Raw genomic sequence first — 124,107 nt, forward strand, 5'->3', positions numbered from 1 at the left:
CGTATCATCTATTAAATGACTAATCTTGTTTTATCCATTTTGTAGAGAATTCATGTGATGATGATATGCACATGGTGACTTTGGATCAATATCAATATAACAAAGACAATTATTCAATGATGATTACTTACTAACTCCCTTGTTATTTAGACTTTAGGATAAGTTCCACCTAAGATTTATGACTTGTGTAATTGATTCTTGGCATTTTGTATGAAGTCATCCTCAAGTTTGGATAGTAATTATTCTGAATAGAACCAACTAAAATTACCCGATTCAAAATTTTAATACAAATCATTCAAGATCTAGAATTTGAAGTTGGTTAATTTAAAGCTTGAATCCTTGAAGATATATATATATATATATATATATATATATATATATATATATATATATATATATATATATATATATATATATATATATATATATATATATATATATATATATATTACAACATATAATAAATTAAACTAACTTAGAATGATTAAGCCAGATTTGTACATCTCTCTTTTTTCTTTAGAATTTGTTTGTTGGCTTGTTTGGTTTATATGCTTAAAAATGACATTTTTGAATAGATTGTTTTGCATTCCCTATTTCCACAAAAAAAAAAAAAAAAAAAAAAAGAAAAAGGAAAGGACATTGAGGTTGTATTTTCGAGCCCTACCAATTCACCGTACATGCTTGGAAGTAGGTGATTCTCTTAATATCTTACCTTCCCTTATTACTCTCAAGTATTAACCTATATAGCTAAATTGACTAATTTGTGAGAGGCTGCTTGTTTAATAAGATTTTTCTTACCAATAAATAAACAATCTCGCCTAATTATCCTTCCTCGTTAAACAAAAACAATAATTAAAAAAACTTGACGTTCACCCTCCACCAAGTCTAAGTCTGCACCAAAAACTTGTTCCACATTACAATTTCAAAAATCAACAAGCATCTGAGATGATTTTTGGCGCAAAACTCTACAATCCTACCTGAGTTTCTTTTCGCTGTCTGATGGTGTTGGGCCACCATGATATTGTATTGACAGTTCAAGGACAACATAATAGCATGAATAAAGGCAATACCGAAATTTAAATCAGCACAAAGGACACACTTTAAAATACCTATCCATATGCGTCGCATGTACTACGACTATCAGATTTATCACTAACATAGTATAAGCTACGGAGTACATAATTCAAAGATCAAGATGGTTAGTACATCCGCTGCTTTCGAACTAGATGAAAGGGGTCGAATGGCAGCTTACTTTAGCAGCACTCAGACCCCCCCCCCCCCCCCAAAAAAAAAAAAAAAAAAAAAAAAAAGGCCATCGTTTGAGATGAGAATTGTAATCTTAGGCTACTATCTAATGTCAGAAAAGATGCATTTGACTGCTACAAGTAAAAAATGCATTTACAGTTTTATGTGTGGTTTAGACTTTACAGAATCCAGTAATATAGTATGGGATTATGTTTCATTATTTGTAAAAGGGTCAACTTCTGGCCCTATGGAAGACTTGGCGAAGAACCAATCTTGACCAAAAGATGCAGGGCAATGCCAAGAATTTTGCCAATAGTTAGAAATTCTTGAGTACTTCTGTAATCCAAAAAGTAAATCGAAGATAGAAATAGGTATCCTACTCATGTTTACCGTCATGAAACTGAGCATTTTTTGATGATTTGAAGGTCTCCAGGAATTCCTTAGCCTTCTTAAACTCATCATTCTTTCTCGATTTATCCCAATTATGTTCTGCTGCTAGTATTTCAATGACGCGGGGCAGAGTCCGACTAGCTGCATCAGTATCAAGAAAAGCAAGCCGACATCTTCGAGCAATAAAATCAGTTGCAGACTCACAATACTCATATCGAGCACAGTAAGCTACTTCTGCTTCAAGGAAAGGGTATCCGTGGGCAAGGCGCTTGCCCAAACCTTCATTCTGAAGATAAAAGAAAAGAAATAAGTATCTCACATCTGAATTAACCAATAAATCTAGTAACTCTTCTTAGTACAAGTTGACAATTGGAAAATTTTGAGGGGGCATATAACCAAATAGTACAGGTTACATGGTGCACACATCAAATTGTTTTGGCGGTCTCTCAACCTCTGTTTGGTTCAGAGTATTTTGTTTAAAATTTAGGAAAATGATTAACATAGCCCAAGGGCTACAAATAAGAAGCTAAAAAAGGATTTTTTTTTTTTTTTTTTTTTAATTTTTTTTAGAGTAAATAAAAATCAATTACACCGATCAACGTGTATTTTTGTCATGAATTCCCAAATTATTATACCATTTTATGAAATCCATTTAATGCTTAGATTCAGGGCAAAAATAAGAAAGAAGAAATCAAGTAAATGACAAAATATAGGGTGATCAAAGCTTTAACCTGAGCTATTGAAGCCACCCGCTCAGCCAATGTACCATATGCTTGCGATAAATGCTTTGCTACAGCAGTGTCCATGACACCAGGAACGACTCTTCCATCAGACGTCTTCTTCATTCGGACATACTGTTGAGCAATAACAGTAAAATTGGCAGGATCCCAACCATGGCCACCAGTAAGTATCAAGTTGTGAGTAATGCATTCATTGGCTTTAAGATTTCCGGCCTTAATTGCAGCATCAACAGCATCCTCAGCCATGCTAAAGCAACCATAACAACAAATTTTAAAAGAGCCAGAGAGTACAGCAGCAGTTAATGCTTAAAAAAAGTTAAGGGTGAGGCCATATAGAGCCCAAGCATAGGTGACGAAGAGAATAATACATTTACAAAAAAAAATATTATTCTAATTTAGAGAAGGAACACCACCAGCACCCAGAATTTACCTCAAATTGTCTAAGTCGTGTTTAGAAGATACGCACAACTAGTACTTTATTTTCTCTAACCTTTTTTTTTTTTTTTTACATTGCCACAAAAGCTATGCACCTGTAGACTGTAGTCATTCAAAAGAATTGCAGAAGTGACCGTGCTAGTGGTAATAGCCGTATAAGTGACTTATGATGAATGGATTGAACTGGTAGCGGACACAGGGTATGAAAATTATTCAAAAAAAATAACAAATTGATGGTTTTAGAAGTATTTTTTCAATTTAATATAAGTAATCCTATCATAACATGAGTGGGTTATATAGAAGGATAATTAGATTAATTTCTTAACATAACAAGTTTTATCAACATAATTGAAATGTTTCAAGCCAATTTTGACAAAAACGGACACAAGGAAAAAAAAACAAAGAGAGAAAAGGCAATGAGTCACAGTTTCATAATGGACCAGGCAGGAAGATGTGATTTTTATCAGTGTTGTAATGAAGTTTCAGAGCGGCAAATTCAAATCCATTCAGAACAGTGACGGTAAGTCAAGTTTTGATTCCATGGCTACAGTACTCTTCATTTCACTTATAGTCGTTGAATTCTTGATGCAAGTTTGGGAAATCGTTTACAATACATTTAAAGCCAAAAACATGTAAAATTTTGATAAAGAATTAAGTAATAGAATTTGACACCAAGGCATATATACATGTTTCAGTTTTTGTATCCAGAGAAAATTTGGCAAAGAGACTTAGCAAGCCTCATATTTACCCCACCATATAACAAAAACTAAAACTATTCAAAAGTCCAAGAAAAGGCATCCATACCATGAAGATCCTTAAAATCCATTTGTTAGTGGTAATGGTAACAAATTTATACTCCTCCGTATGACACACTTTGACTTTTGTACTAATAATATTGTCGGTGTGATTCATAACATAGAATAAAAACGCGGTCGCGGTCGCGATCGCGGTGTCAGTATTGGTGTGGCCATCACAGACTAGGTAATGGTCGTCGCGGCAGAATTTTAGTTTTAGAGTATTTTAAGGGTGTTTTTTACCAAATTGAAGCCCAAAATATGTATATTTGTAATTAATATGAATTATAATTGTAATTATAATTGGAATTCATATATTTAAAGCCATTTTTTTTAATTAGTTGTATATCTTTATGACCGGTAAATGTATTTATTAATTTTTTATCATTTTTTACGTTTTATTTTTATTTTTAAACATATTATTCTTTATTTTTAATGATTTTATTATGAATAGATAGAGAGCAATATTATATAATTGTTTATAACTTTAATCTACTAGTCTAATACGATAATTAAAAAAATATTAATGTAACAAAATTTTCTAAACAATTTCTAAAAAGATAAAGGTCTACAATTCTACATATAATTCTCAAATAGCTTACTTAAACTAATACGTAGTATAAGAATTATAGCATAAAAAATCTTAACTCTTATCTAAAAATTTAACTATAAAAAAAAAAAAAAAAAACAACAAAACAAAAATTGCCTAAACAAGCATACTTACAGAAATAGGAGTGATTCTTGACAATCTTGAGTAGTGGGCTACAACTCATTGGAGTGTATACTCCCAAGAAAGTTAGCAAGTGACAGCTAGTCAAAGTCTTTTACTAATTTCCCACATAATAGTCAAAATCTCAAATTACATTTCTCTCTCTATTTCTCTAAAGTTTAAAGTTCTGAAACTCATCTTCAACCTCAAGCTCAAGCAAAACACGATGGAATGGTTCTTTCGTCGGCCGGCGCCAATGTTCTATCCCCGGTTGTTATTTTTTTCACTCTCAAGAATGTTGGGGTCTTGGGGATAAACCGATAAAGGGGTGAAGGGTGATGTTGGGGCCTTTTGAAAGTTAGAATGCGGATGATTCCTTCAAGATACAGTTGTCGCGGTGAAAAATCGGTTGTCGCAGTCAAAACTCAGTTGTCGCAGTGAAAATCTCGTTGTTTTATAAAACCCCATTACAACTCGCTAAATCTCGTAAAGGTAGCTCTGAAATCCGTTACAGTGCGTCCGCAACGCGACGAAGCGGCCGAGATTTTACACCATGATTCATAATCTAGTATCTCCGTGCGCGAAGAAATTCAGGAAGACTCAAACGCACGCAGAAAAAAGCAGTGGTAAAAAAATTCTCTGTTCTCTCTTCAAACCTAGCCGCCATGTAAAACTTAGGGGTTGCCATCGATTTTATCGATGGTAAGCCCCAAATTCATCTTTAATTTAATGTTTTTAGCCAATAAAAATCACCAACAGTAGGGTGATTATAGTAGTCCCTCCAAGTAGGGTTTAGTTGGTTCCCTAATGGTGGGATTTTTAGTATTGTTTATTTGTTTGTTTTTCGTGTGAGCAGGGATACATCTGTTGGTTTAAGGGTGCAGATTTAGAAGATTTGTCTTACAAATTTGCTTATCTTGATGACCAATTAAGTTTTATCACTTTCGCGACTATACATCAATGGAGCTCCGTCAAGAACGATGCAAAGACATCTAAAATTATTCAGGAGCAGTTCAGAAGCAATGCCATTACTTTAGAGGTGTTAAATACTTGTATTGAGAATTTAGATCTCTTAAGGGATGATTGTAAGTGCCGAACAACTATTATTATTTAATGAAATCACTCCTCCCTATTCCATTCCAAGAAAAAAAACAAAAAAAACAAAAAAAAAACATTGGTGAAATAGCTAGAGTGGTAGAGCCTAGAGGAGAGCAGGCTCTCAAGGTTAAGTGTTGCAAGTAGAGTTGCATGTGACTTCAAGGTTTACGCGTTCTCACATGCCCCAATTGGCAGTTTTTCATCTTTGTGACGATATTTGTTTAATGTTTCCTAATATTAGGTTTCGCCTTTGACGACTACTAGGATTATATTTGGGAAGTAATTTAGGGTTTCTTTAAGGTTCCTTTATGTTAAAAAAAGACACATTGGCTGATCTAAGCCTTTAAGCCAATAGAGACTCCTTGTATATTCCTATTATTCTCTCCATTACAGTGAAGAAAAGCTCACAAATCCCCCAATTGTGGAGTAGGTCTAGTTGACCAAACCACGTAAATCTTTGTGTGTTTTGATTATCTTCTTTACTGCTTTCTCACTTTGAGTATATCATTGATTATTGCTTCGCACAAATCAAATACAATGTCGCTTATTTCATAACACATATACTTTTGAGTAGTGTATGAAAAACTATTATAATCATGTAATTTTTTTTTAAGGAATACTAACTTTAAATATATATATATATATATATATATATATATATATATATATATATATATATATATATATATATATATATATATATTAATGGTCAAACTCACACATTGGCATGTGTGCCAAGATTGACTGCGTTGAGGGAGTAAAAAAATATTTTGTAAAGCAATGTCAATGTCTATGATAATAGAAAATCCTATTCGTATGTTCCTTCATAGATTTCTTCACTTCCACTCAATAACACCTCTTGGTAATGAAAATTTATGAAAAATAAAGAGATTTTTAAGAAGGAAAAAGCATGTTTATGGACATTGTCATGGGACTTTAGAAATTACATAACAAAAAGATGGTCTCATGAAGTTCAGCCATTCACTTGAGGCTAACCAAAAAGGTGGCCTAAAGATGTTAAAAGTTGTATTTACATCTAATCGCAAGAATTTTGCAATATAGTAATGTTCAGTCTTGCAATGTTTTTTTTTGCTTCTTTTGTGCATCGCATAAAATACAAGTTTACAGTGATAGGTTAAAGCTAGCTAATATTCTAGATATATGACAACAACATCTCACTAAAAGCATCAGAACACAATTTTCAGAGCAAAAATCAGAGCTCACTCAAGACCACAAAGATTGCCCATATCAAAGAATCGGAATCAAATTCCACAGCAATATGGATATTTAGACAAAGAATGAAAATTGAAGAGCAAAATTTTACCAACACACAAGAAATAAAATACCTTCTATATGTGGTCCATTTTCCACCGGTGATGGTAACCAGACCAGGGAAATCTTCACAAACAACATGATCACGAGATATGCTTTCTGTGTTCTTGGCTCTTGGATCAATAGCCAACGGGCGAATGCCACTCCATGCAGAGAGAACATCTGTTCGGCGTACCTATTACAAATAAACAGATAAACAAAATTACCAAAACTAGTATTTTTTTGCCATCACCAGCTGGTCTAAATCCAAGAAACTAAAAACTATCTTCAGAATGATGTCAAGGCCTCATGGGCAGGTAGTAGAAACTACAGCTACAACATAAAAATAGAAAAAGCTTCTATATTAAGATATCAAACAGAAGTAACTACATAAAAGACTAAAGAAGGTGCATCATTTGTGTAAAAGCAGCTCAACAATCTTATTCACCAACAACAAATTGGAAGACTTCAAAAATACAGAGCTGGTCAGGATTATATTGATCCTTGTGGAATAACCTTTTGTAAAAAAATAAATAAAAATAATGAAGTACAAACAATAAAAAATCAATCTTACTTTCAATATAAAAAAATCAACCAAAATAAGCACCAATCTAAATATAAGTTATGAAATGTTTGGCTAAACATATGGCTAAAATATATGGTCTACCTTCAGGAATTTACACTAATGCTTCTTCACCCAACACAATTCAGATAATTAAGAGTGCACAGGAATAATAGTAACATTGTCCCAAACTTCCATGATTAAAAAAACAAGGCACAATGTTATTAATTGACCAATTAAATTGTTAAGGGTCTGTCCTATTTGACTCTTTTAGTATGAACTTATTTTATTGGAACTTGTTTAGTCTAGACTTATCTGAACTCAACAGAAACTGTTACCAGTCTTACAACTTATATTTACATCAACAGTTGTAAATGAATTTTTTGATAATTGATCAGTTAAAGCAACAAAAATGCAGCTCTTTGTTACAACTATTAAATTTGGAATTTCAAATAAATTGGATCTGACAGCCAATTTCTTAATTGTTACATCCTAATAAATCAAATTACCAATTTGATAAAACATAAATTTAATAAAATATGGATTGTTATAAATGTAAAATATATGTTAGATTGATAACTAATATTTTAGTAGATAAATATACTCCCGCCATTACCATGTTTGTCCCATTTGCTTTCTGCACGGATTTTAATGCAATATTGTAATTATCTCAAGCTACGTATAATAAAAAGTATAAAATTTACTATGTATATATTAGGAAATTACAAATCGAGATGGATCTAACAAAACCCCACATGACTTCTTATTTGAATTATAAAAAAAAGTTAAATTAAAAGATTCTATTTTCCATGGAGTCTATCAAGATTCCAAATGAGACAAACATTTGGAAACAAAAGGAGTAGATAATATTATATGAACATGTTTTGTTAAGATTTATCTTAATTTGATTTTGTCTAAAGTTATCTTAACTTATTTTATTCGATAAATTAACTGAACTTATTTTGGTTAAGCTAACCTAACCTTATTTTATTTGAAATAACTCACGTAAACGGTAAGTTGTCCATGAAATATCATAAACTCCACTGTTCTTAACTTCTTATTCATACAAAAGACTTATGTATTATGATGCATCATCATTAAGTTTCTAATGTTTCTCATAAAATCTCAAATTGTTGTTGTTGTTGTTGTTGTTGAGGTTTGTTATTTTCTGCCAATTAAAAGGCTAATCAATTTCACTAGCATACTACACAGTACTCCTTACGTGCATTAATGTTTGTCCTATTTGAAATCTTGATAGATTCCATGAAAGATGAAATCTAACAATTTAACGATTTTTAATACTTCCAAACACGATCATGTGGGATCTTGGTATATTCATCTCGATATTTAGTTTTCAAATATGTAATAATTATATATTTTTGTAATATATAACTTGAGATATTTAAATTACAATATTGCATTGAAAACTGTGCTAAAAGAAAAGAAAATAGAACAAACAAAAAAAGTATAGGGAGTACATCAAATTGTACTAAGGCTGAAAAAAGTATTGCTATCATATAGGTAAAGTTATCTAATCTGACCCAGTCCTACTACCCAAAACCTCACTTTGATAAAATCCTTGTCAACGGCAATTAGGATAATAATTGGCACGGTATAATATTGTATTGCATCACCTAGGTGTGTGTTTTAAACATGCCTACAGTCAATCAGTGTTTGAAAATGCATGCCTGAGGTAGTGAGATGCAAGGAGTTAGGGGTCATGCGCCTTTAATGATCTAGCATCTAGGCAAAGCGGTTTCAATGAAGCGAAGCTGAGGCACACAACAGAGGTGCGCCTAACGTGCAGGGAACTCTGAATCACCAGGGTGTGCCTTGAGCTTTTTTATACATTGACCCCAATCATTGTAAACTCCTTTTTCTTAAAACACATTTCACTACTGGTGTGTTAACACTTCACACTGAACATGCAGTGATATAAAGGCCCAGTAAATCACAAGGCTAACCCTATTAGGCTAGTTCTAGAAACATGTGTACAGAGACAATGACACTAACCTTGATACAGAGGTAATCAGTGAGAGCGTCCAATATGAATTGAATCTCATCCTCATGTGGTTCTGGCAGCATTGTGATGGCAGTATTAGAATCTGTAGTCCCTGCTAATGTCCTTCCCAACCATGGAAGCATGAATACAACACGTCCATCCTTAGTCTTTGGAACAATTAACCCCATCCCTTCTGGAGAGTAGTAGTCAGGGAGAACAATATGTACTCCGCTGCTAGGAGATATCATTGGTGGCGCAGCCTTATCAGCCAGTTTCCGAACAAAGTCACAAAAAGGCCCAGCAGCATTTACCACAACTTTAGCATATGTATCAAATTCCTCTCCTGATTAACTAGCATGTAAGAATAATACCAGAAACAATTTATATGCATTATAAACAAATTAAATACATATATGCACTACAAAATGAGAATATATAGAGCTATTCAGGTTTTTCCATACAAAGTGAAGCTCCTTGGAGATGTTATAGCCTCACAAGAAGTACGAAGCTTAGAGCATCTCCAATTGTTAATTGTAAGGACTTGCTTGCTACATAAATATAATGCGTAGCAACATGCTTACCATTGGAGAACAATAAAAATGAGCAACTTGCAAGCTACCGTAGCCCAAACAAGCTACATGCTTGATTGAAAGAGGCAACCAAACTCCACTCATATTATGATGTGTAAAACCAATTAAATTATTTTTTTATATTTTATTTTTTGCAAGCTAGAAGATGTTGTAGCTCACCATTAGAATACTTAGTAGCTAAAAAGTGTTGTAGCTTAAAAATTGAGGTGGTAAAGCAATCTACGAGGCATTGTAGCTTAACATTAAAGATGCTCTTACTGTGAATGTCAGAAGGATTAGCTATTGAAGTCTTTAGGGCGTTACATCTAAAGTTCCAAGGCCTAGAATCATATGACTCATATCCTATTAAAATCACTGTCCTTCGTGGTTCCCTACAAACCTGAGGTGTCATCCAAGACAATGGACCCTAACCAATCAGATCTTCCACTTCCTCAATCCTACCCATGAATGCAAACAGAAACCCCAAAGATTTCCACTTTCTTGTCATTATGCTTACAATGACACCTCCTCAGTCCTTGCAGCCAGCCTGCTGGCAACCTTACAGGCAGCAGGCTCCTTTAACCCTTCTTCTACCAGTGAGAGCATCCCTCAAACCTTATCTCCTTTACAAATGTACATTCTAATGTGGGGAAAGGCGGCACAGACACAGAGCCTACACAAAAAAAAGATAAGGGAGGACTTTCAAATGCACACAGGCGGCACAGACACAGAGCCTACACAAAAAAAAAAAGAGAAGGGAGGAGGAGGGATTATGAAAGTGAAGAGAGGAAAATCATAGGCAAGTGGAGAAAGAGCCAATCACAGAAGTGAACAGTGGAAAGTGTGCTGGGACCATAAAGAAACAATTAATTATCACTACATAATTTTTTCAAATGAAGATTGTAAGGGATAGAGATAATGTCTAGATAAGATCTGGGCAAAGGACAATTGCATAGGGTTTAGAAGCCTCAAAATTATAGAGTTCAATCATTTACTAGTAAAAAGTGTTTGCACAATAAACATCAATAACTTTTGTTGACTAACACTATCCACTATAAAATTTCATCTCAAAGAATTACTTCTTTTCATGCCCACAATACCACACAAAATAGAGAGAAGGAAATGGCATGAAAGGTAAGCTTTTATTGATTTAAGAACATGGAAGAATATTTTGAAATTCTAAAGGGATTTAATCACACACCTATACCATCATATATCAAGTAGTACTCCTACCCTTCGTGTCAAATTAACCAGCTTCATTTTTTGTTCCATTATAAGTTTTCCCTTACAATACCAACGCAACTATTACTTTACACAGTAGAATATGAATGCTATGATAGTAGTCACTATTAAACACAAATGCAATAACTAATATATACTAAATTAAGCAAGCTGAAGGAATTCAAATGCATCACCAACTTAAGAAAGGAAGCATGGGTAGATGCAGGAATTAGGGGATAGCAATAAAAGTGTTAAACAGCAATAAATGTGAGCAACATCTCAGACAGCATTCGATCAAAAGATGAAATTCTAAAATCATGAAGAGGATATTATAGAACAGTAATTGACATTTAAACAGACTTCTATGCAACTTAAGATAGTTTTGGCAACATGTGAATAGAATCTATCATACATACCAGAGAGATTGTCATGTATTCTTGCACCAATTATCCGCCCATCAACTTCATCCTTAAGTAATGAAACAACTTCTGCATGATTAAGCACAGAGGCACCAGCTAATGCTGCTGTGCATGCCAAACCAACATTGAGTCGAGAGTCATTCATCTGCCCATCATAATACACTACAGTGCCCTTTAAACTTCTATCATTTCCCATTCTTGTAAGAGTGGGAAAGAGCTCAATAGACTGTTGTGCTGAGTAATATCTTGATAGATGTAGCAATCTTGCCCCTGCAACTAGATCATATAGTTTCAATCCCGCCCAGTAGTATACCACTTCAAACCATCCAAAGCATGGGGTCATGCATGGTAAAGAGTGGCACAGATGTGGAGCATTATCTATCAGCTGTTTGCGTTCCTTAAGGGCATGGAAGACAAGTTTCAGTTGCCCATAATCAACATTGAATACAGCTTTCTCAAGGTAGCGTACACCTAAGTACAGTTTGACACACGTAAGCAATAAGTATCACAATCATTGCTATGCAAAGAAAGAGAAAATAGTTCACTTAGAAAAATGAACAAATATGTACGCTGCCTTTAACCCTTTCTTCTATAATTCCCATCAAAATCAAAAGAAAAAATTCAAACTAAGGGTCCACCCAGAAATTTCTTTATACAGGATTAAATAATTTATTTCTTTGTTAAGAAAAGGTATATATTAACCAGCCAAGAAAAATATTGCAGCAAAAGAACAAGCAATCCCTACAGAGTAACCCAAAGACATAAATTTTGTTAAATCTACCAAATTACATCTTAAAAGCCAGCTGCCTGCTAGAAATCAGGTCAGTTCCTTAGCTAAATTAATTATTCAGACAGTTTATTCAATTATTAATGAACAAAAGTAAGAATAAGAAGAATTAGAAGGTTGGATATAACTAGCAGTTCATCACATAAGTCAAGCTAACTACAAGTAACCACACTTCAAGGGGTGGATTCTTCCCAGTACAATCCTCTTATTAAAATTAGCAAACCTTTTACATGCACCTTCTTCAATATATAGCATCAGATGCTCAGAGCTCACTACTTCTGTGAGTAACTTCATCACAAAAGACCTTCCTAGCACAAGGAAAATACGATGCATATAAAGTCATCAACTAAATGCGTGTGCCGAAAAAGTTTAAGCAATACCTATAAGTTTTAGAATAGTATTGACTAGCGAAGGCATTCTTTGATTTCTTCCCATGCACAACATTTTTTGACATATAAACATTTTTTGACAGGGACGAAATCTGCTTTAGATTGATTCCAGTAACACCATTAGGTTTACTGGCCAGTGAATCAAATATGGAGTAGAAGACTTAAGATCAATGAGCAACAAAAAAATATGGTTTTGGATATCGTGGATTTTGGTTCTAAATTGCCAAGCTCATCAAGCTACCAAAGTACCGCAAAATCCTTCCCCTCTTCCAACCACCCTAAATAATTAGAATAAGGAACCATTACAGAACTAGAAAGGTTAGACTTCAGGGTTCAGTACTTGATGTGGTAGTTCATGCTATAGCAGAAAAATCAAAATCCCTGTTTTCTTGTTATGATGGAGGTAGAAGAGACGCTTATTCTATATTCTTAGTTTTATTGCATTAAACAGCTCTGATGTCAGCTTGCTTTTCTCTTTTCGCACTTGCTTTTAAGCTGACTCAGAAGTCTGCTAATTTGACTGCTGGTTGTCATTTGGATAATAATTTGACTCACCAAGGTGAAAGATCCGACAGGTTTATCAATTGCATTTCAACTTCTAATCATTAAAAATGCTTTCTTTCATCAAAGGAGAGAAAAGAACTTCAGCAGGAGATGGCTCTACTATTTGTGTTTCTGATAAAACAATTCCCGGCCAAGTGATGGCACAACTCCCAAAAACATTTCACAAAGTTTGAAACCTTAAGAAAGGTTATATTAACCAGAAATTAAATTGGCTATATTACACCCTTTGGCCTCCTTTATTATAAACACCTAAGTTTTTATTTGGATATCCATATGATAAAATGGAGTGTGAACTGCAAGGTACATAAGCTAGCCACAATCAAATTCCAGGAGATTTGAGTTTCAGAAACACTTGTCATTTAGCTAACCCTTCTATTTGCTGTCAGATGTGATGAATATATATATTTTCGAGACAATTCCTCTCCCTACAAAAACATTTTTTCTTTCAGTCTTCAAACACCACCGAGATTAATTTAATCAGAAAAATCTTCCACCACAAAACATTCTATGAATACAAATCAGAATTTTCTTAACAATGGACAATTCTGGATCTAAGAAGGTCATGCAGAGCACACAAGTCTCTTGCACATCATGAACTATTTTTTAATTAAGAAAAAGCTCAGAACCAGCCACTTCTCACTGAATCAATCTTGTTCAGTTTCATTGGCTGCCACCAAACATAAAAACTTCATAGCTCAGATCTAACCTTTTCTGAACCTTTTCTTTTTGTTTAGAAACACATGTATTGACTGATCCCCATTATGTTGATTCAATAGTGAAAGAGCTATATACCGCAAGTGGCATTTCTAAAAGCTACAAGGCTATATTCATATCAAAAGATTACACTTAAATGCATTGTATATTTGTATAGACGACTATAGAGTTTAGACTTTGAAAAACTGATTTCACCAGCCATAAACATGGCCACAAGCAGATGTCTCATTGCCTTAGCAGCTCCAAGAGGCTAGCCAAGATTTCAACTAAATTTAAACAATGTAACTCTTCATCGCAATTTGAGAGACAAATTGTTTGACATACCAAAAGGTGAGAATAACCCAGAGAAATGAAGTCTGCAGGCTCTCGAAATCTGTTTACGACTCTAAACAAGCCTTGAGGATATTGTAACCAGGCAAATTGAAGGTATCAAAATTCAGCGGTTTGCAGAGTTCAAAAATTGATCACTCTTTTGAATATCCTTGTGGTGATTAAAAACATAAATAAAATTATACCCATTAGCACTCAAAACAATATTTGCATGATTATTTTCCGTAGAAAAAATAATTAGGTCAGCTATTTCCTTAACCTAAAGTAGAATGTATTACCACTAAAGTTCAGTTGTTCACCAATAAAGCTGGGCACGGGCCGTGCCAACCTGCGGGCGGCCCGGCACGGTCATCGTCCGGCGTGCCATGGGCCGTGCCACGTGCAAGGTAAAAAAAATGGCACGGCCCAACATGAGCCCACCGTGCTGGCCCGTCATTTGGCATGACGGGCGGCCGGCCAGGCCCGCCCGGAAAATATGACCGTTGCCAGCTTTTCCCAACGGCTATACTAGCCGTTTTCTTCCCAATTCCCTCCGACGGCTATTTTGGCCAAAATCACTATAAATACCCCATTTTCCACAATTCCAAATCACAACTCAACTCTTTCTTAATCTCTTATATTCTCTAATTATTATTTATTAATAATTTAATATCGAAAAAATTAAAATTTCGTAATCATAATTAGTGGAAAGCGTTGAAGCACGGTTGTAAGATCTAACTAATCTTTATTATTGTTGTTATTACTTATTATTATTGTTATAATTGTTGTTATTAATAATTATTGTTATTGTTATAATTGTTGTTATTAATTATTATTATTGTTATTATAAAAATTGTTAATTTGTTAATTATGGCATCACCTAACATGAACAACCCATCATCCTCTAGGAAAGCCCAATTTGTCCGTGGTAAAAATTCTAGGAAATCACCTAATCCAATGACCCCCCAATTCCAAGTCCGACCAATGACCCCGGAACCGCCCCCCTAGGTTTTGAGCAATTTAGGCATGGTGGTACTTCCGGTTTTCAACCCTATGACATGAATATGCCGGGATTTCCACAAACCCAATTTCCACAAAACCAATTTCCACAATTCGGTCAATTCCCACCTAATTTCTTTGACACACAAAATTTTTATACTAGCCAAGGTAGCGAACTAAATAGCCTTGCCTCCGAGTCTACTACTCAACAACAAACCCCTGAATCTACAAACCTGATCTAAAACACACAAGAGCAATGGTTAACCGAACAAGACATGGTAAATATTAAAAGCCACAAAAGTGATGTATGGAGTTATTTTTTGCTAAATAAAGAACAAACAAGAGCAAAATGTAAAACATGTGATAAAATATACTCGGCCACATCCAAGGCCGGGACGAGACACTTAAGTAGACACTTTAGAACATGTGCACAACCATCTAATGATCCAACCCAGCCAAAAATTTCTCAATTCCATCCACAAGGCTTTACCTACAAGACTACAACTATGAGAGGGATAGAGATGAACTAGGGAAAATAATAGTACACGCCGAAAAACCTTTTCTTTTCTATGAAAGTGACCCATTTAACAGTTATATTAATCAAGCATTACAACCCCAACATAAAAGAATCTCTAGGAAAACCATTCGTTCCCCCGCCATTAAAAACTTCCTAGAGTACAAAATGCGGTTACAAGACGAATTGAGTAAACTTAATTGTAGAGTGTCTCTAACTGCCGATTCTTGGGATAGTGGTTATAAATATCATTATTTATGTGTGACTTGCCATTGAGTAGATGATCAATGGTTGTTACAAAAACGAATAATCCATTTCAAAATGCTAGAATACCCCCACACCGGTATTAACATTGCTCACCATTTAATGGAAGCTATAAATGAATACAACCTTAGAGAAAAAATCATATCTATGACATTTGACAATGCAACCTCAATAACCTCAATGACATATACTGCTAATTTAGTGAAACAAAATTTAACCGATGTAATATTAGATGGTGACGCACTTCATACTAGATGTGTTTACCATGTTCTCAACTTATGTGTACAAGATGGAATTAAAGCAATTGGTTCATATTATAACAAAATTAGAGAAGCTATTATGTCTATTAATAGCTCAAACATGAGATACCAAGAATGGAAAGGTTTTCTAAGACAACAAAAGATAAGAGCAATAAAATCAAAACCGATCGTCCAACTAGGTGGAATTCCATCTATGACATGTTAACCAAGGCAATTGAATATAAGAATCCTTTAACAATTTTTTACAACAAAAAATTACCACAAAATGCTTTATACCAAGAATGGAAAGGTTTTCTAAGACAACAAAAGATAAGAGCAATAAAAATCAAAACCGATCGTCCAACTAGGTGGAATTCCATCTATGACATGTTAACCAAGACAATTGAATATAAGAATCCTTTAACAATTTTTTACAACAAAAAATTTCCACAAAATGCTTTATATGAGGATGATTAGGATAAATGTGAAATATATATGCAATTTTTACAATTATTATAATAACATGACATTTTGTTTTTCTTTTGTTTATAATCCTTGTACTTAAAACTTTCTTTCAAATGCATGTTTACTCGCCTGCTTTTCTTTGATCATCGCAACCAAAGTGATTATGATCAATATCTTCCAGCAATGGAAATAAAGTGGCTTAAATATTATACTAAAATTCCTTTAATTTATATTTTTGCTTCCATATTAGATCCTAGGCAAAATTATGAAAATACATTTATGTTGGTTGACATTTATTTTCAATGCATGATAATGATGATAGTGTAGAATCCTATAAGAGTAATGTGAAGGATCAATTTTTTGCTTTATATAGAGTTTATGAAACCAAATATGGCATCATTCCTCGCTCTACCCTTCCCAACCATCCAAAAGCGTAAGTAAAAAGGCCAAGCATTTATTTTCACAAGCTACTAACTTGATTTCAAGGTTTTCAGGTGATTCATCAATAAGGAGAACGCAAAACGATATCTCGGACTTGCAAATGTATCTGAGTTACGACTTCACCAAGGGCATGGACGACGATGAGATAAACAGTCTCGATCTCCTTATATGGTGGAAACAACAAAGCTCGAAGCATCCAACTTTGGCGGCAATGGCACGAGACATTCTTGGTAACCAAGTCTCCTCCGTTGCCTCCGAACGAGCTTTCAGCGCATTCGGGAGAGTTTTAGACGATAGAAGAACAAGACTAAAACCCGAAACACTTGAAATGTGCGTGTGTTTCAAAGATTGGTTGGATGCTGAAAATCGCTCACAAGACCGTACTTACACCGACAACGACAACGATGACGGAACCTCCGCTACCGACCGTTCGGGTTCTAACCGATGACCTTGAACGCGAAGACGAAGAAGATGAAGAAGAATAGATGAAGAACTATAAATAGATTACATACTTCTAATTATAGACAATTTTTGTATAATATCCTTGTACGAAATCATTATCATTGTACGATATTTATCATTATTACTTATTAGATTAATATCAAACATTTATACTTCAATTTTATTTTTTTTTTTGAAATTTATATCTTCCAACGTTAAGAAGTATGTATTTATTTGTAATATTTCAAGTAATAAGAATATGAAGTCTGCATTAATCACATTCAAAGAATCAAAATCCAATTTCCTCTTTTTTTTTTAGCCGTTAAAATTTGAAATTTTCATCTTCGCCGTTAAGAAAATAAAAAGTAATATAAACAAAATAAGTTAATAACTAATTAACTATAATAAACAAAAAGTATAATAAATTATAACTATAATTATAACTATAATAAATAAAACTATAACTATTAAAAAAATAATTATAACTATAATAAATATAAATTATAATAATAAGAAGTAATAACAAGTATAATAATAAAAAAATAAATTATAATAACAAGTATAATAATTAAATAAATAAATTATAATATTAATAAGTAATAACAAGTATAAATAATAAATTATAATAACAAGTATAATAATTAAATAAATAAATTATAATAATAACAAGTATAATAATAAACTTAATAATTAATTTATAATAATAAGAAGTAAACTTAATTAGTTAATTATAAAAAAAATAGTGTATTGTTTATATATATATATAAAAAAAAAAAAAAAAAAAAAAAAAAAAAAAAAAAAAAAACTAGAAACTGAAGAACGTGCCAGGAACGTGGGCTGGCCCGGCACGGCACGCTCGACACGTGGGCCGTGCCGTGCCTGGCTGGCCCGGTGGAAATGGCAGCACGGCACGCCCCACCGCCATGGTGGGCTCGCCGGGCACGGCCACCTTTATTCACCAAGGAGCTACTCAAGGTGTGGATAGCAATACGAATGTCAGTAAAACTATATTGATACCATTATTAACATAATTAATGCAACTCAATGACAAAAGGAAAGGTATGGGCACTTGATCAGGTAATCCTAATGTTCATATAGTAGGCAAAATAATTTATAACAATGATACTAGACCTCTGAGAAGTCCTCATGTTGGTTCATGTAGCCGACCCCACTTATGGGATTATACCTTAAGAAAATCGGTGTTAATGTCAGTTCATGCATCAACCTAGGCAACCTCATATTCATGCATTCCAGAAAATCCTATTCTATGTGGGAATTGCAAGGCAAGGTATTAAATGGGCATATTATCCTCTTTCAAGGAGGTCTACCACAGACTATATCACCTAGTTTCGACAGTATCCAATTGAGGAAACTTCAATCAACTAGTTTTTAGTCAATTACTCCCTATACCTAAACAAACAATATAGCAACCTGGGGGGATGTATGACATCATCACACCTTCCAGCTTGACAGAGGGGAGGGTGTTGGAGATAGCAGAGCAGCCTCAACCAGCAGAAGCAATGCGCCTATATAGATATAATGTATTTATCCTGATACTGCATCTTTTTCTTTTTTTGATAAAAAGGCTGAAAGATTTTCTACTGCAAGCTTTTACCCAAATAATAAAGCATTATCCCCATCGATAAATAGCAGTCAACAAATAACCTTTCAAAATCTCCAAGAGAATTAATCACCTTTACTTTGAATCTTGATAAATGACCTTTTCAACTTACCACTATAAAAATCGACTAAAGGAAAGAGTATGAATATAGCCTAAGTACTACGAGGGATCTTTCACTAAACTCATGTCATATATGAGAAACTAGGACAACCCAACAACCATTTCTCAATCAAAGGAATACTAAACGGAGAGCAATGATAAAACATTCTCTGGAATTATTGAATTCTGATCATTTTCCATCAGCCTAACCGCCTAAATTTACCACCACAATCATTTGAGATACCACAAAAAGGATCCATAACCATCCAAAGCACAACTATCTGAGAAACCACCGCGCCTATCAAAAACATCACATACCCATGTTTTCCACCCGGCCGTTGCATCGAAACAATTAAAACTCCCCGGAAGTTGTCACCCATGTCCCCTATAACGACAAGGCATTACATTTACATACACCGTTATAAGTACCGACCACCCGAAAGTGTCGATCACAACCGAAACAAGCGCGTCCGGTCAAATCATAATTCACCACACCAACAAAATTGACCAAATTAAAATTCCAACGCAGTACAGAATTTACAAAATCATAAATTACAAATCGCCCAACATATTTGACCAAATCAAAACAATCACAATAATGCCAATTAAACAAACAAAAATTAAACAATTAAAACAAACTTTAAACAAAAAAAAAAAAAGACAATTAAACAAACCTCCATGAATTAATTTAGTAGACCTAGAAGAAGTTCCAGAAGCGAAATCCTCCCTCTCAACAACCCCAACACGAAGACCTCTAGTAGCAGCATCAAGCGCGACACCGCACCCGGTAGCACCGCCGCCAATCACGAGCACATCAAGCGGTTTGTCGGCGGTGGAACCGGACAACGCCGACATTTGAGCCGGTCGAGGTGGAACGACAGCGTAAGCGTCGGAAATTTTCGCCAGAATTTCGGGTCCCACTGTAGTTCCACGGTCATTTCTGGAAGATGAGACCGTTAATGTGATTGTTGCGGCGGAGGAAACGGCGGCAATACGGCGGAGACGGAATGCCGTTGAAGCCATTGATGATGGAAATGGAGGAGAGAGAAAGTGTGTTAGGAGAGAGAAAGTGACGGAGGAGAGAGAAAATTGAAGTGAAATTTTAGTTTTATTTTTTAATTGCGTTTTTTAGGGTTGATTTGACGATTACGCCCTTGTGATTGTGGAAAATTGAGGGTGTGAATGAGGGTGTTTTGGTAATTGTGGAAGGTGTAATTATACAGTCAGCAAAAAGGAAGTGCGAGTATTTTAGTGAGTGGTATTGAATGTTATGGCGCAGGTCCACCGGTCATGCTTAAAAATTTGAATAGAATAGAATTGAATGGGATTTAGCCACGTGTTAGACTTGACAATTCTGACCTGACCCGATTGACTCGACCCGTGATCCGAAAGTTGACCCGAAATTATTGACCCAAAAATGACCCAAACCCGAATTTATCCAACCCGACTCGAAATTGATCTGAAACCCGAAATTGACCCGAAACCCGAAGTGACCCGACCCGATTTTAACCCAAATTAATTGACCCGAAGTAACCCAATTTGAAGTGACCCGGTTCTTGAAGTAAATAAGGTGAAATGATGAATTACTTAGTTTAGGGCTTCTTTCTTTCCTAAGTAATAAGTACTCACGATTTTTTTCAATTTTTTTTAATGATTTTACTTAATTTTCCAAGTTTTTTTGTAAGTGAAATTATTTTGGTGACCCGACACAAACTTGACCCAACTCGAACTGACCCGACCTGGATTAACCCGACCCGAATTGACTCGACCCGAAATTAACCCGAAAATAATTGGTCCTTAAAATTGACCCAAACCCGACTCGAATATTTGCTGACCCGAAATTAACACGACTCAAACGACCCGTTTTTAAGGTCCACCACGTATGTAGCTAGTTTCGTAACTTGCCTATCAATTATTTTCCTAGCTGCGGATCATGGATTCATTGAGAAAAAAAAGATTATTGTAATTAGAGGTGTCATACGGACTCGATCCTCAAACTATTTGTTTCGAAATGTAACCGATCTAATTTGATCCAAGAAATTTGGAACCCAAACTCAACCTGTAATTGACTTGAATTCAATCCAAATTCAAATTTGATCCGATCTGAACTTAACCTGACACCGATCTCACTCGAGTTGAATTCAACTCGAAATCGATTTGACTCGACTTAAACTTAAACCGAACCTACTTGAACCGACCTAAACTCAACTTGACTCGAAATTGACTCAACAAATGCCTGATTCAATTTGATATGTTTTTTACCCCAACTGATATTACCTCAACCCAATTTAATTCGACCTGATTCTAACCCGACATGATTTTAAACCAACCATAATTTTAACCCAACTTATGATTTCAAACTAACCATAATTTTACACCCAACCTAAGAGCACGAACTAATATCTTATACGAAATGAATTTGTAATATAGCAAACTAACAATACTCGTAGCCTCATAAGATTATCATACGGTAGAAGATTTATAATCCCTACCTTTTACAAAATATGAGTAAACACTTATGATTTATGAATAGTATGAGAACAATTATACCCTAAAAATGTTTGTTTACCCACTACAAAAAAATAGACATTTAGCAACAGATCAAATCCGTTGCTAGATTGTACTTTTCTGTAGTTAAATATAGGTAGCGACAGATTTTGAAACAGAATTACTCTATTGGCAAAACTGTTGTCGCTAAATGAGACTGGCGACGTTGTATTTGTTTTTTTTTGTTGCTGAACGGATTTTTATTTCCGTCGCTGGTTTTAGCAATGGATTATTTTTATTTGTCACTAGTATTAGCAACGGAAAAAAAAAAAAAAAAAATTCGTCTCTAAATTTAGCAACGGAAAAAATTATTTTGTGTCTAAAAGTAGATGCTATTCGGTTCGACCTCACTCGGGTAAACTCAACTCGGCTTTACATGTAAGGCTCCTTGAATCCCCAATCTCAAAATTTTAGTTTACATAATTTGTCTCTAAAGTAATATTTTACACAATTCGTTTCGAAAATAATTTAGAGACCGAATTAAAAATCCGTCGCTCATATTAGCAACGAAAAGGGAAAAAAAACCGTCTCTAATATAGCAATGGAAAAAAAAAAAATCCGTCCCTAAATTTAGCAACGAAAAAAAATCCGTTTCTTATTTAGCAAAGGAAAAAAAATCCGTTTCTAATGTAGAGACGGATTTTTGATCCCGTTTCTAATTTAGAGATGGATTTTTTTAATTCCGTCTCTAATTTAGAAACGGATTTTTAAATTCCGTTTCTAAATTAATTTAGAGACGGATTTTTTAATTCCGTCTATAATTCAGAAACGGATTGAATTCCGTTTCTATATGGACATTTTTTTGTAGTGACCTATATGTCCCTATTGATATGATGTTAATTGTCTTTAAGCTTTTATGAATAGTGTTTGGACAATTATATCCTCTAATATGTTTATTACTTATTTGTCCTCATTATTAATGTTAAATGTCCTATATTTAACTTATTAAGAATAGTATGCGGACATTTATACCCTTAAAATATTTGTTTACTTATTTTAGTCATTATGTTGTCAAGAACTCAAAGAACTTTCGGATATGACTAGCTTTCGTATATTTCCCTCATTATGTTGTCAAACAACTCAAATTATAATGGCGTGCGTATCGCGTGCGTTAGCCACCTTAATAACCTTAAAAAGATGACATTCTTTTGCGTCCATATCATCATATGTGGCTATCATCAATCAATAGTTCATCTTTCACTAGGACATTTCACTTATGTAGGTATGATAAGTCATCGATAATTCGATTTTAATTTGGCTTAAAGATAATGACACAAGAGCTTATCAAATTAGAAAACTAATACTCCCTAGTTATTAATAATGTGATCGACATAAAAAATAACACATGAATGACTAATATCGATCCAATAATAAGGTAATAACTCAATAATTACTCTAGTTTAAAAATAACCTTATTTATTTGGTCAACCAGACCAAAATTCATCAGCCAAATGTGAAAAGGAATCGACCTTATCTTAATCAAATTAAACTTAACTGAATCGGAATCAACTCGACCTAAAGTCATCCGACCCGAAATCAACCTAATTAAACCTGTTTTGAACTCGATCCAAATTTATACGAACCGAATATGAATTGATGTGAAGTTGACCCAACCCAAACCCATCCCAGACTCGACAGACCTTGACCCGAAATTGACCCAACCCGAACTAAGGCTGGTTAAAAGGGTAACCTTGAACCGAACAGACCCGACCTGTCGTGAGTCAACCCAAATTTCATATGGTTATTACCTGTATTGACATCTCTAATTGTAATACGGAGTAACTTAATGCCATGTTTGGATTAGGGGTAAAAACTAAGAAAAACATGATTAGATGTGTTGTTGTTGGGAGATAATGTGTTTATAAATGAAGTAAGGTAATTGTAACATGAGGAAAAGCGAGAGATGAAGGAGTCATTGCCCTCATAATGAGAGTAATGGTTACTTTCCCTCCGATCCCCTAGTGTAACACTATAACTATTACCCCCAAAATAAGGACAAAAACTCCCTTTATTCACCAAAAAGATTTATGTATAGCACCGGAATGTTTGGATGCACCTACCTCTATGTACACCCGGGTGTATATAAGAGATGTTGTTTCTTCACCTATCACGTACCACACCATCAGTCCATCACTATACAAAACTCCTTACAATTACACAATCACTATCTCCTCCTTCTCTATATTCACTTTCATTTTAATTTGATTGACTTTTATTACTCTAGTAATTTTTTACTCTCAATCCAAACATACCATTACAAAGTGTTTTTTCAATGACAATCTATTACCTCAATTCATTGAAAAAAAAAATCAAATTTAATAAGTTTTTTTTTAATTGTCAAAATTTAGTCAATTTATGAACTGTTTGGGTCCAATTCAGTCCATATAATTGGGCCAAGACCAAATAATTCAACTCAAGCCCAAAGCAAGGTTCAACCCTCCAAAAGCATGCTAAGGTCATCAAAATCCTAGTCAATGTGGTCAGCCCATCTGACTCCAGGGGCCCAATTCTCCTTAATTGAGTCTAGGTATAAAAGCCATCAATTACACCATTTTACATTCATGCAACTATTCATGCAACTAAAGCCTCAAGCACAAAATCTCTTGCATAGCATTCTCTCTCAATTGAACTGACTTTAGCATCGGAGGGGCCTTCCCCGGCAACCACCCCCGAGGCTAGTTTACGTGTTCTTTGCTGTGTAGGAAACCCTCAACTCTAGTGTTCTTTGGACCGAGACCAGTCTTCTTCACTTTTAAAGGGCCTGCTGAAAGTCCTATTGTTTTCATACCGAAACAATTTGGCGCCGTCTGTGGGGAAGATACAAAAATCAAGCCAAAAACTCCATCACTCCTAGTGAAGAGCATGACTAAGAGTGGCAAAAGCACCAAAAGTGCTAGAAAGAGGAAGGAAAGGGACATGATCACAGTGAGGGAACATCATCCGATTTCACCGTCACCAGAGTCGTCCTCTCCTTCCTCAAGAGCTCCCAATTCTCAGGAAAAGGAGGCTTCAAGAGCCCCCAATTCTCAGGAAAGGGAGGCTTCAGGAGACTCTTCCTCGCACCACACTTGACAGCCAACGGTTTCACCTAAGTCGAGTGGGTCTAATGCGAGGAGTCCTCCACCAAACAGCAGCCTGCGTTCTCGGTCCCAGCCAAAAGAAACCCCTTTATCGGGGCCCTCTACGAAGGAAGTGGCTAGGGCCGTGGCGGTCTGCATATAGTTCCTTAAGGCCCAAGGGGGTCAACTCCAACCAACACCTCCTGAGTCTTCATCTCTGCAGCCGAGACACCTGAGAAGGAGAATCGGTCAAGAGAAGGATGAGCAAGTTCCATCCTACAAGGAGCTTGGGAACAAGTGGCAGGAGAACACATGTAACTCTAGTAAGGAAAGGAATAAGAATCCTCACTTCTTCGACCATTCCGAAACTCGAGACTCAATGAGTTTCCGGAGCAGCAATACTACCTTCACATACGAGGAGGAGTCTGCTCGGCGAAGTGTTCATGAACGCTTAGGCTCAAGGGAGGTGAACGTGCACAACCGCCTCACCTTCCCTAAAAAAGACCGGGTCCTCACCCGAATTGTCTCGGCCAGGGACGAAAACCACTTCCACCTCTCTAAAAAGGAGAAGCGAGGTCCCTTCGGCCAAGCAAAGGGGGAAGGCAGTAATGGTCCCTGCAAGCTCGCCCTTTCAAAGTTGGATATTGGCAGATCATCTACCGACGGTGAAAATACCGGTGCACATTACTTACGTGGCACCTCGGACCCAAAGGACCACATTGCCTCTTATGAGGGGCACATGTATCTTAACCCTAGGTCTGAGGCTACCTGGTGCAAGTACTTTCCAACAACCCTCAAAGGTGTTGCACAATCGTGGATCACCAAAGGGGTAAAAGAAGGCTCTATCTCTGGTTGGAAAGACCTTTCCAACAAATTCAAGAGCAAATTTTCAGCGGCTAACCGCCGAGAAAAGACGACTGTAGAGCTAATGAGTTTGCAGCAAGCCGAAGGTGAAAGCCTCCACGATTATCTGGCTCGCTTCAGCAACGAGTCATCCAGAATTACTAGTCTGGATCAAGGCCTTGCCGTATTTGCACTACAGAATGGTCTGCAAGCTGGAAAGTTCTTGGACTTCATGGTCATGCATCCCCTGCAGACCTTGGAGGAAGCTTTGGATGCGTCGGATAAATTTATCCGAGCCGAAGAATGGAACAAGGTGAAATGTCAGTCCCAATCAGGGGCTGGGAAAGTTAAAGGACAACCGTCCGAGGTCCCGGTGCCGAGGAAAGGGAAGGCTAAGACCTCAGAACCGTCCTCGGCCGCCGAGCCGAAGAAAGAAAAGTTTGTCCCCTATGCGGGGAAATATGATTCATACACTCCCCTTACTCTTCCTCGTGCTAAGATTTACAGCACGACAAGAGACGAAGGCAGATTCAAGAAGCCTCGGCCGTTGCCACCATGGCATCAGCAGAAGGGCAAGGACCGATGGTGTGAGTTCCATGAGTCTCCTGGACATCGCACCGAGGACTGCCTTCAGCTGAAGGACCAGATTGAGGATCTAGTTCGAAAAGGCTATCTAAAGAAATACCTCGCGGATCGCCGCGAGGAGAAGAAAGCTGAAAGAGACTCTCGGTAAGATCTTAATTTTCTCCGGAAAAAAGACAAAGAGCAAGACAAGGATACCCTTGACATTCTTTCCATTTCCGGGGGAACTTCTCGGAGCGTAGTAAAACACCACTTGAGGGGTCTGACCCACCAAGTGAATCATGCTGAGCTCCGAGCGCCTCAGTCTCTGGTGCCGAACATTCTGTTCATAACCGAAGACTGTAAGGGGGTGGTGTACCCCTATGATGACCCATTGGTGATAGTAATGGGCATTGCAAACCGTAGCATCTGGCGAACCCTCGTCGACGGCGACAGCGGGGCGAATATCCTCTTTCGGGGAGCATTTGACCAGTTGAAGATGGAGGCCAAGCATCTAACTCCGGTACCTTACTTGGTATCCGGACTCAATGGCTCTTCATCATATCCAGATGGGAAGATCTTTCTTCCTGTCACCATCGGCAAAGGCCGAGCAGTGCGAAGCATCATGGTTGAATTCCTCGTCGTAGATGCCCCCTCTGTGTATAATGTGATTATGGGGAGACCCCTCATTCACGACATTCAAGGAGTTGTCTCGACGTACCATCAAACGATGATATATGTTTCGGATGAGGGACACTCCGAAAAGATTAAGGGCAGCCAAAAGGAAGCCCGAAGATGTAACCACCTCAAACCATCCAAGGGTCGCTGCAACGACCAGGATGATGAGGAGGAAAAAGAGCGGGACCGTAGTGCAAAAAAAGCCTAAAGGCTTAAGTGCTTCGGCCTAAGGAACCCCATCAAAAGAAAAATCTTTGGGGAATGAAAGGGATAGTTCTTCGTCTGAGCCGAGAGACTCAGAAGATCAGCCAGAATCTGGGAAGCTTGCTGATATTGACAGCAGGCCGGAATCCGAAGAATCCAGTGCCAAAGCTATGGAACTGGACAACCAGACATAATCAATAGATTTGGCCGAAGGAAATTTTGAAAGGTATGTCAGCATCAGATTGGGACTTGAACCAAATGTTCGTGCTGCACTAATCCAACTCCTTTGAGACAATAGAGATGTGTTCACATTCTCGGCTGAAGAAATGCCCGGGATTAATCCGAACCTCATCTCTCATAAGCTTAATGTCGACCCATTAAGCAGAAAAAGCGGAACTACTCTGCACAAAAGAACCAAGACATCGCAGCCGAAGTAAAAAAACTTTTGGATGCTGGGTTCATCGAACCTTGTCAGTATCCGAAATGGCCGACTAATATGGTGATGGTTCAGAAGGCAAATGGTAGCTGGAGAATGTGCGTTGACTTCACGGATCTGAATAAGGCATGTCCGAAAGACGTCTATCCCTTGCCGAGGATCGATCAGCTAGTCGACTCGACAAGTGGCCATGCCTTGCTTAGCTTCATGGATGCATTTTCTAGGTACCATCAGATATTCATGCACCCCGATGACCGAGAAAAAACGGCATTCGTTACAAGTTTCGTGGTGTACATTTACAAAATGATTCCCTTTGGATTGAAAAATGCGGGGGCAACATTTCTATGGCTGGTTGATCAGGTATTCGCCGAGCAAAAAGGCCGTAATATGGAAGTCTATGTTGACGATTCTATCGTCAAAAGCAAGGAAGAAAAAGACCATGTTACGGAACCTAGCTGAAACCTTTTCCACCCTTCGCAAGCACCAAATGAAACTGAATCCGAAGAAGTGTGTCTTCGGTGTGAGGTTAGGCAAGTTCCTCGGCTTCATGGTCAGTAAAAGGGGGATTGATGTTAATCTCGCCAAAGTGCAAGCAACTCTGGATCTCCCCGAGCCGAGGACTAAGAGGGATGTTTAGCGCCTAACCGGCAGAATGGCCGCCTTGTCCAGGTTACAAAGGGCTACCTTTCTTTAAAGCGCTCAAACTCCCAAAATCAAAAGAGCTCGTCTGGGGAATCGAGCAAAAGCAAGCCTTTCAGCAACTCTGTGAGCATTTGGCTCAACTCCCAACACTGGCAAGACCAGCCAAAGGAGAAACTCTATACTTATATGTGGCGGTTAGTCCGGCCACATTAAGTGCGGTGTTGCTAAGGGAAGAAGAAAAAATTCAGCAGCCGATCTATTTTTTCAGCCACACTCTGATAGATGCCGAGACACGCTACCCCCTACTCGAAAAAGTTTCATACGCAGTAGTGGTAGCCGCTGGGAAATTAAGGCCCTACTTTGATTTCCATCAAATAGTGGTCCTAACTGATCAGCCACTAGAAAAAGTCCTCGGCAAGGTGGAAAAATCCGGTAGACTAACGAAGTGGGTTTTCGAGCTCACCGAGTTCAGTATCATTTATCAGCCAAGGGCAGCTATTAAAGTGCAAGCCTTAGCAGATATCCTAGTCGAGTGTTCTTATCAAGAGACACTTGACGAAGGAAAGAAAATCTGGACCGTTTTCACAGATGGATCTTCCACCGTGAATGGTTCGGGGGCAAGGGTCGTCATAGCCTCTCCCGAAGGCAAATCCTTTGAATATGCACTAAATTTTCTTTCAAAGCTTCGAACAACGAAGCTGAATATGAAGCAGCAATTGCTGGCTTAGAGCTGTGCATAGCATTGGAGGCCGAGCATGTCTGTTTAAAAACAGACTCTCAGCTCGTCGCAAATCAGATCCGAGGTGAAAATGAAGCCTAAGAGCCTTCAATGGTGGCTTACCTCGTAAAGATCAAAACTGTTATTGCGAAGATGAGGACTTTTGAGGTCGAGCTGATCCCAAGGGGTCAGAACGCACAAGCCGATGCACTCTCCAAACTTGCAAGTTCAACTTTGACTAAGTTGAACCGATCTGTATATGTGGAGGTGCACCGAGAAAGAAGTGTGGACGAAGAAGTTAACATATGCTGCGTTGCGCATGAACCGAGCTGGATGGATCCCATCCTAGCTTACAAACTTCGGGATGAACTCCTCGAATATCAAAAGTTAGCCTCTAAGATAAAAAAGAATCAGCTCAAGATTCGTTGTCTTCGGAGGGGAACTTCTGAATAAGTCCTTCTCAGCCCCACTATTGAAATGCGTGGGTCCAACAGATGCAGATTACGTCCTTAGGGAAATTCACCTCGGCATTTGCGGAAACCACATAGGGGGAAGAACCTTAGCTCATTTAGCAGTAAGGGCTGGGTACTATTGGCCAACCATGATCGCAGATGCAAAGGATCTGGTCCGAAAGTGCGAGAAATGCCAGAAATTCGCACCAGTTATCCATCGGCCATACCGATATCTTCAGCCAATCCTAAATCCTCTTACATTTGCCCAATGGGGATTGGATATATTGGGACCATTTCCTGATGCTCCTTACCAAAAAAGATGGTTGATAGTCGGTATAGACTACTTCAGCAAATGGATCGAAGTCGAGGCTGCTTCGAACATTACAGAGCAAACTGTCAGGAAATTCATATGGAAAAACATAATTACTCGTTTCGGGATTCCGAAGGTTTTTGTCTTTGATCATGGAAGGAAATTTGATAATCTGCCGCTGAAGTGGTACACAAACCAGTTCGGCATTAAACTGGCGTATTTTGCAGTTTGTCATCCGTAGAGTAATGGTCAAGCCGAAGCTGCAAATAAGCAGATCCTCAATGCTCTCAAGAAGAGAGTAGAAGATCAAAAATCCAAGTGGATAGAAGAGCTTCCCAGAACTCTCTGGTCACTCCGGACAACAGAAAAAGAGGCAACGGGGCATTCACCTTTTGAGTTGGTATACGGATCCGAAGCTGTGCTTCCAATGGAGATTGGCTCAGAAAGTCTGCGAGTAAATCTCTTCTCAGCCGAGGAAAATGAGCAACTCATGAAAGAGTCCCTTTACTTCCTGGATGAGATAAGAGATTTAGCTCGGCATAGAATGGCTGCATATAAGCAGAGAATCAACAAATTTTGCAACCGAAGAGTCCACCAAAGACTTCTCAAAGTTGGGGGCCTGGTTCTTCGGAATGCTGCTGCTGTGCAAAAAGGTCGTATTCATGGTAAACTCTCAGCAACTTGGAAGGGGCCCTATGAAATATGTGATGAGCTTCACCCAGGCACATACCGACTTTGGCAGTTGGATGGTACCGAGCTGAAAAATCACTGGAATGCTGATGTACTCAAAAAATATCATGTGTAAATCCCTTTGGGGAAGAACAATCTATGTAAGTTCATTATCTTTAATTAATGAAAAGGCCCTTGAGCCACTATTTATTCAAATTCAGCTATATTTCTATTTTTTCTGTCTTCTATGGTTTTTGCAAAAGTTCAAGGTTTTTGTACGGCGTTGTCCGAAGTATTGCATAATGATGCATCGTACTTCGGCAAGTCGTGAAACCTTCCAAGAAGAGGATAAAAGATAAAAGCCCGAAGTATTGCATAATGATGCCTTGTACTTCGGATGAATCTATTCCTCTGGGAAAAGAGGCCATAGGCGCATTCAAAACATAGCCTAAAAAATAGGAACTGATAAAGCCCCGAAGTATTGCATAGTAATGCGTCGTACTTCGGATGAATCAATTCCGGGTGGTGATCGCATTTCCGAAGTATTGCACTTCGGATAGATCACTGCCCCGGTATCGTGCTTCGGATAGTCGTTCCCTCGGATGAATTGAAAGTGTCACAAGAGTATTTCTCTCAGAGTCTAGGGCTCTTGAGCAAGAAATCAGAGCTTTCGGAAGCATAAATAGAAGGGAAAAAAGAAAAATGAGCAGAAATTCTAAAGATGGAATATTGCAAAAATTTCACCAAGGCAAGATCCTCGGCTGTGCCGAAGAGGTAAAAGCAGTTTTCCCAGAATCTTGAAGACGTCATCTTCAGATTTCTAGGGGGGCAAGAGGCACTCACTTGGCAAGTTCCTGGCCGAAGCTTAGTACTTGGAAAAAATTTTCACAAGCTGAAATATCCGAGTAAAATGAGTGGGGCAAAAGGAATGCAAGCAGAGACAGTGCACTCTCAAATAAAGAAGTTCTCAGCCAAGTATATCTCCAAGCCGAAGTTCTACACTTAGCTAAATTTTAAAGAAATTCAAGAAAAGCAGCTAAAGTACAAAGAACATTAAAGCAAGCAATGAGAGAAGAAAGCTGAGAAAATTACTCATAAGCATAAAATGAGGATTTCAAATGTCAATAAACAACGAGAAATTCTAGAATCGGCAGCCGCCCACAAGCGGAAAACACAGCTGCCGAAGAAATGTACTTAAGCAAAAAGAAGTTTGTACAATGCAAGGCTAGCTGAAGCAAAAGAGTAAGGCAAAAAGCAGTTGCGGCATTAATTCAATTAAGAGCATATAGAACCGCAAGATTCTGCAGACGACTGCCCGAGTCCCTATGCTTCGGCATTGGCTGGATCAGAGTTTGGAGCTTTCAAGGTCTCAACAGCAGAAGATGAGACAGGGTGAACAATGTCAATCTCTCTAGCCGCATCCCCATCTTCAGCCCCATCTTCCTCGGCTTCAGCTTCAGCGAGGCGGACAAGGTACGTATCTTCAGCTGGATGGGCGACCCGCATCTTCGGATGGTTAAGGACCGCCGCCCATTCCTCGACCTGATCCCAGTTGATTTATGGGTAGGCGTGGAAGGCCAAGCGCCGAGTAACATTAAACCCGTTGTCAAAACCTTCTTCTTATTGTGCTCGGGTGTAGATGCAGACCTTCAGCAAATCATTGGCAGCCGAGAGATATGCCTTAGCTTTTTCAGCCTCTTCTTTGGCCTTGGCATCTTCCTCAATCTGCGCCGCCAGCTGATCTTTCAGCTCTTGCAGACCAGAACTCATTGAAGACAGGTCAGAGTCCTTAGCATCCAGATGGCTGATAAGCCGCTGAGTCTCAGCCTCATGATTTGCCCGCTCCATCTCCAGATCCTCGGCCAGAGCTTGCCGAGTTTTTGCCTCTATCTTCATCTTCTCCTCAATCCGAGCTTTGAAACTCAAAATGTCAACAGCGCCGTACTCCTGAATCAGGGCATGACCCTCCTCAATCCAGGGAAAAAACGGTCTGCTCAACCGTTTGGCATAAATCTCGGAGCTGAGAATCCACCTCCTTCATCCGAGAAAGGTTGGCAGAAGATTCTTCCTCTGCTTTTTTACATTTCAGCTCATACAGCCGAGCCCGGTTCTCAGCTTCCTCTGCCTTGAGCCTTATCTCTTCGTTTAGGCCAGCAGCCAACACATTGTTGTGAACAACCTGTCAAGATTGAAAAATGCATCAGCCGAGGAAAAAGAGATGTAAAAAAAAAAAGAGAGATGAAAAAAGAAGTGAAGAAAATAGGGGTTGATACTTAAAACAAATATTTGAATGTAAATTACCTACATCAACAACTTCTTATTCTCAGTAATAGGGTCTGGCACCCTCACCAAAGGTTCAGTCACTCCCGCAGCAGCGCGAATTGACCATCTCTCAACTCTCTCCAGCTCAGAAACGCTGGACAAGTCACCAAAGAGTTCAATGGATGAGTCTCGGTGAAGGTGCAAGCTATCCTTGATAGCTTCAGGGACCACTATCATAGGGGTAGCCTCAAAACCCATCTCTCCGGATTGGAAGGTTTTGAAAGAGTGCCCAGCAGATGATGGAATGTCAAACGATCTGGGACCCTCAACTCTTTCATCAACCTCCTTAAAATCATCAGGTCTCCTTGACAAAATTTGCACATCATCGTCCTTGGAGTGCTGCACGATGAGGGCATCAATTTCTCTTTGGATTTCAGCTGTGAAATCCTCGGCTGTATGTCGAGGAGACTCTGTCAGGACAGGAGGAGTCCTTTGCTGCACTTCCTCCTCCTGATGCTCAGAAGGAGGGGGAGTCTTTTCCTTAATTAATCTCGGCTTGGGTCTTGGCCAGCCGAGGTCTCTTACTAGCAGGCTCTGAAACCGGGAATTCTCCCGGATCAACAACAACTCTTCTCAATCTCCTCCTTCCAGGACCTGCCATTTCTTTCTCTGAAGAGTCGTATGAAGAGGAGGGCTTAGCTTTTTCGGCGTCCTTGTTTTCTTCTTCTTCTTCAGACTGCAGTAGAAAAAACAAGGGGGGCAAGGGGTGATATTAGTATCATCTGTACCAAAAAAAAAAAAGCAAGGCAAACTCTCTCAAAGCCGGGACTCAACACTTGAACAATTTTCGCAAAAAGGAAGTCTAAGCAGAGAAAGTAAAGCAGCTAAGGAGCCTATGAGTCAAAGCTTCATACTTAGGCAAATTTCACAAGATGAAAGGTCTGGGTGAACAGAATAAGTCAGCCGAATCTTAATACTTGGAAAAATTTTCAGAATCATTTCACAAGTTGAAGGTTCAAGCGAAATTCTAAGTTAAAGCAGAAAAGTTCAAAAGCACTTAAAAAGCTTACCGAACTCCTTAGCAACTCTTCGTCTGAAGCTGTGAGCACATTCGGCCCAACAATTGAAGTTGACGGCTCAGCGTTGTGCTCGGAGTTAATAGCAAAAACTCCAGCTTTGACAGCAGCTGCAGCTGCAACGATTTGTTCCTAGGGGACCAGCAAAAAGAACGGGTCCCTCTTTAAAAACCAAGGCTTCTAAGCAAGATACTCAGTTGGTTTAACGATTTCCAACTAAGAAGGGCGCAGCACAAGAGCCCTAGCAGATGGAGGGGTGATAGAAGGGTCACGCCTTGTCACCTTCCGAGCTGCGTTGATCCCAAGCCAATTGTATTCCAAGCTGCAATTTCCTTCGTGCAGCACTGAAAAACAACAAGGAAAGCAAAGGGTTATTCTGCATGAAGAAATAAGACTCTAACAGAAGAAAAATAAGCTAAGTAAAGACTTTCGGCCCCAACCGAGGTTCTCACCATCTTGAAACTTTCGGCTGAGGCCGACAGCAGCTAGTATCTTCTCTTTGAAGATATAATGGTAGTAGGGGAGTCAGGTCTTTGGCACCCCGTTTGCTCGACGAGCACCCCTCGCATTTGGATCACTCTTAAAGAGTTACAGCAACTCCTCTTCCTCGGCAGAATAATCATCGGGGCCGAGGACACTCATTTTCGGATCAGGCATTCTCAAATGCCTCGGCCCCCATAATAGTTCGGATGGTCCTCCTCAGTAGGAGCCCGAACCCAAATCCATTGACCTCTCCATTCCTTGTCCGAAGTGTCGTTCGGCTAAGTGGTAAAATACCCCCTCCGGGATTCTATTCTCCACCATCCAGGTCCATGGTGCTCATTGGACTGCTGGTTCGACACCAATTTGTGCAGCTTTCTGAAGACATGGATACTGGGTAGAAATCCGTAAAAGAGATTGACCCATAGAAACGTCATTACTCTTCGGATGCTGACCGGGGTTAATTGGCACAAAGAAATGTTGTACCCGTTCAGCACCTTGATTATAAAGGGGTGGAGAGTAAATCTAAGGCCAAACTGCAGCTGCCTGGTGTATACGCCCAAATAACCAGGTGAAGGCCTGTGAATTCTATCTTCAGCTACAGGCATTTGGCACCAATACCCATCCTCCTCCATTATGCTGTAGAAAATTTCTATTTGCTTAGCGAAATGATGGAGGGAATCCCCTTTGACCCACCAACTATAAGGGGGCAGCAGTCATTAACCCGCCATTTTCTGGCGGATTTTGCCGTTCCTCGGCTCTTTCAGGTAATCGCCGAGGCCCGTGCCTAGAGCCACTGGCTGAGGTTATGGCCTCCTCCCAACCTCTGTACGGCACCGAGGTCAGGGGAATTGCAGCGACAGGGGGTTCTTGAGGGGAAACCCTATCCTCTCTCCTTTGAAGTGGAGAGTTGTGGCTATGGCTAAGAGGGGGCATTCGCTGTAAAGGCTGGCTGTGCCGAGCACCCAGCACAGTCATCTGAAGATCCTGATCCTCACTCGAGGAACTCTCCCTCTCAATTCTACTTCTAACTAGAGAATTCTAGTTTCAGCAATGGAATTGCAGTGATTAAGGGCGACGAAAAGCTAGGGTTTTCAGTGAGTTCAGTAAACTTGAGGAAATTCGTGTGTTTGTGGGAAAATGATTAAGGAAAGTGGAGAGGACGCTTTTATATGAGGATTTCAAGAATCAAGAATTCTAAAAGCTTTAAACCTCAAAAACCCCCACGAATTCTTAATTAAACACAAACTTTCACACACGTTCCTAGTTAAGTACCCACTAAACCCTCAGTCTTCCTTAATTAATCTCCCTAATGGAAGTTAAACATCATTAATTTCCTAGATTCCTTCAAGATTCAAGTTGCCGTTATTTGTCCTTTCAAATTTGCAAGTCATACCCAACCCGTCTTTCAACCGAATCGGGTCTGGGGGGCAAGTTGTTTGGGTCCAATTCAGTCCATATAATTGGGCCAAGTCCAAATAATTCAACGCAAGCCCAAAGCAAGGTTCAACCTCCAAAAGCATGCTAAGGTCATCAAAAGCCCAGTCAATGTGGTCAGCCTATCTGACTCTAGGGGCCCAATTCTCCTCAATTGAGTCCAGGTATAAAAGCCATCAATTACACCATTTTACATTCATGCAACTAAAGCCTCAAGCATAAAATCTCTTGCATAGAATTCTCTCTCAATTGAATTGACTTTGGCATCGGAGGGACCTTCCTCGACAACCACCCCCGAGGCTAGTTTACGTGTTCTTTGCTATGCAGGAAACCCTCGACTTCAGTGTTCTTTGGACCGAGACCAGTCTTTTTCACTTTTAAAGGGCCTGCTGAAGGTCCTATTATTTTCATACCGAAACATGAACTATAACCTTACTTTTATTTTTTGTCAAGTAATACCTTGAATTAAATTTTATTTTAAAAATGGCACCTTGTTAATGACGGATTCCGACCGAAAAGTCAAGTTTCTAGCGTTTAACTTTTATCTTTCCACTGATTTGGGTACAATATCTTATACTCCACAAAAATGAAAATTTTGAACTTTTTACTGGTAAAGCAGAAGAAAACATATTTCAGTCTCATTAGGCAAATTTCACAAGTTCAAGATTGATGACAAATAAAGTAATAAACTACTCGTTTATACATAGAGAAAAAAAAGGCTCTACAATTTCATTATACAGTAGTTTATTAGGCTCATTATGTAGAAATTTCATTTGATTTTCGAAAGCTTATTCCTCATTTTTATCCATCCATAACACACATCGAAGACACTTCCCCTCGATGAGCAACTCGAAGGCCTTGTTGATTTCCTCGAACTTCATCTCATGCGTTACAAAGTCATCCAGTCGCAGTTTCTATTACAATAAGTTAGCAGGAATTAATGTGTCATATTTGTAAGATGATGTAGCAATTTATCTACATTCTTATCATAATTATAGGTAGGAATAGCAAAATTGAAATAAAATTGTGTGCATTACCTTATCCAAGTACCACTTAACTAGAGTGGAAATGTCAGTTTTGGCCTTGAGACCTCCAAAGAGTGAACCTGTAAGGATTTTGCCGTTGTGTAGCACGTCGTGAGAGCTGAGAGTCAATTTTGAGTTAGGCTTATCGACTCCTAGGACCACCGTCTTCCCCCAACCCTGGCACATTCAAGGCAAAAACGTTGGGCTTCCTTTTATGACATCAACTCACACTTGAAGCATAAGTAATGGCCAAGTGATCAACGTCCATATCACAACTATTACTACTATAGTCGAATTGGACTTAGGCTAAGTGGCATACATGTTAGACACCTAACATTCAATAAAATACTTGAAAATCAGAAGGTGAGTGCGTTTTTTTTCTCTTTGGGCCCTACTTCAATATTATCTTAACTTATTTTAGAGAAAAATTCGTCAAAGTTATAATGTGTTTAAGTACCTAACATGTTAGATGTTTAAAATTTGTCTTGTTATAATAATTTGATAGTTCTTGCTTAGTTGGACCTAAAATCTATCTATTAATTTTCCGTTATTAGGTTGAACAGAGAGAAGGACCTTTCTGCAGCAAGCAAAAGCTTCTTCCACCAACGACGCCATGCCCACACACTCGAAGCAGAAGTCTGCACCCCCATCTGTCATTTCGTTAATAACCTGTTCGGTATAATAGCATGTCAGAAACCACATTTCAGTATTTCACACAAACACTAGAAATATTAATTTAGGCATACATTATATTTAGAGTTAGACTTGTAATGAATAAATGAATTAACAATCTAAACATAGAAAGAACAATCAGAAAATCTGTAAACACCAGCTAGGTGAAAACAGAAAAGGAGTGAGACTGAGACCATACCTCGCTGACAGATTTAGTTGCATTTTCCTTAGGATTAACAAAATGTGTAAGTCCAAACTTCTTTCCTGCAGAAAAAAAGCATGATGAAAACGAGACTACGTTTATGAGATCATCTCATAAAATCAGTTTCAGATACAAATAAATAATAGGAATACAGGATAGATGCGAAATAAACATGCAACCATAAAGAGGGAAAGGTTACCTGTTTCAAATTTGGCAGGATTTACATCTACACCAATGATTTTAGTAGCTCCACAAAGTCTTGCTCCCTCTGCAACCTTCATAAGAACAATATGACCAAAGGATTAAGTCCTGCCTCAGCCCTTGGCTTGTCGTAAATTAGAAGCAAATAAGTTACATACTGCTAATCCGATTGCACCTAGGCCAAATATAGCAACTGTTGAGCCTTCATCAACTTGTGCTGTTTTCCAAGCAGCACCCACCCCTGCAGGTCAATTGTTCTGTCAGAAGTTGCAAATTGGAACGTGTATTTTAGGCTCATAAGAACGCGATTCCAAAGCTTACACCCCCAAATAAATGGAGAAACTTCATTCTTTCAGGTTTAGGACTTGAAGTGCTAAAAGAACTTATGTTACTGGTATGACCAAGAGGCGGACTTGATTATGATATGATAATTTCTTGTTTATGGCCCTAAATGAAGTGTCAATTAAGTGTCTATAGTCTAGGAACGAATATGGTATACAAAGTGAAACGAGGGATTCGAGTACTCCAGTATAAATTAAAATAGGGTATAAAAGCATTTAGCAAGCTAGAAATGCGAGCAAAATTACCTGTGGAAACTCCACAACTGAGAAGGCAAGCCCTGTTAGGCGGAATTCGTGGATCAACCTTGGTTACATGGGCAATATCCACAACCGTATACTCAGTGAAACTCGATACATGCAAAGAATGGTACAAGAATTCTCCCTTAGAATCTGTAAATCTGCTAGTTTCATCTCTTGGCATCATAGATGATAACTTAAATGGCAGCGTCGTACATAGATTGCTCTTCTTTGATTTGCAGTCGGTACATTCTCCACAATTTGCCAAAAATACAGGCATAACAAAATCGCCTTCAGCAAATTCTTCAACACCCTCACCTACGCTCTCCACAATCCTATATAGTGCAAGTACCAAAAACAAGTGTTAATAGCCAGTTTTCAGACTGACAATACAGTTATCTTACAAAATTTATTAAGGCATTTTCAATTCTGTGAAATAAAACTTCAGGGCATTACAACTTCTTACATCAAAAAAATCAAACAATGATATTTTGTGGTGTCCCAAAATAATAAGCTACCGTTGAAATTGTCCAAAAATTTAGAGTAATGAAAGTATTTACAACATTTTAAAGAACATGTCATTATGATAGTCAATTAGTCATGTTGCCACCATTTTGTATAGTCAAGCTTAAACACCATCCAGACATTAGACATTCAGACCTACCTGTGGATGCATCATGTGGATGAGATTCGAATTAGTGACTTTTATGTCACACTAGCTCTTGATACCATATTAATGGACCAACTCAATTAAAAACTTAAGCTGATGGATGAGGCCTAGGAATATGTTTAATACTCTATCACCTTTTTTTTTTTTTTTTTTTTTTTTTTTTGAAAGGGTTTTATACTCTATCACTTAGTAAAAGGCTTAAGGCTTATATGCTCGTTAAAAATAGTACACCATGTTTGTTTCTTTTTCTATCAGCCTTATATTGATCTCTACATTTACTTATTCTAAGAACATTCATGCATGTCAATCAATAAACAACACCTATTCGCTTGCATGTTAGATGTTAAAGTTTTTATTCGTATAAGTTGTGGATTTGGGTATTTCTAATAAGTAATAACCATACTCGTATATGAGTACAGAAAGTTGATGCACACAGTGTTTTAAAGCTAAAGTATGCAAATTACTAATTAGGCCATACTATACCTGGCCAATCTTGTTTTTTTTTAATAATTAAAAGTAGCAACCCTATACTTTTTTTTTCTTTTTTTTTTTTTACTAGAGCAATAACATATTCATTATCTTATTTTATACTTCCTTCGTCTTTTTTATTTGCATTACTTTCCTTTTATGATTGTTTTTTTATTTACATCACTTCCATATATAGTAACTTTATACTATATTTTATTGTTTATCTCTTTTACTTAAAATCCCACTCTAATTAAGTTATCATTTCTCTCTCTTATGGTCCCCACTATTCTCTTTCACATACTTTCACTTTCATGGTCCCACATTACTTTTACCGTAATAAATTATTCATCCACTCACAATATTATATTATACCAAATTCATTCTCCTAAAACTTCGCGCATTTGCAAGTGATGCAAATAGATAAAACGGAGGGAGTACCAATTTAATTTTTTTGACCAGAGCAATAATATACACCATTATTAATAATTTTGGATCTTTCAACTCAAGTTTACAAGATTGTCCCAATTTTCTCTTCATTAATGTTTGATTTCGGTATTCTTCGGCTCTTTAAATTTTCCGACCCCGTATATTTTTTGTTTTTTTGTAATCCTCACATGTTTCTCTACTTTATTTTTGTTTTTTTTTTTAACAATCACATGTTTCTCTACTATATTCTCTTATTTATATCAATTCTTTAAAACATAAGAAACGGGATATCAATACAATTTAGGGGTCGTTTGGTTTGCACGGAGTAAACGGAATGGAATGAACAAAGGGAATGAAATGGAATGGAATGAAAATCCCTCAAATGTAAGTATGTTGTTTGTGTTAAAAAAACAATGGGAATCACCAGATTCACCACCACCACACCAACACAACCCCTCTTTCTTCCTTTCCCATTCACCGTGGCTGGTTGGGATGTTCGAGGAGGCTGGCCGGGCTGACATTGCTGTCGGCGACGAAACCCAGCCCTCTAGCGCGCCTGACACCGACGGAACCCTAACCTCCTACCGCGCCTAACTCCGACTGCACCACTACCGTGGTTGGTACTCTTTCTTCACTTTCTTCTCCGACGGAACCCTAACCCCCATCCCGCTTATCCCTAACCCCTCGCCGCTCAGCCCTAACCCCTCCAACTACACGGTGGTTGACTTAGAAGGGTTTCTAGGGTCGGGGTGGCATTTTCGAGGAGAGGGGTGGCGTTTTCTAAGGCTGTGGTGGCTGGTTGGCCGAGCTGGTTGGAGTGTTTGTGGTGACTTGGTTGAGGTGTTCGAGGAGGTTGGCCGGGCTGACTAGGTGGGTTTCCGGTGAGGGGTGGGATGCGAGGGAAGGCGGCTAGAGGGTGGGGTTGCCGGTGAAGGGTGTTGTGAGAGGTGGTCATGGAAGAAGGACGAAGGAGGTGGTCATGGAGGAGGAGAGATGAGAGAGAAAGAAGCAAGGCCGGGGAAGGGAATGGAAGAGGTAGGGGGTTGGGGAATGGGATGAGAAGCTTTTTGGGTAATCAAAGGGGAAAGGAAATGATAGAAATGGGAAAACAAACACCAACAAAGGAAATGATTCCCATAAAATTCTATTCCCTTTGATTATTACTGCGAACCAAACGGCCCCTAATAGAAATCAAGGGACAATGAAACGAAGGGACTAATATACGGCCCAACATTTTACAATTCTACCAATAGTAGAAAAATACTCGAATTTATGACCCGGCCATATGAGTATGTGCATTTAATAAAGATTTTTTTTTTGACATAATAATGTGATACACATTTGACATTACACGCAGCAGCAACATGGGTCACAAGCTCACATTTTAAATAAGACAAGCTATGGCAATTATGGGTACTCATAATTTTAACAAAAAATGATAGGCGCAGACCTAACAATTTGATACCCCGTATTTGGTATATCATTACTCTTATTTAACTTAATTTGGAAAATTTTGGGGCATGATTCCCACAACTTTAGCTTGAATTTTGCGAACACACCAATTGTGAATTATTTCCCTAGCAACTCCTATCATTTACATATTGTGAATCATTCATAATTGAGAATAACTTACCATTAGTTCACTAATTTATTTTCCGTACTATTGTACTCCTTAATACATAATTTTCATGTTAGATGACCAACTTAATCAAAGGGTTAAGTTAATGGTTAAAGCTAAAGACTGGTTTATACAATCTATCACGCCCTCTTATATAAGAGTCCATTAGGTTTGAAATGTAAATGCAGCTTAGGTCTACAGTCTACTTATATCCGAAGTGAAATAAATTTCACTTAAAAAGAGGGGTAGACGAAGTTTGAACTTGTAACATTTATCACCCAAGAAGGAACAAGGGGTAGCACATGCTACCTTTGAAAAAAAAAATATTGTTCAAAGAGACCGGTTATTTGAAATAAAATACGAAGTACCAACTTCCGATCCGCTACTTTTCATTTAAAATAAAAGAGATCTGTTTTATACAAAAACAAGTCTCTAGGGTTTGTTTGACATTGATGTGATTTTCTATTTTTTGGTTTTTTGTTTTTCAAAACCATATGATATATATCATATAATGAATAAAAAATTAGTCAAACTTAATAAAATCATGATAATTTTGAAAACTGACAATAGAAAAGTGGAAACACCTTTTTCTTGTTTCCTGTTTTGGTTTTTTGTTTTCAAAAAAACTAAAAACTGAAAACAAAAAACGATGTCAAACAAGCCCTTAAGTTTTGCTTTTACCTTTTTGTAAAAAAAAAAAAAAAAAAAAAAATTATAAAAACAAACTACTTATACTTGTATTTGTGCATATTTAATTTTGTATTCATTCAATTTTTTTATTTTTTAAGGCTCTTATTTAAGTTATAAAAAAAATTTATAAAGTAATAGATCTATTATTGTTAAATTATAAATATATGTACCTATACTTTAATTAGTATAAATTACCATATCGTTTTTAAGCATATGAATAATAAATACGGAGTACATATAAAAGTATATTATTAAACATATAGAGTACTTTTAAATTTGATCATTATATTATATTGATAACTAGATTATAAATAATTATTCTATATTTGTAAAATGAAAATTTATCTACTAAAATGAATGTTTAAAATTTAAAGGCTAATTATTAAATGATACTCCGTAATATAAGGACGTTTTTCCAAAGTGAGCCAATTTTGGCAAATATTAACCAAAATGGTTGCGTGGCAAAAGTATTTACCAAACTAAGCTTCCAGGCTAAAACGCTGTCTCGGTCAGCGTTTTATGCCTGGGTTTTTTTTTAAAAAAAATCAACCTAAAAACGCTGTCTGGGACAGCGTCTTTGTTGTTAACCTTTTTTTTAAAAAATTTTGTAATTGCCTTTTATTTATAAAAATGTTTTTAAAAAAAAAAACAGTTATACCAAAGATGTTGTCCCATACAGCGTTTAACTCTGGAACTATAAACGCTGTCTCAGACAGCGTTTAAGGTTATTAATGAAATGTTGTATGAGACAGCGTTTCTGTCGTTTTTTTTCCCTCCAACAGCGTATTTCATTTCATTTCCTCCTCCTTCATTCTCAAACCCCTTCTTTCCCAAACTCTAACTTAATCCCCCTCTCTCTCATACTTGTGCTCCTCCGTGTAGACCGCCGCTGGCGCCGCCACCTCCACCGTCGCCCGCCGTCACCTCTACCGTCGCCCTCCATGTAGCCCACTATACACTCCCCTCACCCTGAAATAGGTATTCATTCAACTTTCTTTGTGTTTTAAATTCTAGGGTTTATGTTGGTGATTTCTAATTTTTTTGGAATTGGGTTAAAATGTTGATGAGGTTGAGTTGTTAGTGTTAAAAATGTTGAATTGTTAGTGTTGGTATTGTTGAATTATTAGTGTTGGTAATTGTTGAATTGTTAGTGTTGATAATGGTAGTGTTGATATTGTTAGTGTTGATAATAGTTTGGATAATATTAAATTGTTGTTGTTGGTTTTGTTGAAAATTGTTGACAATGGTTGATAATTATTAGGTTTTGAACAACTGTAATTACCTACATTGTTGTGTAATAATGGTGATTTAGGGGTTCTTAGTAGTTAATTTGTAGAGTATGTAAAATTTTTTTGTTTGATTGTGGTGATTTAGGGATGATTTAACGGCTTTACGTAAAATGTGTTTTGGTTGTTATGTAGAATATGGCTGGACAAAATGTAGCGTTGTTATGTCGATGGGGAGGTGAAATTTTGTGTAATGGATCAAATGTGGAGTACAGTGGAGGGAATATGGACCTTATAACACTTGAACCGAACATGACTGTGATTGATCTGATGAATGAGGTTCACAGTTGTATTGGTTCAAACCCTATGACTGTTGAACTGAACCTTAAAATGAGGTGTGATACTGGTCATGGGGTGCAAGTGTTACCTGTCTCTACGAACATACATTTGAAAGGTTTGAGGAGCATGGTAGGAATGAAGGGTTTTCCCAATGAGATATATGTAGAAACAGTGCCTATATGTACCCAACAAAGTACTCGGGCAGAACAGTAAGCTACATATGTCTCTGATTACAACACCGCGTCCTTCCAAGAGCCCGCAAACCACATTCCATCGAATGCATATGGGATGGGTTCTTTCACTCGAATGATGCAGGACGACCAATTTCACTTGCCTTTTAGTTCTCATATAGCTTCACCAGTACATGCGGGGGGACGCGTGACAGTGTTCGGCCAGCCTGCTCCGTCGTCATCGAACACCGTGGCATCTTCGCCGATGCAATTGCATAGCTACTCTCCTATGCAAGGTGATGATGGTTCACCGTTTCGAGAAGAGCCAAATCATTTTGATGATGTTGTGAATAATGAATTGTCGGTGTATGATGTGTATGCGGAAATGGATGATGAGGACGAGAACGGAGAGGGGGATGATGAACCTACACAGGTGGAAGATGGTCAGCCGTTGGTTAGAACTCCCATACCTTGGTTCAGTGAGGTACCCGAGAACTATGAAGTTGATCAGTATTGGGCCGAATCGGGTAGCCACACCTCTTTTGTTCCCGGGGGAGAATTTGAGAAGGGAATGTACTTTGAGAGCAAGAAACTGCTTCAAGAAATGGTGAAGATGTATTCTATTCAGAGGAATCAATTCTACACCACAGTGACCTCAAATGATGGTGTCCTACATCTGCGATGCAAGAAGAAATGTGGTTGGATGCTACGGGGTACCAAATCGAGTGAGCACTCACGTGGTTTTACCATAGTCACGTACAAAGGCACACATCGGGAGACATGTATCATTGAAGTACTATCTAATGATCACCCACACTTGGATTCGTCCGTAATAGCCGAATATGTGAAGTCCTTTGTGCGGAAAGATCCTTCGTTGAAAGTGGAATTCATACAGGAACTGATCTCGAAGCAATTTCATTTCGATGTCCCGTATCGACGAGCGTGGTATGCCAAGGAGAAAGCTATAGCTGAGATATTTGGGGATTGGGAGAGTTCATATGGCAGACTTCCCCACTTCATGCAAGCACTCCTACGGTCGAACCCGGGAACATGTGTCGTATGGAAACACAAAGCTTTAGTGGATGGTGTATACTACAACAACATGGAAGTGTTTGAACGAGTGTTTTGGGCCTTCGGTCCTTGTATCAATGGCTTTAAACATTGTATGCCTGTTATCTGTATCGATGGGACGCACTTGTACGGGAAGTATAAAGGAACACTGTTGGTTGCTACGAGTGTTGATGCAAGCTTCCAAGTATTTCCTATTGCATTTGCGGTGGTTGAAGGGGAAAACACTTCCAGCTGGTCTTGGTTCCTAGGTTGTATTCGAGATCGTGTCACGCAACGGGATGGCCTTTGTGTTATTTCTGATCGGCATCCTGGGATCATTGCAGCAATGAATGATCCTAATGTCATATTTAACATAGTTTTGTGTTTTGGTTTTGAAGCTATGGGCTTGGGAGCACATCCACGTAGGAAGACCAGGTAGGCCTGCTGTACATCGTCCGGGGCAGCAGGACCAGGATGACCAGTATGAGCCGTACATCGCTCCGCCTCGCCCTGCAGCTGATGAGGCTTACGGTTGCAGGTTTGTAACAATTGTCATTTTTTTTTCCCATATACGATTTCATTTTGTAAACATACTTACCAAATTTGTTGCCCCAGGTGGATGGTCCCCAGACTCACACAGGCACATGCGGCGACGGGTCTCCCATACTACCGAGACGCCCTTGATCGACTCACTGAGGATCAGGTACAAACTCTGAAGACATTTGTAATCATTTAGGTACTGTGTATACTGATTGTGGACTAACTTATTTAGGATGTGTTATTGCAGATCACATGGGATCCGTATGTACCGGAGTTGGTAGATGTCATGCCTGCACATCTACTGGAGCATCAGGGAGAGTGGCGTGCCCGGGTCCCCCTGATCTGTTTCGAGGTTGTGGAGAGTCACCTACCTGACCGCGTCATGCGACAGTTCGGACTGCAGCAGCCTATTCCCCAGAACTATGACATTGTCGTGCGCCTTCACGACATTGACCGTCGGGGAAAGACGGAGACAAACTAGGCACTGGAGCATTGGCAGTATCTTCAGCTATGGGAGCAGCGGTTGGGTCATGTCGCTCAGGGTTATCCCATGCAGGGCGTTATGGATCATGACGATCCGTACATGGTGTGGTATAGGCTTATCACACGCCGTTTCATTAACCCCAGCTACACACCACCGTCCACCCATTACCACCCGGCACATGACGTCATTAGCGGATATGTGAGTTTCTTTTACTATACTTATCATCCACATTTTTTAACTTTTTTAAATATCATGTACTTGACTGATCGATGATTACTACAGGCGGCGGATATGGTGGCGATGTATGATGCATTGTCCCTCGCCCTTACAGACGGACCCACCAGAGCCCAGGTCCAGCGGATGCGAGATATGTCCGCGACTTCCTTACGCAGACATGGTCACGGTCATCTCATCCAACAGCGGGACGGTGATGATGGTCACTCCATCCATTCGCGGTTCGACCCCGGCCAGAGTAGCAGTGGAGGTGATCCTACGTCGCACACAGAGGCAGAGGAGTACATCTTCCACAGTTCTGCACCCTTCAGAACCCAGGAGGACGCATCGTCCAGCCAGCTCACTCCCCCCCCCCCCGCGCCGAAACCCATTCACCACCATTCACCATTACACTCGGCGTCGTCCAAGACGAAGGGACGACAGTGAGGCTAGGGAAGGGTTACACCAAATTGATGAGTAGTGAACGTATTGTATCATTGTTTTGTCCTTTTTCCTGGAATGCTGTATATAACGATTGCATTATCAATATAAGACATGCTGGTTGAATGAATCTGTTTGTGTTTTGAAGTTTTGTTTGCTTATTTATCCAAATCGGATTTATGTCAGTCAAAATAGATCCTTCAGGGCTAATGTACATTAAACAACAGACATTTGGAATCCATAGTCGAAAATGGGGAAGAAAGGATGGCCCGTGGTGGTTAATGTGGTTGTTCATGGTGGTTTTAGTGTTGTTGGTTGTGGTGGGTGGTTATCGACGGTTGTTGAATGGTTGGGGTTGGTGGTGGAGCTGGTTGAAGTGTTGTTGGAGGTCAAAAGTGGTGGCAGATGGTGGTCGATGGTGGGGGTTGTTGGTGGATTGTGGTGGCAAGAATCATGGCAGGGGGTGGTGGGTGGGGGCAGAAGAAAGTGGCAGATCAGTGGCAAAAGGCTGATTCTGCTGCTGTTTTGCACACCAGCAGAGAAACGCTGTCCCAGACAACGTTTTAGGTTGAAAATAAGACGCTGTCCGAGACAGCGTTTTAGGTACAAGGAAGTTTGTACATAAAGCGCTGTCTGGGACAGCGTCTTTGGTATAACTGTTTTTGTTTTTTAAAAACATTTTTATAAATAAAAGGCAATTACAAATTTTTTTTTAAAAAAAGGTCAACAACAAAGACGCTGTCCCAGACAGCGTTTTTAGGTTGATTTTTTTTTTAAAAAAAAACCAGGCATAAAACGCTGACCGAGACAGCGTTTTAGCCTGGAAGCTTAATTTGGTAAATACTTTTACCACGCAACCATTTTGGTTAATATTTGCCAAAATTGGCTCACTTTGGAAAAACGTCCGTAGTATAATATATATTATAGTAACTCATTCTATTTTATTTTAATTGTTCTATGCTACCTCTAATTAGAAATCATGAATTCGTCACTGATGTAGTACGGTAGTAGCAAAAAGAACTCCGTATAGATGAAACATGTGACTTTACCCTTACTAACCAAGACCAGTAGATGCGGTCAAACATAAAATTCATATGACTTACCATAAATTACCACTTTATTTATTTATTTTTAAAAACCATAAATTACCACTTATTCTCTCCTTGCATGTTCATATTCAAGTGATCAGAATTTTACTGTATAATTTTAGAAGAAAATGACCTTTTTTCTCCATACACCCCTCTTTCTTCTTCTCCACCCCCATCCATGTGACCATCCCAAAAAACAAAATAAGGTAAAATCAAAGAAATGTAGGAAATATTAATGGCAAATAATGAATGAACAGAAGAAAGGTGAAGAAAATTACCCAACAGCTTCATGACCTAAAATTCTTGGAAAAAATCTAGGAGGATCCTTCAAAATAAATAAAATCACATAATCAGCAATATAATCACAATAGATATATAATCGATCGGTGTTATTAATGTTTAGTTAACGCTTAGTGTTACCAATGTTAAGTCAACGCTTAGTATACGTCTACCTTCGGTACATAATTGAAATGCGATAACAAAAAAATTTAAATCATAAAACAATGGGAAGTAGGAAATAATATATACTTTCAAGCTCCATAAGGTAAGATCGCTGTGACAAAGCGAAGTACACAGAATTTTAATGCGAACTTCATTTGATTTTGGTGCTGCAACTGTCACTTCCTCTATCACTAACGGCGTCCCTGCTTCCCTGGCTACCGCAGCTGCGTCGTTTCAAACAACCACAACCATAAACGACGAGATTAATTTAATTAGCTATAAACTGAACATTTATTATTTGATTAGTAATAGTTCATATATTATTTTGAGAATGATATTTTGGTATGAGTTTACATACCTTTGCAAACAATGGGCTTCCCAATTGATGATGAAGATGGCATGATAGATGTTTTTTAATTTCCAACTGCTTTTTTTGGGGTTAAAATTTTGAGGCTTTGGAATGTTGATGTTGATTATGAGATCTCCTGCGGAAGAGGGTATTTATAGTATGGGGCCGTCTGAACATGATACAGCTTTGCATAATTTAATACGTTATGGCTAACCCCCTCATGTCTCAGTAGTACGGAGTAATACTTTAAATTCAACAGTGATAATTTTCTTGATTATTAATTTTATTGATAATAATATACTCGTATTGTCTATGATCAATTTGCCAATTAAATACCAAGAAGAAATTTGTCTGAAATTAAAATAAAAATAAAAACAAAAAACTCCGTTATACAAGGACAAACTAAATTAAATTTCAAACAAAAAAAATCAAATTTTAAAATGGAAAATAGTTAGTCAACGGTAAGGATTATTCACGGTTAATCTAAGTAATAAAATACATGTAGTTATACTAAAAACGTAATAAATTGTTTTCTTCTCAATTTTAAATATTTTAGCATTTAATTATCTAATCCATGCTGGAACTACTTTTTTAGTTCGTATAGGAGTTTCACCGGTGAGTAGGATGTTCTAAATATTTTAATATTTTTTTCTTACCTTAAAAAAACTACAATTTTTTTCTTCTAAAAATAATTACGGAGTACTTCCCTTATTTTTGTCCTCGCGAGTTAATCTCTCACGGAAGAACCCGACCCAGTAGGTTGGCCCTTTGGGAGATTCTCCATACAAACTTTTCCATAAAACCAAAACATACTTGGTAAAAAGGAATTAAAATTAGATCATATATATGGAGTACGGCTTTTCAATCTTATAAGAGTACTCTTTTTATTAACATTAAACTGAATAATGAATATATAAGCATGAAAGAAGTCCATTTTCCGTAGATATAGATATCGGAAAATATATGTGATATATTTTCCATAGATATCATTAAGAGAATAATATATATTTAAAATTATTTTATGTTAAGATATTATTTAGTGAATATATCTTTAAGATTTATGGTTAGACTAGTATATCTTTTAGGAACATTGTTTCCTATATGAGCTTAGATTTTGTATAAATACTATATCTATTGATCCCTAATAAACAGGCCATTTTATTCTCTCTTTCCTTTTAAATTTGTCATGATATCAAGAGCAGGTTAAAACACCAGTGGGATAAATCTTTAGCCAAAAATATAATTTTTTTTTTAATACTTCCGCAAGTGAATGCTCCTTGAGGATATTTGATAATGTTAGTTGGTGATGACTTGATGTAATTGTATCATGCGCGGCTTTTGTCGTTCTTTAGGATTGAGTTGCTTGTGATGAGTTTGTGTTGTTGATGAGGTGAAAACAAAGGGTCTAAGATTTGACCTTTGAGTTTTTATTTTAAAAAAATAAAAAAAAATCGGCTCTCTTGTGTCGTGAGACAAGATATATTGCTTCCCTTTATGTCCTGAGACAAGGTTTATTTGGTGGTTCTCCTTGTGCCGTGTGATTTGATTCAAGCATGATTCTGCTCCTTTGGATTTGAGTGTGGTTTGTTCTGAAAAACCAATATTTAATTAGAGCTCGGTTTTGCTTAGGAAAAACCAAAATTTTTGCAGGTTCGAAAAGAATGGCGTTCGTTTGATGATTGATGGGTTCGAAAAGCCGAACGTTCTCATCATTCAAAAATTAAAAAAAAAAGAAAAAAACAATTGAAGGCGACATCACCAAATTAGTGCATCTCGACTTCAACAAAGTGAAGAATTTTTAATTGCTACGTTCGTGTTACTGCCGCTACGATTACGAAAGTGTTAGAAATATAAATATCGAAAAATATATGTGTGATATATTTTCCTTAGATTTATGGTTAAGTTAGTATATATTTTAAGAAGATTATTTTCTATCTTATAATCTTACATTTTATATAAATACTCTACCTATTGATCACTAATAAAAGCCATTCTATTTAACTGTCATATATTCATATTCATAGGACAAAACAACTAGTGGAATAATATAACTACAGATCACAACTACGGAGTAGTCATGACTCTGATAGAGTCAACTATTGCTTGTCTCATCGTCTCCGACGGTCCTATACAGCATTACAACGTGTTATTCCAAAGAAGTCATTTTATCTTAGGAACTTCAAAAACCCAAACTTTAAGATTTTATTAAAATATTAATAATTGACGAATGTCATTGACTAGCACGTTCAAGATGATAAAGATACCAAATGCATTACAAATAGTTTTCAATTTGGGTTGAGGTAGTTGAATTTGAGTCATTCTCAAATATTACTCCTTTTATTTCATAATGTTAAAAACTGAACTGCTGTAAACAATAAAACAGAACAATATTACCGGAATAAGACTGAATCGCGGACTATGTCGCTCTCTTTAGAACATTCACGGTACTGCCTTTAATTTGTGCAAGCAGCTCGTACGACAACCGGATGCTCCCCAGGATAAAACAGTCTCTCGGGAAAGAAAATTATACCGATGGATTTGCACAGAACCACCGAACAACTAAACACCAAAATTAGGAACAATGCTCCAATAATTTCTGGAAAAAGATTTCTGAAAATATAAACTGTAAGTGGTTTTTTTTCTGTAATACGGTATTCTGAAAATTGGTGTTCTGTTTTTTTTTTGTTGTGTGTAAAACCATGAAGGAAAAACCATCAATTTATAGAGGGTAGCAGAATGTACCTGGACGGTTTCAGCAAGCAATTAACGGACAGATTAAAGCAAATAATGGACTTAATTAAGGGCTAAAATCACGTTAATTAACCGTTACACAACAGTCAAAAACGGGCAAAATTGAAAACGTAACGGTTAAAAAATTAATTAGTAAATCAGTTACAAAATCAAGGAATTAATTCTTGTTCAAAAAATTTAAACCCGTTAAAGAAATCCAATCCAATCCGGCTTGGTTTGGCGCGTGTGAGTGTTAGATTGGTTTGGTAGGTAAGTCCTTCCTCTCTACAAAATGTAGGTAGCCCAAGGGCCACACCCCTTTAGGTGACACCCTCCTATATAAACTAAGCAAAGCTTTCAATTTCCACCAATGTGGGACTTTACCATTTTCACAAAATTCACACTTTAAAACAACTTTGTTCCAATACATAATAATCGCAACACTTTGAGTTTTGCACTATTAATTTACTTATTTTGACTATATATTTTACCAATATATAAAATAACATATATTTAGTCTTTAACTATATTTTCATTATATCAACCTCTTATACTTTTTAATAATATATAATTACATAATGGTCAAAGTTGTGAATTGGTATGTGTGCCGGTCAAAATATTGCGATTACTTTACAGATCAAATTTTTAAATCAGATCACTTTTAGGTTGGGTTGAGTTTAATTGGTTCAAATCAGTTTTTTGACACCTCTTGTGAGTCTTGTCTTTTGTGACAGACGGTGGACAAACTATTCTATTTCTATATATTGTACAAAACTACAAATATATTGTTATCTAAATGAAAAGACTACTTTGATCTGGCTGTTTTGATTAAGTGACTGTCGTCTATTCTGTTTGGTCTTATTTATAAGATGCTTTCCAATACATTTCTATCAGCATATCGCATAATAATGCATATTATTATTTTGATTAGTATATAGTTTTGATTGAAAAGATGAATGGTTGACATGTCTCAATCAACTTCAATTTCGGGGGTTAATAACAACAACTCCATTTAATATATGAGTTCCAATGCTTTAAAGATTTAACAACTCCATTTGCTATCACTTCCAAAGGTTACAGACTTGCATGATCCATTGATGCTACAAGTCAGAAACTCAATGTAATGGACCCATGATTTTCAATACTTAAAATTTTTTACCCAGTAAACATGTCATTTTTGTAATACAATCAAAAACTGTGATATGTGGAACCTGCATTTAGTGAAAAGTTGTTGATTGATATAAAGTTATCACTTAATTAACATTTTTTGCTTAACTCTCCTGTAATAAACTTGAATTTTAACCTACTTTTTACATAGTAAACTCTACAAAAATTAGTTATAAATTTTTGTTTAAAGGGAATATTAGTAGTAAATGTTACTCATAACAAAACGTTACGAACTTGAGTTTAAAAGTCTTATTTATTTAATATGTGACCATAGAAAATTGTCCAACATCATTTGACATTATTTGAGTTTGTCATAGATCACAATTCACAACATACATCAAATTAAAGGATAAAGAACTTCTTAATCCATCCATATTACACATCGAACACATTTCCCTTCCATAAGCAATTCAAATGCCTTGTTAATCTCATCAAATTTCATCTCATGTGACACAAAGTCATCAAGTCGAACTTCCTGCAAGAAAGCAGGGCAAATTAAAATATGATTTGTAGAAACATTTATAGAGTTAATCGTGTTACAAGTAATACAGAGTATGAAAGATTTCATATATCATTATTAACTTATAAAAAAATCATAAATTCTTAAGAATTAAAAATATAAAAATACTAATTTTTTCTTATCAAATTAATAATTTCGCGAAAGTATAAAGCAAAATACCAAATTTTAACATGCAATCAGTTCAATAATTATTTAATTCAAGTACTAAGAACTTACCTTGTCCAAATAACGTTTTACAAGGATAGGAACATCAGATTTTGCCTTCAGACCTCCATATATTGACCCTTTTATAGTTTTGCCGCTAAGCAGCACATCCATAGAAAGGAGGCTCAATTGTGCATCTGGCTTGTCCACTCCTAGCACAATCGTTTTTCCCCAACCCTGAAACATAATCAATAAGCAATACGATGATAGAATTTGGGTGCACGTGGAAGTTTAATAGACCCAAATATCATATAACAATTTTATGATCTCATAAATTTCATCATAAATTGTACAAACATGTTTGTGAGAGCTCATGTCTCTCACTCTCTTCATAGAACCCTTATTAGTTTCTATCAACCATTGGTGGAGCTCATGATTAGCCCACCTTCTCACTCATGCACATACAACCTATTTATAGTTGTTGTTTTCTATTCTCTAGATTTTTCTACACTTATCTAATATTACATATTTCTAAATATTTTTACATCACATTTATCTTTGATATTTTACAAGACATTTCTAGAAAAAACCTCTCTTAAATTTTCTACTTTATTCTAAAATTTTCTAAACTACTCACTAGATTTTTCATTGCACATCTAGATTTTTCAAGATTAACTTCTAATATACGATTTATATGACGTGTATGTACTTTCAATAATCTCTTCTTCGATTGCTCGAAATCACAATGCAAAACTCACATTTCTCTAAAAGTATATATAGGATGAATTGTGCCATAACTTGCACGCGTACAATGTTGCACATGTATACTTGAACTTGTTATGTTAAGGGTAAGAAAGAAGGAAATGGAAGAGGAAAAACCTTTCGGCATGAAGCATAAGCTTCTTGTACCAAAGTTGCCTTTCCTACACATTCGAAACAATAATCTGCACCTCCATCTGTCATCTCGCATATAATCTGCTCAACACTTGAAAGTCAACAATTAGAGGTTTAGTTAGAGGTTTAGTTCCTTAGGTCTAAGCAATGGCGAAATGCCAAGAACTACTTGTGTATTGAATTTCCAAAGTTGGCTGTGTTAGATAAGGGAAGGAACCAAGACCTGGCTGACAGTCTTATTATCCTCACAATTGTTCGGGTTGATAAAGTCCGTGACTCCGAACTTTTTACCTGAAGTAACATATAAAAGGATTATCAAAATCATACTAGCTACACAATTTATGTCATGGGATGGAGAATGAAGTAAATTTGAGAGTGAAATTATACTGTAATTATACCAAATTCGAATCTTTCTGGGTTTATATCTACTGCTATTATCTTGGTTGCTCCACATAGCCTTGCCCCCTCGGCCACCTTAATTGACGCCCGGAAACAGCAAACACATGTGTCATTGTTCAATAGCTCCAATGCCGAATATACCAAAAAAGCACACAAATTTAGCATAGCATGAAACAATGTTGTACTCCCAGTCCAATAGCTCCAATGCCGAATATAGTAACTGTTGATCCAGGTTGACATTGGTAGCTCGCCAAGCAGCACCTATCCCTAGAACGCACGACATCAATCAAGCTAAACCAGTTTAGAATAATCTGATTTTTAAAAATGTATCAGTGACATGTATAGTATCATACTTCACAAAAATTAGTCTATTCTTCATATGCTATAGTGTTATACAAGTAGTAAAAAATTTCAAACTTGACATCTTATATATGCCACACAACACGTGTCGTTATACACACACACATATATAAGTAGGTAATTAAGAATACGGAATAAGAATAGAAGATATTACCAGTGGAAACCCCACAGCTTAGAAGACATGCCCTATTGGGAGGAATGGATGGGTCAATCTTAGTAAGATGAGTAACGTCGACAACAGTATATTGGCTAAAGCTTGAAACGGACAAGAAATGAAACAGAGTTTCCCCCTTCAAGTCAGTGAATCTGCTGCTATCTTCCCTAGGCATCCACGGGGAGATCTTGAATGGCAGCTTCGAACACAAATTGCTCTCGCTGGACTTGCAATCATTGCAATCACCACAGTCTGCTATGAAAACTGGTAGCACATAATCACCTTCCAGCACTTCATCTACTTCCTCTCCTACACTTTCTACGATCCTACAGGCGATTAGTTAGTTAGTCCTTGTTGCGTGCTACATAAACATATTCACCATTCACCATGATAAGTGACAATTTCGTGCCAGCAAATGGCAGTAATTTTACTTATCAAATTTTCAGTGTATGATCTGTTTCCATATTTTTTACTTCATTCTTTATTCCTACATTCTTTCTTTTACTTTCTTCGTATAAAAGATTATGTTATTTGTACATAACAACAATAAACTACCAAAATGTAAGCTAAAAAGATCAGAATACATGTCATTGATTAGTAGTCCAATCGATGTTTTGTGCTGGACTAAACCACGCACACACACACAATCTCAAATATTAATCCGCCTATGTCATCTACGAGTATGTGTCATGTCTCATGTGTACAAGCATAATATCATTAACCGAAGATATAATATTAGCATAAAAAAAGGTTAATTATCAGCCATTGACATATAAGTGAGAATTGATCCAAAAAATAAATTAAGGAAAAAAATACAAAAAACAAAGTTATAGCTACAAGTTGTTACCCAACAGCCTCATGGCCAAAGATTCTTGGATAGCATCCAGGAAAATCCTCTAAAAGAAAACACAACAAAATTAGCTTAGATCAAAGTAAGGTAGTCTAGTCACTCTTAAGGCATGCTTGGATTGGAGGTAATATATTAAGGGGGTAATAAAAGTCAAACTTGAAAAAACATAAGTAATTAGAAGTGTTGTTGTAGGAGACAAGATGTTTACAAATGAAATAAGATAGTTGTGTCATGAGGAAAAAAAAGAGATGGAGGAATTATTATCCTCATAATGAGTTACCCACCCTCCCCCTAGTGTAACTATTACCCTAAAATGAGGGTATTAGTTCCTCTTTCTTCACATCATATCACACCATCAACACATAATTTTCCTTACAATCACACCATCACTATCTTCTCCTTCCCTATATTCACTTTCATTTTGCTTAGCTTGAATTTTATTATCCTACTAATACATCTCCCTCAATCCAAGCATGCCCTTAATGGCAGGCCAAATCGGATCTTAATTAGCCACAATATTTATCCATTATTTTTCATATATTGGTATCCTAATTAAAAAGAATCATCCCAACCCTTAAAAATGTCCCTACTAGCTATGAAAATTGCTCAATCTGTCACATTAATTATTTCTAATGGTTTTCATTTATATTTCCATCTCTTACATTTCCAAAAAATATTTTATTCTTTTACCTAAAATTATATGTCCAAGGTATGGAGCACTTAAAAAAAGAAGGTATTTTCATCATAAAACCCCAAGTTTTTTATTCACCACAGACCCTTGAACTTTTTCAAATACACCATATACCCCCAAGTTCTACCAAAGAAGCACTGTATACCCTTAGTGACATGCAGATATTAGCTCAGTTAATCTTTAGGGTTAATTATGCCCCGAAATTACCCTAGATCTCTTCTCCCACACCTGAAACCAACTATCCTCTCTTCCCTTACCCTCGAAATCACCCTAGATATCTTTTTCCCACCCCCAAAACCAATCAGTCAGACATGGTTATGAAGATTTGAGGTGGTTTCAAGGGTTGGGCAAGGGAGGAGAGTGGTTTTGGTGATAGGGGAGGGATTTGGGGTAGTTTAGTGGCATAATTAACCAAACTCCACTCATCTTGTAGTCATTAAGCGTATATGGTGCATAATTGTAAAAACTCATGTTTATATGATGTATTTAAAAAAGTTCAGTAGTATATGATAAATGATAAATAAATGGAAAATTTAGAAGTATATGGTGAAAAAACCGTAAGAAAAACAGAGGGAGTACTGAAATATATATATATGAAATGTTGCACTATAAAACTCGTAAAACACTCATAAAATGAACTCATGGTGCAAATAAAAGGTGATAGAGCGAGTATAATGTAAAGCATATTGAATAAAGCTTGCATTTACAAACAAAAAATTCAAAAAAAGTAATGATAATTGATGGGAAGTGTACTTACTTTTAATTTCCAGAAGGTGATGTCGCTATAACAGAGTGAAGTGCAAATGATCTTGATCCGAACTTCATGAGCTTTTGGTGGAGCCATTATCACCTCCTCTATCACCAGTGGTTGTCCCGCTTCTCTAGCAATAGCAGCTGCATCATTTCAATTGTATAGACACTGGCCCATAAGGTACATGCGTTCTAACCATAATAACTAATCACGTTTATACTTTATAGTATACCTTATATGACAATTAAATTTAAACATAGGAGGTGTATTATTTTTACGGCAAGGTGAAAGACCCTAAACATGCTTTAACCCTCACGGTGATGCTGAAAGTCGAGGTAAGACGATACATAAATTAAATACCATACCTTTGCAATGAAGAGGCTTTCCTGCGGTGATGCCTTTGGAGGGTTTCACATCTGCCATTTGCTATGTTATCAGTAATCAACTAATAATTCACACTTAGTGGAATTTGGTATTACAATGAGAAGATAGATAAAATTTTGGTTCTACTTTCAATAAGAAAATTCTAAAGTGGAAATTTTGGTTCTACTTTTGAATAAGAAAATTCCAAAGTCTAATGTCACATGTTCAATATATACTGACTTACTGACCTATATGCACAAGTAGTGCACAAGTAGCTAAAATGAGAAAATGACTCTCAAGACATTCTAGAACTCCCAGGAAAGAAATTCCAATAATTAGTTGTTGTCTTGTTGATTGCCAAACTACTTTCGTTGAAAGATTTAAAACAAAACACACACCCCTCCCCCACCCCACCCCACCCCACCCCACATCTTATATGTTCTGCTACCCCTGTTACTTTTTAATTGTAATAAATGGGTATTATTTTTTAGAGATAAAAAATTTCTTTGTTGCAAATTAATAAAAATTAACGGAGGTAGTTTTTAAGACAAAAAATTAATTTACAAAAATAAAAAGACTTAAATGCCAATGATGACCTTGTCCTCGGTCGGTGGTGGCTTGTTGGAGGAGAGAATGTTAGATTGATTTAGAGGAAAGAAAAACATGGAATACAAGCGAGGATATGTTCATCCATTCATGTTTAAATGCGAGCATTACATGATAAAATGTGAGTGTCATTTATTAGTTTTCCCAAAAAAAAAATATCATTTCTCTGAAAATGCTTATTCTAAAATCAATACTTCTTCCTCCATTACTTTATTTTACTTGCAATACTTTGACTTTTACATTATTTATCTAATTCATTTTTTACTAGCTTTGAAGATTTACAATTACTGAAAAATATAATCATGCAAGACATTGTTAGATTCATCTCGATTTATATTTTCATACTCCCTCCGTTTCTTAATAATCGCAATAGTAAGTCTTACACAAAGTTTTAGGAAATAAATAGGGTACTCAGTGAAGCTCGAGACATGCAAATAATGGTATAAGAATTCTCCCTTAGAGTCTATAAATCTGCTAACTTAGTTTCATCTCTTGGCATCATAGACGATAACTTAATTAAATGGCAGCGTCGTACAGAAATTGCTCTTCTTTGATTTACAGTCAGTACATTCTCCACAATTTGCCAAAAATACAGGCATAACAAAATCTCCTTCAGCAAATTCTTCGACATCCTCACCGATATGCTCTCCAGAATCCTATCATAGAGTGGTTTGTACAGGTGCCTGTACGCATCGTACATGCATTTCGCGGAAAGAACATATTATACAAATGTAAAAAACATACAGCTGTAGTGAAAAGAATATACTATTAAAATGTAATTAATGAACATATACCTAAAGTAAAAAAAACATATTTGCACCAAAAATGAGTGAATAGAACATCATGTCCATGTTTTTTGATTGTCAATGTAATGTACTTTTATTTGCGACATAATGTTCATTACTTTTTGTGAAATGTTCTCTGAATTTTGTCTTTAAATTACGGTGGGTATATATAAATAATGTTCATTACATAATATTATCATGTTCTTTATTAATATTACAAATGTTCTTTAGATTAAAAAAAAAAAAAAAAAAAAAAAAAAAAAAAAAAAAAAAAAAAAACTTTAGACTGGATGTTCTTTACAAAACACCTACATGTTCTTTCCGCGTTTTTTGTTTGTACCAAATATGGTACAACCGCCTGTACCTTAAAATTTTCACAATCGTGCCAATGCCAAAAACAGGTGTTATTTGATTTTCTAAGCATTTTTTGTGAAATAAGACTTCTTGGCATTGCAACGTTTCACATCAAATCACACAACCAATTATATCTTGTGGCATCCCAAAATAATAACTCACCTTTTTTTTTTTTTTTTTTTACAAAGAGTACTAATAAAAAAAATACATAAAACAAAGACAACCAACTACACTACGCATGCAAAAACACCAAAGAGACACTTTTGAGGAAACTTTATTCGAGACAAGTTGGAGTACTTGAAGTCCACACTAGACTTGCGATCACGCTTTGCACCCACACGAACCACCTAGCAACCTGCAACTGAACTAGGTCAATCCACCAAAGAACTCAGTTTTCTAAACCGAGAAAAAATTGCTTCAAGTTAAAATTGAAATAACTCACCTTTGATATTGTAGCTAGTTAAATTTTCTTAGTTCGTCCCAAAATCAATAGTTTTGGTATGTGAAACACGCATTTAATTAAAAGATGTTGATTTACACAAAATTACCACTTGATTAATAATTTTTTTTTAACTGTGTGATAAACACAAATATTTTCCTGCTTTTCATGCCTACATATAGACAGTAAACTCTGCAAATTAGTTAAATTTTTTTATTTAAAGAAAATATTAGTAGGAAATGTCACTCATATATATAACAAACGTTACGAACTTGAGATTAAAAGTCTTATCTATGCTTAGTATTTAAAAACACAAACCACAAATTATTCATATGTCACATGTCACCACAAATCACTCATATGCCACATGTCAGTTCTTTTAATTTTTCCTTTTTATATTCCCTTTTTAATATAAAAATTTTAAATAAAGTCTTTACGCATTCCGTAACTTGCAAATTTGAGTAAGAAAATGAAGCATTTTGTTTCCACCATAATTACATAAAGTTGAACTAATTAGGAGTACACATTAATAAACATATGAAGTACAATAAAAATAATCTTTTTATCTCCTAAATTTAAAATACAACTTAAACCAATATGTCATTTCATATCCCACAATATTCATGTATATATACCTAACTAAATTCCTTCATCTTTTTCCACAATTTCACCCTCACTCTCTCTTTCTTTTAAGTTTTAGCAGTGAATTTCATTCACCTCAATGGTCATGAAACAATTACTTCGTACAGTATTTTATATCAAAAGTTTCAACTATTAGAAAACATACATACATATAAAAATAACCTAAGTAACAACCCATGCATCGAATGGACCAAAAGGCTAGTTTATTTAATACGTGAACATAAAAAATTGTCCAACGTCATTATTACATTATTTGAGTTTGTCATAGATCACAATATACATCAAATTAGTGGATAAAAAACTTACTAATCCATCCATATTACACATCGAAGACATTTTCCTTCCATAAGCAATTCAAATGCTTTATTGATCTCATCCAATTTCATCTCATGTGACACAAAGTCATCAAGTCGAATTTCCTGCAAGAAAGTAGGGCAAATTAGAATATGAATACTACATCCGTTATTCTTTAATTGTAACAAATGAGTATTATTTGTGAGAGATAAAAAATTTCTTTGATGTAAGTAAAAATTAATAGAGGCAGCAGTCTCATTAAAAAGAGACCAACCCTTCCCCATAATTTAATGACCCATTTTAACAACATATTTCATGATAAGCCTCAAATTGCCAACAGAGAAACCCCAAAAAGCTTTAAAAAAGGCTCAAGATATGGGGAAGGGCTGGTCTCTTTTTAATGAACTCTAGGCAATAACTCTCAACTCTCATTCTGGTTTGATTCCTAGTGTTACCTAGGCCTTCTCAGGCTACTTTCTTGGCCCTCTCTCCCTTGCAGATGAAAGACTCTGCGTGGGACAAGAGGCTAAGCATGGGAAGTGGGATTTCTCTGTCCTATCTAAACAACTTCCTTACTCCATTACTAGAGTACTCGGTGCTATTAAAATCTTCCATACTTGCTAATACCAGTGGTGAATCCTTTCAAGCCTATGCTCTATATAGAAAGATTTGGGTATCCCAAAATCCCTCCGATATCCCAAATCCCACCTAAGATCAAAACCTTCCTTTGACTTGTTTGCCACAATGCCATCCCTACTAGGGAAGCCATCTTTAGAAGAGGTATTCCCTCCCCTCCATCTTGTCCTTTCTATTAGACAATGAGTGAATCCCCATGCCATGTTCTTCGACTCTGTCTAGGATCCTAATCTCTCAATTTAAGAGTGGATTTCACTAAATCTCTCCTTCCCTCCTATCCCTAATCAAACCCCATGACCTGTGGTGTTTGCCTTTGCTTGTTAGATAATCTGGAAAAGAAGAAACTCATGGATTTTCAGTCAAAAGAATACAACTCTGCCTGATGCTATCAAATCAATTCCATTTTGCCCAAACTGTTTCCATTCCTAGTGACCTACTAACTAAGCTTTCCCATCCTTTCTATAATACTTAGTTCAAGATGCAGCTTTCAACCCAAGTTCACTAACTGTGGGAATAGCTGCCATCTGCTACACTTTTGTCATGAAATCAACAATGGAAGATGCAAATTCCGCAGAATACTTAGTTGTCTTGGTAACAATGGCTTGAAACAGTGAGAAGATGTCGCCATAATCACTGATGTAGGACCATTGTGAATGGCATTACTGGCACTCAAAAAATTAAAGACAAATTATTTTAACTTGTCTAATGCTTGCTGGGACTTGATATACATCAAGAAGTAGGTGAACAGTTTTCAGTGTCTCCCAAGAGAGGCAGTCAAGCAACCCCATCTCATGACACACCAAGCTGGTACCCGGAGAAAGTGATGTGTTATGGAATCTAGCAGCAAATCCCTTCAGTGATTGTAATAGTACTAGTATGAGTAGGCTTGCAGACTTAATATTTGAACCTTATGTGTTAACTTGTAACTCTAATGGGCTCCTTATGCCGTATAACACTTCCTGTATTATGACTTCTAACCTCTTACATGAGACCTAAGCTAAATAATCTATTTAAACCTCTTTAATAAAAAAAGAAAAACCATCTGAGCTATCCCTCCCTATCTGTACATAAAATATGTTAGCGCTAAGATTATATAAGGTAAGACAAATATTTTATAAAGTGATCGAAACACATCTTTCTTCGGTGATACAGAGCACCAAAGATTACATATATCATTATTACCTTTATTATAATTTCACGAAAGTATGAAGCAAATACCAAATGGTGAAATGCAAATACCAACAATTATTTAATTGGAGTACTAACGACTTACCTTGTCCAAATAACGTTTTACAAGGATAGGAACATCAGATTTTGCCTTAAGATCTCCATATACCGACCCTTTTATAGTTTTACCGCTAAGCAGCACATCCAAAGAAAGGAAGCTCAATTGTGCATCTAGCTTGTCCAATCCTAGCACAATCGTTTTTCCCCAACCCTGAAACATATAATCGATAAGCAATACGATTTATATATATACAACGTGTGTGTATTTTCAAACATCTCTTCTTCGATTCCTCGATATCACAATGCAAAACTCACATTTTGAGTGTATATAGAATGATTCGTGCCATAGCTAATCTATGTACAATAATATGCACATGTATACAGTATATACTAAGTTGAACTTGTTATGTTAAGGGTAAGAAAGAAGGAAATGGAAGAGGAAAAACCTTTCGGCATGAAGCATAAGCTTCTTGTACCAAAGTTGCCTTTCCTACACATTCGAAACAATAATCTGCACCTCCATCTGTCATCTCGCATATAATCTGCTCAACAAATGAAAGCCAACCAATGAGGCGGCGAAATGCCAAGAACTACTTGTATATTGCATTCCCAAAGTTGGCTGTGTTAGACAAGGGAAAGAACCAAGACCTGGCTGATAGTCTTATTATCCTCACAATTGTTCGGGTTGATAAAGTCTGTAACTCCAAACTTTTTACCTGAAGTAACATATAAAAAGATTATCTAAATCATTACAAGTACAAAATCTATGTGATGGGATGGAAAACAAAGTAGACTTGATCGAGATTAAATTATACTGAATTATACCAAATTCGAATTTTTCTGGGTTTATATCTACTGCTATTACCCTCGCTGCTCCACAAAGCCTTGCTCCCTCAGCCACCTTGACGCCCAAAAACAGCATACATGTGCCATTAGTGTTCATTATCAGTAACACAAATGCAACAAATTAAAGTTCACAAATTAACCAAAGTTGCTACACAAAAGCACACAAATCTTGCATAACATGAAGCAATGATGTACCCCTAGTCCAATAGCTCCAATGCCGAATATAGCAACTGTTGATCCTGGTTTGACATTGGCAGCTCGCCAAGCAGCACCGATCCCTAGAACGAACGACATTAATCAAGCTAAACTAGTTTAGAATGGTCTGAATTTTAAAATGTATTTGTAACATGTATAATATCATGCTTCAATTCACATGATATTAGTCTTTTCTTCATAAGAATATATGAGGCAAAGAATACGGCATAAGAATAGAGATATTACCAGTGGAAACCCCACAGCTTAGAAGACATGCCCTATTGGGAGGAATGGATGGGTCAATCTTAGTGAGATGAGCAATGTCGACAACAGTGTATTGGCTAAAGCTTGAAACGAACACGAAATGAAACAGAGTTTCCCCCTTCAAATCAGTGAATCTGCTGCTATCTTCCCTAGGCATCCACGGAGAGACCTTAAATGGCAGCTTCGAACACAAATTGCTCTCGCTAGACCTGCAATCTTTGCAATCCCCGCAATCTGCTATGAGAACTGGTAGCACATAATCGCCTTCCACCACTTCATCTACTTCCTCTCCTACACTTTCCACAATCCTATAGACGAATAGTTAATTAGTCCTTGTTGCTACATAAACAAATTTTTACCATGACAAATGACAATGTTGCGCCTCCAATTTCTCAGTGTTTTGATCTGTTTCAATATTTCTTACTCCATTCGTTATTCCTGCATCCATTCTTTTACTTTACTTTCTTATAACATACTACGTAATTTGTACATAACAATTAACTACCAAAATGTATGCTGAAAAGATCAAAATAAATCATTTCGTTTTATACTAGTCCAATCGATGTTTAGTGCTGGACTTAAACCCTGGCTCCCCACACGGCCACACGCACACACACTACTATCAATTCTATCTCAAATATTACTCCGTCTCTGTCATTTACGACGCCAGTATGTGTCAAGGCTCAAGTGTAACAATTATTAGCCAAAGATGATGAGTAGCATCAAAAAAAGATTATCCAATGACATATAATTGAGAATTGATCCAAAAATTAATAAGTTTAATAACCATAAACACAAAAAATAGTAGTAGAAAAAAAAATACTAAAAAGTTATTGCTATAAGTATTTACCCAACAGCCTCATGGCCTAAGATTCTTGGATAGCATCCAGGAAAATCCTGTAAAAGAAAACACAATAAAATCATCTTAGATAAGTACATATTAAAAATGTTTTTCATGTTGCAGGCACGTTTAATCTAAAGCATATTGAATAAATTTTGCAATTTCAATCAAAAATGAAACTTGCAACTAATTTGCTGGGATATTCATATTACCCTCTGAAGTCTGAAGTATACATACTTTTAATTTCCAGAAGGTGACGTCGGTATGACATAGTGAGGCACAAATGATCTTGATCCGAACTTCATGAGCTTTTGGTGGAGCCACTATCACCTCCTCTATCACCAGTGGTTGTCCTGCTTCTCTAGCGATAGCAGCTGTATCATTTCAATTGTTTAGACACTGGCCCATAAGATGCACGCACTTTATAATTTAATTTATTGTATATGCGAACTAAATTCAAATATAGCTGACACTTGAGAGAGTAGACCGAAAAGGTTAAGAGATTCTTGACTTAAGTACCCTTACTTAGCAAGATTCAAACTTTAAAGGTCAAAATAATGAAGGGAGTATTAGACTAAATTACCTTTGCAACGAAGAGGCTTTCCTGCGGTGTTGCCATTCACATCTGCCATATGCTTCTCTCTTGCAATGTTATGAGTAATCAACTAATAATTCATTACAATGAGAAGACGGGATAAGGAAGGAGTATATATAATACCAAAGAAATTTTGGTTCTACTTTGACTTTCAATAAGAAAAATCTAAAGTGGAAATAGTTGGTTCTATACTTTTGGATAAGAAAATTCCAAAGTTTTATGTCACATGCTCAATATAGTCAATAATTAGGTTAGTTTCCGTGTCATGTATAATAATTTTCGGTAACCATAATTAACCTATCATTATAATTTTTATTATCATTAAAAAAAAAAAAATTGTTAAAATAAAGGATTATGAAAAAATAGGTTCTATATAAAATAATGTAAAAAATGATCAAAAGTATGTTAAGAAATTTTTTTATATCTATATAAATAATCAAATAGACATACTAATATGAAGACATGAAAGAAGTCCAAGGACATACAATAATTTTAGTCTAGTCTAGTTTACCTATACGCACAAATAGCCAAAATACTATGAAGACATGCAAGAAGTCCAAGGACATACAGTAATTTTTAGTCTTGTCTTGTTGATTGCCAAACAAAACACCCCCTCCCCCCTAAATTTAAAAAAAATAAAATAAAAATTGAATCATATCTTTATAAACGATTTTTTCAAAATACTTTCCAAAACACCCTCCTCTCCCCCTATATGTATAATGTATCGGTGTTGTTTCTATGTAGCTAACCACACCGTGTAGCCGGGGTTACTTATTTATGAGTTACTTATTTTGGAGTTACTTATTTAGGGGTTACTCATGTTAGGTTTTCTAGTATAAATCAAATACAAGCAAATGTGGGAACAAAACCTAAAACAGTGTATAATTACAATAAAATTATACAATCAAATCAATACAACCATGTGTATTCAAACCAAGCACTATTAATTCAAAGAATTACAGAAATTACAATGAAATTAACTATTATGAAATATTATAAACTTGCCTTACTTCCAAGCCTTTCAAATGAACATGAATATGAGAATTCCAATGACCACGTAAGTCTCAAATCTTGATACTTTGTCTTAGGCGTGTGAAACACTTTCCTAAAGAGATTAATTTCCCCCACAACGGTGCTTAGGTTTTTACCGGAAATTCTCTTTGAGATACAAAAGACAACACTACGATCTTTGCACTAAGAATCGTAATTAGATGATTAAACTCTCAAAAATAAACTTAATTGATAGAGATTTCAAGGAAGAGATTGCAAGTTTCTTCAAAGAAAAAGTGTAGAGAAGAGAGAAACCAGCGAGGAGAGGAAAAACTGTATATCCTCTTTCTTCTTTTTAATTTCACAATAAAAAGAACGACAAAACCGCAAAACTAAAGGGTCGCAAGCGCGGCTGTCCAGGCCGCGGGCATGGACGGGACGAATTGGATTTCATCCTTTGAAATCTGGAGAAGGATGGCCGCGCCCTTGGAGAGGGATCTCCCCAATCAACCGCGGGCGCGGCACCCCTTGGAGAGGGATCTCCCCAGTCAACCGCGGGCGCGGCACCCCTTGGAGAGGGTTCTCCCCCAGACATACACCCTAAATTACTAACAATCCTCCCCCATTTAGAGTGTATACTTTTAAAACTTTCTTCCCTTCTATCAATTAAGCCACATCTCATGCATCAATGCCAATGTCTCTACGGATTGAATTAACACCTAGTACAACACACTTAACGATGATCATATCCCATGATTTCTCTATGGATTGAATCACACGGATATCTCCGACCATTCGAAGGTGAAATACACACAAGACAAATCGAATTTAACATCACCTTTCACTTTTATACAGCCATGTGTCCGTATCTTTCATAAGTTCATCAAAGTCAATATGTCCATCTAGAATTCTTGAAGCGGCTAAACTTCAAACTTACATAGGTAGGTTCTCACATACGTAATAGTGCCCTTGTGATAAGACATCTTCATCTAGAGCTTCTCAACTCTAAATCTGGAGAACTTTAAATAAACGCTACCTAATAACTTCACAAGTATCATAGCAATATGGGTCACAAAACATTGCTAACAAACATCAAAAATGCAATTCAACCACATTGAATCTAAGACTTGATGTTTATTTGAGCGTTAGATTGGGTTTCACAAATTCGTGTTTCTTGGACATAAATCCATTCCATTCAAAGCAAAGATGATAGAATGCCTTGGCATTGCTTTAGTAAAGCAATCTGCTAAATTCAATTTTGTAGGAACATAGTCAAGACTTATAACCCCATTAGTGATAAGCTCTTTCACTAGGCTATGCCTAAGAGAAATATGCCGAGACTTACCATTATACACTTGACTATATTCCTTTATCAATGCCGAATTCGAATCACAATGAATAGCCACCGGTGACATAGGCTTTGGCAATAAAGGCAATTCTAACATGAGATTTCTCAACCATTCAGCTTCCTTACTAGCTGAAGCTAGAGATATAAACTCCGCTGCCATAGTGGAATCGGCAATGTAATTTTGTTCTTGGAAGATTATGAATGACACCTCCCCCAAACATAAACACCCAACCACTGACTGAAGAGTCATCCTCTTTGTAAGTGATCCAACTTGCATCAGAATACCCTTCTAAAACCGAAGGAAATCCACTATAAGTCAAACCATAATCCAATGTACCTTTAAGGTACCTCAAGACCCTCCGAATTGCAAACCAATGTTGTACACCCGGGTTACTAGTAAATCTACTAAGTTTTCCTATAGCCAATGCAATATCCGGTCTTGTACTTGTCATAGCATACATCAAGGATCCAATTATCCTTGAAAATTCCAATTGGGAAACCGTTTTCCCCGAATTCTTAACCAATTTAACATTAGGTTCCATGGGGGTATTTACAGGACTCTTATCAAACATATTATACCGTTTGATCATCTTCTCAATATAATGAGATTAACTCAAAATAAGTCTTCCGTTGTCCCTAATAATCTTGACGCCCAAAATGACATCCGCCTCCCCCAAATTCTTCATCTGGAAAGATGAGGATAAGAATTCCTTGGTCATTTCTACTTGTAGACTTGTACCAAATATAAGCATATCATCAACATATAGACAAATGATAACACCATGACCTTTGTTATCAAATTTGCTATATACAAACTTATCAGCTTGATTCACTTTGAATCCAAAGGACAATATCGTGTCATCAAATTTCCGATGCCACTGCTTTGGTGCTTGTTTAAGTCCATACAAAGACTTAACCAATTTACACACCTTATTCTCTTGTCCTTCCAAAACAAACCCTTCGGGATGTTTCATATACACTTCTTCCTCTAGTTCACCATACAAAAATGTCATTTGACATCCATTTGATGAATCACTAGATTATAAACCGAAGCCATTGCAATCAATTACCTTATGGAGGTAATTCTTGCAACCGGTGCATAGGTATCGAAATCATCAACATCATGCTTTTGCCTAAAGCCTTGGATAACCAATCTGGCTTTAAATTTCACTATAGAGCCATCCGGTCTCCTTTTCCTAGCGAAAATCCACTTGCAACCGGGAGGTAAATCATCTAAGACCCAAGTATTATTTCCCATGATGGAATCCATCTCATCATTTATAGCCTCCTTCCAAAATGCACCATCTTGAGAAGATATTGCTTCGCTATAACTCTTTGGGTCACTATCCACATTAAACCAATATGGAGTAGTAGAACTAAGGACATCCCTAGAACCTTCAACTAAATAAATTATAAAGTCATTACCAAAGTTCTTAGGTCTCCTTTCCCTAGTACTTCTCCTAACTTGAGAAGTCTCATCATTCTCATTATCGAATGAATCTTCATGAGTTTCGAGTTGATCATTCAACTCTACTATCTCCCTATCATTGGCACTTATTTGTAGATCTTTTGGTCTACTCATTGATGAAAATCGGTTTTCATCAAAAATTGCATCTCTTGACTCAATAATCAAATGTATCGATATGTAGTCATTTTGTTTTATTACATAGAACCTATAGGTTTTACTATGCTCAGCATATCCTATATAAATGCATTCCAAGCCCTTTCACCGAGCTTTCTCTTTTTGTTACCGGGCACTCTAACAATTGCCCTACAACCCCAAACTTTCAAGTATTTCAAGTTTGGTTTTCATTTGTACCAAAGTTCATAAGGAGTAGATTGTTTTCCCTTAGTGGGAACTCAGTTTAGAATGTGACAAGCTGTCAACATTGCTTCACCCCAAAACCCTTCACTCAAACCGAAGTAAGATAACATGGAATTAACCATTTCTTGAAGAGTTTTATTTTTCCTTTCAGCTACACCATTTGATTGTGGTGCATAATCCGCTGTAGTCTCATGAATTATACCCAAAGATTGAAAATAAGTTGGATCATAATACTCTCCTCCCTTTTAATTAATGACTCTAATCGGTTCTTATTCTCTTAATTAATGACTCTACTTGCACTTATACTTCCCTTTTATAAATATCAAACTTTACCAAAGCTTCATCTTTGGAATATAAAAGATACACATAACAAAACCTTGAAAAATCATCAATAAAAGTAATCAGGTATCTTTTATTTCCCAAAGAAGGAGTACTATAAAAGTCACACAAGTCAATATGAATCAATTCTAAAATATTCGAACTTCTTTCAACCCTTTTAAAAGGAGTTCTAGTGATCTTGTTTACCATGCAAGTAGAACATTTATTAAGAGTAATATCACATGGTGGAATTAAATCTAGTTTAGACATGAAATTCAACTCATTGAAATTAACATGTCCTAACCTTGAATGCCACAAATAAAATAAATCCACACCAATATCATTACCAACATTCAAACACACATCATTATCCAATACAAATTTCTCTCTTAAAGAGAGTTTAAACAAACCATTACTCAAGTAACAACTGATTAGGGGATTTTGCTCCCACCAATCGGAATGCGCCACGTGGGCCAATCAGGTCATGCCAAGTGTCCTCCAGTTGAAACTGTCAGGGTTTGCCACGTGGCACACGCCTATTTGTCCACCCTGGACCTATTATGTCACGACACGTGGCATCCTCCATGCCTAATGGAAAAACCGGCCACCTAGGCCCAACTTCCAAGGGAAGCCCAATCAGCCCTAGGTTAACCTAAACCTAGGATTGGCACGTTTCCCAAGGTTATAAATACCTCCCTTAATCCTCATTAAGGAGGATTACGCACTTTTAATACTCTCACCTAGAGAGACCATATCACTTTTATTTCCGCATTAATTACTCCTTAATCAAGTACTAACTTGACCGTCGGAGGCGGATCTCCAATCATCCAGAGCATCCGTTTGTTTTGCAGGTACAGGCGTCCGGTTCCAGTCTCAGAATTGTAACTCTCCCGCAGGACATCAAAAAACCCCGAAACATTTTGACGCCGTCTGTGGGGAGAGTACTTCTGAGATGGCATCCACGTCTGTACCGACTCCTGAAGAGAGGCGTCCCCTAGACGACCCTCAGGTTCAGTCGGACCATGATAGTGAGGAAGAATTTGAAGTTGAAGCTCGCACAGCTTCAGACGGGACCCTAAGGGCCCAACGCACCCGTCATAACGAAAGGAGGGAACGGGAACATCTTCAAATTGGACTCAGTGATCCAGCCGGCGCACCGCCTGTTCAGCAGCAGCCGGCTGATGGGTCTGCTCCCATTACAAGAAACGAACTCATGACCTTCATGAGGGGCTTCAAGGGAGAGATTCAAGAATTGCTCAACAATAAGCCTGCTCTGGCCAAGGAGCAGTCGGCTAAGAAACCTTCCACTTCAGGGAAGAGGAAGTCAGTTCAAGGGCGAGAGGCGACCCCTCATCCTAACTCTAGGAAGTGGGAGCCGCCTGCCCTTGATTTCACAAAGTACCGATTTCCTACTCCAGGAAAGAGGAAACATGTTCGTCATATTCAGGCAGACGGGTCGAAGAAAACATACACAGATGCTCGGCTATTGCTAGAGCAGAAAAAGAATGACCGATTGTCAGAGTCGGCCTCTACTTCAGACTTCCAAGACAGTCTACGCAATACCTCGATGAGGCATACTCAGTCGCATCATGAGAGTCAGTCAGGCGGTACCTCCCGTCAGTCCGGCTTTCATAGTGACCAGGCGGTACCAAACTTACCATTTGTACCGCAACAACAATATTTTTTGCAGCCACCTCTGTTTGGTGGGCATGCAGCAAAGAATGTCCAACCTATGGACTAGCAGCTACGGTTGCTTAGACTTGGGGAACAGCCGTCGGCCTTCTCCAAGGAAATTGCTGAAGCCGCTCAGCCGGCCAAAGTGAAAAATGTATTAGTAGGCGCCTATGACGGCACTACTAACCCAGGAGACCATCTTATGGCCTTCACCAACCTGATGTACCTTCAAGGGTTGGATGATCCCACCTGGTGCAAGTGTTTTCCAGCGACTCTCAAAGGAATCGCACAACAATGGTTCGGCAACCTGCCGACTGGTTGTGTGAATAACTTCAGGACACTTGCTTACTTATTCACCTCCAACTTTGCCATGAACATACCTGCGAAGAAGACGACCCTTGATTTAGGAACGATTCAGCAGGGCGAGAAGGAGGGGCTTCGTTCTTACATCAGGCGGTTTAACCTGATGAGAATACAGATTCAAGGGTTACCGGATGAGGTAGCCTATACTGACTTTTTCAGAGGCCTCAAAGACGGATCGACATTCAAATTTGATTTGGTCCGAAAGAGGGTGGCGACTCTTCAAGAGGCCTTGGTTGAAGCGGAAGCCTATATACAGGCGACTGATCTTTGTAGTACAGGAAAACAGTCGGACGGGAAAAGGTTCGACAAAAGAGAAGGACGACAGAAACAGTCGTCGAATAAAGATGAGAAGAAGAGAAAAGAGGTCTGGGCGGCTGATTCCTCTAAACAGCCGGCCCAGAAGAAGAGGAAAGAATTCAAACCATACTCCCCAAAGTATGCGTTTAACAAGGATAGCCAAGCTATCCTAAAGGAAATCAAGGGACGGATCTCAATTGAGAAGCCGGCCCCCATGAAGGGTTCTGCAAGCAACCGGAACCAAGAAAAATTATGTGATTATCATGAAGATGTTGGTCATCACACCAACGAATGCATCAGTCTCATACGGTATCTGGACCGCCTGGCTGAGCAAGGCGATCTTGATTCTTATGTCAAGAAATCTGCGGGGAACACTTCCTCGAAAAAGCAGTCGGGCAAAAAGAGTCAACAGGCCGACAGCTCTGATACAGATGATGCAGTCGTCTACACCATTGCAGGCGGCTTCTCAGGAGGCGGCCCCACTATTAGGGGCAACAAAGACAATATCAGGCGGCTAGACGTAAATTCTGTTCACCAAGAACGGCCCTCCAAATATTCATTTCCTGAGATTGTCATCACTGAAGAAGATCTAGGAGGGGTAAGGGGGCCGCATGACGACCCTATCGTTATTGAATGTAAAGTGGCCAACCAGAGAGTTGGTCGAATCCTTATAGATACCGGAAGCTCCTCAGATCTTATCAGTAGCAAATGTCTGTCAAAACTAAAATATCAGACTGATTGCATACATCCGGCATCCCACCCTTTAGTAGGGTTTGGAGGAGGAGTCGTCCACCTAGTGGGACGAGTGGATTTACCCATTCGCCTGGGTGAAAAAGGGGAAGGACGACACATGGTAGTCAGTTCCTGGTAGTAGAAGAACTCTCGGCCTACAACATGATTCTGGGACGACCAACCCTGAATAATTCTAAGGTTGTTATAATCCCATCTCTTATGTTGCTTAAGTTTGAGAGGGATAATGGAACAGTCGGGTCCCTAAGGGGAGATCAGAGGATGGCCCGAGAGTGCTATCTCTCGGATATCAAGCCCACTGTTATGGCCGCTGGGTCAAGTGGTGGAAAAACAGACCTTGACAATGTCAAGGAGAGTGCGCCTGTTCAAGAAGCAGGCGGTAAGAAGAGAAAGGCAGCCCAGACGGGGGCCGCAAGAAAAGACAGAAAATAGCAATCATTGGCTGAGGAGCGGTCGGATGAATTCCGCCCTCAGCCGGCGGGTGAGAATACGGACCTGATCTTAGATGACTCGCGTCCTGACCGAATAGTCAAAGTTGGGACGACTGCTCTGAGAGTCCTGGGTGACGACTTTCACAAACTATTGAAAGAATACAAGGACATCTTTGCATTCGAAGTCCACGAAATGCCAGGCATTAGTCCTGACCTGGCGGTACATAAACTGGCTGTGGATCCAAAAAAGAAGCCGGTAAGGCAGAAGAAGCGGAACCATGGCAAAGAAAGAAGTCAGGCGGCAGCCGCCGAAGTTAAAAAATTACTTGATGTAGGGTTCATTCGGCAATGTTACTTCCCAGACTGGGTTGCGAATGTGGTGCTTGTTAAAAAGCCGAATGGCACCTGGCAAATGTGTGTAGACTACACAGACTTAAACAAGGCGTGCCCCAAAGACAGTTACCCTCTGCCTAAAATTGATAACCTGGTTGACTCAACAGTCGGCCATGCTTTGATGAGTTTTATGGACGCCTACTCTGGTTTCCATCAAATTCCTTTATGGAAGAAAGATCAGGAGAAGACGGCCTTCGTCACTGATCAAGGGTTATACTGTTACACGGTCATGCCGTTTGGTCTTAAGAATGCCCCGGCCACCTTCCAGCGAATGATAAACACTGTGTTCTTTGATCAGATTGGGAGAAACGTCGAGGCATACATTGATGATATGATTGTCAAGTCTAAGCTTCAAATAGATCATCTGTCTGACCTCCGAGATACTTTCGCCACACTCAGGCGGCACCATGTCATGCTCAATCCCAAGAAATGTGTATTTGGAGTTGAGTCTGGGAAATTTCTCGGATTCCTTATCAATCAGAGAGGAATAGAGGCGAACCCTGAGAAGGTGCAGGCGGTCATCGACATGCAGTCGCCTCGTACCGTCCGAGAGGTTCAGAAGTTAACATGTTGTCTGGCGCCCTTGGAAGATTTCTAAGCCGATCAGGCGACAAATGCTTATACTTCTTCCAGGCCATTAAGAAGAAGGCAAGGTTTGAATGGGGGTCGGATGCTGAGGTGGCCTTCCAGAAATTGAAAGTTCACTTGCACTCCTTGCCGAGGCTGGTCAGCCCTTTGCCCAAAGAAGTACTTTACATGTACCTGGCCGTCTCTGATCATGCGTTAAGCGCTGTTCTTCTTGCTGAAAAAGACGGTTGTCAGCTCCCGGTCTACTTTGTCAGTCATGTACTGAAAAATGCCGAGTTGAGGTATCCCTTAGTGGAGAAATTTGGTCTTGCACTCTTCATGGCTGTAAGAAAGTTGAAGCCCTACTTTTTGGCACATGCAGTCGTCGTTTATACAGATCAACCTATCAAGCGGCCACTGACCACCATGGAGTCGTCAGGCCGGATGATCAAATGGGCCATAGAAATACAGAGCCTTGAAGTTACTTTTGAGCCTAGAAAAGCAGTAAAGGGGCAAGCCTTTGCTGACTTTATTGTTGAGATGACTCGTCCCCCTGATTCTCGAGAACCAGACCAAGTCTGGAAGGTATATGTGGACGAAAGCTCTACTTCAAATGGTTGTGGAGCAGGCGTCATATGTCAGTCGCCAGAGGGCGACAGGTACGAGTATGCTCTATGCTTCAGTTTTCAGGCCTCAAACAATGAGGCAGAATATGAAGCTTTACTAGCCGGAATCCGCATGTGCAAGGCGGCAGGGGCACGAAAGATAAACGCCTGTTCCGATTCACAATTGATAGTGAGTCAGTATAATGGCGAATACGAAGCAACCCATCCGGCCATGATCAAGTATTTACAGGCGGTACGACAAGCAGTCGGATCCCTTAAAGATTTTCATCTGACTCAAGTGCCTAGATCAGAAAACAACCAGGCGGATGCACTTTCAAAATTAGCATCATCCGCCTCTTGTGATACTCCTCGAACTGTTTTTTGGGAAGTAATGGAGAAGAGAAGCATCAAGGAAGACCCTATTGGAATCCTAGACAGAAGTTCAACCTGGATGGATCCAATCAGGGCATATCTGACAGACGGTACCCTACCGGATGATCATCACCAGGCGGCAGCGCTGAAAAAACGGGCAGCCAGTTTTGAAATAATAAGGGGAGAACTTCACAAAAGAGGGTACCTTCAACCCTACTTAAAGTGTGTTACTCCAGAAAAGGGACGAGAGATACTAGACGATCTTCACTCTGGTTACTGCGCTTCCCATATAGGCGGTAGGTCGCTTGCTCAACGGATAAGGCGGCAGGGCTACTTTTGGCCTACTTTAGAAGCAGATGCAATGGAGATGGTGAAAAAATGTGACAAGTGCCAAAGGTTTGGCAAACTAATTCACCGTCCGGCTACTGACCTCACTACCATTCATAGCCCACTACCGTTTGCTAAGTGGGGCATGGATATTCTGGGTCCCTATACGCCTGCTACAGGCGGAAGGAGGTACATACTTGTTGCAGTTGACTACTTCACTAAATGGGTGGAGGCGGAGGCTGTAAAGGGAATCAAAACGAAGGATGTAATTTCATTCATCTGGAAAAATGTCATCACTCGGTTCGAGGTTCCCATGTCTATGGTTTTTGATAATGGTCCCCAATTTGAGACGCCTGTTCTCAAAAGCTGGTTGGGTGACCAAGGAATTGCACACCACTTTGCATCAGTCGGCCGTCCACAAGCAAACGGCCAGGTAGAAGCCTTTAATAAAATCATCTCAGACGGTCTCAAGAAAAAGATTGAACGAGCAGGCGGCCTATGGGCGGATGAATTACCACATGTTCTCTGGGCCATTAGGACGACTGAAAAAGGGGCGACTGGAGAAACTCCATTCCTCCTAACTTATGGTGCGGAAGCTGTTCTTCCAATAGAACACTACGAGCCGACTCTTCAAGTAATGCTATATGACGAAGAGGCAAACTGGGAAGCCATGCGCCTGGCATTAGACTCACTTCCTGAAAGGAGGGGCAATGCTGTCTTGCGCCATGAAATTTACCGCCTGAGAATGACTAGATCATACAACAAAAAAGTACACAGACGTCCACTCAAAGTGGGGGACTTTGTACTTAGAAAAATGGAAGCAGTTGGTAGGGCTAATGAGTCTGGCAAACTAACTCCCAACTGGGAAGGACCCTACCGAATCTGTGAAGAGGTCAGGGACGGTACCTATCGTCTGGAAACACCAGACGGACGACCGTTGCCTCGAACTTGGAATGTAGACAATCTTAAGAAATATTTCTTTTGAATGATGTAAATAGTCAAGGGCTACTTAATAAAAGATTGTTGTTTCATTCAATTTTGTACTAAGAGGGGCATGCCTACTGACAAACAGTCGGCTACTCTCCATGTTTAATTTACATTTTTACTTAAGAGGGGCATGCCTACTGACAAACAGTCGGCCACTCTCCATGTTTAATTTTCATTTTTACTAAAGAGGGGCATGCCTACTGACAAACAGTCGGCTACTCTCCATGTTTAATTTTCATTCTTACTTAAGAGGGGCACGTCGCTTGTTCCACACAACTGGCTACTCTCCCATAACACAGTTCACCAAGAACTATCAAAGACTCATAGCTGAAATGATCAGACCAGGCGCCAAGCCAACTGATCCAAATATAAGTTTAATTCGACCTGTCCCAACATTATAGCAGGCGTCCGACGGCATCCATCCGGATGAAATTCGTCGCAGAGAGCAGCTCTCTTTTGGGTGGAACATTGTTCTATAAAATCATTACACGGCACCTATACGACAGTCTAACCAAGACAACCACGTAGCCGTTTCCCGGACAAGGATACCTCTCACTTAACTGACTAATCAGGTCAAACAAGTGTTCGCAGTAACCATCCGTGTCAACCAAACCGACTGAACTACTTGGGATAAGAACAGTCGGTATCTTATGAGTTAATAGCCAACAAACATTGGCGAATCAAAAAGTTCAGCCGGCCTCCGCCGCCTGGTACCTCTACTACTCAAGCTAGAGAGTGACAGAGACTGAGTAACTCCCATGTTAACTCATAGTCACTCTCTCAAACTTAGTATGGAGCCTAAAAGGTATGAGTCGCCCGCCTTTTTTTAGCAAACAGGGGCTCTCAACCACTACTCCTGCTAGGTTAACAACCTTTGAGTTAATAGCCAACAAACATTGGCGAATAAAGGGGAACAACCGGTACCCACCGCTTGAAACCTCTACTACTCAGTCACTCAGCGACTAGGTAAAAATTATGTTTACTTGGTCACTCCTTAAAAATTTAGTATGAAACAGTCTTTAAAGTGGTCGACTGATCGCTTAGCCTGGAAACAAGACAACCAGTCGTCCAGGGGCATAGGTGGCGTGACTAACTACCACGTACCTGTCCGCAACTATCGGCCATGCAAAACAGTCGGTATAGTATGCAATTGGATATCAAAGTTTCGATACTTAGCAAAATCGAAACAAATTTGGAACAAAACATTTTTTGCATAAATAAACATACCCCCGGCCCCTTGGCCGGGTAAAAGATACAAAAGAAGCCGGTCATTAAGACCGGCAAAATATTCAAAACCCCGGCCCCCTGGCCGGGTAAACAGAAACAAACGGCACGCAGGCCGTGAAAAGAAGACATAAAGCTTAAGAAGGGGGCAGATCTTCAATAGTAGCAGTTGCCGCCTGGTCAGCACTCTTTTTGCTGGACTCAGCTTCAGCTGCATCCTTCTTCGATGCATTCCCCCCAAGTGGCACAAGCGCCGCTACCGGCTCCTCCTCCTCCAACGCCTCGTCCTCAGCAGCCGCCAGGATCTCTTGATTATATCTATCAGAACACTGGCGGTACGTTTTTTCCCAGGAGGAAAAGTCGGCATTGGGCAAGAGGCGGCCCCAGGTCAGGCGCTGGATCTGAGCAGAGTCTTCCATCATCTCTCGGACCAGCTCCTTCTTTTCTTGCTCGGCCTTTTCCGAGAGCTCCTGAGTAAGACTCTTCTCCTGGGTCACCAGGCGTTCCTTAACGTGCGCCAAGGATTTCTCCAAGGTGTCGTATGAGGACATTTTTTGGCGAAGAGGTCTCAGCTCGGCCTTGAGATTGTTGATGGTCGCCTCCAGCTCGTTATTTTTCTTCTGGGCCGCCTCTAACTGAGCCCGGATAGCAGAAGTAGCCTGCGCCTGATAATAAAGAATGTCAATTGTCAGAACCTCATTTTGGGCAATTTGAAACATTGCTTTATCAAAGTCAGAGGCGGCCATAGCTTTTGCAGCCTTTACCTCTTTGTTCTTCCTATCAAGCGGCTTGCGAAGGCCGTTCACTCGGAGCATGGCCTAAGTAAAAGGGAACAGGCGTCAGTTTTCAAACAAAAAACAGGCGTCCTGGAATTTAAATAACCAAAAATATGCTAAGTATACCTCAGCAAGGACCCCTACAATCCCGTCTAGGTCAAGGGTGCCGACACCCCTGACCGCCTCCCTCTCAGCCGGAGGGACGGCTTTGATCATAGACTTGGCCACCTCGACCAAGTCTGGCTCCTGAGGGCCGGCTGCATCAAGCATAAACAAACGGGTTAGACCTAGTAAAGAAGGGAGCAAGTCTAAAATTCACAAGGACAACTTCATACTTCTAGGTGGCCCGATTGGAATTTTAGAAGGAGTGGACGGCTGTTTCTCAGCCGCCGCATGTTTCCTGGCAGAACCAGGAGAGCTCGCAACAGTCGTCCTCCGGGTCTTGGAGTCCGGTTGTTGGGAAGAAGAGGCTCTTGGTGTGCCCGTCTGGAAAAAAAAAAAAAAAAAAAAAAAAACACTCGGTCAGTATATGCATAAACCCAACTCCAAAAAGAGAGTGAAAGGTTCAGAGCTCACCAAGGGCGCCCCCTTGTTGGGGGAGTCGGTTGAGGATTGTTGCATGATGGAGGCTCGCAACATGGCCGCCGCAGTCTTGGAGGCGGTAAGTTTGCTCATGGCGTCCGCTGCAAGAACAAATAGCAAAGTTAATAAAAAGTCATAACAGTAATGCATGGAAAAACAAAGTATTCGACAGGTCGGCTACCTCTTGAGCACCGACTGCTGAGGCCACAGGCGGCCAAAAAGTACTCGTCGTAGAGCCATTTGAAGCTCGGGACGCAGTGCAGGGGTACTTGCTCTCGTACCCCTGTAGTAGAGTCGACCCTTGACTCTAATTTAAAGAGTCCTTTATCCATGATCTCTTTCTTAGCCTTGGGGGGAACAGGCGGCATGCTGCGGCCGCCTGCAAGAAGAGGCGGATTCCTGTTCCACCTGTTGAAGTGTTTGTTCAGCTCTGTGTCTGAACTTTCAATGATAAGGAAGGTGCTTCGCCAATCCTTCCACTTGTTTGCTTTACCTCTTGTCATGAGGTAGCCTCTGTGGCTCGTCAATTGATACCAGCCGGTACCGCCTGCCTTAGGGGTCCGGCTGAGGTAGTTCATGTGGGCGAAAGCCTCGAAGTTTGGCTCCACCCCGTGCAGTTCGCACCCGGCCACATAGCCGAGTACGTTGACCCAGCAGTTCGGGGCTAACTGCCATAACCCCAACTCATACCCATCCAAGATCCGTTGAACAGCCGGATGTAGTGGGAAGCGCAGCCCAGCCTTGATGGCCGCCTCGTAGCAGCCAAAGCAGGCGCCATCATAACTAGTACCAGCCGGCCAAACGACTGTGTCTTCTGGATCCGGCACGAAAACTAAAAAGTCGGGGCCCATTGTGTGGTTCGCAATAAAGCTCCCCACTTTCTCTTGCATATCCGTGATCCGGCCCCGTGGGCCAATCAGGTCATGCCAAGTGGGCCAATCAGGTGCGACACCTGTGAGGGGCAAATGATTAGGGGATTTTGCTCCCACCAATCGGAATGCGCCACGTGGGCCAATCAGGTCCTGCCAAGTGTCCTCCAGTTGAAACTGTCAGGGTTTGCCACGTGGCACACGCCTATTTGTCCACCCTGGACCTATTATGTCACGACACGTGGCATCCTCCATGCCTAATGGAAAAATCGGCCACCTAGGCCCAACTTCCAAGGGAAGCCCAATCAGCCCTAGGTTAACCTAAACCTAGGATTGGCACGTTTCCCAAGGTTATAAATACCTCCCTTAATCCTCATTAAGGAGGATTACGCACTTTTAATACTCTCACCTAGAGAGACCATATCACTTTTATTTCCGCATTAATTACTCCTAAATCAAGTACTAACTTGACCGTCGGAGGCGGATCTCCAATCATCCGGAGCATCCGTTTGTTTTGCAAGTACAGGCGTCCGGTTCCAGTCTCGGAATTGTAACTCTCCCGCAGGACATCAGAAAACCCCGAAACAACAACGACCTACAAATGTAGCACCTCTAGTAATTATATATCTATTAGATTCAAACACTAGCTTGTAACCAAGACTATTCAGGGTAGGACCGGACACAAGATTTCTACTAATCTCCGGAGCATACAACACATCCCTAAGAACGATTGCATTCCCTGAACTAAACATTAGCTCCACTTGTCCTCTTCCAAGGACCTTGATGGTTGAGTTATTCCCCATAAAGAGTTCTTCTCCATCATCAACCATGTGAAAGGTTTTGAACCAATGCTTCATCTTGCATACGTGCCTAAAAGCCTCCGAGTCAATCCACCATGAGTCATCATCCTGCACCATAAAAATGTTAGGATCTGTTGCATTTAAATCCAAACCGAAATTAAATTCAACCTCATGGAAAGGATTACCTTTGGTGGATGGGTCCTTGCTATTGGAAGCACGACCCTCCTTGGCTTTCTCCATTTTCCTTTTGAAAATGTAGCAGTCCTTCTTGTGGTGTCCAACCTTACCACATTCCCAACAAGCGAACTTGTTGTAATTCATTTTCTTTTTGGACTTGCCTTTGAAAGAATTGTTATTCTTTCTTTTACCACTAGTTGAAGCACTAGATTTTCCTTCCTCCACCACATTAATAGTGGATGTGTTAGGATTCCCATCCTTAGCACTTTCCATGGCTCTTATCCCCTCTTCAACTTAAAGATGGGTAGCAAATTCGGACAAAGACATGTCCTCTTTCTTATGTTTCAGCTAATGTTTTACATCCTTCCAACTAGAGGGCAATTTTTCAATTATACTAGAAACAGCAAACAATTCATTCATAGAAATACCGTGTTGTATCAAATTACCATAGATACGTTGTACTTCATGGAATTGGTCCATAATAGACCGACTATCAACAAACTTAATATTGTTAAAATTACTTACAAAAACTTTTTGCTAGATGCGTCTTCCGCCATGTACTTGCTCTCCAAAGACTCCCAAAGCTCTTTAGCGGACTCAACATTTTGGTACGCATCAAACAAATCATCTTCCATACCATTCAAGATATGATCACGACAATAAAATCATCGTTGTCCCATTTCGACCTCTCCCGAACATTTTCCAAGGTTTCATTCTCATGTTCAATAGGCCTTGGAGTGCTAATTACATAGGCTACATTCAACGAAGTAAGAAGAAAATACATCTTCTTCTTCCAACGTCGAAACTCCACACCATCAAACTTCTTAAGTGTGACAAAATTTGTGGTTAACTCTCTCACACTAGACATGCTTTTTAATCTCTTTAGATTGTTAGGTTTTCTAGTATAAATCAAATACAAGCAAATGTGGGAACAAAACCTAAAACAGTGTATAATTACAATAAAATTATACAATCAAATCAATACAACCATGTGTATTCAAACCAAGCACTATTAATTCAAAGAATTACAGAAATTACAATGAAATTAACTATTCTGAAAGATTATAAACTTGTCTTACTTCCAAGCCTTTCAAATGAACATGAACATGAGAATTCCAATGACCACGTAAGTCTCAAACCTTGATACTTTGTCTTAGGCGTGTGAAACACTTTCCTAAAGTGATTAACTTCCCCCACAACAACGGTGCTTGGTTTTTACAGGAAATTCTCTTTCAGATACAAAAGACAACACTACGATCTTTGCACTAAGAATCGTAATTTGATGATTAAACTCTCAAAAATAAACTTAATTGATAGAGATTTCAAGGAAGAGATTGCAAGTTTATTCAAAGAAAAAGTGTAGAGAAGAGAGAAACCGAAGAAGAAAGGAAAAACCGTATATCCTCTTTCTTCTTTTTAATTTCACAATAAAAAGAACGACAAGATCGCAAAACTGAAGGGCCGCGGGCGCGGACAAGACGAATTGGATTTCATCTTTTGAAATCTGGAGAAGGTTGGCAGCGCCCTTGGAGAGGGCTCTCCCAAGTCAACCGCGGGCGTGGCACCCCTTGGAGAGGGCTCTCCCCAGACATACACTCTAAATTACTAACAACTCATTTGATCAAGGGTTACTTATTCTTGGGTTACTCAGTCAGTTAACGCGTTTTCGCCGAGGTTACTTATTCCAGAGTTACTTACTTAGGAGTTACTCATTCGGTTAGTGCGTTTTCTGTGTAAGAGTAACCCCTGACCGACTGAGTAACCCCTGAATAAGTAACCTTGAATAAGTAACCCCTGACCAACAGAATAATCCCTGAATAAGTAACCCCGGCCACACGTTGTGGCCAGTCATATATAAAAATTTGTAATAACGTATTCCATTTTTATTAGCTTTGAAGATTTACAACTAAGAAAAATTACAAGCATGTAGAATCTTGTTAGATTCATCTCTATTTATATTTTCATAGTATTTAATATTTATAACTTTTTCATATTAATAATACTCCCTCCGTATTTTTTTAAGTGAAAGGTTTTGACTTTTTACATTATTCACTTAATCTACTTTCACTAATGTTAGTGATTTATACATAAGAAAAAAAATGTAGTGTGTGTAAGTACTTGTTAGAATAGTCTTGATGAATAATTATTAAATTCAATTGTTATAATTTTTACTTATTAATAAATAAAGATATATATTATGGTCAAAGTTTTGCATTGCATACGTACACAGGAGAAATGTTTCACTTGAAAAAAAAAAATATGAAGGGAGTACATAGCTAAAGACATTAGTGATTAAATTAATGTATTGGCAAGCGTGAAATAAAAAATGTGCAAGTAAATTAGAAAAAGGGTTAAATGAGAGAATGTAAATAGTGTAATTTTCAAACGTTAACAACAATAACAACGGCAATATAAGCACATAGTATAGAACAAAAATAATCAATTCAATCTGGCTTAGGCCATGTTTAGTTCACCTTATTGTTACTTATTTCAAAAAAAAAAGTTCTGATTAGATTAGAAAAAATAAGTTTTGATACACTTTATTGTTTTGTGTTTGATTTTTATTCGCTATTTATCTCTACTTTTTAATGAAAATAATTATGAAAATGCATACTTTGTGTGTTCCAAAAATATTTATCATATTAGAAAGTTTTACAAATATTGCAATTTTTTCATATTTGCACATGTATCTCTCTTCATTACGTGGTTCCTTATCTTTACTCCTCTCTCTCCCCCTCTTCTTAAAATATGTGTTTCATCCTCATGTTACCATATATAAGGAACGGTGAAAGTAATAATAAAATACACATTGTTACGAATCTAACATGACCTCCCTTGATATATTTTTTTTGTATTGATTATTGTACACATAAGGTCAAAGTTGGGTCAAATTATACAACCAGATTAGATAAGACCATAACAAATCAAATCATACCAAATCAAATCAATAAACATAAGGTGAATTAAATATACACTTAGCTTAGGGTAAAACTTTCTAATCAAGTTAGTTTCAAATTAGAATATACACATGGTTACATGTATATTTCTTGCCATATAAGCACATAAGTATTGAACAAAAACATACAACATTATAATAGAAACAGATTAAAAATAGGAAAAATTGATGTTACTAGTTCTAATAATCATGGGCGGCATTCTACTTTAAAAGGTTCAAATTATTGAGTACTCTTTTTTTAAAAAAAAATTACATCAGTTTAACCAAAACATTTGCATGTCGAGACGTAACTATGACTATTAATATCTTTAAGTGTGCTCTAATAAAAATTGTAACAAAATTTTAAATATGAATATAAACAGTGTGACAATCAATCTAATGACATTTAATAGTGGTCCCAACTTTGGGGTGTCCTCCTTAAATCTTAAAGCAGCCCCTAACTAATTACGATCGGGTAAAACAGTTAAATTGCCACGTGTTGAATATTTAGTTGTCCCTTTTGTTGAATTGTTGTAAGATAAAAGAGAAAGACTTAAAAGGGAGGAGGTGGGTGTTTGATTATTAGAGTGGTGGTGGTGATTTTTTTTTTATCTACACCTAAGGAAACAAAACACGTGACACTATTAATTTGTCAAACCGGTTAAAAATTTGTTTGGGGCTGTTTTAAGAAAGATCCCCTAAAGTTAGGATTGTCCTGAGTTAATCAACAATTGGAACCTTTTAAGGAAACTAACCATAGTTGGGACCGCTGCCGTCAATTTTTCCTTATTAATAAATATAAAAGCTCATATAAAAAACATTTGACTGAAAATAAATAATACAGTAATAATACAACAAAGATCATAAACACCATCATAAAGACGAATGATTTCCATAGAAAGTGTAGGTAGATAACAAAATTACTTAATAACGCCCCATTTACAAAATTTTGATCCCAATCTATCGTCCACGTAACTATATATAGAAAATCAGTCTCTTTTAACAACATAAACCTGCTGATTGAATTTGTGGCTAATGGAGGTAGCAATGAAAAAAAAAAAAAAAAAAAAACTAATTCAATTAGGGGTTTACTATACACAAAAATGTACTTTTTTGTTTTGAAAGAACCTCAACTAAGATAAAACCGCTAATCTAAGTAGCAATTTTATGTGAACTAGTAAATAAAATAAATTTTATTAATTGCTAACTTGGACGTGAAAATGGGAAATAAGTATAAAATGGGAAATAAGTATAAATGAAGTAATTAAGAAATTTTACTACCTTTTGGTACTTTAATTTCTATGAAAATTCTTCCATAAAAGCATATTACTCATATCCTTTTGTTTCAAATTATTTAACTGACATATTTGCCAATGTTAAACTTCAACTTATAATATTTTTAATTGTCATATAAGTATAAAATTGTCAAAGTAACTATTTTTGTTCATAAAATAGGGACGAAGAACCTTAAATACAAAGACAAAAAATATATATAAAAGGCAAAAGGAAAAGACAAACAAATGAAAAAAAAATATAACGAAAAGGAAGACTACGTTCTATTAAGCCACAAATGCTAGTACTTTCCTCGCAACTGTAACTCCACTCAAATCTTCCAATGAAACGACATGAAAATTCACCAAAATCACCTCAAGTATAACTAGCCATTGGGAAATACCAACTCTATGGTTAGCAAGCCAATCTGCAACCCGATTAGCTTTACAGTAACAGTGGTTCACCGTGACACTAATCCAATCGATCCCATCTACAGATCAAGAATTTACACTTTTGAACGATGAAATAGTAAGGACATGAGGGGGTAGGATCCTCACAAATTAATCTCGCTACCACCTTTGAGTCACAAACTAGACTTGTTTATGTCCCACATTCCAAGCCAAAGCAAGACCTCTCATAACCCCTAAGAGCTTTGCCTTTGAGCAAGAGCTGATACCACAGTTAAATGCAAAAACTTCGAAGATCTCACCTCCATGCCCTATGATTATCCCTCGATCATAGCCAACATTTCCCGAGTTTCCTTTCGAAGCTCTATCAGTGTTCAATCTTACCCGTCCTTCTCTCGGATAAATCCACCTCACAAAGGCCTCTTCACTCCCTCCCTTTTTCTGGCCTAGCTAGCATCAAGTCTTCTGTCTTCCTTAATCATGGTTATGTTTAGATCATTTATTTTGAAACTAATAGAATATAGAGTGACATTTTATTATTAAAACACACATGACGGTAGCATGTTGTTCCTTAGAGGCCATTGGTTTCTAAATTGCTAGATTATGAATAAACGATTAGTAACTTCAAAGAATAATAAATCAAATTGAAATTAAATTAAAGTAGAGTTGATTTGATCCAAACCCTCAATCGGTTCTACCTTTCACGCCTTGGTTTAAGTACGGAACTTCGGTATAGTATGGACTCCCTGGAGTGCTTAGTGAAGAAATGATTAAAGTATAAAGGCTAGGTTTAATGTGAAGTGAAAAGGGAGAGAAAGAGAATTCAAGTTTCTGCCCTGAGATTAGGAAATCGATCAGCTTCGTATTTATAAAAGAAATGTGAGGGGTGCAGTCCGGAACCCTAAAAATGAGGCGTCGCAAAAGAATAAAGCGTCATGGCATGGTAGTTGTATCGTAGCTCGACAGTCAATTTTATCATATCTGAAGGTCAAAACGCGTAAAAAGATAAAACTGGGTCAAAGGAATTGTCGTGGCACGGCAAAAACTGCCGTGGCGCGCCAGAAGCTGTCGTTGCGTGGTAGAAAATGTCGTTGCCCGGCAATTGTGTTTATGGAAAATTCATTTAAATTCATTTTTATCTTATTTTAAATAAAGCACATGCGAATTGGGCACTGTTTCAGCTATTCTGGACTCATTTTAGGTTTAGGGTTTTATAATATTTATTAATCGGGCTCAATTAATAAATAAATGAAATGGATTAAAATGGTTTGGGCTGAAATGAGGATTGGTCAAGGGTTGACTAAATATTTGGACGGAAAATGTGGACTGATTTGTAAATTGTGTTAGATTGAAAAAAGGATTTCAAGCACTCGTGAAATTAAATACTAGACCCGACCAATAACGGCAGTAAAAGGATGTTCATCATCGGGCTTGGTTTTGAGGAGACATTTTTTAAATGTTTACAGTACTTACACTCAAAAAGAGAATGCATAATTGACTCTTCATCACCACCACAAATGGGACATTGTTTATTGTAACACCCCCAAATCTCCCTTTACGGAAATATTACTATAATACGTATAATTATACTGTAGAGATAGACTTAGGCGTATTATCGCCGCGTGATTACACAAGGCTACTCAAACTTACTAATCAAAACAAATACTTTGCAGTGGAAACTTCAATACTTTCTTTATTAATAATAATATAGATAGTAACCATAGTCATGAGTACTCATAATTGAACAAAGACCAACATTCCTAATCTAGGTGAAGAACATTCCCGAGACTCCCATATGCATAATTCTTGATTGCACCTGAAATTAGTCAACACTGCTTATCATTACGGTAAACAGGGAAAGCCAAAACAAATAAGAAATATGGGTTATCAAAATATGCTAAGTACGATAAGTGCAAGATAAGTAAATTCAATTTATTAGCAAACATGCTTTTAAAAACCAATTCCAATAATCAATCTAATGAATTCCAAAACTCGTGATTAAACCAATTCTCAATAATTCAATAATTCGATGAAACGATTTATGAAACTGATTCCTCTTTTGAAAACCAATTCCTCTTTTGAAAACCAATTCTCAATATTCTCAAAATAATTCCAATAACTCAATAACTCAATAATAATGATTAGTCAAATCAATTATTTTCGAAAACTCAACCTCCTCTCTAAGTGTGCACACCCCCCAAGCTAGTCTCCTACTATTTCAAGGTTATTCTTGGAGAAAGACTAGGTCATACAAAGTCCATAGTTTTCAATGAATCCGCATAGTGGGATTAATATAATAATTATACTTGTAAAGCTTTTGAAATAATTCAATAAACCTCTTTAACTCAATAATTCCAATAATTACTCAAAATCCTTTTTAATTAAATTCAACATGCTTTTAAAATCAACATTTTAATATATACTTGAGAATTAAATCTCATATTGATAACCTTTCAAAAATCAATAATTCTTCCTTTAAAAAACCTTTTAATTAATTCGTCAAACTTTTCAAATCAATTTATTTATTCAAACATGATATGTAATTCAAAACATGACATTAATCCTCCAATTAATTTATCAATCCAATTATTTTTAACATGCTTTTATTTCATAAATCATAATTCAATTCAATTTAATTCAATCATCATAAAAATCATGCAAAACATGCTTATACATTTAATCAATTTCAAAAGTATCTAGCCACCTAATGTACCTTTGGTCCTTGCTTAGCAAACACAAAGAAACCTCAAGAACTTGGATCAAACACACCCTACAAATAAATATAACCTTAATTAATATAAGGTTAACAAATAATCACAACAATTAAATTACCCCTCAACTATATGTACATGAACCTTTTAAATTATTTTTCATAAACATGAATAAAATCTGATTTTATTTAATTAAAACCACTCATAATAATTTTATAAATCCCCCATAATAATAATAATTAATTAAATAAGAGAAGAGAAGAAGAAGAAGAGGAAGAAAACCAAGGAAAAGAGAGAGAGGTGGTGGCAAGGTGGTCCAGCCCTTCCGGCAGGTGGCTGGAGGTGGCGGTCGTGGTGATTGGTAGTGGTGGCACAAGAAAGAAAAGAAAAGAAAAAGAGAAGAGAAATTAAAGAGAATTGGATTTGCGTCGGAAAGAATAGGTAGAACTTGAAGAGACCATAACTCCTTCAATATAACTTCGAATTGGGTTATTCTTGAGCCTAACCTCAAGTATTTTTCAAGAGGAACAATTTATTGTGAAATAGAAAAACCCCAAAACTGACCAGAAGTTCCCGAAAATTGAATCCAAAGATATACGGGCTGATTTTCTTTTAGAAAAGAGGAGAAGAAAAAGTTGGAAAAGGTTGAGGGAAAAGAAGAATAATGAGAAGAAGAGAATTGAGTTTTTGGTGTGAAGAACATGAGAGGTATGAGGGGGTATTTATAGGCTAGCTCATGTAAGAATTATGGCAAGAGAATGTGGGAAGAATTATGGTAAAAAGAATTAAGGAAATTATTTGGAGAAGAGATCTTAATAATTATGGAAAGTTTAATATCAAGGTGAGTAAGAATAATAAAATTAAGGAAAGTATATTGTCATGAAAAATAATATGGCAAAGGAGGTTTACTTGGGGAATAATAAAAAATAAAATAAGGTAGGGAAATAAGATGATTAAATATTTAGGAGGTGGAAAATAAAACTAAGGAAAATAAGAGATTTTAAGGAGATAATTAAAAATATAATTTACCAAAATAAATCACCCAAAAATCCAACCAAGTGGCCGAAATTTTTAAGCTTCCAAAATTTATAGGTTAGCTCATCCAACTATAGCTTCAAAATTTCGGACATCCTTGTAGTATTTAGGAAATATTTTGCTAGATTTAAGGCTTATAAATAATTGTGTAAATAATATTTATTGTGTAAAATAATTAATTAAGAAAATACCAATTATTCACTAAATTAAATAACTAAGAAAATTAGATTTTCTACACATAGAAAATCCGAAAATCATAGTAATTGAACTAGGAATTTTCGGCCCTTATAAATAAATAATAAAATATAATTTTGTTTAATTAAAATATTCGAAATACATAAATAATCCGGTTTTAATAATAAAATAAATAGATAATAAATCTTATTCAAAAATCCAAAAATAATAATTAAGTTTTAAAATACTTTTGGCGTCAAAATTTAAATATCATTTTGGCTCCAAAATTCAAATAGTAGAATAAATTACTAAAATACCCTTTTTAGAAAATACTAATTAATTAAGGTTAATTTGTAAATAACCACCCAAAAATATACCTGTTTTAAAAATAACCACCCATTTAATTTTTATTTTTATTTAACCACCCCTTAAATTAAATAAGCACACAGATTACCACCCATTTCTAAATTCCGGTGAAAATTCCGTCACTGGGCCCCACTTTTTTTTTTTCCTTTTTTTTTTCTTCTATTCTCTGGATTTCTCACTCTCTCACCCCGATTTTTCCACTCTCCTTCTTCCTACCTTCTTCCACCTTCAATCCTCACCCCAATCCTCACCCCAATTTACTAGACAGCCACCATAATCAACCTCACCGCCCTTAACATACACCACTAGCCACTGCAATCTACCCCACCACCCTCAACACATGCCCCACCGACCACCGCCTTCAACTTCAATGCCCTCCACACACATCTCACCGCCCTCAAAAACCCCAACGAAAGAATAAGGGTCGATTTAGGGTTCATACTTCAATTGAATTGGGTTTTTTCTTAAATTAGGGTTCCTATATTAAGAAAACCCCCAATTCAATTGAAGAAAATCCCCAATTCAATTGAATTGGCAGGTGGTGATGGGAGTTCAACCTTAATCTTCTGCTTCTCCAAACTAGCCAAAGCTTCCTGAAGTTCAACCTCAATCTTCTTCCTTCCTTCAGCCAACTTGGTCTCAACTTCAACCTGCGTCTCCTTCTTCATCTTATTCAAGGCAGCAGAAATATCAGCAAGTGCAGCACGCATGACAGCATTAGCTTGTTCTTCAAGCTGCTTAACCTCAGAAGAAGTATCCTTAACATTAGCAAGTTGCTCTTTAATGGAGGCATCACGTTTATCCATGAAATCACCAAGAGGGGTGTAATAGATCTTGTCGAGAGCGAACATGAGGAAGAAGAATTGGGGCGGCAAAAATGGCGGCGGATTTGAGGAGAGAGAAATTGAGTTTTTGTTGTTGCTTTAGAAGGGGGGTTTTGAGGAGAGAGAATTTGGGTTTAGAGGTGGTTGCTGCGGTGGTTGTTGGGAGGGATTTGGCGGAGGAGGCCATGAGCATGTTGGCCATTGCTGCTGGTTATGGTTGTTCTCTGTAATTGACGAGTGGTGGAGGATCTGGTCGCCATTGATGGGGAATTAAGGTATTGAACTTGAAGGTTGACGAAGGTGGAAGAAGAAAGGAAGAAGGTAGGAAGAAAGTGGAAGAAGGAGAGTGAAAAAATCGGGGTGAGAGAGTGGGAAATCTAGAGAACAGAAGAAAAAAAAGGAAAAAAAAAAAAAAAAAGTGGGGCCCACTGACGGAATTTCCACCGGAATTTAGAAATGGGTGGTAATCCGTGTGCTTATTTAATTGAAGGAGTGGTTAAATAAAAATAAAAATTAAATGGGTGGTTATTTTTAAAACAGGTACATTTTTGGGTGGTTATTTACAAATTAACCATTAATTAATTAGAAAATACGTTTCAAAAATACGGGGTATTACATTTATAGTCTTTAATATAACGCCTATATAACTCTCCCATAACTGCGAATGAGCCCTCACACACACTCCACAGGAAATGATTTTCTTAGTTTAACTCCTATTGTTATTTTTTATACAAATATACTATTCCACTAAATTATTATATATCGTTTAATACAAATCGCACAGGATTACATCAAGTAATCTATAGATTGAGGGAAACTCAAGTGGTTAGAGCTTCCGTTCCGGTTCCAAGAGATGTAGGGATCGATTCTCATCACTCGCCATTGTGGCTCTCTAATCACCAAAAAAAAAAAAAAAAAAACTCGCTCCGTACGTAATAATCTATCATACGGAAATTTGATAATCGGATATTTTTATTTGGAGAGGAATAATCAATCAACAATTTGTTATTGCTAACCAACTAGCTAGAAAACATAATATTTTGAACTGAAATATTGTGCTCCTCGCGGGTCGGCCTTGATTTAGGACACTCTAATTAAGTGATTATTGCTTAAGTATTATCCAATGAATGTAATCACTCATCTCTTTTCTGCTCTTTGGCTCTAAGGGACTTGAAAAACTTGATGAATGATGATGCCAAGCAGTGGCGAATCTTGGACTAGAAAAAGAGTATACCATACACACTTATCATAGCATGTATCGTGACATACTTGTTTATGGAAAGTGTAACATTTATAGCGAAATGGAAGATAAAAAGTAGTAATGAATTATCCACTTGTCAAATCCTTCAAATATAGATTAAATAATGTTGTTGTTGATGAGTAAATCAAGTTATAAATTAAATTAAAATTTTGCAAAAGAACTTACAAAACTCTAGTAGTGAAGAATTAACATATAAAGGTCACAATGCAATAGTCATTATTAGTACTATCACTAGTAGAAAAAACTAAATAGGCACCCCCCTATGGCAGCGGTTCATGAAAACCGTTGCCAACTAAAATGAGCGCCAATTAAAATTTTAAAGTTGGCAACGGTTAACCGTTGCCAACTGTTTATTTTTTAAAAAAAAAAATAGGTAAGAGTTGGCAACGGTTAACCGTTGTCAATTGATAATTTTTTTTTTAAAAAAATAAATAAATAAAAGGGTTAGAGTTGGCAACGGTTAACCGTTGCCAACTGATTATTTTTAAAAAAAAAAAATTAAAAGGATTTTATAAAAAAAAAATCCGGGCTTCTCCTTCCCTCAGCCCCTCTATCTCTCTCTCAAATTCATTCTCTCTCATCAACCCTCTCTCCTTTTATTTTCTGATCTTTCCCTCAGCTCCTTCGTTCTCTCTCATCTCTCATCCGCATGCACCTCAGATCTCTCTAAACTCTCAAATCCTTCGTTCTTCTTCAATTATAGCTACCAAGCAAGGTATTTTCTTGAATTTTTTTTGCTTTTTTTCGTGTTTTAATTTCTGGGTTCAAAATTTTTTCGTTTTTTTGGGGTTTTTCTAGGTTCGAATACCTGGTTTTTTTTTTTGTTTTTTCTCGATTTTTTCTCGGTTTCTTAGTTTCTTGAATTTTTTGGGTTTTTTGGGTTTAAATTTCTGGGTTCGGATTTTTTTTCGAATTTTTGGGTTCGAATTCCTTTGGTTTTTTCTGGGTTTTTGGGTTTGGATTGTTTTCTGGGTTTCGAATTTGGTTCGAATTTTTTTGGTTTTTTTTGTTTAAAATTCTGGGTTTCTAGGTTCGGATTTTTTCCGAATTTTTGGGTTCGAATTCCTTTGGTTTTTTCTGGGTTTTTGGGTTCGGATTGTTTTCTGGGTTTCGAATTTGATTGGTTAGAATTTTTTTAGTTTTTTTTGTTTAAATTTCTGGGTTTCTGGGTTTTTTGTTTCTAGTTTTTTTGTTAGTTTTTTCTGGGTTTATTAGGTTTTAGATTATTGGTTTTTTCTGGGTTTATTAGGTTTTAAATTTTTTCTGATTTTTGGGGTTTTAATTTAATTGATGCAGGTAGTATTACAACTACAGCAATTGCTCATAGACGAAGGATTCAAGATCCAAGGATTTGGTGTTTTGTTGTTCATTGTTACGTTTTTATTTATATAATTTTTTTATAAATTGTAAAATAACAATTTATTTAATATAATATATTCATGTATATTATGGTGTTCATTGTTGTTCATTAGTGATTATTGCTGAATGATGATACGATTTTGGTGTTTTTTTTTTTTTTGAGAATAACGATTATGGTGTATGTGTTATGCTGATTTTGAAGTGTTAAAAAAAAAAAAAAAAAAAAAAAAGTCAATGGTGCCAACTGCATTAAATTTAATTAAAAAAAAAGGCGCCATAGCAATTGGCAACGGTTAACCGCTGCCAATTTGTTGAGTTGGCAACGCTTAACCGTTGCCAATTGCTTGAGTTGGCAACGGTTTTGAACCGTTGCCAGTTATTTTGGGATTTGGCAACCCTCTAATACGCAACGGTTCAAAACCGTTGCCTTTGGGGGGGTTTGAACCTTTGCCAATTTTCTCTATTCGTGTAGTGTATATATATGAGTATATGATAACTTGAGGAATAATTTAGGCTTAAAAACTTGTTATTTTAGATGAATAATAATTTGATGTATGAACATAAGAGAATGAATAGGATGGTTATTAAAAAAAATTCAAAAAACTACGAATTTAAAAGCTAAATAGTATACTAACTATAGTTGCAACTTGCAAGTGATATTAACCCAGACCACCCCATCATAAGCTAGATATGCGACTTGAAATTGATTCGGATGTAGCTGGTGTTAAGTTTGGTGAATTAGGTGCGCTTTTTAAAAAAATCTTCTGCAAGTGATATACAAGGACTTTTAATTAGTGGCAAATTCCAAGAAGCCACTAATTAAAATGCTTAATATAACATATGCATTGATGCTTGTATTTTGATGGATGGATGAATTAAAAAATCGAAATTTAAATAACATCTACCACCAATGTTGGTTGCTAGGTTGTAGTACTAATTATATAGGTACATAGGGGAATGATATCAAATTAAACTAGTTAAAATTGTATATAAATAGGCGGAGAATCCCTTATATAAGACAAACATTTCTAAATGATTTAATTCATTAATAAATTTATTTCCTAATAGTCTTCCAAATCTATCACTCGAAATGGAGGGGAAAATGGTTTTCTACAAATCCAAGAAGAATGTAGTAGCCATTTTTTTCATCCTGGCTCTACGTAAGTAATTTCTTTGTAATCACATATGGTGCAATTAATAAGTCCATTATATTTTTTGTGGGTGTTTCGATCATTATTAGATGAACTTTTTCATCTAAGTACTAATGGTCTATTGATACAGTAGTTGATAATTGATGGCGGTAATGAGAATGAATTTGAGTGTAATTTGACAAGAAATAAAGTAGCATTGTAATAAATGTGGTTTTTTATCATAAATTAATGTCAATTGGCATTACGTACCATGGACCTTAGTGTCTGAATTAAATCTCTTATAAATTTAGAACACAAATTCGTGTTCCTTACCTTGATTTATTATTGCATACGTATACCAAATAGATTGTAAGATTATTAACCCTACAGATTGATGCTATATGTGAAACTTTTGCAGTGCAAATCATGGTTGATAAATCTGAAAGTTGTGGTATTACCGAAGAAAAATGTTCATCTTTCTTATTTTTTAATAATTGTTGTCCGGGATATAGATGCAGCAAAGGTGCTGGTCACAAATGTGTAGAAGGTAAGTGGCAAACTATGTCATTATTTTCATATAATAATAAAATTGTGATAATTTGGTTCAGATCAAATTGTTTTGAGTCGAGTCAGATTTTGACACGTTTACTCCTAATGTAATATGCTTTGTAAAACTTTGTTTGTAGACCCCAAGCAACGTTGCACGCCTGTTGGGGGATTATGCAACGATTACAACCCCTGTTGTGGAAAAAGCAAATGTTTAGGCGGTGTTTTTGACGGCCATTGTCAACAACCTTGAGTATCACAAGGCTCGTTTATGTGGAGCTTTATTTCATTTGAGTTTGTTAGATTGGCTATTTTAATGGTTGTTCCAACTAATAAATAAGAAGTACTAAAGATATAAAGTACTCCTTTATCATTGTAACACTAATTTACAAAATCAGTATTGTAATACACTTGAATTTTTTCATGTGTGATTTGAAAAATATATATAAGAGTATAAACATTCGAATTAATGACTTAATGTAAGATATTGTTCAAATTTAATCAATAACATAATACTAAAACAGACACCAAGAATGACACATGTCACTTCCTGGAGCTGTCATTTTCCCTCCCAAATCCCTTTTTCTCTCTCTCTCTCTCTCTCTTTTTTTTAAAATTAAACTCTCTCATTCCTTATATAAAATATTTCACTATAAATTTTTTAATAATATATATCAAGTATATAATTTTAATATATTTTGATTAAAAAATTTTAAACATGTAAATATCACAATAGGAAACATTATATAACAATGAATATATTTGATTCGAAATTATAATAAATTGATTCTTTAATATACATGTGTATATAATTACACTTTCTAAAAAAATTTATAATATCATTACTGTTAGATTTTTTTATTTGATGAATCATTACTATTAGATGGGACACATACATTATTTTAATATCACAATATTTTTTCTATAGATGCACCATGCACACACAATATCTTCACAGTATCACACTCTTATAATATAATTAGTTTCATAAGTATATTCTTCTAATAATTTTTCATACTACTTGTAGACACCTGATTGTGTCTCCCCAAAAACCAAACCCAGTGATGAGTACCTTTCACGTACTTGACGAGTTCGGTAAAGAGTCGAAGAGTCACGTGAAGTTTCTACCATATTTCTAACCTTAACTAAAGTGTTTTTAACTCAAATCATTCATTTTGTGTCCTTAAACCCAAAATCATCCATTTCGTATCCTTCAAAATCATTCATTTCGTGCCCAATTTATAAAAACGTCCAAACCTGATTATTTTGGTCCATGTTCTCAGTCCAATTATTGTTTACTTGGATGGGGCTCGAAAAGAGCTTTCCAACGATATATTATAAGCCCAAATCCGACTTAAAACGAGTGAGATATGGCCAAAATACTAAATCGAGCCTAGGTCCACCTTAGCTATGACCCAATGATTATATGGAATCCAAATATTTTATTTAGGCCCTATATGATCATATTCCCAATCCTAAATTAGTTAGGATCCTCTAGAATCCTCTAGAAGGTTCTAATCTATTCTTTCCGAAAAGATAAAGATCAAAGAAGTTCGAGATTGAATAAAATTTCTCATACGACAATCCTTGTTCCATTCAAATACAAAGACGTTCGGATATCTTATGTAGACATAATTACATTAGAAATCAAACTTCGTATGACTTTGCTATCTTCTAGAACCAACGCACAACGTCAGAACCATCGCACAGCGGCAGTCCTGACACGGCGCGACAATCCTGTCGCGTCGCGTCAATAGTTGTTCTATTTTGTTTAGAATTTCTGGTCTTTTCTGATCGTCCAGACTCTTTTTTTTCCTTATAAATAGAGGTCATTTTCCTCGATTTTAAATCATCAACATTCATCAAAAACCAATCACCAACAATAACCATCAATTATCATCAACAATCATCCTGAATTAGCCACAATTAGCCTCAAAAATCCCCTTATCCCATAATTCGAGAGAATCCTTAAACCAATGCTCTTAGCCTAAACACCCAAAAGCAAACACATTCGAATACTCCAAATCATGCTCGACGTGAAAGGTTGATAGTTCTGAGGGTTTGGTCCCAAATATATATTTCAATTCATATTTGATTTATTTACTTTATTGACTTAACTTTCTTGAAGTTTACTAACGTGTGTATTATTTTAATAGTAAGAAGGTTGAGGCATCAAAGTGAGTAATCTATTTACCCTTATTATTGCTCTTTTGATTATTAGAAATCATGTTTAGGATTATGTTCGGATTTCTTGTATCATGTTTAGGCTAATGTTTTGATCTTGTTATTAGTAACATGCTAGGAGTTGTTATTAATCTGTTTAGTATCATGCCTAGGATCTTACTAACGATGTTTTGATGATGATTGTGATATTGTTAATCATATGTTGCTTGATTATTCATGATTTATTGTTATTGCTCGATCACAACCCTTTTCTGTAGACTTAAAGGGAGTGTACTTGAAATCACGCCTAATAAGATAATTAATAATTGAATTTAGGCTTAATATGATTTTAATTCAAGTGATCACCAATATTAGACTTATTTGTGCATTGATAATCAACTAACGTAGATTAAACAAGTTTAGGGCTAATTTGATGTATGTATGTTAATTAAAAAGCGCACATGAATATAAAAAAGAATCAAGTAGAGGCCTATTTAGGGCGGGTTTGATCTCTTTTAGATTGAATTCGTACTATCATCCTCGAACATCCAGTCATGGTTCCAGACCACATGGAGTTAGCAACCTCTGTGATTATGAATGTGGTGTAACCTTCATAATCATGAACGGTTTACAAGTTTCTAAAACTTGTTGGAGACTCTTTTTCTCTAGTTTCTTTTCCTTGGAGCGCCTCCATGGTTAAAAACATGACCCGCATATGGGGCGGGATAAAAGTTCCCTACAGTTTTTTGGCGATTCCACTAGGGAGGATTTCTAATTAATTCCTAATTTGCTTAGCAATTAATTAGAATGAGTGGATGAGACTTGAAAGATTCTTGATATTCATGTGCGTAAATTTGATTAACACTATGGCATAAGCATAAAAAGGTACACATTGGAAAGACCATCCGTAATGCGTCAAAACGTAGGTCATACACATAGGAAAGGCCAGAAATATTTTTCACAACTAAAATCGAAAATGACGCTGCAAAAATCGAAAAACGAAGCTGCCGCAAAGCGTCAGACCTGTCGCCTGGCGATAGTGACCAACGTCGAACGACAGCCCTGTCGTTTCGCGACACGGCTGTGGCCGGACATTAGTCCCTGCCTTCTAGCAATAATGGTGCATCTAAGTTTGTTGAATTTACCAAACCATGGAGTTAAGTTTAACTCGCGGGGTCCCGTCCATCGCGCCAACCCTTCTAAGGTAAGGCTTTCGTGCGATGCATCCGGAGTCTTAACCATGGACCCTCTTGGACACCAAAATCCTTGACTTTAGAGAACTAGAGTCTTAGTTAGGTGGCAAACTCATTGCATTATGTTGTGACTACATGGCTATTTGTGCATAGCTTGTTTGTGTTTAAAATAACCTTTCTCTTGACTTGTTTTCTTATGACTTGTATATACTAACCCAAAGGCTAAAAGACTTTGCTCAATTAATTTGGTTAATTAAAATCAGCTCATAATAAATGAATATGCTCGACCTAGAAGACTTTAGGCTTAAACCTTCGAAAGAATGACCGAAAACAGATTACAATGACGTTCAAGTTTTGGCGCGGCACTTTGATCTGTGGCGTAGAATGATGGTGACTATCGCGTCGCGACAAGCCTGTCGTTCCGCGATGGAACCATCGTCGTGCGACAGTTCCATCGTCACGCGATGGTTTAGTCGTTTCTTTCCGAGTCTTCGCATCGAGTCCCGCTGTTATGATTAACCAATTTAATAATAGTTTACGGTCTTTTCTTGGTCTTGTATGAGTCTAATCACGTGTCTAGTCCCATGGTCATCACACGAGTCTTGTAAATCTCACTTTCACTCACGAGCCTTGCACACACCTTGTACATGTCTTCTTTCACACCGTGACCATGCTAAGAGTCTTGCATATGTTGTTTTCCGTCATTTTTTTAGGGGAGTAAGTTGGAGAGTATGTTTTGAAAACTTGTCTTCTCTACTTGATCCCCACAAAATATGCACCTATTTTTTACTTTTTCAACCCTATAGAGTACGAGTCAATTAGAGTCAAGTTGTTAAAGAGTCAATGGTTTAGTTTTTATAGCGTTTGGTCGAGGAAAAAAGGGCGCTTAGTTCGAGATAACTCCTACATACAAGAGATCTTCTTTAGGAATACGGTTCGAAGAAAGAAGAAACCAATGACCTCCGAGGAACAACATGCTACCATCATGTGACATCTATAATATTATTAAAACTCAAAGGAATAACATGCTACCGTCATGTGTCACCATTCCTTCAATATGATTTGGCACCACGTGAGCATTATGTGTCACCTTATGTGTCATCACTCATCACCGTAAAACTCTGTATATGTGTAATCTTCGTATTTAATTTGTAAGACATTAATCACACACTAATGATTGTTGATTCCTTGGATACTAATTCTCTAAATTTAATACTAGTTAAGCTATTATATAAAGTAATATTTACATAAGGTATTATTTTATTATGTAATAATTTGAATATAAACTAGCACCCATTAATCTTAAATTATTATTATTATTATACTTTTAATCATTTATAAATATTGTTGAACACTAACCTTCCAATTATATATATTTTTTTTATCAAACTTACAAAGTTATAATGATTTGGGAGTCAAGACATCGCTCGAACCAATAACTAATTTTGTTTTTATTTTTAAAACACACATTATTACAAATTGGATATAGCTTTCTACTCCCTCAGTCCCTTATCTACATATCTATTTTCCTGTTTGGAGGTTCAAAACTACATGCCTATTTCTATTTAAGGAATGTACTTTTTGACAATATTCCCTATTTTTGATGAGTTGTCATCAATTTTTTTTTTTTTTTTTTTTGTACTTTTGACATCATTTTCCAACATTTTCTCTCTCTATCTGTTCAATAATTACCGACTATCATGGGTTTTAACGAATTTTAAGTTCTTTAATTTGCGTAAAAATTGGGAAATAGGCATGTAGATAAGGGAGGGAAGGAGTACTTAATTATGGAGTGATTATTGGTGTCATTAATTAAATTTGGTCCTAGTAGATCTATATTTTCCTTTTCCCCCTCCCAGCCCCTTTTTCACGTTTCTTCTGTCTCGCTTCACCCCTCTCTCTCCTCTCTCTCTCTCCTCCATTGAAGCGTACTCTGATATCTCCATTAAAGCTGCTTCTAAGCTTTCTCTCCTCCATTCAACCAGCTTTTGAGTTGAGGTAAAATGTGTTTGCTTTTTAATCATCGAATATCAATTTCACAATCTAGTGTTAATCTTTAATTTGATTGTCAGTATAGTCAATTTAGGGTTCTTCTTATGTTGATTATTGAATTCTTGGTTAGAAATACTCATTTTATGAATGATTATAACTGACGATCTTGTTGTCTGAATTTTGCCGAAGAAGAATTTAACTTGATTTTTGGAGCCTAATTTGATGATTGAATCAAGTTTGATTGCTATTTGCTAATGTGTTGCTGGCTTAGGTTTATATGAAAATGGACTTCATCTCCTCCGGTTTAGGGCGGCCGCCTCTCCCGCCCTTGCTCAGTGACGGGCTTAGGTTTTGTCTAACATATGGCTCGAAATTTGCTGTCGCTCTATCTGTGATTGGAGCGACTATTTATGCTTTAAGCTATTGTTTGGCACCTGGAACTATTGTTGTTGTGTGCGCATTTAGGTTGTCTCGGATGTCCATGATCATTATATAGCTTGTGCAAGTTGATTAATTGTTGTGGTGCCATTTGCGTTGTAGACTATCATGGCGGAGCAGCCATCTATGGAGGGTGCCAGCACTAGTGGCGCGCCTGATTCAACTTTGGATCTCAACATCAAGACTTTGGACTCTCAGATGTATAATTTTCAGGTCGACAAGAATGTAGGTGTCCAACTGTTTTTATCTTGACCTCCTTTACTCTTCTTGCTTATTTTCCTGTTAACTTAATTTTTTCTCTGGGGAAAGAAATGTTTATCTACATGTCATCATTGCGCTTTATGACTACATTCCAAATTAAAAAAATTTAATACTGAGATCGCATTGTGTTATTTCAATGTTGTCTTAGCTATAGGTTTTGAAATACTGTCATTATTAAACTAACTTAACGAAGCAATGTGGACATAGAATTATTCTTGTAAAACCAAATACAAAACCTGACTGTAGGCTTGAAAAGATTCTTTTGGAAAAACATCTACTTGATGATTTTGCATCGATAGTCTTCATCATGCAGTTTATTAAGGCTTGGCTGTAAAATCTTTTTTGGGGTTAGAAATAATGATAATTCAGGTAAGTTTTACTCTATATTCTATATCCGGCAAAGCTTATTGTGTACTTATTTGTCTCACACTGGAAAAACTTATTTTGAGAACGGCTGGAGTGGAGGGTTTCAAGATTGTTGTGTGGAGTATAATTATGTGAAGCGGAAGGTTTTCTTAAATTGAACGCGCTTTTTCTTGCTCATGAAGTGGAAGTATTTAATGCCAGTCTTGCAAGAGCTTGTTCATTTATAACATCAGTAAATACACTATCTTATGTAATTATGTATGAATTATTTTCTAGTAAAGGTATTAGGTTGGTTGCTAATTTTTATATGTATATATTGATTTGGAAGCAATGTTATATGGTATGTGGTACGATACATTTCATGGTACATGAATAAGAGCGCGTAACGCTACCTGTAGTGACTTGGCTATTTGGGTCTTAAGTTTGTTAAACATGTAGGGTTCACCGAATAGAATTGTGTTTTGATTGCACATATTTGGTTCACGAAGCTGGAATCTGTATCACGTTCCCAATATAACTATTCTCAGCTATTTGAGTTGGCTGCAAGACCAGAATAAGTGTGTTCAGCAACAAAATGATTGTTGATTTGTTATCATATAAGATTGACTCTATTTGAATTATTTCTTTTTGTCAAAATTTTACAGAATGGTGGTTGTTCAACTTTTTTTTTTTTTTTTTTTTTTTTTTCAAATGGCTAATCGAATGAGAAGTCTAGATTTCTGGAATGTTAATGTTGCTTATTTATATTTATAAAGTGTTATCTTAATGTATGAAAATATATGGTCTTTAAAATTAAGCATACATACGCAGTGATCTGATATATTTGTAATCTTGATGTTTCAGATGCTTGTGTCCTCATTTAAGGGAATTATTGCTGATAAAGTTGGTGTTCCTGTGGGGCAGCAACGGCTTATATTCAGGGGAAAGGTTTTAAAGGATGAACACGTACTCTCTGAGTACCGTATCCTGCAATTAGTTATAATATCTAGTTTGTATAGAATTCCATCTTATGCTAGCAGCAGAATCCCCATGAGGTGTTTTTCCTTTGTTGTCTAGATAGATCCAAACATATTTTTGTTGTCTAGATGAGATTTGAATTGTGTGAATTTGATAAATCTATCTTTATGCTTTCTATGTATGACCTGCTGTTTGATGTTTAGCATCATCGCTTGCACGACAAGTGTTGAAGAGTTCGTTGTGGCCCTATCGTCGGAATCTAATTTGTGTTGCTGAGTTCACATATCTTCTGCTATGGTGATTCCTTGACTATTTCTAGATGTGGAAAGTGGGGATACCTTGCATTTAGTTGAAAGGCAACCAACCCAACCACAAACTTCATCTGGTACTGGTTCTACTGATGCTGCTGGTAACATTGGAACTCAAGGTATGTAATGTTATTCTATTCTGCATCCTACATATTCTTTCTGTTTTTCGTGGGAAGAGTGTATCTCTATGAAGCATGACCAACATTGTCGGTTCACTTTTTGTTTTTTTGTGAATTATAAGGAATCGACGGTAGTGCTGGGCTTCCTCGGAATCGTGTTGGTCAAATCTCCCATAGTGTAGTTCTTGGTACCCTCAATGTTGGTGATCAAGGTGAAGGAGGTGCTTCTGATCTCAGTCGGGTGCGTATGATTTAAATAATAGTGGAATGTATACTGTGATTGCATTGCCTTTTCCCCCTCTCCTTTGGTTAGTAATCAAGAAGTTTAAAAAAATCTGCTCTTTATTTTGTAGGTTATTGGGGCAGTGTTGAATTCATTAGGTGTTGGCAATCAAACTACAAATGCTACATTTGGTGCTCCAAACACTGCTGCTGTGAGAATTTTTATCTGTTTGTATATGATTCTCATGAGTTTACGTATACTGTATGAAATCCTTTACTTTTAATACATCTTTGCAATTCATTGCTGATAAGACTTATGTCAGGAACCGTTCTGGCAAAGGGATAATAACTTAAAAGGGGTATTAGCTGAACACAGTAGTATCTTTTACATTAAGAAAATAATTTAACTATTTGGCGAACATAACAATTTCTAACGATAAAGAATCATGCGACAATTGGATGATATTTACATAGATGTAGATAGGGTTAAAGATCCTAGTTTAGCAATGTAGTTTACAATTACCAATTTGTAATTAAACTGGTTGAGTGCAATTTTGTGGTCTATTCTTGAATATTGATGATAATCAATGATATTACTTTTGTTTTTTTAATTATAATGAGTCACAAGTGGTGGAGTCTAATTTATCAAAAGTAAAACAGAATGACAATCACAAATAAATATAGCAACTACTTTCAATGTCCAAAATCGGCCCTGATTTTCCTTTTTTTTTCAATCAATAGAGGCTAGGGTTTATTGGGTAAGAATACGATAAGGTGTGACCTCTTAAATCATTGCACTACTTCCATTCCCAATAAGTATTGACATTTATCATTCCATGTATAAGGTGATAAGTTGTTTGTATTATTGTTATTTTATTAGAAAGGTAGATGTGAAAGGAAATAGTGCGGTATTAATTTGATTAATGGTAGTGGAGTATTTTTTATTCAATGTGAGAGTGTTGAACCCTAATTTTTGATAGTGGAAAAATGGCTGTAGTAAAATTATTATGGGGTCTTGAACTAAAATGTAACTGTAAAAACTGATGTAGGACAAATGAAAAAAGAAAGTGTATAAACTAATATGGGACAAAGGGATTATTTTTCTTTTTGTAATATGAATACAATATTAAATTTCAAAACGCATAATATTACTTTTGTTCCTTCTTATTTTTACTCTTCCTCATTTGTCAATTTATTTTAGCTCTTTACACTTTTTCTTTTTTCATTTTTGGTAATGATATTCAAATTTTATTCTCCTATCCTACACCGAATGACAGTTTACATGTATTCACTCATCTTCATCTCAGTCTTATTCAAAAGTATTTTTCAAGGATGTTGTGAAATGGGGGGTAATACATAACTACATACGTAGTATTATAGTAAGATATTAAGATCTGTGACATACTATGATGTCGATGGCAAGTAAAATTGTAAGAAATATAGAAATATATGGGACATAGTCATATCTAAAAATATTAAATTTCCATTATTTTCCCCTTCTTTGAGCTTGTATTATCTCCCTGCTGATAGTTCTAAAATTTATGACATATTGCAATCCACTTATCTTTGACAAGCATTTACAAAATAGAAGTTTTAGAACCTATCATTGGCTACAAGGGTTTACTTATATGGTGATACTCGAGACTCACTTAATTTATATAGATGAGATGTTTAGGTCAGGAAGATATCATCTTTTGAGTTGCTTAGTAAGTTGGGGGTTAAATTTACTAAAGTTACTTCATGCCAAATATTTTATTTTTTTTTTTTAAAAAAAAGAATGGTGGTTAGATAAAGTAGGATAAAGTAAAAGAGAGAATGCAAAAGGATTGGTGGGTGTAAGATAAAGGTGAATAAAGTAAGAGAGAGTGTGAAAATGTTTTATAATTGTTGGGTAAAAGGGGTAAGAATGTATATGTGGTAGACCTAAAATGAAATAAAGCAAGTGAGTAGATTATAAAGAATGGAGGGAGAATTATGATTAAACGTTTACATTGGCAAGCATAAAAACAAAAAAGGTAAAGTATAAAAATAAAAAATGAAAGGAACGGTAGAGTATTTATGATAAAAAATTTGCATTGGCAAGCTTTAAAAGGTATAGTGTAAACTGTAAAGTACAAAAAGGATCGGAGGTATTCCGTTATACTAAATTAAGTGTTTGAATTTAGTATTAGGAGTATTAATTGGCACTGAATTGGCTATTTAGAAATGATAATTTCCTTTTTAGTTATTGTAGTAACAATTATATTATCAGGTGTAATAAATATAGTGATAGTATTATACCTAAATATGGTGATCGTAATATAGTATGATAATTTCCTTTTTAGTTATTGTATTAACTATATTAGTATCATACCTAAATATTATTAGGTATAATACTTTGGTTCTATTGTTCTGAGACGTTGAATAAGATTAAAATTTTATACTTTCATTCTTATATCTATTTTAGACTTGCAACATTTTTGTTTTTCCCATTTGCCAATGCACAAATTCAACTATCATTGAGACAAATCTAATAAGATCCAATATGACTATGTTGTTCTGTTAGTATAAATTACGAGATGGCGGGGGCGGGGAAGGGGGTGGTGTTCAGGTGGGGGAACGGGAAAGGAGGGTGGTGTGGGATAGGGTTTGGCTGCCGGAATTTTGTTTTTTATTTATTTATTTTTATTAAATTCATTCATCAATCAAAGTCTTAATCCCATAAATAGGGTCAGCTACATGAACCAAAAGTGATTATTTTGTATAGGCCTCCACAAAAGTCTTCTTCCTTCATCTCTTACGATCAAATACCTCATTCTCATGCAAAACCATTTGCTAATTAAAAAAAGAGGATCAATTAGAAGGTGACACGTAGCAAGTCACCTTCTAAAACTTGGTACCAACTTTTAAAGCCTTTGAAGGGACGGTTTTGAGAAAATAGGGGGCAAAGATGAGATTGTTCCCTGATTACGCAAAGGTTGGCTCATTTTGAGCACGCCGGACAAGGTGGATTATTTGTCAAAAATATCTCCATTTTTTTTATTCATTTGATAGCATCTATTATTCATTTTCTCCTTTTAAGATAATCACATTCATTTGGAACGAAATGGAAGATTGTTTTGAGATTTATCTCTCCTTTTCTTTCTTCCTCACCTGATTATTTATTCTGATCTCATCTTAAATTGCTATCATCATTAATGGCTGACTTGGTTGAGTACTTGTAACTTCACAATCTCAGACTGTAACAAACACACTGATTAAAGACATCTTATTCAAATGGAAAACCATAAGAAAGATGATTGAAAGAGTGGTTTTGGTTAACCAAATTGGGAAAATGGTGATTGAAAATGAGAAAATATGGTGATCTAGAAGTTGATTTTGGGGTGCAGCTTGCGAAGGACATGGGCATTCAGAAGTTGATTTTGGAGAGCGACTGCCTGATCGTGATCCAAGCTCTTCGCAATCGGCTGGCTAGTTCCAGCTCCTTACATACAATTATTGAGAGTATCCTTGCTTTGTGTAATAGTTTTGATAAGGTGTCTTGGTCTTTTGTTTAGAGAGGAGGGAATAGGTTTACACATGAACTGGTCACCCTTGGGAGGTTGGCAGACGATTGTGGGACATTGTGATCCCAACTCGATTTCTGGAGCTTGCTATGCATGATCTAAGTAATTAAGCTTGGCCTTTGGGTTTTAAAAAAAAAAATACAAAAAAACAAATCAGAAAACAATGGTGAATTGCTAATTTTTTTATTTTTTTATTTTTTAAAATAAAATCCTTCAATAGCCATTGCCATGGACTCACATTGGCTAACAAATATTCGTTATCCCTCATGGACATCTAGAAAACACACATGCCACCTCGGTGGCTCGGTCACCAGATTTACTACCTTGAGAATTAATACCAAACTCTTTTTGCTACATTCTACTTACATAGAATTATCACAAGCATCTCCTTGCTTTACATTAGCACTAAACAAAACCAACTCCATCCAAAATCAAATTAAAGGGACAGGCGGAGAGGAATGAAGGTAGAGTGATAAGAACATATCAGAAAGATGGGGGGTGGACTCCATGGAGGCTTGAAATGAATAAAACATTAGAAGTTTGATAAGGGAGACAAGATAGTTGGGATGGGGTGCAGGGAATAGGTTGATTTAGTTTCTTTATCCAACTGCGGCAATATAGTATTATCACAATAACGTTGTTAGCTGATTGTATAAATAGACTAGGGTGTTACTTTGGAGACAGCAATTAAGCAAAGAGGTTCAAGATTGTTCCTTTTTTTTTTTTTTTTTTTTTTTTTTTTTTATCATTATTTTTACCAAGTATGGTGTAGGTTTGTCGTTGGATGTTTATTGCCTTGGTCCCAAAATGTTTTAGGCCAGCTAACATTAATCGTCATAGGAATCATCCGCAAAATATAGAACAAAGAAAGAATGTATTAAAATGAAAGTAGACTAAAAACAAGACAAACATAATGAGCAAAAAGTGTGTTACTATAATTAACTAACTAAAATTGATTAGTTGAACGATAGTGATTTGTGAAAGATGAGGAGCAGAGACTTACAAAGCCTTCACAGCACGCTTTCTGCTTTTTCCTTGTCTCAGTGCCAATTAGGCGGTAGCTCTTGTGTCCTGTTCTTGTACTAGGTCTTGTAATACCTTTAATTAATAGCCACGTTTAGCGATGTGACTGACATGCAAATGGAATATAATTTCATATGTAATGTCATACTGCATGATTCATTTGAAAGTTAGTTGATTATTCTGTTTAACTGTAGGCAAATCCTTCTGGCCCACTTCCTCAGGGAAATGATACAGAGCAAAGCCAAGGTGGCAATGGGAGTCAAAGCCAAGCCGGCAATCAAACACAGTTTGGGCAGCCATTCTTGAGTCAACCATTCCATGTTCCCTTAGCCGGAATCTCAATCCCACCGCCTTCACTAAACATGGTACTGATTTCTCTGTTTGCACTATCTTTTTGTACCTGTTTAGTTTTATCGCTCGTCACTTTGCTTTTTTTATTATTACTACGTATTTTATTTTTGTAGACTATATAATCTTGCTTGTTTTAATTGGTGTCTCAGCCAATTCCAGATTCACTCAACACACTTTCTGAGTTTATAAGTCGCATGGAGGGGTTTCTCTCTCAAAATGGTGACTTTTCAAAAGACCTTTTGCTGAATTGTTTCTCTTTATTTTTCCATTTTGGTTTTCCTTGTTAACCTTGTCTCATCATAACTGTAGGATATCAACCCTCTGCATCTCCAAGTGGCCTGGCAGATCAACCAGCTACGGAATTACCCTCGAATTCCAGAGGATTGCCTACACCCGAAGCATTAAGCATAGTTTTGAGACGTGCAGAACGGCTTCTGAGTGGTCTAGCTGCTGCATCACTTTCTGTACGCTGCATACCTTAGTACTCTTGTTTGCTTAAAGTTGCATATACTAGTACATTTTTTCTAATTGAGAATAGATTAGTAATGTGGGCTAAGTTGATTGAAAGATGTAAGATTTTTCAATGAAGAAGGTGGCTAATTGTAGTGATATATTGTCTTATTTTTTATTTCCAAACTTTTATGGACTACAATGTTGGCTTTTAAATAGCTCATCACTTCACCATACACATTTGTGTTTCCCTTTACTTTTTCTATTAAACACATGCTATTACTTACTAGGATGATGCTTCATGTAAATAGTAAAACAATTAATTATGTGATAGTCAGCTTAACACACATTTAACATTTTAAATTTTAAATTATCCATACATTGGATGAAAGATTCCACATAATGGATCCACTATTTCCTAAAGCACACGTATCACTTGTGTTCATATTATTGGATTTTGGATGAAATGGTATCTATCGTGCTTCCCTGGAAACAAAAATGTGAGAAGATTAATAGCTTAAGTCATTATGGGTTGTAATATCATTTTTTTTCCTTCAGCAGGGTGAAAATATTTTTAGCCCCCCCTCTCTCTCTCTCTCCTTCCCCCTCCCCCCTTCTCTCTCTCTCTCTCTCTCTCTCATCCACCCACCCCACGCAGAACATTAGGTTGCAGTGATTTCTGGATGTCTGTTTCCTTGATTTGTATTCTAGATGTGCCAAATGCACAGCTCAAGCTGATTTAAGTTTGAGGATTGAATCACGTTCCCTTGCTGCTCTCAGTTCTCTCAAGCTTTTTCCTAAGGCAGCTTGTTGTTTCCCTGCTTTATTTTCCTCTCTCTTCCATACAACTTTCTTTGCAAGCCATGTGAAGAATGTCATCTTGTGTGATGTCGATGAAATTGTATTGTAATTTCATACTGACACTGATTTTTATCTTTTTGGCTTTGTGAACTTTTGAATTACATTTTTTTTAAAAATCAATCGTTGATGGCACTGCTTGTTTCTTGCCTTCTCTTGATTTGATGTTTGCTAAGTTTCTGATGAAGTGATAAACTGATGAAGTGATGATTATAGATGTGACATGTTTGCCTTCTGTCTATGTGATCCAACTTGTTATGCTGATACCAGTTAGTTGCAATTGTATGCATTTAGCACATTGCAGGACGGTTGGAGCAAGAATCTGGATCAACTGACGCGTCTGTGAGGAGTCAGATCCAGAGTGAGTCAGTACAAGTAGGTCTAACAATGCAGCATTTAGGTGCTCTTTTGCTAGAGCTTGGTCGGACCATATTAATGTTGCGAATGGGGCAGTCTCCTGTACGTGCTCTCAATCATATACACTTAGCTGATATTACAAATTTAATTGATAGAGTGCTTTATCCTCATTTTTCTTGGTTTGGTTTACAGGCAGAGGCTGTGGTTAATACTGGACATGCAGTCTACATATCGCCATCAGGACCTAATCCTATAATGGTTCAGGTTAGTTGTTTCAATTATTATGTCTTAAGATGGTGACTCTTCTAGTGAAACTGGTTTGATAAGAGGACGGAATTGGTGTTATTTTCCCTGGCTTATCACGTTAGGGTTTTACTTCTTTGGAGCTGATCTCTGCTAAAATTGAGTGAAATAATTTATTAACTTTTATATTTTTTAGTTTATTTCTTTTAGTAGTAGTTGGTGATATAATGATGTGTTCAGAGATGATAGTTGTCGATTAGTTATTCCTAAAGTGCTAGTTTGCTTGTTTGTCTTTTGATGCTTTATGCTTGTAAAGGAATGCCTCAGATTAAAATTGTTATTCAAAAGCATTCCACCACTACTTGCTACATTTTGTTAGTCTATAAGACTATAGTATTTCTTTATTTATCTATGTAAATTGCTTGGATCTATAGTTTTGCTGCTGCTTGGAACATTTTTTGTTTACCTGGATGCTGACAGGGCTGTTGTTTGTTGCTAGGATCTTCCATTAAATAATTTTAATTATTATTATATTTATGCAGCCTTTTCCCCATCAAACCAGCCCACTTTTCAGTGCTCCTGCTGTTGCTACTCCAAATACAGGAACTTCTGTTCCAGTTGGGATAATTGGAAGTGCTCCCAGGCAGATTAACATTCACATACATGCTGGTAAGAAGATTCCTATTATTTTATAAAAAGGTTGCTTGAGATTTTGATCTGCTGCAGTACATAAACATAATCTAGGTTGGTTAATATGGGATTGCTCATGATACAGGGACATCACTCTCTCCAGTAGTCTCTGCGGTTGGTGCAAGAGCTGCTGGTGGAGAAGGTGCACAGGGTGAGCGTGGTGGTGTTAGTGCCTCCGGTGATTCTGGTGCAACCCGAGTATTCCCTGTGAGGAATGTTATTGCTGCTACTGTACCATCTCGTACTGCAACTGTTGCTGTTTCCCCAATTCCTACTACGTCACAACCTATAGGTGTTGTTTCCACTTCCTCATCTCCTGATGCTGCTTCATTTTCATCAGTTATTTCTCAAGTAAATTCCCAGATCAGAAATCTCCTTGAAAATATGCGCAGAGACAATCAGACTACTCCTGGTAACTTTCTTAATATTAGTAATTGTACTGTTAATTGTCCGTATTAAGCTTGGCTTACAAAGGTGTTTTTTTTTTTTTAAAAAAAATTATTATTTTAACTTTTAGGACAGCAAGAGAATCCTGTTGTCCCAAATTCTGCTGCTGGATCAGGTGGAGATAATGCTGATACTACTGATCCATCTCAAACCATTCATTCTGAGAGTAGTGGGGAGGCGCATGAATCACACCTGGGATCTGTATCTGGACAACAGGCTGAAAAGGTATCATGATTCTTGACTGTCTCTTTCAATAAAATGTTCTAGATATTGAGTTGAAGCATCTTAAAATTTTCATCAAATAAATATAATAGGAACGACCCTCATGTATTGTACTCGTGTCTTTCCTTGAAACCTATTTTAAATACAGCTTTCATGCAATTGTATGGTTAAAGCTCCTTACATTAGTGTCTACCTTAGTCTGGAGCTTTGTTAAAGGAATTTTAGTTTCTGCTGGCATTGTTTAGATTTGAAAATGTGTGGAGTTTCGAGGTTTTATCAAAGTTGATTTATTATTTGTGTGTTTTAGGATCTGACTGAATGTAGGGAAAGTGTTCAAAGTGATTCTTCAAAATCAAATGAGGAATCTGCGTATATGGCTGAACGCTCTCCAAGTTGCAAAAGTGGAGAGCTAGCTGACAAGTCTACTGGTGCCAAAGAAGTTCCACTTGGTTTAGGTGGAGGTCTGCAGCCTAAGGTAAAGTGCTCGTTTCTTATTCATTTGAAAGGAAGTGATAACTTCTCGCTCTCGAGTGATGAACCAATATATTGAACGTTAATGCCAGCATCTGAAGTATTTGCTAGCAATTTCACCTTTCTTGCTATTTGTTAGCTTCATTACAGAAAAATTTCTACAGTATGCTTTTTCCTGTAAAGAAAAGTTTCTCTTGCAGAGTTTGTTCTTATCTTTTCAATTTATGCTCCAAAGAACTGATGAGTGATACATAAGCCTTTATTCCTAATTTGGATTATTAGCTGAGCCTTCTTTATGTATTATTGTATAAGATAATGACCTTCAACTTTAGATTCAACCTTTGCTGAAATAAATCTGGAGATGCCTGTGTTAATCTTCCATGCTGTCTAATTCAGCTGGTTATAATTCATAGTAACATGAAGTTGATACCCAAGGTGCATTAAATATCGGAAGATGTTATCTTGTATTTTCTGCTGATCAGAATGTTGGATCAACTAAATGTTTGAAAGTTTCTCAATGAACTAACTTCGATGTAGAAATTTATCTTCTTTACTATCTACAGCAGAATTGATTTTCTTGATGCTATCTTGTTACTGTCTGTCATTAGATTTGCGTTTTGTCTGTGCCAATGACATTGGGTCGCTTTGACAATGTTAATGTGTGACAGATTATGATTGATGGTTAGTCTATGATGCTATATCAATCCTAATGCCTTGGTATCTTATGACTTTTATTTTGTTGGCAGTGAGTTTACTTAGAGTTTCTGACATTTTCTGTTGTAGTTTTATGAGCTTTTTCTCTTTGGTTAGGAACTATAGTATGTTGCTTTAGATATATTTCTGACATTACCAATTATTACTTTGATCAGAGACGAAGTCGGCAATCACAGATGCATCCTGTGAGTGGTGAAGCTGGAACTTCTAGTAGTCCTGATCAGAGTCAAGAAGCTAGAATCAGTGGCCAGCAGATTCTTCAGTCTCTTGCTTCTCGAAGCATTGCTGGTAGGAGTAGCTTAGCTGATCCTGGTAGTGGGCAGACTGGGCAAGGATTTGAGCAGTCCATGACTGGCACGCAAACTAGTGCACAGGGCTCTGATGGGCAGTTAGATGTGACAGGCACCATGTCACAGCTTCTTCAAAGTCCAGCTTTAAATGGACTTCTGTCTGGGGTTGCTCAGCAGACAGGGGTTGGTTCTCCTGATGTTCTGAGGAATATGCTACAACAGTTCACACAAAACCCAGCAATGAGAAACACTGTCAACCAACTTGCTCAACAAGTTGATACAGAAGAAATGAGGAATATGTTTTCTGGCATGGGGAGTGGTGAAGATGGTACTCTTGATTTCTCTAGTATGATTCAGCAAATGATGCCAGTTGTTTCTCAAGTTCTGGGTGGTGGTTCGGTTCAGAATGAACAGCTGCGAAACATGATGCCTCAATTGATGCCACAGCCTAATGATAGAAGTTTAGAAGACACTTCATTTCGTCCGGTATCTCGGGTAAATCTTTTTTCTAGTATAATCATAAGTTGTCAGTGCATTGTATCTTGCACAATTGTGATTTATGAGCTTGTTCTCAATTAAATAAAATTTCTTAGATTTTTTTTCCCATTCAGATTATGCCATAAAAGTCTTGTATTTTTTAGTGACACTTGTTATATTTGTGATTTATGTGACATTTGCTCTCAGTTCTTGTAATGTTTGATGAGTTTAAAAGCTTTATCTGAATTTGTCTTCCAAGTCGAGTTTTTTTTATTGTTGTGTTGAAATTTGCAGTTTTTAAAGTTGTTTGCTCTTTATTCCTTTCAAAATTGGTTTCATGCTCATATATTGGTTCTGGTGGGGTAGAACACTTCAAATCTTCTCACCTTTGAAACAATATATTCTTTTGTATAGAGTAAAGGCATCGGAGCATGCTGCATTTATGATTTTTAATATTATTGGTGTCATGATCTTTTTCATAAATTATGATTCTTTGTAACTTATTATTGTGCAATTTTTTTTTTCCCTGATCCCTATCAGAATAATATTCAGGAGGCGGTACAAAGGATTGACCTTCACAGTCCATCTCAAGATATATTTCGTTCCATGGCTCAGAATGCTGCTGAGATTGCTGAAACTACTGGAAGAAATGTTATAGATGAATTGTGTAGCAATCAAGACCTTGTTAATGTAAGTACCATGTTTTTTTTTTTTTTTAATTATTCCCAAGCATTTTCTTAAGAAGTCAAAATTCTAGTATATGTTGAATAGGGTGAATTTTTTTTTTTTTTTTTTGATGGAAATTCACTATTCTAGCAAGCCAATTTACATCTATTCTAAGGGGTTACGTGGATCATCCTTTGCCATTAACCCTGTGAATGGTCGTACGACTGCAGTGAAACTTGATTAAGTTGTGGAGAGACAAAGATAAGGACCCATATGAAGAGAGAGAGAGAGAGCATGTGCATATATGGTAATGTTGCAATATTGGTGAAATTTCATGGTTGCAATATTAGGGGAACGGAGGAAGTACATCATAGCTTCCTTGCTCCTGCATAATGTTGCTGTCAAAGTTTTTCATACTAATTTCTCTAATATATGTCTCATAACCTCCGGAACCTGTCTTAAAACATTTGTTTCAATAAATAACACTTTTTCTTTTTTTTTTTGGTTGTGATTCTCTGTGAATTTGCATCGTCTTCTAAATTATTTAAAGTTTATCTCAATAGCTTGTTTTTATGAATAAATTGAATAAATTGTAAAGCATCTCTCTGACCATTGTAACAATTTTCTTCATTGCTAACATGTATTTATGTAAAGTCATATACTTTCACGTTGCATAGGCAAGTAGTCAATTAAGCATGGTAGTGATAAAAAAGGGAAATCATCCCTGTCACCGCCTTATGTCCTCAGACTTATAGGTCAATTAAGCATGGCAATATTAAAAAGGAGAATCATTCCAGTCATCCCCTTATGTCCTCATACTCTCACATAGGTTATTCCATTCCATGGTGTGGTTTAGGCTAACATTTATACGAACCTAAGAACTAAGGTGCACCAGAGGCAAGCAACTAAAGTTGTTCACCAAAAATTGACTTTTATCAAGTGTGTATCGCTTAAATGAGGTGCTGAAAAATAAGGAAGGATCCCTATTACCTCAGTATTTGTATGTATTCAGTAGTTTTGTACTCTAGGCAACCTGTCCCTTGCGCCTTTTTTATTATGAACCAACTAGGAACCATTGTCTTGTTTGCTGCGATGTAGAATCCATTTTGTTGTGTTTATTTTAAACTTAATATTTTCTGTTGCATTTTTTAAATTTAATTAAATCTATGGATGGTCTAAATGACACTTTGCTTACCTGCAACATTTTCTGTTTGCAGCAATTTGTGGAAATGCTTCGCTGCGATTTGCGTCGTCATCTTCAGGATAATTCTGCTTGAGGTGCGCTAGGCTTCAGTCAGTTTGTGAAATACTGTCAATTCCTTTTCCCCAAACAGTGGATGTGAATTTTGATGTTAATTGAAATTTCGCTGATGATATCAGTGAGAAAGTCTTTCTTTAGAATAGCTGTTCAAAACTTAATACAAATTCGAGTACCAAAGTACATGCAGCTAATTATAGATGATGTGTATATCCATGAGCGGTAATTAAATACTAATATTTTGATGAACAATTAGCCTTTGTTGAATTTCTAGATGCTTTTTCCCACCAATTCGTCTTGTTGAAGGCATCTATCAAGCAACACATTGAAGGTACGGCTTGGGATGATTTGTTCTCATTAATTTAATTTCAAAATAAAAACTTTTTGTAATTTATTTATATAATTTTAACATGGGAGCAAATATTAGTCTAAAAAATGTGTCATTGCTCAATTGTTCCTATGTTAATGTTTATAATTATTGGCCAACCTTAATAATTTTGACCCAAAATTATAACTAATTCTAAAAATAATTCAAATAAGAAAATCATTTTTAATGGACGATTGAGTTGATTATATTTAGCATATATTTGATCACAAAGTGTAACTAAGTTAAATTAAGCATAACTTGAAAGTTTTTAACTAATGGAACATAGGTTTCAAAAAAAAAAAAAAAACCTAATGGAACATAATTATTAAATCTAGAAATTAAAAAGATATTATATGAACAGTGTTTAATTTTTTGGCAAAACCAACTGAATTTTCAACATTAATTGGTTTAGTGTTGGCTAGCTCAGTGTGAAGAGATTGATTAAAAGTTATAGATTCAAGCCGACTACTGTAACGCAAGAAAAATGCTATGACAGTCTAAAACAAACAATGACTTGATAGGGAGACTGGGGATTGATTAGTAACCATATCATATTCAAATTCTTAGCCAAAGCACAAACCCCTACATCAGTTATAGGTCCCTCCACACCCTCATCAAAAAAACAGATATCAACTTCTTCGAGTGAAGGAAAAACCAAAGTTACCTCAGCCAATTTGATATCAGAGAGAGAAACAACGTTAACAAGAACACTTAGTGGACAACCTTTTTATCCCTTCCAAGGGCAGAATTGGTTGGTTGTTGAGGAACAAATACCTAAGTTGAGAAGAGGAGAACTGGAAAGAATTTGCTAAGTCAAAGAGTGCAGCATTTAGGTCACCAGAGACACCCTCGAAGCGATCGAGGAGTCGAAGGAAGTTAGGAAGATATGGGATTGTTGTAAAAGAGGGTCGGAGATGAAAATAATGAAGGGCAGGGAAGAGGTGATGTCGTAGAGACTTTGGCAGACTAGTGAAAGAGATTCACGGTAATTTTGGTGACGATGATGTTGGTTGTCTAGATAGCACAGTATTCGTTGCCAGCATTCAAGTGGCAGATCTAGCAGGATCTCCTCGGCTGAAATATAATCCTGGTCATCCTCACACAAGCTAAAAGCCTTAGAATTAGCACCAGGACCATCAAATTGAAGTGGACCAAACTAATAACGAGTAGATAAACAATAGCAGTTGGCAATCCATTTTGGTGATGCCATTAAAAGTAATCTGGTTCAATGGTTAACAGTTTATTGCTTGTTTACTAGCTTTATAACTTGCAAAAAAGTATTCACATACATTTCCACGAAAATAAGAAAATAAGAAATAAATCCACGACCAAAACTATTAACATTTCCACCCTTTCTTTTCCTTAAAGCAAGAGAGTCCGCACAAGAGACTTACTCATATGCTTTGCCTTTCAAATCCACTGTGGCAGAATGAATAGAGGTTTCCCAGTAGATGATGTACCAGTACCAGTACAATTATCAAAATCGGTTCAGGTCGGATTTGGTACTATTTAGTTTTTCGGCTTTATTTGCTGAAGCTATTCTCTTTGTTTTCAATTATTTCAACATATGAACATCGTTTGACCATTCCCTCGCTAATTAGTGGACCAATTTTGATCTGTTATGAATTTGGGAAGCTAGCCAAGAAAAGGTTAATTTTATATATTGTGGGCAGGACACTCATTGGCATAATCAAACCTGAAAAGTTCTTAAGCTACCTCCAACTGAGAGCAGTGTAGTGTAGTAGTGCACTTTCCTGAGGCTAACTTACTTCAGATCAGTGCCAGAAAAGTAATAGTGGATAACTTGAACTTCTCGACTTTCATGGTATTCAGCCATTCAGGGACTGGAATACAACCTCAGTACTAGACCACAGTCACCTACTTACACCCCCAGAAGATGCAGAGGAATCTTTTTTTTACAAATTTTGGCAATTCTTGTTTGGTTCAATACGGATTAAATCATTTGTCAAATACATCCTTGGAGCAAGATGAATGTACAATTACAACATCAAACAAATTCAAAATATAAAAATCAATGTGTATCATTTTGCTCACTTCAGGATGCGTTTGGTTCCTAGTATACGAAATGAGATTTATATAGATAACCTTTTGGAGCGGTTGTCTTAACGTGGAACATAATCACTTACAAAGATATCTTGTTATTTTCAAAGCATAGCCATAATCAGCATTTGCATCAAAGCTAGGATAACCTTTATCATTAAACACAAATTTTTATACTTTGATATTCAGGTTGGCGGTAATGATGATTTTGCGACAGCGGTAATTACAAGTTGCATTGTTGGGAGATGCCTGCTATAAAAGAACTAGTACATGATATAGATGTTAAGCCATCTAGTTATAAGCTAGAAGTGTATCATCATCAATTACAAAATCAAGATTTTGTTATTCATAAAACTGAAAAAAAAAAAAAGATACACAACATCCTTTACATAAGTTCTGCCTTTAAATAATCACATAAACATATTCAAAAGCAAAGTACAACACCCACACATCTCTCTCCATGTCGTATCAAAAAATAAGATAATTGGATGCCATATGAGCACAAAACATCCAGATGTGACGATGTCCTATGTTAAATGAATAATTTGGATATAGTCAGTTCACCATTTACCTCATCCAGAAACCAGCTTTGATACGATCATGATAACATTCAAAATTATCAAGGGCAACCTGAAGTATTGAGCTACATAGATAAGACCTACAGCTTGTTGTTTAAGCGACTTTTTTCTCCCTGTTGTAGCCTCAAAACTCAGCCCCCTCGGAGTGAGAAATCTATCCTCATTTAGTATTGCTAATGCATTAGCAAAAAGGAGGAACCCTTCAATCAAAGTCCAAAATCCCATTCACTGCAAACCAAAAAATATCATTTAAATTTATCAAAGATCCCTTACCTAAACCTTCCCAAACAAACACATTGGAGAATTACTCAACAAATAGATTATCCCACATTCAATGTGAATGAAATTTAAAAACAATTGTTGAACATAGAACATAATCTAGAAGCATTGGTCTAAGCAAACAAACAATTTCATATACTTGCGCATACAAGGGGCTGCATAGTGAGGATATTTTGCTTGCTTTTATAGATTATCTGGCGTTAATTTAAAAAATTCCTAAGTTAATATCAAGAGCAGGAAGTAGTCCAATAGTTATTCTAACAGTCACACACTCACACAATCAGACTATGAAAATTGATTTGGATTTATATAATAAGAAATGCATGCAAAATTAAACCTGGCTATCAGATCAGCCTGTCCTTTACATGAGAAAAGCAACCCATTACCTCAATGACTCAATACACATTATCTCTCCTAAGGGAAGGCAAGCTTTCGCATACACAACTTCATTACCTTCCCTGATTGTGGGACAAACTTACATTGAAAACTTTGCACCGTTGACACAACACAAATTTGTATGAAAGAAACTAACACATCTCGGTTTCAAAACCTATTTACTTTCTTTCCTCCTTTTCTCTGCTAGCCTAATTGGATAGGGTTGTTTCGGTCATTTAAACAAGAATTGTCGAAGATAGGGTTGTTGACTAGTTGCCTTGGATTTGTTTGAATTAGGTGAATCTTTTGATATTTCCTAATTAAATTGAAAAATATACTCCGTTATCAATTTCCACAATCCACAATTCCACATCATACATAATAATAAAACCTAAAATTCTAAATTTCTAATTCAACTATACATTTCAATAAATTCACAAAAATAGGAGAAAAAAATGCAATCAAAAGTTCACAAAATTAACTATACATTTCATTATTTCAATAAATTCACAAAAACAGAAGAAAAAACAAGTAATAAACCAATTAACCAACAGATTTCAATATTCAGAGATTTCAATAAGATAATAAACCAACACATTTCAAAATTTCAATAGTTCAATCTTCAAATCTTCAATACCCAGAATAATTGAATAAAAGTATAAACTATAAAAACAATTAAACAAGTAATAAACTAATAATTCAGAGTTAAATTCAGATTTACATACCGTGAATTGGATCTAGCGATTTAGCGAAGTGAGCGAAGTCGAATGGAGAGCAGCGAGTCCAGCGACGAGCCGACGAACGGACGAAACAGTGAATCACGAAGCAGCGACGGCGGCGACTCGACGGACGGAGGGACGGAGTGCCAGGAGTGGAGCCGACGAGCGAGAGCGGCGGACTGGCAGAGGATTTTCGAACTTCGAAGAAAGATGATTTTCTTTTCTTCCTTCTTTCTGGCTTTCTGTCCGTTAATCTTCTTCCCTTTTTTTTTTTTTTTTTTTTTTTTTAAGTTGGGGGGACAACTGTCCCTCCATGTCCCTCACTGACTCCGCTCTTAATTAATAAAGTATGCAAATTATTATGCTCACTATGCTTGCATTTTAAAACACTTGACATGATAAATAATTTATTCAAATTGACAGCATGATAAATGCAAGCATATTTTGTAATTAATGAATTAAAAAGTCAAATTGAATAACTATTAATTCGTTGCACATCGTAAAGCACTCTCACGGCAATGACACACTCTAATAAAATCTTTTTTTTATTTAATTAATCACATACTCTATTAAGTAGCAAGATCAATGTAAAATATACATACTTTATCAGAGAATATGCATACTTTATACGAGCACATTCTTATATATGCATAAATTATATAGATATGTAAATATATAAATTGCATCACCATTATCCAAAATACACAGTAGAGGCAAAAATATAATTGCAGCACATAAACATAATGCTCAAAATCAATGATTACCACATGCAAAATGAATAAACAAACAGCATTATAAACACAATTGATTGCCGCACCATCTTCATCAATAAGCAAAACAGGTTGAAGATTCTAATTAAGCAAGGCAAAGGAAACATGGCTCTGATACCAAATGAAAGTCACGCATAAACGATAACATATTCATAGCTTGAATTATAACATATAATTCAAGATTGCAGAAGCGTTAAAGTGTAAAATTTACCTCTAGCCATTGCAGAAACTACGAGGAAGATGAAGATGAACAACCTCGTTGCGGCGCCGAAACCGTATTTGAACTCTTTTCTGAAATTTGTTGCTGAACCCTCACTCTCACTTAGATGGTGTTTGTTTTTGAGAGTTGGATGCAGTGACCTTTTTTTTTTTTTTTTTGAATTACACTCACAATTTCAGTCTGCATATATAGGGAGTTTTGCCATCAAAAACCCCTCATTACGTGAGTTGGTTGTGGTGGTTCTAAAAAGGTGGGTTAGTGGTTGGATTAGTGGTAATCTGTTTCCTTGATCATGGGAAACTAATTACCAGGATAAACGGACCACTTAACTGATTTTTTTTTTTAAAATAATCCAACAATTCAAATAAAAAGTTTAAACATATCACATTAGGGATGAAAGTCTTGATGGATATGTTTGTTCCTCCAATTCATCAAGATTACAAAGCTTTGTTTCTTCCTCTGAAAGCCCTACACAAGCCCCCCCCCCCCCCCCCGACCTTCGAACTACAAATAAAAAGCATTTTCCTCAATCTGAGGAACCCTCAAAACCTGATTGTGAAATTGGAAACAATGAAGGAGGTGGTGGGGTTCTAATTGACAATCAATTATGTTCTGACCAGAAACTTGGTGTCGGATGTGAAAATGCAGGAATCACCTCTATCGATGGAGGACGTGTGGGCACTGGAGAGGCTACACCAATGGGAGGCTGGTGGCTTGTTTGCTTGAAGCTCCCTCCAAAGCATACATTTTTCTTTGGTTGTAGAAGGAGCATGGATGCCAGTTATCAGCATTTCTGGTTCCATCGGAGAAAGTTTGAAGAGGGAATGCAAAACATTCGGTGAGTCTATAGCATACTCAACCAAATTCGCATGACTTCTCCACATCAACCAAATACCACCCCTTATGCCATTAGCTGCAATGATTCGACAGTCATCAAAACCCAGAGTTTTGAAAACTTTATTAGCCATATTTTCATTTGTCATGGTTTCAAGTAGTATCAAAATTTCAGGCTTCTGAGCACGCAAAACTTCTTTTGCATGAGGGATAAAATCCTTACTAGCAGCACCTCTTACATTCCATAAGATGGCTGTTGGTTATGGGGGACATGAATGAGGTTATTGCCCAAAATGAAAAGGTGGGAGGCAGACCTATCACAAAAACCTAAGGGAGGATTTTTTCGAAGGGGGCGGAATCAGCCTGATTGACCTTGGTTTTAATGGACCAAGATTTACTTGGGATAATGGACGTGACGTTTCATTCGAGAAAGGCTAGACAGAGCTTTAGCTAATGCTGAATGGATGAAAGAGCATCCAAACATTTAGGTATATCATCTACCTAAAACATATTCAGATCATTGTCCGATTATGGTTTCTACTTGTGCTTTAATTTCTGGTCGAAAATATCCTTTTAGATGTAGAGATTCTTGGTTAGAACATCCTGAGTTTAATGATTTTTTTGCTTCTTCGTGGGGTAAGGGGGATAATAATTTTGATAGGTCTAAATCTGTGTTTATTAATGAGGCTAAAAAGTCTGGGATAAATGTGTTTTTAATAAATCTCTCCTTAATAAAAATAGATTGATTGCTCGTATCCATGGAATTCAGAAAGTGCATGTTATGTGATGGATATAATTCTTTTCTTGTTAATCTTGAAAGGGAGCTTATCCATCAGTTAAATGAAGTCTTAAAATTTCAATGACAAATTTGGGCTCAGAAGTCGGGTGTTAATTGGCGCAAGTTTGGTGACTGGAACACTAAGTATTTTCATATACTTGCCAAAGTTAAAAATAGCCGAGGAAAAATTTTAAGCCTAAAAAATGAGGATAGGAATTGGGTGAGTGATCAGGGTATCCTTAAAGCTATGTGTGTTAAGCATTTTTCTGCCATGTTTCCACCATTCAATCTTCCCAACCTAGGACAGTTAATTTCACTCCTAATGCTATTGTGTCTAATGAGGATTTTAGTTTTTTGTCTAGGAAAGTTAGTGAACTTGAAATAAGAAATGCTCTAAAATCGATGGCTCCTATGAAATGCCCAGGTCCTGATGGAATTCAGCCTATTTTCTTCCATAAATATTGGGATATTGTTGGTAATTCAATTACTAGCCTTATCTCCAATTGCTTCTTGAAAGGAGCCATCCCTCATTTGATTAATAATTCGTATATTTCCCTTAGCGGGGGGTACTAAACCACGTCCGGTATTTACCGCGTAACGCCCGTATTTTTATATGAACTCCCTTAAGTAACCCATTCTTAAATAACTCTTCAATCTTCTCTCTCTTACTTTCACTTTTACTTCTTTCTCTCTTCCCCTAAAAAATTTCATCCACAACCACCACCAATCAAACCACCACCACCAAGAAAACCACCACAATTCCGTCACCACCAAGCAAAGCCACCACAATTCCGTCGCCACCAAGGGTTGCGACCGGCAATAAGGGACAATGTCAAGAAATCGAAAAGATAAGGGGGTTGACGATCAGGTACTTTTTTACATTTTTTTTAATTTTTAATTTCAGTCGTTCCAGACGAACGCTTGAAATTTTAGAATGTTCATGGAAGAACCACCTGAAATTTTAGAATCTCCCCCAAAACATTCTAAAATTTCAGGCATTTCCCCCCATAACATTCTAAAATTTCAGGCGTTTCCCCCATAACATTCTAAAATTTCAGGCATTTTTCCCCCTTGAACGCCTAAAATTTTATAATGTTCCAAGGATGTGATTTTAAAATGTAAGGCGTTCCTTCTATGATTACAAAATAAAATTAAAAAAAAAATCGAACAAAAATTCAGAGCATTCATTGACTCCGTATACTCCGACGACCTTTCCAGTGGCGTCGTTGCTTCCTTAAACTCGTTCATTCACCGTTTGCGCTAATTGGTGAAGAGTAAAGCAATTTTTTTTTTAAAAAAAAAAAATATGACGTGGTGGTTGTTCGTAGGTGATGGTTGTGTGGTGGTTGGTGGAGTAACAAGTTAGATAGTGGTTAAAGAAAGTGAAAGTGAAATAGGGTACATTTTATATGGGGGCATATTTGTAAAGTCATGTTAAAATACGGGCATTGCCCGGTAAATACCGGACGTGGTTTAGCAATCCACCTTATTAAAACACGGAGGGAGTAATAAGTTCATTCTAATTCCGATAAGATATGTTTAGTTAAGATTTTTAGAAGATAAGTTCAAATCTTATTCTGATCTATTTCAGATTAGTTTATATTTGAGTTAATAACTTCAAATAGGTTTAGAAATGGGTCAGGAACAAGTCGGGTTGAATTTGGATCGGATCAATAACAAGTCGAGTTGATTTCGGGTCGAGTTAGTAAGAGAACAGGTTGAATTTAGGTCGGGTTAGTAACTGGTCGGGTTAGTAATAGAGTTAAATTCGTGTTTTGACGGATTAAAACAGGTTTAGGTCAAAATCGGTTCAGGTCGGATTCGGTTCAGGTCAATAATTTACGGTTTATATACAAGTCGTGTCATCTCCTGGTCGGTTCATGTTCGGGTTCAGGTCTCAAACACTCGGGTTAACTCGGGTCTGGGTTGGTTTCAGGTCGGGTTATATCGGGTTCGGGTCACTATTTTTTTTAAAGTGGAGGATTAATGGTTTAATA

General features: G+C 36.9%; 10 protein-coding genes, 1 long non-coding RNA gene and 2 pseudogenes across 13 annotated transcripts; 6 read left to right on the forward strand and 7 right to left on the reverse strand.

Moving 5' to 3' along the window:
- Positions 1–1,280: 1,280 nt before the first annotated feature.
- LOC110721623 (glycerol-3-phosphate dehydrogenase SDP6, mitochondrial-like) lies at positions 1,281–20,777 on the reverse strand. The gene is made up of 6 exons (XM_021900809.1): positions 20,016–20,777; positions 11,493–11,966; positions 9,298–9,629; positions 6,758–6,918; positions 2,367–2,622; positions 1,281–1,921 (listed from the first exon to the last, which is right to left on the reverse strand). The coding sequence occupies exons 1-6, from the start codon at positions 20,362–20,364 to the stop codon at positions 1,622–1,624; spliced, it is 1,872 nt and encodes a 623-aa protein (XP_021756501.1). The 5' UTR covers positions 20,365–20,777; the 3' UTR covers positions 1,281–1,621.
- Positions 20,778–26,757: 5,980 nt separating this feature from the next.
- LOC110721306 lies at positions 26,758–27,237 on the forward strand. Its single transcript, XM_021900443.1, has one exon. The coding sequence runs from the start codon at positions 26,758–26,760 to the stop codon at positions 27,235–27,237; it is 480 nt and encodes a 159-aa protein (XP_021756135.1).
- A 2,981-nt stretch (positions 27,238–30,218) lies between these two features.
- LOC110721307 lies at positions 30,219–30,791 on the forward strand. The gene is made up of 2 exons (XM_021900444.1): positions 30,219–30,540; positions 30,724–30,791. The coding sequence occupies exons 1-2, from the start codon at positions 30,219–30,221 to the stop codon at positions 30,789–30,791; spliced, it is 390 nt and encodes a 129-aa protein (XP_021756136.1).
- A 992-nt stretch (positions 30,792–31,783) lies between these two features.
- Positions 31,784–34,913, reverse strand: LOC110721308. Its single transcript, XM_021900446.1, has 8 exons — positions 34,847–34,913; positions 34,033–34,142; positions 33,793–33,930; positions 33,324–33,458; positions 32,810–33,232; positions 32,493–32,639; positions 32,108–32,407; positions 31,784–32,002 (listed from the first exon to the last, which is right to left on the reverse strand). Exons 1-8 carry the CDS (start codon positions 34,911–34,913, stop codon positions 31,784–31,786), a joined length of 1,539 nt encoding a protein of 512 aa, XP_021756138.1.
- Positions 34,914–36,356: 1,443 nt separating this feature from the next.
- On the reverse strand, positions 36,357–48,753 carry LOC110721625 (alcohol dehydrogenase-like 7). Its single transcript, XM_021900813.1, has 10 exons — positions 48,616–48,753; positions 48,345–48,481; positions 48,095–48,141; positions 38,403–38,728; positions 37,974–38,056; positions 37,814–37,889; positions 37,612–37,676; positions 37,314–37,409; positions 36,753–36,917; positions 36,357–36,629 (listed from the first exon to the last, which is right to left on the reverse strand). Exons 1-10 carry the CDS (start codon positions 48,656–48,658, stop codon positions 36,504–36,506), a joined length of 1,164 nt encoding a protein of 387 aa, XP_021756505.1. The 5' UTR covers positions 48,659–48,753; the 3' UTR covers positions 36,357–36,503.
- On the forward strand, positions 43,059–47,371 carry LOC110721624. 2 transcript variants are annotated; one of them, XM_021900811.1, is made up of 3 exons: positions 43,059–45,588; positions 45,666–45,753; positions 45,838–47,371. In XM_021900811.1, exon 1 carries the CDS (start codon positions 44,119–44,121, stop codon positions 45,487–45,489), a length of 1,371 nt encoding a protein of 456 aa, XP_021756503.1. In that variant the 5' UTR covers positions 43,059–44,118; the 3' UTR covers positions 45,490–45,588; positions 45,666–45,753; positions 45,838–47,371. The 2 variants fall into 2 exon arrangements, with proteins under 2 accessions (XP_021756503.1, XP_021756502.1); XM_021900810.1 differs by having other exon boundaries at positions 45,666–47,371.
- Positions 48,754–52,781: 4,028 nt separating the features above from the next.
- On the reverse strand, positions 52,782–57,839 carry LOC110721626 (annotated as a pseudogene).
- A 1,604-nt stretch (positions 57,840–59,443) lies between these two features.
- Positions 59,444–65,460, reverse strand: LOC110721627 (alcohol dehydrogenase-like 7). The gene is made up of 11 exons (XM_021900814.1): positions 65,342–65,460; positions 64,996–65,132; positions 64,768–64,814; positions 63,900–64,225; positions 63,654–63,736; positions 63,438–63,513; positions 63,261–63,328; positions 63,059–63,154; positions 62,659–62,823; positions 60,762–60,874; positions 59,444–59,729 (listed from the first exon to the last, which is right to left on the reverse strand). Coding segments are annotated over exons 1-11 (1,161 nt in total). The 5' UTR covers positions 65,391–65,460; the 3' UTR covers positions 59,444–59,728.
- A 24,518-nt stretch (positions 65,461–89,978) lies between these two features.
- LOC110721341 lies at positions 89,979–91,298 on the reverse strand (annotated as a pseudogene).
- A 1,172-nt stretch (positions 91,299–92,470) lies between these two features.
- LOC110721342 lies at positions 92,471–93,471 on the forward strand. The gene is made up of 2 exons (XR_002511424.1): positions 92,471–92,728; positions 93,310–93,471. It is a non-coding gene; the product is annotated as an uncharacterized LOC110721342 (long non-coding RNA).
- Positions 93,472–94,428: 957 nt separating this feature from the next.
- Positions 94,429–95,615, forward strand: LOC110721343. The gene is made up of 3 exons (XM_021900478.1): positions 94,429–94,532; positions 94,921–95,049; positions 95,189–95,615. Exons 1-3 carry the CDS (start codon positions 94,463–94,465, stop codon positions 95,299–95,301), a joined length of 312 nt encoding a protein of 103 aa, XP_021756170.1. The 5' UTR covers positions 94,429–94,462; the 3' UTR covers positions 95,302–95,615.
- A 4,618-nt stretch (positions 95,616–100,233) lies between these two features.
- On the forward strand, positions 100,234–115,495 carry LOC110721628 (large proline-rich protein BAG6-like). Of its 2 annotated transcripts, none has more exons than XM_021900815.1 (18): positions 100,234–100,402; positions 100,937–101,059; positions 102,305–102,422; positions 102,738–102,845; positions 102,968–103,086; positions 103,199–103,279; positions 107,830–108,000; positions 108,136–108,205; positions 108,296–108,450; positions 109,589–109,753; positions 109,844–109,915; positions 110,437–110,563; positions 110,670–110,996; positions 111,102–111,256; positions 111,561–111,728; positions 112,594–113,223; positions 113,746–113,895; positions 115,089–115,495. In XM_021900815.1, the coding sequence occupies exons 2-18, from the start codon at positions 100,943–100,945 to the stop codon at positions 115,146–115,148; spliced, it is 2,793 nt and encodes a 930-aa protein (XP_021756507.1). In that variant the 5' UTR covers positions 100,234–100,402; positions 100,937–100,942; the 3' UTR covers positions 115,149–115,495. The 2 variants fall into 2 exon arrangements, with proteins under 2 accessions (XP_021756507.1, XP_021756508.1); XM_021900816.1 differs by having other exon boundaries at positions 107,857–108,000.
- Positions 115,496–117,810: 2,315 nt separating this feature from the next.
- On the reverse strand, positions 117,811–119,897 carry LOC110721629 (protein transport protein yos1-like). The gene is made up of 2 exons (XM_021900817.1): positions 119,515–119,897; positions 117,811–118,363 (listed from the first exon to the last, which is right to left on the reverse strand). The coding sequence occupies exon 2, from the start codon at positions 118,358–118,360 to the stop codon at positions 118,130–118,132; it is 231 nt and encodes a 76-aa protein (XP_021756509.1). The 5' UTR covers positions 118,361–118,363; positions 119,515–119,897; the 3' UTR covers positions 117,811–118,129.
- Positions 119,898–124,107: the final 4,210 nt, after the last annotated feature.

Source organism: Chenopodium quinoa, unplaced genomic scaffold (assembly GCF_001683475.1).
Source record: "Chenopodium quinoa cultivar QQ74 unplaced genomic scaffold, ASM168347v1, whole genome shotgun sequence".
NCBI classification, from domain to species: domain Eukaryota; kingdom Viridiplantae; phylum Streptophyta; class Magnoliopsida; order Caryophyllales; family Amaranthaceae; genus Chenopodium; species Chenopodium quinoa.

Bases quoted from the DNA above. Each gene is read 5' to 3' on its own strand.
- LOC110721628 (XM_021900815.1), top strand. From the start codon at position 100,943: ATGGCGGAGCAGCCATCTATGGAGGGTGCCAGCACTAGTGGCGCGCCT. The intron at 103,087-103,198 runs GTGCGTATGATT...TTTATTTTGTAG, and splicing joins GTGCTTCTGATCTCAGTCGG to GTTATTGGGGCAGTGTTGAA. The intron at 109,754-109,843 runs GTACGTGCTCTC...TTTGGTTTACAG, and splicing joins TGCGAATGGGGCAGTCTCCT to GCAGAGGCTGTGGTTAATAC.
- LOC110721623 (XM_021900809.1), bottom strand. From the start codon at position 20,364: ATGGCTTCAACGGCATTCCGTCTCCGCCGTATTGCCGCCGTTTCCTCC. The intron at 11,967-20,015 runs GTTTGTTTAATT...AACTGTACTTAG, and splicing joins TACTAAATTAATTCATGGAG to GTGTACGCTACCTTGAGAAA. The intron at 9,630-11,492 runs GTATGTATGATA...CTAGTTAATCAG, and splicing joins AATACATGACAATCTCTCTG to GAGAGGAATTTGATACATAT.
- LOC110721308 (XM_021900446.1), bottom strand. From the start codon at position 34,913: ATGGAGGAGGATGGGTATTGGTGCCAAATGCCTGTAGCTGAAGATAGA. The intron at 33,931-34,032 runs GTGCTGCGCCCT...CTGGTCCCCTAG, and splicing joins CTCCATCTGCTAGGGCTCTT to GAACAAATCGTTGCAGCTGC. The intron at 33,459-33,792 runs GTAAGCTTTTTA...TTTCTACTGCAG, and splicing joins AAGAGTTGCTAAGGAGTTCG to TCTGAAGAAGAAGAAGAAAA.
- LOC110721624 (XM_021900810.1), top strand. From the start codon at position 44,119: ATGGGTTCTTTCACTCGAATGATGCAGGACGACCAATTTCACTTGCCT.
- LOC110721307 (XM_021900444.1), top strand. From the start codon at position 30,219: ATGGAGATTGGCTCAGAAAGTCTGCGAGTAAATCTCTTCTCAGCCGAG. The intron at 30,541-30,723 runs GTACCGAGCTGA...TTTTTGCAAAAG, and splicing joins CCGACTTTGGCAGTTGGATG to TTCAAGGTTTTTGTACGGCG.
- LOC110721627 (XM_021900814.1), bottom strand. From the start codon at position 65,390: ATGGCAGATGTGAATGGCAACACCGCAGGAAAGCCTCTTCGTTGCAAA. The intron at 65,133-65,341 runs GTAATTTAGTCT...GAAATGATACAG, and splicing joins AAAGCCTCTTCGTTGCAAAG to CTGCTATCGCTAGAGAAGCA. The intron at 64,815-64,995 runs GTATGTATACTT...TTTCTTTTACAG, and splicing joins TCACCTTCTGGAAATTAAAA to GATTTTCCTGGATGCTATCC.
- LOC110721625 (XM_021900813.1), bottom strand. From the start codon at position 48,658: ATGCCATCTTCATCATCAATTGGGAAGCCCATTGTTTGCAAAG. The intron at 37,677-37,813 runs GTAACCTTTCCC...TTTTTTCTGCAG, and splicing joins TCCTGCCAAATTTGAAACAG to GAAAGAAGTTTGGACTTACA. The intron at 36,918-37,313 runs GTCCTTCTCTCT...TGAATGTGCCAG, and splicing joins CTTTTGCTTGCTGCAGAAAG to GGTTGGGGGAAGACGGTGGT.
- LOC110721306 (XM_021900443.1), top strand. From the start codon at position 26,758: ATGGGCATTGCAAACCGTAGCATCTGGCGAACCCTCGTCGACGGCGAC.
- LOC110721343 (XM_021900478.1), top strand. From the start codon at position 94,463: ATGGAGGGGAAAATGGTTTTCTACAAATCCAAGAAGAATGTAGTAGCC. The intron at 94,533-94,920 runs GTAAGTAATTTC...AAACTTTTGCAG, and splicing joins TTTTTTCATCCTGGCTCTAC to TGCAAATCATGGTTGATAAA. The intron at 95,050-95,188 runs GTAAGTGGCAAA...CTTTGTTTGTAG, and splicing joins TGGTCACAAATGTGTAGAAG to ACCCCAAGCAACGTTGCACG.
- LOC110721629 (XM_021900817.1), bottom strand. From the start codon at position 118,360: ATGGGATTTTGGACTTTGATTGAAGGGTTCCTCCTTTTTGCTAATGCA.